This window comes from Silene latifolia, chromosome 8 (assembly GCF_048544455.1).
Source record: "Silene latifolia isolate original U9 population chromosome 8, ASM4854445v1, whole genome shotgun sequence".
NCBI lineage: Eukaryota > Viridiplantae > Streptophyta > Magnoliopsida > Caryophyllales > Caryophyllaceae > Silene > Silene latifolia.
In genome coordinates, this window is record NC_133533.1 from 393010 (window position 1) to 535618 (window position 142609).

General features: G+C 36.1%; 17 protein-coding genes and 1 long non-coding RNA gene across 23 annotated transcripts; 7 read left to right on the forward strand and 11 right to left on the reverse strand.

Annotated features, from left to right (window-relative positions):
- The first annotated feature begins 13525 nt into the window (after positions 1–13525).
- On the forward strand, positions 13526–17333 carry LOC141595903 (scarecrow-like protein 21). Its single transcript, XM_074415857.1, has 2 exons — positions 13526–13732; positions 15199–17333. Exon 2 carries the CDS (start codon positions 15368–15370, stop codon positions 16979–16981), a length of 1614 nt encoding a protein of 537 aa, XP_074271958.1. The 5' UTR covers positions 13526–13732; positions 15199–15367; the 3' UTR covers positions 16982–17333.
- A 2594-nt stretch (positions 17334–19927) lies between these two features.
- LOC141595904 (uncharacterized) lies at positions 19928–21782 on the forward strand. The gene is made up of 3 exons (XR_012522333.1): positions 19928–20058; positions 20970–21369; positions 21466–21782. It is a non-coding gene; the product is annotated as an uncharacterized LOC141595904 (long non-coding RNA).
- An 866-nt stretch (positions 21783–22648) lies between these two features.
- LOC141593966 (uncharacterized) lies at positions 22649–25232 on the forward strand. Of its 2 annotated transcripts, none has more exons than XM_074414184.1 (6): positions 22649–22954; positions 23277–23874; positions 23976–24138; positions 24220–24389; positions 24470–24716; positions 24819–25232. In XM_074414184.1, the coding sequence occupies exons 1-6, from the start codon at positions 22738–22740 to the stop codon at positions 24936–24938; spliced, it is 1515 nt and encodes a 504-aa protein (XP_074270285.1). In that variant the 5' UTR covers positions 22649–22737; the 3' UTR covers positions 24939–25232. The 2 variants fall into 2 exon arrangements, with proteins under 2 accessions (XP_074270285.1, XP_074270287.1); XM_074414186.1 differs by having other exon boundaries at positions 23280–23874.
- A 737-nt stretch (positions 25233–25969) lies between these two features.
- Positions 25970–36213, reverse strand: LOC141595905 (eukaryotic translation initiation factor 4G-like). Of its 2 annotated transcripts, none has more exons than XM_074415859.1 (10): positions 36057–36213; positions 35505–35768; positions 35331–35416; positions 35007–35153; positions 34805–34863; positions 34633–34689; positions 33003–34226; positions 29859–32905; positions 26585–26779; positions 25970–26501 (listed from the first exon to the last, which is right to left on the reverse strand). In XM_074415859.1, the coding sequence occupies exons 2-10, from the start codon at positions 35687–35689 to the stop codon at positions 26171–26173; spliced, it is 5331 nt and encodes a 1776-aa protein (XP_074271960.1). In that variant the 5' UTR covers positions 35690–35768; positions 36057–36213; the 3' UTR covers positions 25970–26170. The 2 variants fall into 2 exon arrangements, with proteins under 2 accessions (XP_074271960.1, XP_074271961.1); XM_074415860.1 differs by lacking the exon at positions 36057–36213 and adding an exon at positions 35951–36054.
- A 1528-nt stretch (positions 36214–37741) lies between these two features.
- On the reverse strand, positions 37742–42559 carry LOC141595906 (thymidine kinase a). Of its 2 annotated transcripts, XM_074415861.1 has the most exons (5): positions 42053–42559; positions 40125–41512; positions 38676–38820; positions 38320–38441; positions 37742–38223 (listed from the first exon to the last, which is right to left on the reverse strand). In XM_074415861.1, the coding sequence occupies exons 1-2, from the start codon at positions 42376–42378 to the stop codon at positions 40216–40218; spliced, it is 1623 nt and encodes a 540-aa protein (XP_074271962.1). In that variant the 5' UTR covers positions 42379–42559; the 3' UTR covers positions 37742–38223; positions 38320–38441; positions 38676–38820; positions 40125–40215. The 2 variants fall into 2 exon arrangements, with proteins under 2 accessions (XP_074271962.1, XP_074271963.1); XM_074415862.1 differs by lacking the exon at positions 40125–41512 and having other exon boundaries at positions 42053–42554.
- Positions 42560–50264: 7705 nt separating this feature from the next.
- LOC141595907 (heterogeneous nuclear ribonucleoprotein 1-like) lies at positions 50265–55457 on the forward strand. The gene is made up of 4 exons (XM_074415863.1): positions 50265–50681; positions 51177–51401; positions 51887–53050; positions 54975–55457. Exons 2-3 carry the CDS (start codon positions 51186–51188, stop codon positions 53021–53023), a joined length of 1353 nt encoding a protein of 450 aa, XP_074271964.1. The 5' UTR covers positions 50265–50681; positions 51177–51185; the 3' UTR covers positions 53024–53050; positions 54975–55457.
- A 717-nt stretch (positions 55458–56174) lies between these two features.
- Positions 56175–59927, forward strand: LOC141595908 (inositol transporter 4-like). Its single transcript, XM_074415864.1, has 7 exons — positions 56175–56312; positions 57468–57672; positions 57809–57879; positions 57969–58304; positions 58396–58503; positions 58604–59218; positions 59310–59927. The coding sequence occupies exons 2-7, from the start codon at positions 57537–57539 to the stop codon at positions 59790–59792; spliced, it is 1749 nt and encodes a 582-aa protein (XP_074271965.1). The 5' UTR covers positions 56175–56312; positions 57468–57536; the 3' UTR covers positions 59793–59927.
- A 616-nt stretch (positions 59928–60543) lies between these two features.
- On the reverse strand, positions 60544–63131 carry LOC141595909 (uncharacterized). Its single transcript, XM_074415865.1, has 2 exons — positions 61332–63131; positions 60544–61223 (listed from the first exon to the last, which is right to left on the reverse strand). The coding sequence occupies exons 1-2, from the start codon at positions 62649–62651 to the stop codon at positions 61155–61157; spliced, it is 1389 nt and encodes a 462-aa protein (XP_074271966.1). The 5' UTR covers positions 62652–63131; the 3' UTR covers positions 60544–61154.
- Positions 63132–70187: 7056 nt separating this feature from the next.
- On the reverse strand, positions 70188–72984 carry LOC141595910 (uncharacterized). Its single transcript, XM_074415867.1, has 5 exons — positions 72598–72984; positions 72299–72428; positions 71972–72193; positions 71574–71790; positions 70188–71485 (listed from the first exon to the last, which is right to left on the reverse strand). Exons 1-5 carry the CDS (start codon positions 72729–72731, stop codon positions 70317–70319), a joined length of 1872 nt encoding a protein of 623 aa, XP_074271968.1. The 5' UTR covers positions 72732–72984; the 3' UTR covers positions 70188–70316.
- A 1527-nt stretch (positions 72985–74511) lies between these two features.
- Positions 74512–78824, reverse strand: LOC141595911 (putative MO25-like protein At5g47540). Its single transcript, XM_074415868.1, has 11 exons — positions 78528–78824; positions 77356–77517; positions 77067–77185; positions 76701–76775; positions 76449–76542; positions 76089–76148; positions 75534–75602; positions 75356–75454; positions 75190–75234; positions 75000–75102; positions 74512–74885 (listed from the first exon to the last, which is right to left on the reverse strand). The coding sequence occupies exons 1-11, from the start codon at positions 78642–78644 to the stop codon at positions 74809–74811; spliced, it is 1020 nt and encodes a 339-aa protein (XP_074271969.1). The 5' UTR covers positions 78645–78824; the 3' UTR covers positions 74512–74808.
- A 9608-nt stretch (positions 78825–88432) lies between these two features.
- On the reverse strand, positions 88433–88819 carry LOC141597468 (cysteine proteinase inhibitor 4-like). Its single transcript, XM_074417934.1, has one exon. It carries the CDS (start codon positions 88817–88819, stop codon positions 88433–88435), a length of 387 nt encoding a protein of 128 aa, XP_074274035.1.
- A 273-nt stretch (positions 88820–89092) lies between these two features.
- On the reverse strand, positions 89093–89845 carry LOC141597469 (uncharacterized). The gene has a single exon (XM_074417935.1). It carries the CDS (start codon positions 89843–89845, stop codon positions 89093–89095), a length of 753 nt encoding a protein of 250 aa, XP_074274036.1.
- An 11246-nt stretch (positions 89846–101091) lies between these two features.
- On the reverse strand, positions 101092–101442 carry LOC141597471 (cysteine proteinase inhibitor 5-like). The gene has a single exon (XM_074417936.1). The coding sequence runs from the start codon at positions 101440–101442 to the stop codon at positions 101092–101094; it is 351 nt and encodes a 116-aa protein (XP_074274037.1).
- An 8489-nt stretch (positions 101443–109931) lies between these two features.
- On the reverse strand, positions 109932–110472 carry LOC141593967 (cysteine proteinase inhibitor 1-like). Its single transcript, XM_074414187.1, has one exon. The coding sequence runs from the start codon at positions 110386–110388 to the stop codon at positions 110032–110034; it is 357 nt and encodes a 118-aa protein (XP_074270288.1). The 5' UTR covers positions 110389–110472; the 3' UTR covers positions 109932–110031.
- Positions 110473–117727: 7255 nt separating this feature from the next.
- On the reverse strand, positions 117728–122502 carry LOC141595912 (tonoplast dicarboxylate transporter). Its single transcript, XM_074415869.1, has 6 exons — positions 121860–122502; positions 120166–120649; positions 119387–119430; positions 118928–119023; positions 118250–118760; positions 117728–118072 (listed from the first exon to the last, which is right to left on the reverse strand). Exons 1-6 carry the CDS (start codon positions 122310–122312, stop codon positions 118014–118016), a joined length of 1647 nt encoding a protein of 548 aa, XP_074271970.1. The 5' UTR covers positions 122313–122502; the 3' UTR covers positions 117728–118013.
- Positions 122503–126331: 3829 nt separating this feature from the next.
- Positions 126332–128978, forward strand: LOC141595913 (F-box protein CPR1-like). Of its 3 annotated transcripts, XM_074415870.1 has the most exons (5): positions 126405–126490; positions 126707–126794; positions 126881–128077; positions 128257–128313; positions 128596–128978. In XM_074415870.1, exons 3-4 carry the CDS (start codon positions 126936–126938, stop codon positions 128270–128272), a joined length of 1158 nt encoding a protein of 385 aa, XP_074271971.1. In that variant the 5' UTR covers positions 126405–126490; positions 126707–126794; positions 126881–126935; the 3' UTR covers positions 128273–128313; positions 128596–128978. The 3 variants fall into 3 exon arrangements, with proteins under 3 accessions (XP_074271973.1, XP_074271972.1, XP_074271971.1); XM_074415872.1 differs by lacking the exon at positions 126707–126794 and having other exon boundaries at positions 126332–126484; XM_074415871.1 differs by lacking the exon at positions 126707–126794 and having other exon boundaries at positions 126365–126490.
- A 1125-nt stretch (positions 128979–130103) lies between these two features.
- On the forward strand, positions 130104–131455 carry LOC141593968 (F-box only protein 8-like). The gene has a single exon (XM_074414188.1). The coding sequence runs from the start codon at positions 130224–130226 to the stop codon at positions 131292–131294; it is 1071 nt and encodes a 356-aa protein (XP_074270289.1). The 5' UTR covers positions 130104–130223; the 3' UTR covers positions 131295–131455.
- A 467-nt stretch (positions 131456–131922) lies between these two features.
- LOC141595914 (uncharacterized) lies at positions 131923–134440 on the reverse strand. The gene is made up of 2 exons (XM_074415873.1): positions 134264–134440; positions 131923–132497 (listed from the first exon to the last, which is right to left on the reverse strand). Exons 1-2 carry the CDS (start codon positions 134273–134275, stop codon positions 132090–132092), a joined length of 420 nt encoding a protein of 139 aa, XP_074271974.1. The 5' UTR covers positions 134276–134440; the 3' UTR covers positions 131923–132089.
- Between the last annotated feature and the right edge of the window lie 8169 nt (positions 134441–142609).

The following is a 142609-nucleotide window of genomic DNA, read 5'->3' on the forward strand; positions in this document are numbered from 1 at the left end:
GTTGGTGCTCAAATTTTTGTGGCCGCTTTATCTCGAATCCGGGAACATCCTATGCGATTTTCGGAGAATTTTGTTCCGGGACCCCGTAATCCCGAAAAACCGTGTATTATACACTTCAATTTCAAACCCGTTCGGGAGGTCGTGACTCGACTTTTTTTTTCTCCTGTTTTTCAATCACGCGTCCTAGCTCATTTCAGGAGTTAACCTGTTCGATTTCAGCCTCAAATAACGAGTTTAACGCATTTTTCACGATAAACCGAGTTTTGGCGATTCTTTGGTTTATGGCACACCTACGGCACCCCCAAATGTCTTCCGTTGGTGCTCAAATATTGCGTGGCCGCTTTATCTGACCCCAGGAACATCCTATGCAATTTCCGGAGAATTTTGTTCGGGACCCCGGAATCCCGAAAAAACGTGTATTATACACTTCAATTTCAAAGTTCGGGAGGTCGTCGGACCCGGTTTTTTTTCTCCCGTTTTTCAATCACGCGTCCTAGCTCATTTCGAGAGTAAACCTGTTCGATTTCAGCCTCAAATAACTGGTTTTTACGCATTTTCCGCCAAATGTCTTCCGTTGGTGCTCAAATTTTGTGTGGCCGCTTTATCTTACCTCAGGAACATCCTATGCGATTTCCGGAAAATTTTGTTCTAAGAGCCTGGAATCCCGAAAAACCGTGTATTATACACTTCAATTTCAGCCGTTCGGGAGGTCGTACCGGACCCGATTTCTTTTTCTCCCTGTTTTTCAATCACGCGTCCTAGCTCATTTCAGGAGTTAACCTGTTCGATTTCAGCCTCAAAAACGAGTTTTAACGCATTTTTCACGATAATCCGAGTTTCGGCGAATGCTGGTTTCTGGCACACCGGCACCCCCAAATGTCTTCCGTTGGTGCTCAAATTTTGCGTGGCCGCTTTATCTAACCCTTGGATCATCCTATGCGATTTCCGGAGCATTTTATTCCGGGGCCCCGGAATGCCGAAAAACCGTGTATTATACACTTCAATTTCGGCCGTTCGGGAGGTCGTACTGGACCCGGTTCCTTTTTCTCCATGTTTTTCAATCACGCATCCTAGCTCATTTCAGCCGTTAACCTGTTCGATTTCAGCCTCAAATAACGTCTTTACGCATTATTCATTTAGACAATCATCTTAGAATCCGTGCAATGCACGGGCAATACATTAGTTGATTAATATATAAATGATGCGATCATGAGTAATAGTACAAATTTGGATCAAGAGAAATAGGGAATGATTTTCATTCTTGAAAAGCCATTATGCCAAGCATCAGTAGGGTTACTAATGCACTTATGCATATACTCCGTAATTTAAAAGCCAACTACGTACGTTCCAAAAAATAAACCCGTGCATTTAATTAACATACTCCTAGAATTTACAATCCTTATTACTTTTCCACCCATAACAAAAATAATACAAAGACTAATTTAATAAAGTTATTAGAGATGAAGAGTAGTATCAACATCTGTAACATGACGTGGATCCTCCAATTTATTATAGAAAGTGGATACACAAGTAGTAGACGCCCTACTGACGGCCACACCGGCTACTGGTTGTTGCATGTTCATCGTCGACAACAGATTATCCGAGTTTTCTCGACGAAAAGGATACGTAGTAGCAGCTGGAGTGCTGTTACTATAAGACCAAAGAGAGAGGGAAACATCACTAGGGTTAATCATGTTACTGTTTCGGGATGATGATGATGATGGTGATGCTTGTATTGAGCTACTAGCAGCTGATGATGATGATGAATAACATGAAGACTTAGGATTATTGAGACTCGAGTAATTTGGTGGAATGAATATTTGTAGTTGATTATTATATTGCATGCTAGAATCACTTATATTATTCTTATTATCATTAGTATTCATATTATTATTATTACTAATAGGAGTACTTCCACTTATAGTAGTTGTTGTGCTAGTAATAGTACTAGTGGTGTAACTAGTATTACTAACAATAATAGGACTAACATTAGTAGTAGTCGTAGTAGTATTATTATTAGTATTAGTATTACACGTACTATTATTATTATTGTAATCGGAAAACATTCTAAGAAGCTCTTTATTCTCCCTCATCTCTTTCATTCTTTGAAGCTGCCTGAATCTTTCTTGCAACAACCCTATTGAAGATTGAATCACACCATTCTCTGCCTTACTATGACTACTAGTACTCATCATCTTTAATTTTTTAGGATTAACTATATATATTATATTTTGGATATATAGATGATAATAATAATAATAATTTTTAGGGTTTTTAAGTATGTTTTGGTCTAAGGAATGGAATGAAAGGGGGTATATATATAGGAGACCCCCAGAATGTGGGTTTATAAATGGTTTTTGGGATTTAAAAAAAAAGGCGGAATTGAGGCTCTCAAAAATCATTCTGAAGTTTGATTGATTTAGGATTGTATGAAAAGGAGGGGAGAATAAAGGGATAAGCAGGAAAAAAACAAGAGCAAAAATGTAAACAAGAGGTGGCCAAATATTGTAGAGTAATACATTGGTTTTCACAAAAGAACAAGTAGATAAAAGAGATATAAACAAGTACTTGTAAAGTAGTAAATGTCCAAAACACAAGACTACAATAGAATGTTAGAAACTAGCTTCTTGGAACCTTGTGTTTGGAGGAATATTTGTTTTGTGATTACAGTCTCACTACTACTTGATTGTCCCCATTACTCCCCACTTCTCTCATTTCTTTATTTTTTGTCGAGTTTACGTATATTACAAACTATACTATAAGATCGTCACATAGTTCGACTACTTATAAAATGATCATTTTATAGTAAAAAGCGACTATTTTTTGTTAGAAAATGACCACTTACTATTATTATAAATTAAACACTTTTTTTTAAAAAAAAAAAAAGTGAACTTACCTCCACCCACGTATGCATATAATATTAAAATACAAAAAAAAAGGTAATGGTGTTGGTTGATTATGGAAAAGGAGGTGAATTATAATGCGCCCCCCCGGGGCCCTTTATGTTAGGGTAACTTTGATCATCATAATGTTGGAAAAAAGCTCCCCTCTTTTAGTGGGGGGAGTTGTATGTATGTATATATGTTCATAGGATGGGACTAGCTTTTTGTGTTTAACGTATGCTATTTATTGATGCATGCTTTCATCATCATTATCATCATCACCCATTGTTTTAGTTTCTATTTGTATGTATATATTTGCATTCGGGTTTGTTAACTAAAATTGATAGTCCGATCATCCTCATTATCATCATGTTGCTTGATTGTTGAATAATAGATGAATGGATCATCTATATTATTGTACTATATATAGTCAATTACCATCATGGTCTAATCATCCTATCATCCTATTCTGAATGCTGCAACTACTTTCCATTTAATTCTTCATTCATTCTTTGCCCAATTTACTTGAATACTTATCACATTTTCATCCCATCACCTTGTTTGTTTATTTCTAGTTAATTATGTCATGCATGCTTCTTCAGTTGGGCTCTTTTAAATTCTTTAACATTTGGGCATGCATCTACATTTCAACATATATGTGCAACCCTTTTTGCTAGCTACTAAGCATAATTAAGTTAAATAATCTCCTTCTAACGAGTAACAACATATATACCATGTGTAGGGCTCTCGCATCTGCACTTTAGAGAGTACGGAGTATTATATAATCTCTGATCTTTTAAGTCATTGTCTAACTGTGTTATTTTGTAGTCTGTGTATTCCTCAAGATTAAAAAGGTTTTTCTCTCTTCTACCCGTAAAGATAGGTATCAGGCACGTCATTGGTGAACCACCTTAAATTTGTATGTTATATTTACACTCTTTATTATCTTCTATCCATTGTTTGATATCATAGGCATTATTCATTCAATAATTCAAGGACTCAACAATCATATATAGTAGATGATTGAGGTTAATAATTGATTCAAAGCTGCTAGTCACACAATAAACTCTGAAAGGTATGTAGTATTATATGTAGTACTAGACATCCTTAGCTTGCTTTATCCTGATTTCCTCTGTTGCCAAGAGCGTGGGTGGGGATAATGTGGTACACACAAAATGACAAGCAATAATAATACAAAGTGAAAAATCAATAAAATCTAAAGACTTGATAATGCTCTCGTTGAATTCCAATTAATAATGCGAATGAATGATGGACAAAAGAATTGAATTCAAGTGAATGCAAAATTAAGTTTATTATTTTGATAATATTGAATAAAAACAAGCAAATAAACTAAAGCAAACATTCTCTCCTTTACTTTATTTTCATTCTTCAATGCGCATCTTGTTTGTCTTTAAGTGTTTGGATCTTAATGGCATGCTTCCTCCAAACCTCTTTATGCTATTCCATCTTTTCTGTCAGTTTCAATAATCCCTTGAGGGTTTCTCATTCTATTGCTCTCAATATATAATATGTTTACAAGATATGTACGAGATACCTTCCTACTAATAAGGAGAGGATCCTAGCTAATTATAGTTACAATATATATTTACTATTATTCACAAATCAAATATATGGTGAAGATATATTTGACTAACACGCCCCCGCAGTTGGAGCGGGAGGAGAGCGAACGCTCAAACTGGCTCGAAACCGGTCAAAGAGATGTCGAGGTAGACCCTTGGTAAATATATCGGCAAACTGATAGTCAGATGGCACATGGAGGACACGAACCTCCCCAATACGGACTTTGTCTCGTACGAAATGGATATCTATCTCAACATGTTTGGTACGTTGATGTTGGACCGGATTACCCGATAAGTAAACAGCGGAAACATTATCACAAAAGACAATTGTAGAACGCTGTAAGGGGACATGAAGTTCAAGGAGTAAATTTCGGAGCCAGCTAGTTTCAGCAACAGCATTCGCAACACCGCGATATTCGGCCTCGGCACTAGATTTGGATACAGTGGCTTGACGTTTAGCAGACCAAGAGATCAAGTTATCACCCAAAAAGACACAGTACCCAGAAGTAGATCGTCGGGAGTCAGGACACCCGGCCCAGTCAGCATCAGAGTAAGCAGTGAGTGCAAGCTTACGAGTCGGGCGAATGGTAAGACCGTGAGAAAGTGTGCCTTGGAGATAGCGAATGATCCGTTTCAAGAAATGAAAATGAGAAGCACGGGGATCATGCATAAAGAGGCATACCTGTTGAACGGCATAAGCAATGTCTGGCCGAGTAATTGTTAAATATTGAAGAGCGCCGGCAAGACTTCGATAAAGGACAGGGTCCTCAAATTTTGGACCGGCCTCAGCACTCAATTTGGAGCCGGGTTCAACAGGTGTAAGACACGGTTTACAGGATGTCATTTTTGCGCGGCTAATAATTTCCTTTGCATATTGTTGCTGGGACATAAATAAACCATTGGAGCTTCGAGAGACCGAAATACCCAAAAAATGATGCAAAGGACCAAGATCAGTCATTTTAAATTCTTGTGACAACCGTGTAATCAGAGACCGAAGGACACTTTGGCTTGAAGCAGTGATCACAATATCGTCCACGTATAATAACAAATAAACCGTAGCAGAAGACGACTTGTAAATGAATAACGACGAGTCACATTTGCTGCTAACAAAGCCCTGTGATAGTATGAATGTAGCAAACCGATGATACCAAGCACGAGGTGCTTGCTTTAGGCCATAGAGAGACTTACGTAGTTTGCATACATGATGGGGAATGGAAGGGTCGACAAAACCCGGTGGTTGATGCATGTAGACAGTTTCTTCCAAGTTACCATGTAAAAAGGCATTTTTTACATCCATTTGATGAATTGGCCAAGCCTTGGAAATTGCAAGAGTAAGCACTGTCCGAATAGTGGTAGGTTTGACAACCGGACTAAAAGTTTCATCACAATCAAGCCCAATTTGTTGAGTCTTACCATTGGCAACGAGACGGGCTTTATAACGTTGAAGCGAGCCATCTGCATTAAATTTGTGACGAAACAACCACATACACCGTATAATAGACGCATCAGTTGGTCGAGGGACCAAGTCCCAAGTATGATTTTCCCGTAATGCGGAAAATTCGTCCTGCATAGCACGATTCCAGTTTGGGTCCTTAAGGGCAAGGTGAGGGGACTTTGGGATGGGGGACAGCGTGGGTGGGGAGATAAGGGCTTTGGGTTTGAAAATTCCATTCATACCACGAGTCGACATAGTGTGAGTAGGAACAGGGGGACGGCGGGGTGGAGGAGGTGGCGGTGGTGGTGGTGGGGGAGAAGGGGAAGGGGCGGAAGCGGAGGGGGATGGTGGGGAATGGGAGGTGGGTGTCGTTGGGGAAACAGGGGTGTCGGGTATTTGTGGGGAAACAGGGGATGTGTGGTTTGCTGGTGAGTTGACGGGTGAGTGGTCAGGAGAGGAGGGAGGGCTACGGTCAGCGGGTTGGTCAGGTGCAATTGGAGTGGAGGTCAGGGAGTCGAGGACAGGTGGGCTAAGTGGAGTTGAGTCCATAATGGGTTTCGGTGAGGATGATTTCTGGAATGGGAAGTCCGTTTCGTCGAAGACAACATGACGCGATATGTATAGTTTACCGGTGCTGATATCAAGACAACGGTACCCACGTTGATTCGGTGGGTAACCGAGGAAAACACATTTGACAGATTTTGGGGCTAGTTTATGTGGACGAGTGGCAGAAAGATTAGGATAGCAAGCACAACCGAAGACTCGTAAGTGATCGTATGATGGATTTTTGACATAAAGAACCGAGGCTGGTGTGTGATATTGGAGTGTGGAGGAGGGTAAGATATTGTGAAGATGGACGGCGGTGTGAAGAGCATCGACCCAATAGTGAGTCGGGACCGAGCCGTGTTGAAGTAAAACATGAGTTATGTCATTTAGACGTTGAATCATTCTTTCAGATTTACCATTCTGGGGTGACGTTTGTGGGCATGAAAACCGAAAGACAAGACCATGTTTATCAGCAAAGGATTTGAAGGAATTATTGTCAAATTCGCGTCCTAAATCACATTGAAAGGATTTAATTTTAACATTGAATTGTGTTTGGACAAACGTATGAAATTGGAGAAACTTATCAAACACTTGTGACTTGAATTTTAATGGGTAAACCCACACAAATTGGGAAAAGTTATCAATAAGAACCATGTAATATTTGTGACCCTGTTTACTAAGAATAGGAGACGTCCATAAGTCACTATGCACAATGTCAAAAGGAGCAAGGGTACGAGAAAAAGAATCATGAAATGGTAAACGTCGATGCTTGCTAATTTGACAAGAAGAACAAATATTATCCGAGTTTGGTTTATTACAACGAATACGACTCGATTTATTTAAGAAATGCAAAATGGAAGTCCCGGGATGGCCGAGACGAGAGTGCCAAATGTCATGGCCATGAACGAAAAGAGCCGTAGGTGGAGAAGTTGAGGTGGGGACGGCTGACACGGGGTAGAGGTCGCCATTACTGTCACTCCGCAAAATCGTTTTCCCAGTCGGAATATCCTTCACAGAAAAACCAAAAGGATCAAACTCAACACTAACATTATTGTCTTTGGTAAATTGGCGCACAGAAATCAAGTTTTTAATGATATGGGGCGTGTGAAGGACTTGATGTAGGTGAAGGGTACGGTCTGTAGCTTGGACAGTGGAAGTGCCCGAACCCAAAACGGAAATACTATTGCCGTTACCGACATAAATAGAACGAATTTTGCTCGTATTAAACGGAGAAGAAATCATACCTGGGTCGGAGGTTAGATGCGAGGATGCTCCCGTGTCCATGTACCAAGGTTCCATATTGCTTTGCACCGACAAGGCTTGAAAGGCCTGGGCCAAATCAGTCGGCTGTGGCGGTTCATTTTCCATTACATAAGCCTGCCCAAACTGGCGAGGCTGTCCACCACGAGAAAAACGGGGCTGTTGCGGCTGGGACGTTGGCCATTGAGGGGCCCAGCCAGGGTAAGTGGGGTATGGGCATGGTGGTGGGGTCCAGGGTATGGGCCAGGCAGTAGGTGGTCCCCACGAATATTGTGGTTGAGAGGACGGAGGGGTAGTAGGTTGAGGACGGGACTGATTGTTGTAGTTTGGGGATTTATTATTGTAGTTATTATTGTTGTTGCGGCGGTAGTTGCGATTGTTATTGTTATTATGGTTGTTGTTATGAGAGGGTTGACGAGGGGGAGCCGAGGTGGTGGTCTTTGGTGGTGGTTCCACCCATGTGTCAGGGGTAGCAGCCGAGGCTGCGGCTAAGGCAGTGGCATCATCACGACCACTTTTACGGTGCAATTCCAATTCAAGCATGCTGCGAGCAGTTTCAAAATTCGGGGATGTCTGATTAATATACGAAGCAACGGTATCATACTCACCTGGTAGACCACGGACCAGTTGGATAACGAGACGGCGCTCGGTGACCGGAGCATCAACATCCTTGAGCATCCCAGCAAGTTCCCGGAGTCTTTGACAGTAAGCTTCCAAAGACGGCATACTTTCGAGTTTAAGGGCGTTAAACTCAGACTCAAGAGCGGCGGCTCGAGCCCCCTTATTATTATTGAAAATGTTCTCAACTCGGAGCCAGGCTTCACGAGCAGTGGATTCATCTTCAAGTATGCGAGGGAGGAGATCGTCACTAACCGTACCATAAATCCATTGGAGTACATGCGCATCGACTTTACACCAATCAGCGTACGACGCTTCAGTCGCGGCAGGAGCAGCCGTGCCATCAATATGAGATAACACGTCATGACCGCGGGCGTGAAGTTTAAATAGGCGAACCCACGACGCATATGTGACTTTGGTGCCATCAAGGACACGGACCTTGTTTTGGATATTTGTGACGGTGAAAACGGGATGTAATTGGGATTTGGGAGGAGGAACGATTGTGTCGTTCGTCATGATGGGGATGATTTTTCGAAAAAAATCGATTGAACCACAGAGGATCGAAGAAAGAAGAAGACGGCGTTCTTCTTAGTATTCTGATACCATGTCAGTTTCAATAATCCCTTGAGGGTTTCTCATTCTATTGCTCTCAATATATAATATGTTTACAAGATATGTACGAGATACCTTCCTACTAATAAGGAGAGGATCCTAGCTAATTATAGTTACAATATATATTTACTATTATTCACAAATCAAATATATGGTGAAGATATATTTGACTAACATTTTCTAACCAATTTAATTTACATTTTCGAATCATTTAAACTCGACATACATGCATAAGAGGCTCCTCTTCAATTATTCTTCACTTTATTTTCTTTCTTTCATTATGTCGTTATCACAAAAGTTTGTTTGAGATGAACATTATACTTGTCTTAAACATGAAATTAATCAAATAGTTAGATGAGACTGCAAGTAAAATGCCTTGGTAATGACAATAAAGTTTGTTCCACCTAATTATATGAGTTAGTTACTAATTAGCTCGATTTATGTAATTAAAACGTATATTGATCATTTTAAGAAAGATAACTATTTATTTTATGGATAATGTTAAATACAGCCATATTTATATAAGATGTTAAAATCTTCTAAATTTGGTATTAATATAGGAAATGATGACTAAATTGCACAAAAATTGGTTCAATTAATAACAATATTAAGTATTAAATTTCAATAATTTTAGCTCCTTAGAGGATTGTATTTACCAGTCCCCTTATTTTATTGGCCTCATTTTCTCCTTACATTTTTCAGAACAAAATAGCCACTTTTCTCACTTAAGCAGGATTATTATAAGTTACTTCTACACTTTCAAGTAAGTAATTGAGCCTATTCTTAAATAATCACAGAATACTTAAAGATATTAGTATTTCACAAGGTAGTCTCATCGATTTGTGATTTAATGTTCTAAATATTAAATAAGGCCTTAAATTATAAGGAAGTCGTATTGTATAAGGCAATACAAAATTAATCTAGTAGATTGAAATGTGGGTCACATTTAAGTAAACTTGATTTTTTTTTTTTTGTACAAGGGATTAATAATGAGATCAAGTAAATTCGAGTATGTTATCTGATCTTCGTTTTAAGGACTTACATCCTCTTATAGGTTAAGATTACATAATATTCCTTGTAATCTAATATAGATATTTGTTCCTTATTTTATTGGCCTCAAAAAATTTGGAGGTCCGGCCGGAGCAAATGAGGAATTGTAAGGAGTGCATGCATATGAGATCGAGTTGCCATGCATGAGAATGAGATGATAGGTTTTGCAATTTGCATGGAACTTATTAAGTATGCATGCATGTCGTCTAAAATAAGCAAGTAAAAACATATAATCATAAAACAAGTCATCATTAAATCTAAATAGTAGTCGTCGTAGCAGTTTTGTTTTATGGTTTTAATTGTGTTTATGGCTGGCCGTATTATATTGTCATGTGGTAAGTAAAAGAGGATAATTTTAGAAACAAACACAAAGAATACATACATAATAGTGGGTACATAATAATTACATATACACGAGATATAGAATTATAATATATATACACAAACAACGCAGCTACGTACTACTTTGTTGGGATCCTCTTTATATCTAACCCATCTTAGATGGAGTACTTCCTTCCTAGTATATTATAAATGTTATTGTTAATAATAATCTACGAGTAATTAATTAACTATGGATGATCGAGTACTTTAGTACTCCTGTACTACTTATTTATAAAAACTAGAGTAGTTTTTTGAGGATTACTATATTAGGCATACATGTTTTTACTCTCCTAATTAACTAACTAGACAATAATATTCTACTTCAACTATCTTGCTTTAATTTGGACTAAACACCCAACGGACTATTTAGCGCGCCAACCATCATATGGATTATGGAGTTCTCTTTTTTTTTTTTTTTTTTACTTAGTTTTTACATTAACTTATTTATGTCTTATGTAAGTTATTCTCCCATTTTTAATTAACTTAATACGAACTCATTCTTCTTTGTTCTTGCATTTTTTTTTCCTATACTAAAAGTCTCCAAGGGAGAAAAAGATAACAAACTACATTCATTTAAAACTACATTATTTCTTTTAAATGGATTCATATGGACCTACCTGACAAAATAATAACAAACCCAGATGATCCGACTCGTACCCAAGCTTATCGTCCTGTAGCCCCAAGTGATCTGACCCAATAATATTATAACTCTTTGCCGATTCATTTATTATTGACCATGTGTATGTGAATAAGCTAGCCGATAGCGCTTTGTAGTTATCAACTGCTATACCTAATCGATGAATTGATTTGGAGTTGTTGTTGACATATACTGTATAAAAATGAAAATGTAATGTAGTGTAGTTAAGTTAGTTGTGAATTGCGAGCATCCAAAATAAAAGGAATCTGCGTGTAGGAGACGACAAGTATATTGCGGAATTTGATGGATGCATGCATGCTGCCTTCACAACTACTTAATTAATTAGTAGCTACTCGGATTATATTCTTCATCACTACCTTCTTACGAGAGCAGTTGAGTTCTTCGTCCATTCTTCTGTACAAATAACATTATACCTCCAGTGGTACAATAGCATCATACAACTAAGTTATATCTTATTGAGCTTATGTGTAATTTTTTTGAGCTTTTTTAAAGTTAAGTTTTTTTATGTTTAAGTGAGTGGGTTCAGAAATTTTATGGTATAACTCGACTTCTTTAAAACAAAACTCGAAAACTTTATTATATAGCTCAGATTCTAAAGCATACAACTGAGTACAACTGGTTGTAGGATCTATTAACTGATTCTTCTACCTTCTTCACTTCTTTCTTCATTTTATTTCTTGCCAAACCCATCATACACGCATACTACTACTACTAAGTTTACCAAAAATTTACTCCCAATCCAATACAATGTTTTCAACTAATATGAATACATAATTCTCTTTTTTATTTACTCACTATATAAAGTAGAATCCCACATTCGCCTTTACTAGAAAATACTTATCTCATATTTAACTACTCATAATATTATTTACTCATAAGATATCGGGTTGTCAAGATAAACTTAAAGTATACATAAAATTACATGTCATTTATGGACTATCTTCTTTTAAACCAGTCTTATGTTATATGACGGTCGTATAGGAGAGTTGCTGTCAGTGGCGCTTGTGGCGGAGCCAGGATTTAAACTTAGGAGGGGCGAAAAATTTTAGGGAGGGCGAACGACTAATTTCATAAGTACACTTGAAAAAATTTCGAAAATTTTAACTAAAAATTTTAAAAATTTTATCTGACAAAAAGGGGACGACCGCCCCTACTAACCCCCTAGCTTCACCAGTAGTTGCTCTATTTTCATACCAACATATTCTCCAACATTTGCTAAACTTGACTAATTGGTCCTCACAATAGTCCTAAAACATTCTTGGGCCTGTTGACAAATAGGCTAATCACTGGAGACAAAGTTGGGAGAGACGTATAGTATGAATCATACGGGAAAGTGTTGGTGTGGATATATTGGGCTGCCTAATTTGTGTTTATGTGTTGAGCCTTAGAGATCATTTTGGATATGTGGGCCTTTCAAATAGGAAGATACATATTGGGCTACTCGTCACCAAGTCTCATATTTGGGTTCACATGTCTAGGCTCGTTTTTATGTCGTACTAAAACAAAGAGAGATTCCGGTATAAAACTGTGTTTATAAATTGTTTAGAAGGACCGTCTTTTACTAGCAATAATTACTAAAACTTATATTTATATATACTAGGTTTAAACTCGTGAATTTCACGGGTCTGCTTTATGCTTTAATATACTCCGTATGTTTTATATACCGAATAATAAAACTATCTTATTTCACAGGTCTGTTTTATAATTATAATTTATAGTCTCTAGTTTAACGCCACGTCAGATTGTGAACAAAAATTGAGATGACATGTCAGCTTATTGACAACTGCATTAGAGAAATATATGATTATTGGGTTATTTCAAATAAAATTTCTTAAATATTTAGATAAAACGGCTTTTACATAAGTTTGTCAGCATAACCAAAAAATAGTGTGCCATCCATCTGATGGTGACCATGGTTAAATTAAATGGAAGAGAGAGAGTATTAGAGCATCTCCAATGATAGGCTAGTTACTACTGATTTAGCTTTATCACATCAATGTTTTAAGCTACATTTTGTTCCAATGGTTTAACCAACTTACTAATAGTTAAATTGGAATCGTGAGGTTAGGGGTTTGATCTCTGCCTATGGGAATGGAGCAAACCCTTTGGGCAACCGTTTACCTCTTCGTGAGAGCACGCGTGGCGAGGGGATTATACACTGGTGTCGACGGTGGACACCCCGGTTTACACAAAAAAAAATAGTTTGATTGGACCCACTTAACACAATTTTCTATTTATTTATTCAATTTTCAAATTTTCAACATAAAAGTAAAACTTAATTAATATGACTACTATTTTCCTATTGGTTACATTTATCTAATGTGTCGATTTAAGCAAGTAACTTCATGGAGTACTAGTTCAAATTTTTTAGAGTAAAACTAGTTTACGTGGACAACTCCAATGATTAAGCTACTAGTTTACAAGTTCTCACATTAAAAATGTTTTTAGATTAGATTAAATAAAAAGAAGTAGCCTAGTTAAATTAAAGTGGGGTATAAAATGTTGGGGAATAATTGGGGTTGGGGTTAGAAAAGTACTCCGTAGTTGGTTGATATCTATAAACAAGTTTGGGTTAGACGAAGTGAATAATAATACGGAAACTCGACATGTTCATTCATTCCATGATTCCATCTCCTGAATCCTGCTACTGCTAAATTCCTTCCTTCCTTATCTCTTTCTCATCTCCATTTCTGATTCATTACTAACTAAGGTATCTATCTATCTATCTTTGTTTTCTTTATTTTTTACTTGAATCTATACTTGTTCATTAGCTTCTTCTTGTTTAATTATCTGCTTGCTATCATCTCATATTCAATTTCATCAATCATTTATCTGTCATTTTCTTTACATTACTTATGCTGTCTAATTTGTATTGCATCTCCTAAGATTTCATCACTTTTCTTTAATAATCTTTGTTGCTGCTTCATTCATCAACTATTCTAATTTGTATTGCAAGATTTCATCAGTTTTCCTTAATCAATTCTTCATTCTTTAATTATGCTCCAATCTGTCTTATGCTTTTTTAGCCCACCTTTTCCGCCTTTTTAATTACATTCATTTCAAAAGATTATGTTTTCTTCTAATTCCTTATTGTGCTACCAACCTAACTTTATTTTTAGGGATTATTCTATCTACATCTTCAACTAACACTCAAGTAAAACACTTTATTCCATAAACAGATTACAGATGTATGTGTAATTCTGTATGTCCATCAATTTCGGATAATATTTGAGCTACTCTTGAACTAAAAGCAGCAAAAGTGAGTCATATTCTTAGTTTGTTTGAATAAAGGGGTCTTGTCAGAGGAGGGGGGGAGGGGGGAGACAAGTTCCTCTCTTGGTTAGCAAGACTAAGTTAGACGCAAGTGGAGAGGAGTGAAATTGGGTCCTTCAATTAGCCTCTTACAACGCAAATCATGGTCTTCCTGCCTTATTTTGAGTCCAAACAAACAACTACTAATTTATAATGTTTTAATATATGAATTTGCATTTTGCTGTTTTATGCCACTGCATTAAGATAAACTTGGGATTACACAGTTTCATCCCCATCTTTTGCTTTAGTTATAATAAACTAAGGCAAGGTTGGGGTTTTGAATATGTTGTTTTATGTGGGTAAGACTTGGAATGGTCACTATATTTCACTCAATGTGTTACATCAAAGATGGTCCAGCAAATGTAAAGGATACATGTTGACGTCTGCATTAACTTACATTTATAGGCTGGTGTCAACTCAAATGCTTGTCATAAGCTCTTACTAGCTTGTCTCATTAAAAATTTTCCATTTGATATTGCGATAATGAAATCTGTGTGAACTCGTGTGAGGTATACTAATTGAAAAAGACCATGTATCTGCTGACTGACAATATTTGCATGCCTTGATGATATCTCTGCATTTGTTCTCAAGCTCTTCAGATGTATCAAGTATGAAACATTTGGTCACTTAACTCCTTAGTCAGTTCATTGTCATTTTTTACCCGTAGCCTTTGTCTGAATTTTTTGTTGGTTACATCAAACTATCAAAATGTAACCAGGTTCAACCTCTATCTGTTAGGAGTTATTTTTTTTGAAAGAATCTCCAAGGAGATGATGTTACAGTGTTGGGATTTCCATCTTGCATTCATTTTAGAAAGATTGAAATGGGTGAGTTCTGACTGCCAGTTTACAACTTCTGATGCAGATACAACAGCTTTATCAATGCGAGCCTCTTGTTTGTGCTAGAAACTGCTGCCGCTTCTGTTCTCTTAAAGTCTCTGACAAAACATCATATCTGCCTGCAGATAGGTCATCACTTGTATAGTTGTATTAGACCCAATCTTTTCTGGATAAATAGATTCTGTTATTGTCGGATGCAAACTTCAAAGAATCACCAGGGTACGGGTGGAGTGCACGGGGTATTTTACCAGCATGAAAAGGAGATGACGCCTTGTGTCTCATACAATAATAATATGCAACCTGATGATACTGGCAATGAAACCCAGATGTCCTTCCAAGCGTACAATGAAGGGTATTTTACATTAGACTCAGCTCCACCGACTAGCATGTGTAATGTATACGACTCTCCATCAGATGTCAGCACCTCATCAATCAGAAGTCAGTTTTCTCCTCAGTCTTACATCTCCGATCCTCATCATTCCTCTGACAACAATTATGGTTCCCCGGTTAGTGGGTGCTCTATGGTTGATGAGAGCAGCGAACTTCAGAGGAGGCTCCGGGAGGTGGAGGTTTCTTTACTGGGACCTGATTCATGTGTGATAGATAACCATTATTGTGCTTTGAGCCACAAGGAAGACCTTGAGGCCTCCTCTACTTTGAAACGAGTCCTGGAATTGATTCCTAGAATGGGCTTGAAACAGGTTCTTTGTTTGTGTGCGCAAGCTGTTGCAGACAATGATTTCTCAGTAGCACCAAGTTTGTTGGATGAGCTGAGTAAGAGGGTATCAGTGTGTGGGGAACCTTTTGAACGACTGGCTGCATACATGCTGGAAGGGTTGAGAGCAAGGCTCGAACTCTCTGGCTATACTATTTACAAGAAGCTAAGGTGCGATCAACCCACGAGCTCTGAGCTGCTTTCTTACATGCACATTTTGTACGAGGTTTGTCCATACTACCAATTTGCATACATATCTGCGAATCTCGTAATCCAGGAAGCTATGGAGAGGGAAAGCAGCATTCACATAATTGATTTTCAAATTGGAATGGGTACTCAGTGGGTGTTGCTGTTTCAGTCATTAGCAAACAAGCCAGGTAGGGCCCCACTTGTTCGTATCACTGGGGTTGACGATTCAAATTCAGCCTATGCTCGCGGTGGAGGGCTCGAAGTGGTGGGACAGAGACTGTCAAAGTCTGCAGAATCCCATGGTGTTCCATTTGAGTTTCATGCGGCCGCAATGTCCGGTTGCCAAGTAGAATGCGAGAATCTCAGAGTACAGCCCGGAGAAGCGTTGGCAGTGAACTTCCCGTACATGCTACACCACATGCCAGATGAAAGTGTTAGCACAACAAACCATAGGGATCGGCTATTAAGGCTGGTAAAGAGCTTGTCACCCAGAGTGGTGACCATAGTAGAACAAGAATCAAACACAAATACACCTCCATTCATGCACAGATTCTTGGAGACCCTGGATTACTACACGGCCATGTTTGAATCGATAGATGTGGCGCTTGGGAGAGATGATAAAAAGAGAATAAATGCGGAACAACATTGTTTAGCAAGGGACATAGTGAACATGATAGCATGCGAGAATGAAGAGAGGGTGGAGAGGCATGAGCCGTATGGGAAATGGAGGGCGAGACTAAGCATGGCGGGATTTAGTCAGGTGGGTTTGAGTATGTCAGTTAATAATGGAATCAGAGGGTTAATGAAGAATTTCAATCAAAACTACAGGCTGGAGGAGTGGGAGGGAGCACTATGCCTAGGTTGGAAAACGCGGCGCTTGGCAACTTCTTCTTCATGGAGATGAGGAAAGTAACCATTGGTGTCGATTGGTGCTGATTCAGTATCTCATTAGATTAAGTGTGTGCTTGGTTTCGCTTGTACAAAGTATGAGTCACATTAACATGGTAACAAACTTGTTGGGTTAGCCCCCTTCATTTTCTGCTTTGGATGAGCTGTAGTCGAGAGAAATAGAGGATGGGCAAGTAGAAGCTGTTAAATATGTAGAGCTATAATCTCAACTTGTTGGTGCATCAATACTAAATTGGTGTTAAATATCTGGAATCGTTTTATACTTATTAGAATGTGTGGGGAAATCCACTAATACTAAGCCATGTAAAAAAAATACATTTTTCACTTGATGGTTTTTTCTTTCTTTCTTTTTGCTGTATTATATGATGTGTTTCGGCCTTTAGCTTTCATAATTAAAAATTGGTGTTAAAATTAGTGAAAGGGAGAGTTTTTCTTCCGAATTGATCTTTTTTGGCAAGATATTGAGTAGCTCTTCCCTTCAAATCACTCGTCCAGTGAATTGTTAATTAAACAAAAGAAATCTCCTCCGGTTCCCTTTCTCTTCCCTTCGATTCTCCTATCCGAGCAAAGGGTTAATAACAAGATGGATAAAGTCCAAAAACAGTATTGGACTATGGTTGGTTAATCCTCGTATACCTTTTTTTGTTATATATGTAAATCTGAAGATTAATGGGATTAGCGAATTAAGGGATGTGTAATCTTATGGGTCTTGATTTTCGCAGTACAAATTTTACTCATTGCAGCACACAAATATTCCTTCTGGGCAATCAGCCAACCATGTTATTTTTTTTGGTCTAAACCATCCGGTAATCCGAACCACATTGAGCCGACTAATTCGGATTTCGGGGCGTGTCCAAGGATTACGATATTTAAACCCCTCCCAATCGCAGTTGTGGGGGATCGATCCGCAAACGATTGGTTAGCCAACCATGTTATAATATTGCCAAATAGTGAGCAGTTTTAGTATTCGTTAACACATTGTTTAAATCTCTAAGAAATTAAGAATTTGTTATACAGACAAGAATTAATTTACGGTATTACTCTTTCACATACGAGTTTTACTCTTTCACATACATTTTTTTCCATAATGTTTCCAAACACTACCCTCCCTCAACTAAAACCCTTGATTTTATTTTTCTCTTTCTCCTAAAACGTAATTAAATTTCACTTAAAATTTTCAAATTATGGATCTTAATTCATGTATCGAACAAGTATTACTTCAATTTGTCGAAAAACATTAATTTGTTGTACACGAAATTGCATTGTGCATAAAAAACGAATTTGCCGAAGCTGTAGTGCAGTGCGGCATCCCACAAAGTTGCGTTTTACATATTCCTTGTCAATTTGTCTTTCAAGACTAAATTGTCTTGTCATTTTTTTTCCAATTAATTAATAAATTATTTCATACATAGAAAAACATGAATTGACTGGGGATCCCGGCTATAGTCGTTGGTTGGGGTAAGTAGCTGGTGTCTGTGGCCGATCTTTGGTGGGTGGGTCGCCGGTGATAGGGATTGTTGGTGGTGGTCGGGGATGGAGATGGTGGCAGACTGACAGTGGTGGGAAAGGGATGATTTTTTTTATAGGGTACAAAGGTAATTTGTGTATGTAAAAGAGTAAAATGCGTATGTGAAAAAGCAACACCCTTAATTTATGTTGGCTTTCGACAAAGTTTGAGGTATTTGTTCAGTTAACCAGTTATTCACTTTCGTGTTCAATTAATCTGATATAAGTTTATGTTCCGTCAAACTAGTCACCGACGACCCTCTATCGCCCTACTCACCGGCATGTGGTGGCATCCCGGTTACCCAATACTCCCGCCATCTCACACCAATTATCCCTTGATTAATCTTAACATAAACCCTAATTAAAAAATACAAAATTATAGCAAAGAATCAATTTAATTAGTAATATTGGATTAAATGAATTAAAGACTTGCTCTATTCGATTACAATTGGTCTCCCTTGTGACGGGTTACCATTTGTGGCGGATATTTTGTGAGATAAAATGGTAACAAAATGGGTTAGTGGAGAAAGGGGACCACATGAATAATGTTGCAGAGAGAGAAAAAGTGGGTACTTTGTGAGGTAAAATGGTATCCGTCACTCAAAAGTGACGGATATATACCGTCACAAACAAGAATTTGTGATTCGATTAATCCTTCATAATTGAATAATTTTTGAGGTAGGTAAAGAGTTAGCAATAGAGAGAGGCATAGAGAAAATTAAGTTTGATATTTTTTAGTTAAGGGTAGACAAATGGAAAGTCCGGTACAAAAAGTACTATAATGAGTAAAAAATGTACTGCGAAAATAAATTACGAATCTTATAATCCATCGGTTTCTAAGTTCAATTATAACGTATTGGTAATTACTCCATATAAGGGGGTGTTTGGTTCGCGCATGGGTATGGGTTTGGAATCAGGAATCATACCCGAGTGGTATGGGTTTGAAACTTGATTCCTCATACCATGCGTTTGTTTCAATTTCAGGTGGAATGAGATCGAACTTCATCAAAGTCAAAAAAATCTAAAATACAACATTGAAAATAATTATTTTTGATACTAAAAAATCATGAAAATGAAGAGTTAATCAAATAAATGTAAAAAAAAATCATTTAAAATGTTTCATTTAAGTTTTTTTCATGTTTTTTGGTTTTATTACTTGATACCCATGGGTATCAATCTCATACCCACCTCCCCCTTGGGTATGAGAAACCCATACCTCATGGGTTTGGGATATGGGTATGAAACCCCTATTTTTGCCAAACAAACACTTGGTATGAGTTTGACTCATTCCAAACCCATGCCTCATACCTTTATGAGTTGAACCAAACGCCCCCTAAGATCACATAATTTCTCGAGTCGAACGGTCTCTCTAATTTTGATCACAAATTCTCTTTTTCTCTTATTTAACATATTTGACCTGTTTTAAACTTGAGACGGTGATATCTCATTTTCATTAAAAACGCAGGAAAACCTAAAGGCATAAGGGCAGTAAATCAAAAGAAGAGTGACATACATTTCCCATGTCCATCAACAGATCATTCGTAAAGAAGGCGATCAAAGCAAAAGGCAAGTCCGTCCGTCCAATTATCCTTCTCCTTTTTTCCAATTTCATTATTTTCGTACGTTACATTACTCTAATTTATTCTTTGTTCAAATCAGTGGTGCATATTATGTGACATTGGGTCTCCGTATACGTTTTTTCTGCATTTTCTCCGATTTCAATATTCTACACAAATTACAATCTATAATTTCCGTTCTATACTCACGACTTGATTTTCAGTGACACATCCGCCACCAATTGAAATGCTATTTTTCCTTTGTTATGAAATTCGAACCAGATTGGTACTGTCGTTTGGTTGTTTACGTTGTTTTTACGGGTAATGTGCATTCCTATGTCCATCTTGTATCAACTCATGATTTTTATGTCAATGCAAATGCAAGTTTCTGTAACTAAATATCTAATGTCGACTTATATAATGTCATTCCCCGTGTTCAAAGGACTCAGATTTACTGTTTTTTCACTTGTTACCATGATGGTTTAACAAAATAAGTTACCAAATAATGCACTTTGACACTATTTTATGCATTTTTATAATGGCCTTGACAAGTTTCTATGGTTAACAACACATTTAGTTATAGACCAACTCCTTTAATTTGCGATATCCTGGTAACATGGTATTTTGATGTACTGGAGTCATGTTGTTCTCCCAACTCTCCTTATATGATGCTTTTCCTATCTACATTTTTAAGATCGTTTTCTATCTTAGTTCAATAGGGTGATATGGATGCATCGTCTTCAAATCTTGTACGAATTGTTGTTCTCCTAACTCCCCTTATAGGGTGATTTGGATGCATTGTCTAAAAATCATGTCCTAATCTTCGTTCAATAAGGTTACGCAGTCATTTACAGTTATCAGGCCAACTAATTTGTGAAACTTGTAGCTGTTCTGATCAAATTATAATGGGTGATTGTTCAGTGTAAGGAATTCAAGGTTGCATCTTTTGTTATAATAATAATGGTGTATTAGACAAGTTGGGAGTGGGAAGAGGAAATGATGAGGTTAAAGCATGAAGGAGAAGGAGAAGGAGGAGAGCAGCAGAGGGAAAAAGAAAGAGAAAGACGACGTGTAAGAGACAGAGAAAGAAGACAGAACATGAGCCGAGAACAAAGGGAGAGACATCTTGCGAGGCGCCGTCTTAATTATCAACTCAGAAGGATAAGGGCTCACAACGCCAAACTTCTTAATCACTCCCCTTGTCTAGAAGCAGCTCCTAAATCACCAAGAATGCCTAGAAGGTTACGCTTATGTCACATCCGACATCTTGCTAGACGTCTGCATTCTGATGCTACCCTCCAAATTGGAATCACCCTAGACTGTAAGTTTTTTTTTGTTTCTTTTGGATGAAAACAGCAACTAGTACTTGGTCGGGTTTACAATTGTGGATTCACTGTTTGTCAGTTGTATTTTTCAGATGGTTGGGCAAAAAGATTGCGGCTAATTCACGTTAAACGCCTGGCAAGAGCATTAAAGGTATAATCGACAAAGTTTTAGTGTTGACAGTACGGTGATGAAGGGTATGACCCAGTTTTGGTTGTTAAAAGCTACAAGTAGAATTATGTTGTATAAGTTGTTATCCCATGGATGTTGAGTAAGGGACGACCAATTACTTAACTGCTTGTACTCCTTAGATAACACTCATTTCACACAAATGATTGATGGATTACTGTGAAGTGGTGTACATTGAGTTGATTATTAATACTTTTAATCCGGAAATCAAGCTGTTGATACTCCATGCTAGCGTTGCCGCTTTGTAGGAATGTACAAGTCTTTAATTTGTGTGCCAGGCTTGAACACATTGGTTTATTTCTAAATCAGAATGAGTGTCGACATACTATGGATTCGCTAGTCTTTTACCTCCCTACATAACCTACAAAGACGGAGTCTGATTTAACGATTCTTGAGGCCTTGAGTGAGCCTGAAGCATTACAGTAGTATACAATTGTTTTATTCATTATGCTCTCTTATGGATTACAGTATATCCTTTGTTGTTTGAAAGAAACACTCCCACTATTGGATCATAATCAAATTCTCAACAATCATTTTCTGTTTGGGAGAGATAATACAGCTATCTTAAACCCCTATGTTTACCTCGAGTTATCTTAAACTTCTATGTTTACCTCTTGAAAATAAACTTTAACACTCGTATCCCACTCTATCTTATATTTATGGGACAAGTGCTCCAAAAAATGCAAATTAATGTTCGCTTTTAATACTATTATTACGAGTATTGAAAAGGAAATAATTATGTTAAAAACCCGGTGTACATCATAGCGATGACGTACCATAAACCAATCACAATTCAGAATCGATGTCCGCAATAGCCAATCATCATCATCGACATAATTTTGGAAACAAATTTTAATCTAATTTTTTTCCGAAACACTTTTATGGAAATAGTTTCCAAGAGTATAGACAAAGAAAAAACATAGTAATACTAATAGTAATACTAATGCTATTGTTTTTATTTTTAAATTACGAGTATATTTTTATTTATTAGTAAAAGAAGAAGATAGAAAAGTGGAAACCAAAATATATAAAAAATATAAAAAAAAAAAAAAAAAAAAGAAGTCGTCTAAGAGCGTAGAGCTGGAAAACGGAAAGTGTGAAGGGTGGGCAGGAAACATATAAAAACCTTATTAAGGTTGTTGATAAAAAAACCTAAGAGAATCTGAATAAGAAAAGCATGTATCCTAACGGTGATCTTGTTAGTCAATCATCGTCTTCAATGTCGAAAGCAGTTGATGATCAACAACAGCAGCAGCAGCAGGAGGAACAGCAACGATTCCAACGTCGACGACAACTACTGCAACACAATCATCAGCATTATCAACCCCAAACCTCCCAGTATGACCCAATCTCCGCTTTCCGTAACTTAACCTTGTCTCATCACTCTCCACCAGGTACAGGTTCCATATCGAAACATTCCTCTTTCTTTAATTCTGCTTTCTTTATACTATAATATAATCAATATATTCACTTTGATTTCTTGTTTTCTTTAATTCCCTCAAAAATACTGCACAGCCCTGCAATGCCTCCAATTTGATTTAGTAGAGATAATTACGTGATCATGATTTACAATGTTGATGTGAAAAGACGTCTTCTTTGATTCTAATTGCGCCGTTGTTTACTTTCTTTCGGATAATAATAATAATAATTTAGAGTTGGCATATTGATGAATGAAGTGATAATATAATTGTGCGTGTTTGTTTATTTGTCAAACAGCAGAAAATGGTATGTCAAATAATGTGAATGGATTAGTGGATGCAGCAGCGTATCTGCCTCAAACCCTGGAGGATTATTGGCCGATTCCTAGGGCAAGAAACGGTGCCACCACCCAACCAATTGGGAACAATAACATGATGACCTACTATCCTCCTCCTCCTAATATGTCACCACCACCCTCACCTTATAATATTGGAGGACAACAAGTATTAGGCATGGCTGATCAATATCCACTACCTCATTTGTACAATGCTCATGCTGCTGCTAACCTTGCCTCGTTTCCTTGCAACATGCAATACCCTGCTCCTTTCTCACCTGCCTTGCCTAATCGTCTTTATCCTAATACTAGTGTCGTCCCTCCCCAAGGCGGCTTGCCTGCTCTTTATCCCGATGCTGCTGATGAGAGGAGGCTGATTACAGTAGACATGTTGGCTAATATTTTGCGCTATCCTTTTGAATACATGACCAACTCTTCATTAAATCGCTCCCTCAATATGTTCCTTTGTAAATTCAGTTCTACCAAATTCATTGATGAGTTTGTAATGGCCATAACAAGTTCCAAGAATGGCCTAGTCGATGCAGCTTGTAACTACTATGGGTATGCATGCATGTTTAATCAATCAATTCAATTTCTCTTCTGAGTTTTATTATTTGTCAGACTTGTGTTTTATGTATGTATGTATGTATGGATGTGGGCAGGAGTAATTTGATACAGACGCTGATCAAGGTGGCGAAAAAGCGGGCAGTAATAGCACACGTGCCTCGTATCCTTGCTGATGCTACTGTGCTTTTGATGACTAACCAATCCGGAATGCATGTTGTTAAGCAGTGTTTTATCGAATTAGAGGAAGACAAATATAAGGTAACTTGAAGATTTTCATCCTTTAATTTCTCAATTTCGGACTAGAACAACTGAAGTGGTGTTGTGTACTGATGGATGCAGCCTCTGTACGATAACATGATGGAGAATTACAATTGGTTTAAAATAGCTACAGACAAGCATGGATGCCGCGGTTTAAATGAGTGCTTAGACTACATGGTGCATGACTTCAAGGCCGGTCTCCTAGCTCGCATTGCTGCTAATGCCCAGACCTTGGCCTTGGATGTTTATGGGTGGGTATTAACCTTTTTTATTATTTGTATACTAACTACACTATGATGATGTTCCTAATAACAATTTGTAACGCATGCAGAACATATATAGTGCAACATGTACTGGATCTGCGAACGGAACACACAGATCAAATAGTGGATACCCTGCTGCCTTTCCTTGAAGTGTTGTGCACAACAAAGAATGGGAGTCATCTTGTAGAGAAATGTCTTGACACTTATCACAGTTCTCTTGTGATACGAGAACTTGTTGAGAAACATAAATTAGTGAGATTAGCCCTTCATGAATGTGCTAATTATGTGATCCAGAAAGCAATAAAACGCTCAAGGGTAAGATATATAAATCTGATTTACAACGAAGCCATTATTGAGTGCCAGAAGGCCATTGTTGACAAGTGGTTGTTTGTATGTTTGTTTTGTTTTGTTTTGTAGGGAAGAGATAGTGAACTACATGAAAAATTAATTAAGATATTGTCGAAAGAAAGAACCGCACTCCAAGTGAATAAGCATGGAAAGTATGTTGCAAAATTGCTGCCGGAACATCAAGTGTAGAAGCCAGCAGTGTAGACAGACAGTCAGAAATGTTGTTAGTACAATGGTAGTTGTGAAGTCGCGCTTTGTTATCAATCATGTTAGTTATGATCAAATTATGTGGTTGAATTGTTTGTAGAAACTCTTTCAAGTAATATGTTTGTGTGTAGGCAGAATAGTATGTTTGTGTCATTGTGTGTGTGTGTGTGCGCGCGCTTAATATGTATTCGTGTTCAACATTCTTAAACTCAGTAGCGTCTGTCAGATGTATGATTTTGTTTTTATCATATAATAATCTCTGCAATAATTCTTGCCTGGTTGGCTTTTGGGATAATAATAATAATAATGATGATGATGGTGGTACAACAAGAACGGCTGATGTTGAACAATTAAAGCCGTTGATCAACAACTTGAACATCATCAAAATTAGCAACTCAAACACGACGAAGCACACAAGCATCGATCTTATGATATGATTGATGATAATGATAATGGTTATGTGTCTCTCTCGCTCGTCGTCTTTAATTTGCTGTTATTCAGATAGTTTCCTCAAATAATGCTACAATGCTTAGATTTCTTAATGTTTTAATCCTTACATTGCTTCTTAACAGAGGAAATTAGACATCCTACAATTCACAACATTAACATTTTGGATGATGCATCTTTTGTTGAACTTGAACAAGAAACAACACCACGCATGTCCTCCTATTTATCCACGCTTTGTGGGATGGCTCGGCCCAGAATAAAATGCCTCCAAATACAAGGCAAGTCTAAGGACAATTCATTGTCTCACAAATACGAGTGACATTAGTGATTTTGCTAGTGGCATTATGCCTTCCCTAAAATTACGCCAACATATTATTTGATTTTTGGCCTGTGGCATTGCTGAGCCACCTATATATATGTACCATCAATGCAGAGTTAAGCGTAAAAGTCAGAGCTGTATAGAGCATACATGTCAAGAATGCGATCACAGATCACAGTAATTATCGCGCACTCAGCAGGCTCAATAGAACTCAGCCATTTAAATTAGCATCAAGAACACAGAAGCATAAAGGAAAACTGGATTCTCACCCACCAAAAACATCAACTATTTTCAAATACAGTTACTTCATACTAGAAACAAAACATCAGCTGTTAATGAGCCTATTTGTTTTCAATCTTGCCTATAAATATTTTCAAGAGCAAAAAAAAAAAATAGTAGCCCATACATAAATATTTCTAAATTTCGGGTAGAGAGTAATCACAAAACCCTACATAAACATCTCTAATTTTGGGCATCTGATGGGTGGGGGAGGGAGGAAATGATGTAACTGCAACTTAGAGCTAACTCGGATCTCATTCAGAGTCGATTCTCCTTTTTCAGATTTGATCATCTCAAGCAGACTTGCAACAACTTGGGCTGCCAGCCCGACCTCAACTAGTCTACCTGGTTCCTCACCACCGTGCTGTATCAGATGGCCCACATCTTTCAAGAGCAAAACATTTTCCAGTACCACCTTCGCAAAAATACGCCCGAGAAACTCAGGTGCTTTAGGTGCATCCGTCACAGTATCCTCTAAGTTGGTCAATACTGATTCAAACCTACAAGGTCAAACCAAATATCAACAATGTGAAAGCTTTGTAATAGATCAAACCAAAATTGCCCAAATGCGACACTGACTTACCCTTGAATTAATTGACTTGGGCTAAAAGTGCCATCTTGAGGCTTCGTAAGGCTGACCAGCAGTTTTGCCAATGAATCACGTTCGATATCCTTCCTTTCAAAGGAGTCGCTAACCCATGTAGACACAACATTAGGGTAGAAGCTGGGAGCATTCAAATCTTTGATGCATAATGCAACTTCCTTCTCATCTTTCACACTGCAAGCAAATTACTCTTAATTATATTACAATCCTAAAGCTGAATATATAACTTCTCCATACTAACCAAAGTGAATTCACGGGATGTAACTCCAATGCGCGTTCTAAGATGATATGGGACACCAGATCACATGTATTATTGTATAGTTAATAGTACTAGCACCAGAAAACCCATAAAGGGATTGTTAAGCTGCTTCAATTCCTAACTGATTTTGTTTTTCCTTTGAGGTAACTTATATATAGAGTAAGAAAATAAGAGGGAATGTAATCAAAATATCAGCAGTAGAGCAAACCACGCAACATGAAAATATAGGGAGCGCCAATTCCCTTGAACTTTGGACACTACAATCTCAAAGCACCCAATCTAATGTCAATTCCCTTGCCAATATAACCAGCCTAAAGAAGCAACATGTCCTCCAGGAGTCAACAAAAAACATGATCATGAATATCTTTTATATCCAAAATACAAAAAAATATAACAGGAACCCAGCTTAAACGTCAACTATAACCTAGAAACAAAGTAACAAAATAACCTACATGCATGTCGGGAACATTGCAGATAAGGAACTAAACAAAAGTACAGAAAAGGTAAACCAGCACTTTTGCGTAAGTATAATAGCATCCTACTGCACACCAACTACATTCCACCTTGTCCTTGTGCAAACCACATGCAGATGATAGGAATCAACATGAAACAAAATCATCAACTAGAAGTCAATGCAACTCCATCATAGATAAAGGAATCGCTAGCCTTTTTAGAGTTCCAGGGTATAATTTCACACTACCTACATACGACTTTGGGTAAGGTTACATGCTCAAAGTGCCCAAGCCTAATGTAAGAGGCATATTTTGGTAAGCCATCCTTCAAAGCCATCTCCACATACAAGTACAACAAAAGCACATATAAAATTTATCTAACAGAACATGGGTCCAAATAAATAGCGGGAATAGCGACCACACTTGTACCTCACAAATAGACTATGTCTCCTGAGAATCATATGATAGTCTGATACAACATTTTCAAATATCGTTGAAACAAAAACAGTGATAAAATTAGCAAAATAATGCAAATGAGCAACTAAAATGAAGAATACAAAGAAAAAGACCCGTACTCGAGATAACAGTAAATCCTATACTGAGAAAAAGCATGGGGGTTCTTAGAGCATCCCCAGCTTTTCTCTCCATGGGTGGGCCCAAAACATCCACCTCATTTTCTCCAATCTCCATCTAAAAAACACCCACATCCATGGATAATATTTTTATCCATCGGTTGAATATTAAAGGGGACAACAATCCACATGGCATAAGACTATTGGACCACTTGACAGAGGGGACCCACCAAAAGACAATTCAGTGGGATTGTTATACAAAAGTGACGGTTTATGCGCTAAAAACAAAAAAAATCAAAATGAAAGGTTGTTGTCAACTGCGGGCCCCACTATTTTCTCTCCATCAAAAAGGAGGAGCTCTCCGTTCCACCGGATAATCCTTCCATTCTCCATCCCCATGGAGATTTTCTTCATGGATAAAGGAGCCTATGGAGAATAATTTCTCTCCATCCTACCCATGGAGATTTTTTTCTCCATGGTTGGGGATGCTCTGATGTTGTTGTTGGTTGGGGATGCTCTTAGTATATAGTTCAAGATGATCCTAGCATATCGCAAGTTCATGATTTGTGTTTTGCCAGCAGTAGGCAGAATTCCTTAGACACACAAGTCACACATCTAAGAAAATGATATCGGAGAAATTATAAGCATGTGAATCCAAAGCCACGAGAGCTAAAACAGCTCTATAGGAAAGTACTACAAACGTAGTGAAGGAGCTGTAAGATAGAAACATTAATTAAGCGTTTAGCCCTATGTATTTATCTATTCAATCATTCCATGAGCTTAGAACTCCTCTGATGCTAGTCTGCCATAATAGATGACCGGACAAAAAATTGCCATCAAGGCCCTTTGTAAAACCAGGAGAGGAGAGCTGGACAAAGCACACCTATGCAGGTATGATGGCTACACTCTGATGATTGAAAAACTTAACAAATTTGCTTTGGCTTAAGTTTCACAGCAAATTCCTTGATGTGATAAGGGAAAACTACGACACAAAAATGTAGCAGGATATGAGACCTGAAAGTGTTAATCACACTATACAGCGAGCATACGAAATTCCTAACCAACAAATAAAAGGAATAACATATACCACATCATAAGCCCACTTTCTCTTATTTTCATCTCACATTGACTTATCGTTGCAAGCATACTAAATTCCTAACCGACCAATCAAAGGAAAAGCATCTGACACGTCATAAGCCCACTTTCTCTTATTTTTATCACACATTGACATCATATGCCAAACAGATTCCCGCCCAAATACCTCAGTCGGACAATGTTGCGTATTCGACACATATGTTCAAGTGTCCCACATCAAAAGATTAGAAGAAATGGGAGGGGTTATAACTGTTGTTGTTTCCTCGCCCATTGGCTTAAGCTTTTGTCTTGATATGGGTGGCAACTGGCAACTCACTTATAAATCGGGCTACTCGCTTAAATTCTGGCTTAACGGTGGTATTAGAGCAAATGGTTCAGCTGGCGACGTGTGAGGCAGGCCAAATATGATTGAAGATCTACGTTTTGTCTCCCGTGTCGAATGTCCATCAGATGTAGTGGTGATCGGGCAGCATGTCTAACAACATTATAAGATGAGTTTGCAAATCTTCAACGGGAGTTTGAAGAAGAAATGTGTGAAGGGAGGGAAGTTGATTATTCACACAAATGTTCAAGTATCCCATATCAAAAGATAAGAAGTGAGTGTAGTACATAGATGTGGTTGTACGCTCACATTGGCTTATGTTTTTGGGTTGCTATGGGTGCAACTCCCTTATAAAACAAGCCACCCTCTCTAATTCTTGCCCCACAGACAAACAGCTTAAGCAACTACTATAACTCAACATGATTCTGATTACCAAACGAAGACATAGAAAAGAGGGAAGTAGAGACAACATTACAATAGCATGCAGACAGCATGCAATTCAAAAAAGAAACAAATAAAGGGTATAAACTGAGACAACTAAACGAGTTCATACCTGTAAAATTCTTTTATTGCTGCAATAGACATATTGCGTAACCGCTCTTCAGGCAAGACGTTATTTGAAGAGTGATTTTGAGGTACAGATATTCCTGCTCTTGGCACGGAGGAGGTCGTTGGCCTAGACCTGTCCAAATTTCGATCCAGGTATCTTGAGTCCCTATTAGCAGAACTTGAATTAAGCTCTTGGCTACTGGATTGATCAAAAGCAACTGAAGCACCAAATCTGTCTGAGGCATTCCTTGGGAAGTGACCTTCCCTGGTGCTGTAAATTCCAGGCTCTTGTGCAGCTCCGTAGCCATTTAGACCCCCACCCATTCTTCTAGAATCCCCAAAGGAGGGAGAATTGCCGTATAAAGATGAACTTGACACTGATGGTTGTCTATGCGCCATGTCTCTGGCAAGACAACCTTGAGGTCCAAGCATAATTGGTTCATCAGATGAAGACCTTTGGGGTAGAGGCACTGAAACAGTACTGCTTTCATAAATGTTCCTACCATCCATCCGCATATCCTGCCCACCAAACCCGCGAATTTGGGGAGACATACCTCTGTAACCCATTCCTGTGCCAATTGGGGAAGATAACATTGATCCCCGTGGACCAAATTCTAACGGTTGACCCCTTCTTGCTCCAGCGTTCATGCTGACATTACGACTTAATCGGTTAACTTGACCCTGCCTTTCCTGAGCAGCATCACGATGCACTTCTTCAATCTTCTTCGGCCCTTCAATCTTCCTTCTCTGTTGCCATTTGTTTTTCCTTAAATCAATAGCATCCCTCAACATGAACCGTACCCTTGAAGATAGCTTCATATCATTGGAGAGCTGTCCCATGATGTCAAAATAAGCATCCATATGCTCCTTGGCTTTGGGATGATCGATCATCTCCCCGATAGTGCTCATCAACTTGCACAAAGCTTCAATGTTCTCTTCATCAGGTTTTTGATATTGGCCCAACAGCTTCTTTATACACTCGTGCATAATTCTTTCTGTCAACATCCTCTTCTTGTACAGCTCTCCTATCAATCTAATGTTACCCAGCATACGCCTCCGCACTTTCACTCTCATCTCTTCTCTCACTGCTTCAGACTGTTCTGAGCCCCCTTCACCATCAGCATTATTGGCTTCTTGTTCCTCTCTTTCTCCCCTCTCGAATTCCTCCTGACATTTGTTAAGAAGCAACCGCCTGAACGTGATCTTCTCATCATCTACACTAAGGTCTGGCAACCCAGATGCCAGGTGTTGGCAAAAGTTTGCATACATTTCACAGAAAGTTGGTTCGGTTAAAGCTTTGTCAAAGATCTGAGAGATAACTCCAGTTAAAGTTGTAACATTGTCTATGTTTACTTCTTTAACTTGCTCAAATAATCTGTCAAAGTTCTGAGGAGTCAGCTTGTTTAAAATACCCTTCAACTTCCTTTGTTTTGCCTGTTCTTCATCAGTTACTTTACCAATTTCATACTTTCTCTCAGCTTTGTGTATCACGGGTACAGTAGTATGGGGAGAAGGCATCAAACCTTTATTGAAGTTAGTACCTCTTAGCCAACGGTCAGTATCAGGGTTATTTCTTTGAACACCCTGGAAGCCCAAGGAATGCATTGGCCCGGATAAAATACCCCCAACATTCTGAACGGGGCCTTGTGGTCTTGGGTTCCGAAGCACACCATAATTAGGCCCGGGACCCCGACCACCTTGAAATCCTGACATGTCGTTTCCATGAACAAAGTCTGCCCTTGGATCTGGAGAAAAAGGGCCTGGTTGTTTGTTCCACCTATCAGCATTCATCGTCACATTGGCTCGCCGGTCACGAGTACCTACACCCGCTCTGTCAACAACTCTTCCAGCAGTAGGATATTCACGATCACTACGAGGAGTACTAACACGCATTAAGGCATCAGCTACGTCAGACATAATTTCAAAACCCTCAGGAAGGTTTGGGCATAGCTCAGAAAATTTAAGAAGGAAATCTCTGGAATACTTTTTTGTGGTAACAACCTCTTCATCATGAACACCTTCACCAGAAGATTCCAACTTTGGTGTGGAGATGTCAGCAGCATCTTCCCAGTCCTCTAACTCAGGTTTACTCTGCTCATACTTGTTCTTCGGTGTGCTCTCCTCTGTGTTAGCATCATCAGTGTGCACCTCCTTCATATTGCCCTCATCAGCATGTTCATGTTCTGAAGCATCAATGCTTTCTTTCTTATCCTCTGGCCCCTTGTAAGCATTGTAAAGATCAGCAGTTGTACCAAGAGCATCTGCCTTCTGAAGCAATTCCTTCAACTTTTTCTTCCCTCTATTTTTTGGCTTTGTTGACTCCAAGGACGACTTACTTGATCCTGATATACTACTAGACGATGAACTTGGCCTAGAAATGTCAACGGTCTCTGTTTCGAGCCCTGCATTTGCGTCCAAAATGTTTGCAGAAACAGGTATTACCTCATGGTCTGTCACACTAGATTTTGATAAATCAAAGTCCTTCGGACTTGGGCCATCCAATAAGCCTGATGAAGTTTCTGAGACCGAGATATCATGAACATCAGAGAGTTTGCTCTGCATTATTTCACCTTCAGTGATAGGTGTGTCAGAATCTGCATTTGTTTGAGTAGCTTCTATTGCATCCCCAACAAATTCAGTTTTCCCTGTAAGTTTAACCGAGTTATCTTGTCCAGCTCCTGCGAGATATTCTGGGCCCTTCGAATCATCTAACGACAGCACTTCTGGAAGTTCTGCCTCTGCACCATTGCTAATAGATGATTTACTTGCAATGTCTTCACACAAAGGAGGACCATCTTGTTTAAAAGCTTCATTCATCACATTCTGGGATTCACCGCTTTCAGATGGATGAGACAAGTTCGCAGAGACTTTAACGGCAAGTTCATTTGGTGTTGTATCAGTCACAATAGGTGATAACCTGGCGGGATCCGATAGACCATCCTTGGGTTCCGATGAAGAACAAGTTATTTTAGCCTCTGAACTTTCTGCCGTGGTAATCTTGGAAGAATCATCTAAGTGCTTCAGCACTTGGGTGTTGGACTCTCCATCAACCTACAGAGGGTACAAAATGAAATTAATAAAAAAAAAAGAAAAAAAAAAAAAGAATCACCAAAAATGAAGGAACCTGCAGAGATGGTTGGAGATTTACATTTTCGCTCAGCTGTTTCTGGATGTCCCCAGTGGATATAGGCATAACATCTTTGAACTTACTGACAGAATCCAAACTAGGAATAGGTGCAAGGTCCCTTGGATTTGTGTTAAGAGACGCAGGCAATGTTGCTGGGATAAGGGCCTCAACTGTAACAGAAGTTGGTGCAGGAGCAAATTGATTTGAACTCGCAACATCAGATTTTGACGGCATAGTTACCTTTAAACCTTTTGTGGAACTTGCAGCCTTTTCGCCGGCAGCTTTAATAGTAACCGGTTTTGAACTTGGTTGCGTTAGAGGAATCAAATTCTGAATACCCCTGCTATGGTCAGCAAATGAAAGGTCAACGCCAAGCTTTGAGACCCCGCTTTTACCTGGAAAGGTATTAGAAGGTTGGAACACAAATGACTGTGCTTGGCTAACGGGATAGGTAAACCTAGACCCCTGAGTGGTAGCACTTGACTGTGTACCCACCAAGGGAAGTGAACTTGGTGCTGGAAAAATTGGGGGACCAGAAGAATAAGTGTTAGAATAATAGTTCATAGGATGGTTAGCAGTATAGGGAGGAAGAGGTTGGTTTTGTGTGGCAGCAGTATGATGTGACATTGATGGAGATGGCCCATCATTCCCAAGTCTCAACTCTTCATGCGTATCTGGATGAGTTATCTTCACTATTGTACGGGTGCTGCCAAAATTTCCAGCAGGCTGTTGGTTAAACTGAGTAGGCTGTTGGTTAAACTGAGTAGACATGTTAATTCCAACGTTCCCTGGCTGATGAGGAAGCTGGGTTGGCGGCTGAGTGGTGTATCCCAAGTTCTGGCCTGGATGTACAAGAGAATGAACATAGAGTTGATGTGGGCCTTGAGAGGGAGTTCCCATCGGTAAAGGCATCGGCATTGGCATTGGCATTTGAAGTGAACTAGATGGCACGCCATGAGACTGAATTCGTTGATTGGACCCACCATAGTGCATTGAAGGTGCTTGTTGATGATATGGCGAAGGCATAGACAACCCTGCCATCGGAAGAGCAGGAGGTTGGGGTTTTTGTGCCGGCGTTGGTGGAGATGCAGAAGTCACAGAGACATCTCTTTTGACATGTGGCTTTGTATTAGTTTCCTGACTGACAGGTTTCTCAACTAAAGCAGCCTCCTTCGTTGCAAAGTCCGGCTTATGACCACGAGGTAAGGGAACTGAGGGTATAGCTCTTGAAGCATCACGTTTAGCCTGAATAAAGGAAAAAAGCAGTAAGCAGGACAATTACAATATAAGAACAAGAAAGAAACAATAGAACAAGAACAGCGCGTGTTCAATGCTTCTATATAACCATGTCTACAAAAGAGAACTTGAAATTTATCGGAACAGAAAAAAATGATTCCTTCTGTAACATTTCAAGTATCAAACCATATCCACTGCCTCAAAGCTTTATCCTTTTTTAATATAGGCATCTTTATATGTTCAGCAGCTCAACGCAAGAAATAAACGAAAAGGCAATATCACTCCATAGATTCAATCAGAAGAGCTGTCTAGTGCCTAACTAGATAAAGTACATAAGAATATGTTATATATTAATATTAATATAATATCTAGTGGTTAAAAGGGCAACAAAATGGATGAAAAGGGTAAAGCAAACCTGATCACGCTGTTGCTCATCTAACTTTGGTGGAGCAGAGCTCGTTCGAGCTGGCACCTGTAAATAAATTAACAACATAGCATAGGGTTAGTGAGTAAACGCTATTGGATAACTTAACATCTTAGACTAGCATGACAGTTTTAAACAAGTTTTGATATCAAAGACAACGAACCTGCATATACCCTGCACTAATGGAACCAAACTGGAGCGAAAATCCCTTGACTCCATCCCCTAAATCAAAAGAAGATAGGAAACATAAAAGAAGAAAAAAGATCATTATTTTTTAATCAATACGAAGTAAGAAACAATACATTAGGACGAAAAAAACCCTAAGATAGAAGATGGCAGAATGTGAAGCAACAAAAAGGTTATACCCTTAGATGGGGTAGATGGCAGCGTGGAGACCGTATTAGTGGATGACGGCTGATTAGAAGGAGCTTTGGGTAAGGGTCGTTCAGTCTTCTGGGGCGGCACATCAGCTAGCTTAGCAACGACAGGCGGAACTGGTATATTGGACACTCCTGAAATGTCAAAACTAGTCGCTTAAACCATTTGAATGATTTTAAGAATAATAAACAGCAAAAGAAAAACGGGCGAGTACAATTAACACAAAATACTTGGCATGTCCTCTACAGGTACATGCAATAGTCGTAATAAAAGACGAGACTAAAGTTGCCCAGTTGTGAAAGTGAAGTAACCTGGTAATGGAGACGGCAAAGGGGCGCCATTTTGCAGTGACTGAGCAGGTTGGGCGCCTTGAGGGGTATTGCTAACCTTAGCATAACTGAAAATCAAAAAAGAAAAAGAAAAATGAGCAGCACATAAGGGAGCAGTAATGAGCTTCCTTTAGCATAAAGTCGTATCATTGATACCTGCGGTTAGAAGGAGGAATGGGGTTGGCGGTAGAGGTAGAGGGGGCGGCAGGGGCACGGGAGCCGCGGCCGCCGTTAAAAGGGCGATGGTTGGATCTATTGGAGTGACCAGATCGAGCACCACTAAATGTTGGTTTTCGAAACTGGGTATCGTTCTTGTCCGACCTTGATTGATTGAGGGACATCTACACCCTCAAAACCCCGACTACCTACTTTTATTTTTATTATTATAATCAACTCTTTCTTCTTCTTCTTCTTTTATACCTAATCAATCAATTAATTAATCATCAACATATCAAATTCCATTCATCAATCAAACATACAAACAATCAACAGTAAATAAATCAAATTAGGGTTAGTGAAAGTAAATTAGAATGGCAAATAAAATAATTAGGGTTTAAGAAAAAGAAGGAATATATTAGTAATAAGGAGAGAGTAGTACTGACTGGGTTGGGTATTAGTATAGAGAGCAGAAAAATAGGAGAAAAGGAGAAAGAGAAGAGACGAAAAGAGGGAAGACGAAGAAGCAGCACAGGAAGGAAGAAGGAATACCTGTTGTTGAGAAATTGAGAATGAATCAATTGTGAACAAACGCTGCTTTTTTTTTTTCTTTTTACATACTTTCCTTTTTTCCTTTTTTCCTTTTTTTTTTTTTTTTTCTTTCAATCAGTTTACTCGTAGGAGTACGACTACTGAGCTAAACGGCTTTCCCAAACTTAACTTACCTCTATGGGAAGTTTTTTTGATTTGATATTTATTCAATATTATTGATGGGCGTATTCTCGCACCCGACCGACCGAAATCAACACGTTGAAGCGTCGAGGATATCCACAACAAGTCAACGACCTAGACAAAATTTAACCGACGCAACTGTCTAGGTCCCTACCGAGACAACTAGCCAAATGGGGGCACATATCCGCGTACTCATATCCAAGACCCCTCGGCGGTGAGTCAACAGGGCCCGCCGGCCTGCCATAGGTCCCTCGGCCGAGGGGTAGATCAGTCTTTCCACCTGCTAGCCACTTGGCCACTACGTGACAAAAGGTGAAAGTCTATAAATACTCCTCTACTCTCATTGAGTAGAGGATCCACAATTTAGCCAAGAATCACTATTCATCCTGCAGAATATCTTCTTTATCTCTCTACAACACATACTTAGCCAAGTAACATACAACTTAGTCCATTCGAGTTCTTCGACTTGAGCGTCGGAGTGAGAAAGACGCACACAAAGCCAAGCCCCGCCGTTCATTGTTGCAGGAGAGGCCGAGGAGAACAATCAAGGCAAGGAAGATTTAACCAAAGACGTCATCTTACAAGCGCGGGTGGTAAACAAACTTGCTCTGGAATTACACCCGGAACAATTATGTTAATATAATATATTAATAATATTTTGTTTCATTCTTGATTTACAAAATTAAATTAATTAAATTAAATGACTTATACTAAATACGGTAGAAATATATGAGATATAGTAGAAATTGAAAAAGATTAGTCACTTGGTACGGGTATATATATAGTGGAGGAGTACATCGTATTGAGCTAGAGAATATTTTCTAAATATATGGATATCCATCTCATTAAAAGTTAAAACTTCACTAGATAAAATTCTACTCCATCGAACAAAAAATCTAATAAAAGAAAACATCTTAACTTCTTCCATGTTTTGCGCCTTGGTGAATCACTATAGGGAAGAGGACTCGAATTGAACCCATGACCTATTGTCAGGTTACCTTAGTCTTAACCACTAGAGCAAATTTGTTGACACTAACAAGTAACAACACCATCCTTTTGAAGATCGTGAGTGAAAAGAGTGGGCAAAATATGTTTTATTATATGATGAACCCCGCTTTAAGTTGAGCGATGCACGTGTATTATCTTCACGTATAACACAGAGTAGTTGGCTACTTATTTCCTTGAGATAAACCACAAGATCCTCAATATGAGAAATAACATATCTTAAACACCCATTCTCGACTAGTTTCATGAATCGCCAATAGTAGTGTATTAGTACACATTGATAAATGACAAGTTCACATTGGCCCCTCATTTTTACCAACAAGGTCTTTTTGTATGATATAAATGTCAAGTTCGCATTCTCCCATTTATATATTGATGATGATGATTTTGTCATGGTTAATAATAGCAGACCGGGGTTGTAGAGCAAACCAAGGAAGGAGAAACAAAGGTCATAAACTCTCTCCCCCTTCCTGCGGAGATGATGATATACTTGTAGCAGCTTGTTCCAAAACAGATGGCTGAATGCAATACAGAAGACACTGAAACATTACAAATTACACCATGTTTTCCTTTGAAAATACCTTTCAGTTTTCCAAATATTTCTGACTACTAACAACTAACTACGGAGTACTAACTAACATATCCTCAATGCCTACATCAACGGAGTTACTAACAACTTTACGCAAATAATGGACCATGTAACATCGACATCTTTAAACTGGCTTGTCAAAGGCAGAGCTAGCCACACTGAACCTTTTGTTGCAGTACATGTCTAGCCGCTTCAATAACTACCTGGCCACTCATATAGTGCTGTCGGCACACTGGCATGTATACTTCAGCTCCACCTATCACCTCTGTATCTGTTTCTTCTGTTTTCCTCAGCGTAAAATTTGCAAGTTTCCCACATACATCGCATCGAGCCGTGAGTTTCGTTACTGAGTCTGCCAGAGGTATAATATCAAGCACAGACCCAAAGCTCCTCCTTTAAGACACACGGTATCAACAAAGATTTCATATTAGCTGTAATGAAAGTGTCAACTGTCAAATCAGTGTGAAAATAAAGGTTTTGTAAAATTACCGTAAGTAGTCACCATCAAGACCGGCAACTATGATGGTTTTGCCATCATGGTCAGCAGCTGTTTCGCAGAAATCATATAGATCTTCGAAAAACTGGGCCTCGTCAATACCAATCACATCTAGCTGCAAATTTCACCCGTTATGAGATGATACTTTAAATCCCAAAGTTAATCCTTCACAATAACCGAACTTCACTTATCATATACAACACAATCAATTGAAAGATTTGAGACTCAAGAAAAAACAGCTATCCATTGGATGTAAGCATCTCTGCTTCAGTGTTTCAAGTATATGTGGTACATGCTTCCATTGTGTAACATAATCTAGAATGTACATGACACTTCTGTAAAATTATACCTCATTATACGCACTAGGGCCAATCTTCTGTCTGAATGATGAGAGATTATGTAATGCCCAACATGGATATTTATTCCCATCATGAGTGACAACCGAGTTGAGTTCGTATCTTGTATCTTTATCTGATTTTATCAGAGCAATATTCCTGTTTAATACAACAAAAGAAAATAATTGTTCAATGCAAGACTGTGGCCTGTACCAACAACCAGACTGTTAAGCCTAATCCAAAGCAAATAGCAGTATGAAAAAGACAAAATGAAAAATAAAAATAAGCGAAGAACTTGATCACAAGGATTAAAAAAATGATTTTTAGAGGCTCCTAGTTGAAACCCAAACTGCAAATCTGCATATGAGATGACGTACTTAAATTCCACCCGCTATGTGGTTCCTACCTAATCAAGACAGAATAATCGAAGAGTTCATGTGCGCTTAATTTATTAATTGTAACCTTTTGTGGATTCATTTGTGTCTTAGTGTCTTACTTTCTTTCTCGAAGAAACAGCAGACAGTACACAGTGAAGGAAACAAATTCAAACAATTGTAACTGCAAGCTTCAAGCATTAGTGCAGGACTCCAGGCTTAAAGTGCTAATTAGATTTAAACCCATTAACTCTGCAACCACTATCCTCAGATGCACAAATTAGATTCCTGATATACCTCAAAGGCTTGTAATAAATGATACTGGAAGCTCTGTTGGTGATGGCTACATCATGGAAAATCAAAAGGATTAAAGGAGATCCCCTCAACATTTATTCCAAGATTATTTCCTCCTTTCTAAATTTCGCAAGGAAAAAAAATTGAGCACCCAATACTGCCTATAGGTAATAATTAGCACCATCTCCACCACAATAATATTGTTTCAACCATCTTTAATTCAAGGGGTAGAGTGCATAATTATCACTTTTCTTTACATCCTCTTAAAATTGAAAAGGGGACAATAAAAACGGGATGGAGGGAGTAACCTCTTAAACCATCTTCTCCCACATTAAACATATCACATTCCCTGGAAAACTACTCCAAAAAATATACTTAGCATGTAGCAGGCGTATAAGAGCTGACTATCACCTTACTGTGGATCAAAGTGAAATCACAAATCCTATTCATAAATCTGACGAAGTGCACTTGCAGATGATAACACCGCAACAAATATTTATTAACCATAGTAGATATATCTCACTGTATGAAAATATTAAGGGAATGGTTAAGAAGTCCGGAAAAAACACTTCAAATAAGCAGAGCCACCATTCCTAAAAACTCGCATAGTCTTTATAATGACCCAGGCTCCTTTAGTACTTGAATTACCCACTCTGGTATCATGACGATTCAAAAATTACGCGCGGCCACTTCAGGTAATTCATTACACTGTCCCAAGTGCCATAAAACGTCCTGATATTGAACAAGGTAGTACACATGTAATGCTGGAGTACAGCGACATAAAATTGGTTTTACCTGTTCACCTACAAATTGCAATGCAACCTTTAAGAGCATCAACAAACATGCAAAACAAAAGTGTTCTGCAAATTGTACTCAGTGGCCAAGCCTACTCTGTGATTAACTCGGGATTATATCCTCTGTCCTTGATCACACATGTCAACTCATTTAGCATTTGATATGTATTTTCAGCTTCTACATGTGTGTTATCTCCCTTGAAGAAGACATGAACCTCATTTTGAACCTCAATCTTACTATAACCAGGGTCCTTTTTCACCCCAAAGTCTCTCATCAATCCCCATACCTCAGCTACGTTTTCCCATAGCCCATAAGAAGCATAACTATTGGACAAAACAACATACTTTCCAGCATTTTCTGTCTCCAGATCAAAGAATTTCTTAGCTGATAGCTTCAATAACTCAACATTGCCATGAGTTCTACAAGCCCCGAGCAAGGAACCCCAGACAACAGGATTTTCCTTACACGGTGAACTATTAATAAAATTGTAAGCATCCCCTAACCTTCCTGCACGTCCCAAAAGATCAACCATAGCTGCATAATGTTTTTCATGTGGTTGGATGCCATAATCCTTCCTCATCGATGAGAAATACTTCCAACCTTCATCTACAAGACCTCCGTGGCTACAAGCAGAAAGTACTGCAAGAAAGGTGACATAATTGGGTCTCAAACCTTCTTTGATCATTTCATGAAAGAGCTCAAAGACCTTGGCAATCTTTCCATTGTGTCCGTACCCGGATATAAGGCTGGTCCAGGTGATAACATTCTTCACTTCAGATTTATCAAAAACCTTGTGCCCATCAAACGGACAGCTACATTTAAAGTACATATCCATTAGAGCACTATTAACCACTACATTTTGCCCTATTCTACACTTAAACATGACTGCATGGACTCGTTTCCCTTGTTCCAGCTGTGCTAATGAAGCACATGCTCTAAAGACAGATGCAAAGGTGAACTGATCTGGAGTTAGACCACACTGTCTCATGGAATAATAGAGTGTCAATCCCACATCTTCCATACCTTTCTGCACATACCCTGCAATGATGGCGTTCCATGAAATTAAACTCTTCTCCGCCAACCTATCAAAGAGGATGTGTGCAGTTCTTAACTCCCCCAGCTTTGCATATAAAATCAATAGTTTGATGTTTAGATATTCATTGGTAGCAAATCCAACCACCACCGTATGAGCATGAATACTTTTGCCCCACTGATACGCTCCTCTATGAATGCATTCTTGCAGGAGAAGTGCATAAGTACTCCAGTCCACAGCCACTCCTGTATGCCACAGTAACTGAATTGCCTCTCTCAACCTTCCCGAATAACAAAGATCTTTCAAGGTTTTATCCAACAGTAGGGGGCATTTACTGAATTGCGCAGCCTGAAAACTGGGAGATACTAAGGGTGACAACCATATCCGCCAGTGCAAAATTACAAAATCTCAGTGGCCTCTACTGAGCTACGGTGATCTCAAAACAAGTACTCCTAACCATGCTCTCAAGTAGTCGAGTGACAGCTTTTTGTGGACCCTTTTACCACAAGATTTTTACAAATAAATAGTCGAGTCATTTAAATTAGTGTATTAATGCAAGTTAAGCATATAGTAACTAGATATGAGTTGGCATAAAGATGATACATTTACGGAGTATAATACTGAAGCTTCATAGTAAAGGTGATAACCATTAATCGAACATACCCCTTCGTCAATCGTCTCAATCAGGTGTTTACCTTGTACTATATTTTTTACTATATGGGGTATTTTAATACTAAAGAGTTGCAAAAGCAGAAAGTTAATAACTTTGGTAGAAGCAGAGTGTGTAATGCCATAAAAAAAGGACAAGAATACAAAGATAGCGGATTTGGCATATTAAAGGTAGCAAATAACAGCAGCATAATAAGAGCATAAAATAGAAGTTTGGAAATAGAACCTGCCAAGGTGGCGCTCGGATTGGATGCGGCGGAGGAGGGTGGTGGTCTTGCCGGCGAACATGGGACCAACAATGACATGGACTTGACCACAAGGCGGCGGCGAACACGAAAGCTGCTGATGGTGATGCTGATGCTGATGTTGATGTTGATGCTGCTGCTGCTGCTGAGTGGGAGAAGAAGAGGAGGAAGAGGAGCGAAGGGGAGTGAACATTGTGGGACGAAGGCGAGACAGAAGAGAAGGAGAAGGATAGGAGAAACGAGGAATAAATTTGGGGAAATTGAGGAGAGAGAAAGTACAAGTTAAGGATTTAGTAAACATAGACATAGTAGGAATATTACTAGTATTACTACTACTTCTTCTTCTTCTTCCAGAAAGTTAAAGATCTGAGTTTGAATTCGTTTCTGCAGATTCAATTCAATAATCTGCAGAGGGTTTATGTTTGTTTATCAGCCTCCCTCTCTCTCCCAGGGTTTTACAACAGCTCCTCTAGCTTCTTATTCAAGTCTTTTTTTTTATTTCATTTTCAATTTTCATATAATTAAGTTACGTTCAATTTTATTAGAGTAAATTATCAATTACACCCACGTCAAATGCACGTTTTTATATTTACTCCCACGTCAAATTTTTTTTTTAATTTACACTCAAATTAATAGCTCAGGTTAGAAATTGCACCCCAACCCATTTTCAGGCGAAAAACTATGTGAAATGACAAAATTGCCCCCGCGTGTTTCTAACTCTGAATAACCTGTGACTCTTCATTTCACTTCCCCCATTTCAGTTTTTACACTAATTTCATCCCAATTTTTCCCCAAAATCTTCCCCTTTCAAATTTTCGTATAAATCCCAATTAAATTATGCAAATTGAATTGATTTCGAGTAATTTGCATGAGTTGACTCGTGATTTATGCACTTTGCTTGAAATATTATCATTGAAGGAGCTTGAATTGAGCGAAGATGTCGATGAATTGCGCGAATTCTTGATCGCACAGTGCCGAAACGATACGACGTTGGTTGACCTTAACGATGATCAATTGAGAATTAGGGTTATGTCGATGCTTGATTCGATTAAGAGAGAGGTGGTCCCCGATCACGGTGAATTCCGGGAGGTATTTGCTCGACTCGGACTGAGTGACTCAGCGAGTTGCCGTAAGGAGATTGAGTTGTTACGGGAGGAGTTTCGATGTGTCGGGGTGATGATAAGTCGAGGTCCGAGGTTGCCGCACTTGTTGGCCTCGTAAGGTACGCCAAATGCGTGCTTTATGGCGCGTCTGTTCCGTATCTTGACGAGTCTACAAGTCGGAACTCGTCCTTGGAGATGAATGCACCGTCGGATTTTCGAGCCAATCATTCCTGACTAAGGCTATCAACCCTCGAACCAACTTCATTCCGTAACCGCTCCATCGCAACCTTATACTTTTCAAGCTCATTGAATACAAATTAATAAAATTGAACACATTGAACAAAAACAAAACAATGGGGAATGAATTACCTTGAGGATTAGTAACACAATGATGGAAATCAAATTAGGGGAAATATAAGAGAGAATGATGAAGAAGGAAGGGAAGGGAATGAATGAGATGTTAAACATCAAACAAGCACAAAGTCAATAAAGAAAGCAGGAGGGTAAAATCGTCCTAAAAATATGTTTTATCCCTGAAATTTTGAAAATTGACGGAAATTTGGCCGGATTCCGATATTGGGTGCAATTTGTAAACTGAGCTATTAACTTGGGTGTAATTTAATAAAAAAATTTGACGTGGGAGTAAATGTAAAAATGTGTATTTGACGTGGGTGTAATTGATAATTTACTCATTTTATTATGGTTTAAAATCTTTGTAAATTTTTGATAATAACTTACTTTATGGCTCTGGACAGGACATTTCAGGTACCTGTTTTGATTGAAGTAGTTTCTTTGAGAAAAATTTCAGGTAACTTATTTTTCTGTAAGTGTTTGCAAGTAGCTTACCTGAAATGAAATGAATTGATACCCTAATTCTTGGTAGTATTAACTTTGGGTGTTGCTCATTCATGTACATGATTTACTCAATCATGTACATAATTTACACAATTGCCCTTCTCATTTCTTCACCTAATCTCCCTCTCTTCGTTTCCTTTTTCGATTTTAAAAAAAAAAACAAACTTAGAAACACCTTACCCACCCTCACTGTCGTCCCAGACACCCAATTGCCACCACCGTCCACCGCATGGCCAACCCTCGTCGGACCCTAAAGTCGCGCCTCCCTACAACTACCCATCGCGGCACCGCCCCTCTACCAGACCACCACCCCTTACCGTCATTTTGTTATTGATGCCGCCCTAGCAACGTCACCTCCCATGTCACATCACCCTCACGCCACCACCGTCTAGGTTAATTATCGAGCTATGCATCTAATAGCCTATTTTGAGGAGAATCAACATGTCGACAAACACAATCAAAGATGCTCATTGATGATGAAACGTATATCAAGCATCAAACAATATTCAACTTTAATCCAAACCTTAATATAAAGAAAATGAAACCCTAATTAAAAAGATTAATCATCTAATCAACTTATTCCAAATAAAACTAAAGGAGTGAATAGATAAACAAAGTAATTTGCTGTTTAGTTTTAGAATTGTGATTCTTAATTAAAAAATTATGAGCAATTTGATTATGTTTTAGGGGAGGAAAAGAAAGAAAAAATGTTTTTTTTTGGTTGCAAGAAGGGTAGAGTATGGAAACATTATGAAAAAAAGTCTATGATTGAGCAAAATGTGTACTTGAATGAGCAACTACGTTAACTTTTTATCCTTTCAATTTATAATATATAAATAATTATTATATCTTTTTACGTCATTTTACCAAAATAAGCTACCTTTTCGGTTAGTTTGCCAAACAATTTTTTATATAATCAGTCACTTTATCAGGTCCTAATTTTCAGTTACCTTATCAGCTACATTTTCAGGTTTCAGGTAACTTTTCAGTTTCCAAATACCTTTTCAGGTTTCAGTTATCTTTTCAGTTCGTTTTACCAAACAGAGCCTATATTCACTTCTTTTATTCCGCCAAATGTAGTACACACACTTGGGCAACTTTATTTTAACATTGTTAAGCCTTTTTACTAATATTTACAGATTACAAGGAATCTTAAAATAGGATTTTAACTAATAAGGTGTATATATCTAGAGACATAGTTTTGGTCAATTATTCATATAAACATGCAATTTACATTAAAATGAATATTGATATTATGAAAATAAAACCTAATAAACACATGTGAGCAACTTTATCTTGTGAAGACGGTCTCATGATGAATTTTTGTGAGACTATTTAAGGTAACTAAAAGTTATAAATTAAAAAAGATATGAAAAGATATTTCAAAAATGAATATACAAGTTAAAAAAAAAAGTGTTTTCAATAATATTATCAAAAAAGGTGCGGAATGTCGCCTATTTCCATGAACATGACTACGTAAATGATTTTCGATCAGTTATTATAGGATAATTTCACACAAGAAATTGTGATAAGATAAATATAAATACGATTTTTGAGGATTGGTCTCCAATGTAGTTTATTGGAAGACTTTGGGCAATACAAACGTCAACATTTACATTTGCTTGAATCATGCACGCCAACTTGTAAGTCAACTACTGCACATATAGTATAAGTAATAAGTAGTATAACCCAATGTTTTGGTTAACTGCATTCATTCTATCGTAATTCGTAACCTCATCATGTTATCTTGATTGATTACATCATGTGTGAACATTAGTAGTACACATGATTTCCTGGATCTTGATCCATTCTCATATGGGGCTCTCATTTTCGAGATGCATAATACTTCGCGTATTCTTATTAACTCTGGAGTATATAGAAGTATTATTATTTATCCTAAAAAATTATATTTACTCGTAACTTAGTTACTATGTATTCGGTACTCCGTATTGCGTTTGGCATGACTCATGTGCATTTATTATCGACCATATATTGAGATAGCCTTCTTGGAAACATTGAAGATTAATTATTTGACAACTAAGACACCTCTCAAATTCGGTTGTTTTATTAGTAAGAATCGACAATCGAATTCTTGCTTCTTTTTCTTTTTAATATGCTCTTTTTTTCTTATCTCAATCAAAATACAGTTTATAAAGAAAGGGATAAAAAGGGAATAATTGACCGAAATGAAGGAAGTCTTATTTTAATATGCTCTTTTATTTCTTATCTCAATCAATTTACGCTAGTTAGTTCTGTTCAATATGGCCTATGGTTTTCGACACCAACGACGAGTCTGACCCGCCTCCAGTAGCCGAGGGTACTGACTCTTCTGCCCAGTCCTTTACGCAAACACCGACAAAGTACTTCTTTTCCAACAAAAAGTAAGCTAAAAAGCAACTGCATATTTCGTCAAAGGATTACGAGAATTTGGTAGGTGGAATTTTGGAAAGGATCTCTCCTTTTTTTCCACGCAGGTTCATTGTCTTTCACGATGGTTCGACCTCTCAACCCTGAAAATTCTATCCAAACGAGAACACCCCATGAAAATCTCCTCCCCTTCTTCTCCTTTACCTAAAGAGCAAATGGTGCATTCAACACTTATTCTCGAGAATACTAAGGTGGTCTAGGAGGAAACTGTTTTCCAAATTGATAAAAAGAAGCGGATATCATCGGACTCTGTTCAGGTTAGCAGGATATCTTCGGTTTAGTTTTAGTTATTGCGGCTAAGGAAAGCTGGACCAATAGTTGTTGACGCAAGATGGATTATTCCAAACGCAGAGGTCGTGTGACACAAGCTAGTGTTCATCTGAAGAAATGATCTTCCATTTCTTTCGAATTTCCTCATTTTCTTTGCAGGTACATCACGAAATCTGCAGTGGCTACACGGACTAAAAGAAAGGAGGCAAACCTATTCCACTTCGAGAACTTTTATCATCCTCCATACAAAAAATGTCGTCTTACTGTTTCTACTTCATTCTCAATTACTTTTAGTTTGGTTACTTGATTTTCTAGTAGTCTAAGTGTCTCCTGTACTCCGAAGTTTGTAGTATAAGCTATATGTGACTTTCTTCATTTTAATCCCAATTTTATCATTGTAAAAAAAAAATAAAAAAAAAAATCATATACTCCGTATATAGATTGGACCCAACCAAACGATTCATAAGTGAATGAGACGAGCTATTAGCCATGAGTCGGGACATTAGTTTGTTTAGTTGCCATATAAGAAACACTCGAAATTTGATATTAGCTGCCTAGCTACAGTAAGGATCCTCTGTCCCACTTTTGTGTCACATTGTGTCTGTCACTCCACTCACTTTTTGACACATCACTTGTTGCAAAATAAAATATTGCAATAATTATATTAATTTGTTGATGTGTTAGAAGATGATTAGAGTGACACATACATTGAGACACCAAATGGGACAGAGGATCTCCACTCGCCTAGCTAATTCATTTACCACACGACCAACTTTTTGCATTGTCGACCATTAATTTCGGACGCTATTTACAATCACTCTTGTAGTGCTTCCTTACGAAAATGAAGAAGCTAAATAAAATTATTAGATGATCAAAATTGGATGTATCTAAAGCAAATAAGAATAAGGTAATCTTGGGGAAGAGTCAATCCAAGAAATGATTAAAAAATGGAGGAACTTTAATATGAAAAGATATCTAATAATTAGGTTTAATTAGTTAAGGTGATTAGGAAGGAGGCACAATAACAAAAGAAGCATGTGCAACAATACGCCACCACACACACCATCCATCCATCCAGGCAGCAGCATATACACTTATTAGTATGTGTTGTTGATTGGATTAGCTGTTCCATTATCTTCGATACCGAAGTGGAGCTACAAAGTTATCCCTTCTTTGCTATTCACACATCTTCCCTCTACTTCTTTAATTAATTGAACCTTTTGTTTTTCTTAATTGTTTATCATAAAGTTGAACTAAAGTTAAATTTTTTACCCAATAATTAGCCACTTAAGTTGTAAGAACATTTCTTAGTCACCACAAAAGATTAAAAAATCATTTAGAGAGTATGAAAATATCGTGATTTCATTTTCAGTGTGATTTAAAATATCACATTTATTAAATTCAGAAAAAGAGGTTTTGTGTGGGTAAAGGAAGCTAGTACGTGAGCTATAAGGGTAAATATGATGCTGACCTAATTAGAACTCAAATCTTGAGTACCATCCTAATAACTTTACTTGTTAAGCTAATTGATAGAGTAAATTGAGAAAAGAAATTTAAAATACAAAGTATTTTTTCCCATATAATATAAGACCGAGATGATCTTAATTAAACATAAAAGTTTTGAATGAGCATCAGAAATACCAAACTACTCAATCTTAATACCTACGGAGTAATTAATAAGAAACCATTGGTAAAAATAATTCATAATGCATGAGAATAATTCAAAGTGATGTACAAGTGGTACAACAAACAAAATTTGATTCTTTGTTTCTTTGGAGTAAGAAAACAGATTTTGAATTGGTTTTAAGACTTCCCTCTAATGACCTATCTCAAAAACAACAATGGTTTGTTTTGTTTGTTCATTCCTTAAAACCAAATGAGGTAATAATAATGATAGAATACACGTTTCTAGAGTTTAAAAGGATGCACAACGTCAATCAAATATATGGCTAAAAATTAAGAGTGCCAACCTTACCTCTTACAAATAAAATCTTCATCTCAACAACTAAGATCGACTTTTATTCACGTTATTGATAAATTATAATGTCTCTTATATATAAATTCACTCTTATAGAGTAAAAGATCAATTTACTAGAGTTATGAAAGCTAACCGAATATAAACTTATAAAATCGAATATATGAAACAAATTTGATATGAAAATATGATTGAGAGAGGTGTGACAAATAAATCAAGTATGCCTTGCTCCCACATGAAGGTAAGGAAGCAAATCATGTTATCCAAAGTTGTCGACATTAATTAAAAACAAGTGCAATGTAATACTTAATACGCCAGATGATTGTCAGGTTGGCATTTCTGCTACTAATTGCCAACCTTGTGCAACATTACAACATGCATGCAGCTTGAAAACCCTAGATATACTCATATACATGATAGCCTGTAAATCACGTATATCAAGTTAACCATCATTTTCAGGGAGCGACAAGCTTAAAGTTTAGAGACATAGCTCCTTGTTATAATATTTGCTCTCGATGAGACTTGAACCTGAGAAGTTTTAACCACTAGACCCTATCTTTACGGACACTAATGATAGGTTTTTAATTATAGTGGTTTTGTTATTTGTTAAAGAACTATTGACCACTCATCCTACTAGTGTAGGAGAGTAATTCTTTAATGCATGAATTACTTTTGTTAACTAAAGACAAGAGAAATTGTAATTTTGTAAGTACCTCTTTACTTGTGTATGATGATATGGTAGAATTTGTGTTTGTAAATACCTCTGATTATTGTGGGAGCCTTGTGATTACAAAATTAACCTTGATTTGATGCCTAGCTTAATCAAATTCAAAAAGTGGGACCTTTAGCTCATCTTGTGACGGGTCTTCTTTTCCATTTAATTAATCAGCTAGTCTTACTATGGACGGATATATACGTTTATAGCTAAAGACGGATCAAATAGCTTGAAAGTGGTGATATTTTGTGCCCCCATCACCCCACTTATTGTCTGTCTTATTATGAATGTGGTATTGTATTTGACCCGTCTTTAGTTATAGACGGATATGTGCCGTCTATAATGAGATTTTGTGTTAATTTTAAACACACTCAAAAATCAATCTTTTTTAAAAAAAGCTAATTTATTTAAAAACAGAATTAAGAATCCGAACTCGAGATTTAATATTAGGCCACGTCTCACGTATAATCTCAAGTCGGTTCATGTCGAGATAAATAAATTTCTTACTAGCCATTGATTTAGCCTCAGAACAATCGGTTTCAGCTCATCCTCAGCCAACTCTAATTATGAATGGGGATTTGGGATAAGAATTCCAACTTAATATTAATATCGGGCTACACCCCACGGGTCATCTCAAGCCGATTTACATTGGATAAATAATCTTCTTACCTCCATTTACGATTTAACTTTTAAAAGATTAGTTTATTCATAATTCAGGTCGTATTTAGAAGTGGATCAACCTTGATTAACTCTAATCATGAATTGGGTTATTGAGATGGCCCTTGTGGCTCAAAATCCCCCGTGAGAAAGAAGGATAAAAATGGAAAAAGAAAGAAAAGAAGGTAAGTGTGAAATTTGAAAATGGGAAAAATAAAAGAGTGAAGGGGGCAAAAGTCACCATCTTTCATCGTCTCCTCTTCTCCACGAGAGGATAGCCAAAGCTACCTCTCCCTCTCCCTCTCCCTCTTCTCCCTTCCCCTTTTATTTATTATTATTGTATTTTTATCCATTTCTCCTTCTTCAACTTCTTCTTCTTCTTCTTTACATATATACAAATACTTCCTTCAATTTCTTCCTTCATTTTTATTCCTCCCTCCACAATCCTCTCTCCTCTCTCTTAGATTCTTCTTCATCATCCTCCTTCTCTTGGAGTCACGAACAACAAAAGAGGGGGCTTTCCTTCTTCTTATGCCTCCTCTTTAGATCTTCTTTTCTCTCTTTCAATCTTTTCCTCACTTGAATTTTCCATATTTATCACATCATCGGTATTGTTTTTCCTTTCTAAATTCTAAAGTTTTCAACTTTGATGATATTTAATACTATATGATTATGATTATTATACAACTGTATCGATTTTTATTTGGTACCCCAGATGAGTGATTGATTGATCGTTGATCTGTGACTTACCCATTAAAGATCTGATGATTTTATGTTGATTTAACCAATACCCATTTGTCATCTGATTGCTATGTTTTTTTGAATTTTCAATTTTTTGAATTTTGCTGTTTTTTGTTGATAATCTTAATTTGATCGAATCATACAATTCTCATTTGCTTGTAATTCTGTAATCAATTTGTTATTTTTACTGTATTCTGTTTGATTGGTTTTATGATTGTTGTGTTCATAATCGATTGTGTCGAGTTTCGATTTAATTTGTACTGAATTGTCTGAAATTTAATGGATGATTTATGTAATAGTAAAATGTAGAGTACCCTGTTAATGAAATAATGACATTTATTCCATCATGTATGTGAGTACAGATTGAAGAGATGGAGCCAGGAAAGCTATTTGTAGGTGGGATTTCATGGGACACGAATGAGGATCGTCTGAGAGAGTACTTTCAAACATTTGGGGAGGTTGTGGAAGCTGTGATCATGAAGGATCGGGCCACTGGTCGTGCTCGTGGCTTTGGCTTTGTTATTTATGCTGACCCTGCTGTTGCTGAGCGAGTTGTCAGGCAGAAACATATGATTGATGGTCGTACTGTATGTGATTCTTTCATATCAAACGAGCTTTGCTTCTTTGATTTCGTTGCGGTTTTGTTATAATGATATACTGTGACTTTTGTTTTAGGGAATGATATAGGCATGTGGCCCCGTTTTAGTTTAGCTATACTTTGATAAAGATTATAATTTATGTTTGCGTTTGACTTCAGTGTTGATAGTGTAAAGATTAAATATTGCAGCTGCCCTAATAATGAAGTAGTATTATATAAAGAAATTTCTCGAGTATGGGTACAATAACTGCTAAACTAGTAATTGTAATGCTGTTAATGTTATTTGATAAGGTGATTTATGGAGCAGGCTTACCATACACTAATTCTGTGTATTGTGCCTGTAACTCTGTAAGTAACAGCCTAAAAGCAGCGTGCTTCTTTTTTTAAATGATGAATTATTGCATTACTTGTCAATTGTCATATTATATGGTTCTATGTGATGAATGCTTTCTTAACTAGTCATGTATAATGCAGGTTGAGGCAAAGAAGGCTGTACCTAGAGATGATCAGCACATGGTAAGCAGAAACCATGGCAGCCCTATTGCATCACCAGTGCTTCCTGTGCGCACAAAGAAGATATTTGTAGGAGGTTTAGCGTCTACTGTGACAGAGGGAGACTTCAAAAGATATTTTGATCAGTTTGGGATCATCACTGATGTAGTTGTTATGTATGACCACAACACCCAAAGGCCAAGAGGCTTTGGGTTTATCACCTTTGACTCTGAAGAAGCTGTGGACAGAGCATTGATTAACAATTTTCATGAGCTTCATGGTAAAATGGTCGAGGTGAAGCGAGCTGTTCCTAAAGAGCTGTCTCCAGGGCCTATCCGGAGTCCTTTAGGTGGTGGTACCGGTGGGCTTAGCAGGGTTAATAGCTTTCTCAATGGCTATGTACAAGGATATAGTCCAAGCCCTATTGGTGGACATGGAGTGAAAATTGATGAACGCCACAGTCCCATGTCATTTGCTCGAAGTGGATTTCCTCCCTTCAGCCCTTCTGGTTATGGAAATGCATTGAACTATGAGCCAAGAATGAGTCCGAATTTTGGCGAAGCTGCAAATCTCTTTCAAAAACTGAACTTTGAGCAAGGATTAAGTGTGTTACACGGCAGCAACGGAAACCGACAGCATAATAGCTCTACAGAATTTGATGGAATCAGTAGAGGTAGCGGCTCTAATCTAGGTTCATCTTGGAGTTTGTGGGGAAATGGGAGCATTAATGATTCCACTAGCTCTCTGGGCTTTAGAGCTGGAGATATTGAGGCGGATGCTTTCAAACATAGTGAGGCACTTTGGAATTCTTCTCCTCTTTCAATTCAACCTAATAGGCGTTCCTCTGTTGGTCTGAACCTAAACTATGGCCGTGAAGAAGCTAATCTTGGATCAGCAGTGGGATTATATGACAGAGACCTTGGAACTAGGGTACCGACTCCATCTTTTGCCTCATTAGATGGTATATATGATGCTAAGTTTGATGGTTTCAGTGCTGGTGGAAGTGAACCATGGCCACTGTCATCTTTGGGACTGAACGGATCTGGATCGTTTGAAGCTGGGTTGGGTAATGCAGTATCAGATGTTCCACTTAATAATCCTGCTGGTTTGTGCTGGTAGTTAGAATTTGTCAATAGCAACGTAGAGGTGAGGAACTTTCTTCATTTTGTTTTTTGTTTTTCATATATATGCACTTCTGCACATGTTTTATACACATTCGATTTCTTTTCTAGACGTCTCATTTTCTATTTTTGGTGCTGGTCTTCCCTCTCCTTGTTGATATCTACATTTGTCATTGCTGTAGGGTTAGGGCCTGTAGCACCAATGTTTGAAAGCCTTCGAAAGAAATAATGTATATGAGCGCACATTTATGGACATGCATCACATAGAAGTTACCCTCTGGTGCTAGGTCTAGGAGAATTTTTAAAAAATAATTCTTAGTTGTATGCTAGTATTACTCATGCTCTCTCATGGTAAGAAAGTTTAATATATATGTCATACTTCAAATAAGAATGTTTTTGCTTCAAAACTTCATGTCGTTGTACGGTCATTATAGTAGTAATGCTTAAAAACTTCATTTGCTATTTCATTTGAGCACCCATGAAGGCTGTTTTTTGCTTCTAAAACTTCCGTAATTTGTTTGCTATTAACAGTAATGCTTAACTAAAGTAGCTGTTATTTTAATGTGAATGTTCATTACTCAGAGATCAATTTTGTTGTGCTATTTTTCGCCCCCCTACCCCCTCCTTTGCATGTTTATTTTCTTTAAGAAAGTATATGAATTTGGACTCTAAAACTCATGTTGGTCTGAGTGATGTATTTCCTCCCACAAATTCCTCATTCCACCACCCACTACCACCGCTAACTACCAGTCTCTTCGTATTTCTTCTTGTTTAGAGCTCTATTACTCCGGCTGCGAGCGAAAGGGCCCAAGCCTCTATATATGTTGTATATCCATTCCTTTATTAATTTATTTGTCGCATACATTTTACTTGCATGATGAGTTAAGAGCGTTGTTAGTTGTTACACTGAGAGTGTTGAGCTAGGTTACTTGGACTTGTGTACAGGTGGTGAGATATTACATATCTTAGTGTCAGATTTACCCTAGCCAAGTTTAAGAGACATGGACTGTGTCCTAAAATGAGGGCACGAGTACAAGGCCTCGTTTTCAGTACAAAAATTATAATTTCAAGTATGAAGTTAAGAGTATTTTAAGGTGAAATAGAAAGATGTTTGAAACATAAGATACAAGTCTTAAATTTATCAAAAAAAAAATGTTTACGGTTCAAGTTAAGCTGTCCATACGAGCGTCAGATGGCGTGCCTTCCTCCTTTCCCTTGTAAGAACCTGATATACATTAAAATTTTAGCTTTTGAGTTGCGTTTTTTTCTTCTTTTGCTGTAAAAAGGCTTCCCCCATGCTGTTTTCTTCAAGATGCATTTAAGTTGGTTATATGAACTTAGATCTATCATTGAGGTACTACTATAAGACCTTTTTCCCTTTATAGTTGCCTAAACATTGGCCATGAATTCTGTGACTTAAAAAGTTTTTTGAGCTGTAAAGATTGATGATTGATTATTCCTTCTTTAATTTGGTCCACCTTAATGGTCTCTGAAACATTCTTTGTTTTTGGTGTTTTTACTAAAGTTTTGTACTCCGTATTATTTATGTTTTTACCTTGTATTCCAACTGCCAAATGATCAAACATAAGGGCAACACCTTGCATAAATGTATTTTACCTACAGGCTACAGCAAGAAGGATAAAACTCGGTTATGTAGCTTGTTTGGATTAGGGGATTTGTAGGTTAGGAAACGAGGTTGGAGGGAAATGAAGGGATTCATTTTCGCTTCTCCAACGCAAATCAAAATCTCTCCGACATAGGAATGATATGGATGGAAATTGTACCGAAACACACCTACACCATCCTTTTATTTTGATCCAAACAAAGTCTTAAACTTGGTTTACTGAATAATAGGATTCTTAAACATTGTCTTGCAGTGTCTCTATGTCTAACATCTCTTCTATTTCACTGTGTAATAATGGGTATATTATCATTGCTGTTTGTTTCAGGGAATTGGTGCCTAGGGGAGAGAATATTCATTTCAACGTTCAAGTTTCCGCAGGTGAACTCAAAAAGTCTGCAACTCTGTTTAATTTCCCGCAATTCAGTTAGTAGGGACATGGGGTCGTACTGTTCGAAGCTGCTGCTTGGTTTCACAATATACAAGTAACAAGACCGGTACACAATTGGTGGTCATTTTACTATAGGCTTTTTTTTTTTCTTTTCTTTTGTCGTCGTATCTTATATTGAGGGTTGTAAATCAAAACCAAGGGGATACACATAGTATCATGTTTCTTTTTTCATGGCGACACGACGGGTACATAAGAAGTACGGAGTGAACATTATCTCATCTTCTTTAGTTCATATAGTTTTTAGCTAAGTTGTTCATATCCTTATTTCGAGTTTTGAGGTATTTAATTGCTGTAGCAAACATTGGTTGGGTTTGTAATGTTGAGAATGCTTTAATGTTGAAAAAAGTAAGTTTTTTGACACTCGAATACTCAGTACAACAGCAACATGTGGCTCAATCTAGATCATGGCTTGGTAACTCTTGTTTTCAGGGTAGAACCCCGGCCTAACCTTGTTTATAGGATTCGAAGTGCAGTGTTTTAATTTGCAAAATGGCGTGGGAACCAAATTTCCCCATGTCTTTTGTCTTGTGAGAGAGACCCTTGTAAGCATATAATATAGCCTGAAGTGACCTGAGGTAAGACATTTCTAACCATGCAATAAATTAGATTGTACATTGTATTATTATCTGAGGGATACATAAAAATTAAATGAGACGTTACTACCTCCCAAAAATAAAACGAAACGAGGTACTTGTAATTACGTCATTATTACACGGGTTGGTTTCTTGATAATTATGCTATGAAACCATCTTACATGAAAGGATGATTCATGTCAGCCGACCCCAAATCATTTTGGGATTAAGGCTCTGATGTTGTACTGGATCTGTTAGAATTAACCTCCCAAACATATAATTAGGCAAAATTGAAAAGTTGAACGTTACACTAATCTCCTTATAGTAAATTATCATGCATATCCCCCATATTATAATGCTGAGCTGTTAGATACAATCAACCAGCCTTTAATACTTGACAAACATATAATAATCCAGGGAAAATGAATGCATGTATGATAACAAATCGAGTTTATCCAAAAAAAGACACTATTAGACTATTAGACTTGTACTCCATATATTAATTACTCTATATAAAAACATGGTATCATCTTCATACTGCCAATCTCACCTAACACTTGTGTCTTCTTTTTCTCTCATTTTCACATTTAACTTTTTTGTGTTTTGAGTTTTGACTACCAACCACATTCAAATTAATACACAGGTTTGCTTACTACTCTTCATCATCTTTTTCTTTTTTCTTTTTTCTTTTTTGGCATCAAATGAGGTGTAAGGCCAGTACAATATATGGGCAGGAAGATTAGAACACGTGACCTATTCTCACGATACCTCTTTCATCTTATTCTTAATGAAGTATTAACATAAACAATATAAATAAGATAATAGAAAATGCACGCGGTGCCCTTAAACTTTGATGTTTTGCCCGAAATACCCAACTTTTTGATCCAGAAAACTTTAAAAGGCTATAACTCGTGTTTACGAGCTCAGAAAGTGACGATTTTTTTTTTCAAATTGATTATCTTTTCGAGAACTACGACTTGAAAGAAAAATTTGTCGAGTTTGGAATTCGTGACCAAGAGATATGGTCACTCAAAGTTTGTTCGGTAAAAAAACTTTGACGTACAAAAACTACTAGCCACGGGATTCAAATACGTCATTTTTTTTTTTAAATCGATGTTCTCGAAAAGATAATCGATTTTAAAAAAAAAATTATCACTTTCTGAACTTGTAGACACGAGTTATAGCCTCTTAAAATTTTCCGAAACAAAAAATTGGGTATTTTGGACAAAATTCGAAACTTCAAAAACACCACATGCATTTTCCCAGAAGATAAATGTTAAGTTTCAGATATGTTTCATCCTTATGTGTAATTGTTCTTGTTCTTTAGACTTCTTTGGGTTGAGATTATTTGCTTGTTTCACCTTAATGATGTGTGTGACAAGTGTAATTCCTATATGGTTGCCTGGTTTTAGGGCCTTGAACAAATAAACAGAAGACAATTAAGTCTCACCACCTAACTCCCAACACTACATATGTTACGCTAATTATAAAATAAGACCGTCTCATAGCAATATAGCATAAAGCGGCTTTCTAGTTGGTTAAATAACCATTTATTATTACAATCAAAATATATTCGTATTTAACATATAAAGATCATCGTAAAGTTTAAAACGGTCTAACACAATAATTACTACTCGTACATTTTTTATTGCTGATATAAAAAGAAGAAACAAAAGTCTGAATTTTGTTTTGGATATGTACAACTTTAAAAGGGTGGTTATGATATTGCATGGGGTTCTGCAATTTGCAATGCCACATAGACGTTTCTAGTAACTTTCTTAATAAAATAAATTTGCAGGCATATACATTTGGACTGAGATAATACTAGAGCTGATTCCTTTTTAAAAAAAAAGAGGTAGAAAGAAAAATGGTGGAAGGAGGAATAGTGAAGGCAGACAAGACAGAGTTTACAGAATGTTTCAGAACAATTGGAAAAACACCTTATATTATGAGGCTTGCCTTCTCTGCTGGCATTGGAGGTCTTCTCTTCGGTTACGACACAGGTTTTTCTCATTCTCATTACATTTACTTGGATTCTAGTTTCGGTTTTTCTAACATGTGCCGTGCCCTTAAGCTAGCTTTAAAACAAAGTTTGACCATTAGATATATAACTGGTTGATTGCATTGCATTGGCAATAGGTGTCATTTCTGGAGCACTTCTCTACATTAAAGAGGATTTCAAAGACGTCGAAAGGAAAACATGGTTGCAGGTAATTTGCTCACTTGTTAAGGATGTTTAAAAGTAAATGCTTTGAACTTTTTGATGGATTTGTGAAATTGTAAAAATGTGTGTTGGCAGGAAACAATAGTAGCGACCGCAGTTGCAGGAGCTATAATTGGAGCAGGAATAGGAGGGTGGCTTAATGATAAGTTTGGGAGGAAACCTGCAATACTTATAGCAGATATTTTATTTTTCATTGGTGCTTTTATCATGGCCCTTGCTCCTGCTCCTTGGGTTATCATTCTTGGACGAGTATTTGTCGGTTTAGGTGTCGGAATGGCGTCAATGACTTCACCATTGTACATATCAGAGACTTCTCCTTCTAGGATCCGAGGCGCTCTTGTTAGCACAAATGGGTTGCTCATTACAGGAGGCCAGTTCCTCTCTTATCTCATCAACCTTGGTTTCACTAGGGTATGCCTCCAATTCAACTCTACACGTACCCGAATATGAGAAACATCGTCTATTAGACAAATGAATGACAATGCAATTCTTTATTGTACAGGTTGATGGAACATGGAGATGGATGCTAGGGGTGGCTGCAGTTCCAGCATTTTTACAGTTTATACTAATGCTATCCCTGCCAGAGTCTCCGAGGTGGCTTTACAGAAATGTGTGAACTGCGATTTCTCTAACACCGCTGTTTCTAATTAAATCTTCAAACAAATTACACCAATCCTCACCTCACTTTAATTTTGTGTTTAATTGAACAGAATAAAGTTTCAGAGGCGGAGTCAATCTTGGCAAAAATATACGGGCCAGAAGAAGTGGAAGAAGAGATGAAAGCGCTGAAGGCGTCAGTTGAGCATGAGATAGCAGCAGAAGGGGAAATCGGAGGAGGAAGTATGTTAACCAAAGTCCGGAAAGCTTGGGGAAACACGGTGGTGAGAAGAGGCCTATATGCAGGCATAACAGTTCAAGTGGCTCAACAGTTTGTGGGTATCAACACTGTCATGTATTACAGTCCAACCATCGTTCAGTTAGCCGGATTTGCCTCCAAAAGCACAGCCTTGGCATTATCCCTCATCACCTCCGGTCTGAATGCTGTGGGTTCCATTGTTAGCATGATGTTTGTTGACAGGCATGGGAGACGCCGGCTTATGATCATCTCTATGTTTGGCATCATAACTTGCCTTGTTGTATTGTCTATCGTCTTCTATCAAGCTGCTGAACATGCTCCAGGAATCAGCTACACTGAATCCACCCATTTCGGAGTCAACTCTACTTGTGGTGCTTTTACCTCGGCACCAAATCCAGCTGCTTGGAATTGTATGACTTGTCTAAAGGCTGCCTCAGAATGTGCTTTCTGTACCAATAAAGCCAATCAGGTAATTCTCATCTGTATGTAACATCATATTGTATATGATCAAAGTATATTTCATCATCTGAAAATGAGCCGTCTTTCATTTGGAACACCAGTTACATCCCGGAGCATGTTTGGCAAAAACAGATGGAATGAAAGCAGCATGCCATGGAGAACACAGAGTGTACTTCACAGAGGGATGTCCAAGCAAATTCGGGTTTTTAGCAGTGGTACTATTAGGTGCATACATTATATCATACTCTCCAGGGATGGGGACAGTGCCATGGATCGTCAACTCCGAAATATATCCTCTAAGATACAGAGGCGTTGGAGGTGGAATTGCAGCCGTGGCTAATTGGACGTCTAATCTCATAGTGAGCGAGACTTTCTTGACATTAACACAGGCCTTAGGGTCAGCCGGCACATTCCTGTTGTTTGCAGGGTTCTCGGCCATTGGACTCATATTCATCTACTTGTTGGTGCCCGAAACAAAAGGGCTACCCATTGAAGAAGTGGAGATTATGTTAGAGAAGGGTTTTAAGCCTAGCTTGTTAGGCGGAAAAAGAACCAACAAGGAGATCAATGGGAGTGAATCTTAAATTAGTAGTGATCATCAACTTGAATTGCAAATCCTAATTGTATTCCCTTTGGATTTGTTATTCATTTCAATGAAGATGAACTTTTTTTTTCTCAATATGTAAATTCTAAACTTTTCAAAAATAATTCAAGGCTTCAATGATGACTAAAAACTACCTACAGGGCACAATGATGACTGAAAACTACTCCGTAACTACTTAATGGATATCGGAAGTACTTTAAGTTCATAATAATTAGATTATCTTCATATTCCGAATAAATTTCCCCAGATGTCATCCTAGACTCCCAGTTGACACCAAAAAAGTAGTCATTGGACTATTAGAGCTAAATCATCGGAGGTTCAAATGACGAATCATAATTTTTTGTATGTAGCTACACGTAATTTTCGCTGCCAGTCTTGCCCACCCTCAATTTAGCCGAGCTAGCACGCTCATCGTGTTGTATCATGCCACACACCAAGCTTAAGGACAACATAGCCCACCTGCCAGCCCAGTTCCGCCATGCACCAGTGCCCAAGTCGTGTTTCCCACTGGCCGCTAATTTTGTGCCTGATTTATGATCGGAAACATTGCACATTTATGAAAAAAAAAGTGTGGGCCATGATGGTTGGGTCATGGTAGATCGATGGACTGCCGCCCAAGGTCCACGGATAACTCAACAATAAGCATTGTACAATCTGGATGGATGTAAAACAGATGCAAAAGGTGATGAGGTTAAATATCCTGGCAGAATATGGGGCAAAGAATAAGCTAATAACATCCAACCACCTTATCACATATATTGGATCTAATCAGTTTACAACCAGACATAATACATGTGTGTGTGCTTCAACCATTCTCGTCCAAAAAAAAAAGCAAAAATATGAGTGATTACAAACACCCTTGTTTGTGTCTTCTCCATAAGAAGCTCCCTCTCTAGTCTCTAGCACACTGGCCATATCTACTACACTAGCATCCTTCAATTACACAGAATTCGGACCTGCCAAGGTCCTCAAAGACACGAACCCCATCGCGCCTCAAATCCACAGGGAGAAGAGTAAGCAGAAAAATACTTGTGCTGTCTTCAAAGACTCCGCTACACTCTTACAACCTACTTTACTACTAAGCCAACTAATACAATTTAGGACGAACAAAACAAGGCAAGAGCTGAACAAAAGAACCTAAAACTGGAAACTAGTGACATAATAATAGTAATAATGTCAAATTTAAGATCTGAATCGCGGAAGTTGTCTTCCCCGATTTCACTGTACAAGCCAAGTCTACACACCGTGTCATTCATCACAGAAGATCTCCGACATCTATATATACAATATATATATCATCACACCCTATGACGTAACATTGGAAGTAACCATTGGCCCCCAATTAAGGAGTCGAACATGAGGCTTCCTGTTGTTTCCTTGGCTCCCTCAAGTACCTAAGAAGCGTCTCCGCCTGCCATTAATCAATCAATTATCAGCAAATTAGCAATGTGGCTGAATTTTTTAACAGAATGCAATGGCAATGACAAACAACAGTTAAAATCCTGCGTAATTATTATACCTTGTGCTTAGCACGAGCAGTACCGGTCTGAGAAAGCGAGACAAGAGGAGGAATACCAGCTTCAGCAACCAACAAACCTCTATTCCTAACACTTTCAACACACAGCTGCAACAACGTCCCTACCGCAAACTCCTTCCCTTTAGGAGAACTATCCTCAACCGCCTCCACCAAAGCCGGTATCCCTCCATGCTCAACAATCGCCATCCTCCCCGCCTCCACACCCGCCAAACTACTCAATACAACCAACGCCTTCTCCGCCACACCTTTCCCCTGCTCCCCAATCAACTCAACCAACGGTCTCACCGCACCCGCACTGACCGCCCTCTCCTTATTCGCTCCCGCACTACACAGCTTATACAACGTCGTTAGCGCGTCCTTCTTCCCTCTGCTGCTTCCCTTCATCAACAACGCCACAACAGGTGGAATCGCTCCGCTTCCTCCGATCGTCAACCTCGTCTCCTCCACCATCGCTAAACTCATCAACGCTGCCGCCGCATTCTGTTTAGCGGCTTCGGTCCCTGTCTTCAACACATATATCAACGACTTAATCGCGCCGGAATGCTCGGCAATCGGGAGCTTATTATCCGGATGTAAAGACAGGTTTAATATCGCCGTCACCGCGTGCTCCTGCGTCCACGGGTCCTCACACTTCAACAACGGCACCAAACCCTGGACCCCACCGGAATCCGCAATCAAAACCCGATTATCAGCCCGATTCTTCGCGAGTAACCGCAGCTTAGCAGCAGCTGATCGTCTAATTGCGACAGACGGAGAGCTAAGGCTATCGACACAGAGCTTAACTGTCGGCTGGAGGTCTTCAGGAGAGATACTCTCAATAATCTCGGTAGAGAAGCTGTCGCGCTGGAGAAACCCGGCGCATGGTTCCGGTTCAGGAGAGTATGAACCGGAAGACGGAGCATAAGCCGGGGATAAACCGGCGAGACGCTGGAGCTCCCCGGAGATATCGGAGCTGCAGGCGGAGTAGTCAGAGCCGGCGGAGGAGAGGTCGTCAAGGAAGAAGTCTTGTTCAGCGAAGGAAGATGATTTGTTTGATTTAGGGGTTTTGGAGGCGAGTTCACCGAGGCGGATATCGATTGCGGAGTCTGACAGGTTTTCTGAGACGAAAGGAGAAGGATTGTGGTGCGGGTGGGTGTGGGAGTGGGTTGGGGAGGGTGAGAAGAGACTGGACCGGACGGTTCTCATAGACCGGCCGCGGTCACGCCAGATCTTAGAAGAGGAGAGGGAGGAGGGTGAGTGGAAGTGGGTGTAGATTGAATGGAGACGAGTTGGGTTGGACTGTGATTCTTCCACCGACACCATGCTTTTTTTGATCCTTTACTTGAACAACCAAATTACAGACGGAATGGAAACTAAAGTACGAAAGGAAAGTAAGAAGCTATATATGAAGGAAGTAAAAGGGAGGAGAATGATGATGATGATGATGAGGAGGAGGAGGAGGAGGAGGTTGGAGTTGGGAGTAAATGGAAGAATGGAGAGAAAGTGTGATGGAAAAAGGTAAGGAGGATAGAGATTAGAGAAAGACAGATAGGTTTGGTTTCATAATTAATGTAAACCCGATATTACCCCTTTGCTTGTTTCTTCTTTAGAGGTTGGACACAAGTGGGTTGTCTTTTTATGGGCAGGGATTTTGATTTTGATTTGATTTTGATTTTGATTTGAAGTGTCACTCTTCTTTCTACTACTCATTTACCCAGTTTTGAAGCTTTTGACCCCCCACTCATTCTCTTCACACTCTTTCACTCCGTTTTTGCTTTTCCTACTACACTGTTTTTTGGGGTCGGCCCAATCCAATCTATCTACAATTATATACTGTAACTCGTATCTGAGATTTTTATTTAAAACGACAACATTCGTCCTAAATATATGCCCTCTTTTTTATAATTTGATTCCAGATTAGCTTTTTAGACCATCTCCAAGCAGTGATCGCGCTAACTAGGTCGCTAATAAAAGATTTACCCTATTTATACACTGACAAGCGGGATTATTTTACTAGTTTTCATCTTAATATAGATACTGCTGTCCTAAAAGAGACTTATTGTATTCATTAAGTTTATCAATAGGTCTTGGTATAGACGGGTAGGGCAAACAAACGGGTAAAGATCTCTAATAAAATGGGTAGGGGGGACAAGGTGGGGCACCCTCATGTGCTTCCTATTTTATGGCAAATGGTTATTTTGTGAGGGAAAATGGTATCCGTCTATACGTATAGACGGATAGTCTCCGTCTATAATGAGAATTTGTGTAAGTTTATTTACTTTTAATAATTTGTTGACTTGTTTTATTCATAAGTGTACTATTATTTACCATATTTCTTTGTATGAGATTCTTTCTCCCGCTAGGTTTAAGATAAGTTTATGTTAAATGTGAATATAACGCATTTAAAGCAATAGTATTATGTGGAATTGTAATGTTGGATAATTATACGTGATAATATTTTGATGAAACGTTGCAATTTCACAATATAGGAGGGAACCCGTAATTTAATTCTAACCCCATTTGTGAGTTGTGGCCCATATAACCATACTTGTATTATAACTCGGCCCATATAACATGAGCACGAACCCAACTCGTCCGACACGTTTAATAAGTCTAGTTATTAATTCCTATTTATTATATTGCACTATGTGTCATAACTATTTTGTCACATTCATACTGGCAAACCTGGTAGATATATATGTATGTTGATTTACTATATATTCTCGCAAATCAGTTAGTCTTGCTGAAGACGGGTAATGTCACTCACAAAACGGATAGGGGGAACAAGGTGGGGGCACCCCCATGTGCTTCCCTCTCTCCTCTATTTGAGTCATTTATGAGAGAAAATGGTATCCGTCACTCCAAAGTGACGGATACGTGCCGTCTTCAATGAGATTTTGTGCTCACAAATAGATGTGATTAAGGGGCGTATTTGGCTGAATGATTATTAAAAAAAGGGTTATAAAGATTAAATGTTAAATAGTTGTATGTATGTCAAATACAGTAATATAGATTAGGCAGAATGTGAAAGAGTGAAAGGACAGTAGGCAAGTGGGAGATAGGTGATAGTGATGAAGATGAAGTGACCACCTTAAACAAACGGAAGAGGAGGAAAGTGCCGTACGTACTGTATTAGTCTAATCTCAAGATTAAAAATGTGATCGACAGGCATAACTATTAACAATTTAATAATAATAATAATTAGTGAGATGAATGTTTTGGTTGACTAAAAATTGAGTTGGGGGTAGGTAGGTAAGTGTGGTAGTCGCCGTCTTTTCCTGTTATTCTTCAACTCACTCACTCTCTCTTCATTTTCATTCGGTTTTATCTTTCTACATTTGCTCACCAATTCCCCCCCACCCCAACTGCCTACCTTCATTCCTAAACTACTCTACATTCCCAATACTACTACAACTCTACTAATCCCTTAGCTTGTAGGACTGTATGAGTAGTTTAATTAAGAGACTATGTATTGGAGTATTTATCTTAGCTCTATATTTAAAACTAACAAAATGTGACATGCATTAGTATAACAACTTTGTAATACTCTCATTATTAGTTTTTCGTATTAAAGAATATAATTAAGACGTAGTATAATAGTAAAAGTGTTCTAAAACCATCTAACTCGTGTTTTCTAGATAGGGCGGTTTGCATTTTGTCTTACGTAAAGTTATTGGTCTTTAGTCGGATTATTAAATCTAAACATTTGAGTGAGTGGCAAGATGGTGAGAAACATCATTTGAAGCTCCAAAATTTCAACTATTACTTACTTTAATTTTAAAATTGTTTACAAGGGATAATATATAATCCTTCCTCTTAATCCCTCCATGGCTCCACTGCTCATTTAAAGTTACTGATATACTCCCTCAAGAATTGTACATGGGTAAAGCTATATTGATTTTTTCTTTTTTATTACTCCCTCCGTCCCGGTCAATTATTGTCCTTTCGTTTTGGCACAAAGACCAAAGAATAAGGAAAAGGCCAATAACTAAATGACAAGTGGAACAAATTGAATGAGAATGATCAAATTACTCATCAAATTCATTCTTAAAATAGAAAGGATAACAAATGACTAAGACACCCCAAAATGGAAAAGGACAACAAATAACCGGGACAGAGGGAGTATTTCTTTGAAAGTCTTATAAAGATAATTATACTCCATTTAGCTACGCAGTGGTACGGAGTACGGCGTAATATTTATTTATTTGTTTTTATATCACCAAATCACTGAATGAGATTAGTAACATGATGATCAGATGAGATCAGACTCAGCTCCATAATACTAATACTCTAATACTCAGTATTTCATTTGTCTTTGATCGATATGAATATTATTATATTGTTTATACTGAGTATATATTATTATTACTATTATTATTATTATTATTATTTGTGAGACAATAGTATGTATGTCTCTTAAGAGTGTTGGAACGTCAAAGACACACACGGTAAGAACATTGCAGGGTGGCATGCACGGGCGCATGCAGATGTAGGCAGCAAACCTGAGCCAGGTGTCTTGGCCAATGCACATTAAATGCATCCTATCTCATGCACCCACCCCTCCCTACATTTCACTATTTCACTCACATTCACATATTAACCTTTACAGTATAATATGTTTGGATTAATGGTAACTATTACATGAAACAGTTTTACATTATAAGTGATCAATTATATTGTGTAAAAATTATTTATTAACAATGAATGAATTGTTCTTTTATAAAAAATGGGAGATATGTAAAACCGTCTTATTATATAATTTGTGTAATTAAGTGAAAGCAACATTAATCAGACAGCTAACTTGAAATAGAGAGTAATACCTTAAACACCTTGATTACATATATACCGAAAACTACAGGAGGAATGAACAGTAATGAAACAGCAAACAGAAAATGATGATAATCACATCAAAAATAGTCCAATACATACATGCACAAATTAAAACAGCAATACAATTTAATAATATTGCTGTCATGATAATCACAACACTTTTTGTCCTTTCCATAATCTCTCCACATAATCATATACTCCTATCTAATACGTTACTAACGTATACGTGAAGTAGTCACAACCCACACAAACTTATTTAATTATATAATTCCTTCATTATTAATTATTATAGAGGCGCTAATTATGCTTCAACTTCGATGCTATTAATATATTGTGGAGCGAAAGAAGTTTCTCTTAAGGCACATTCTTTTGATGCCTAAATAAGACGAGAATACGTCATCATTTTACAATAAAATGTTGTTATTTTTTGATAACATGTTATGTGATCACTACTCAGTAACTTTTTTACTACTCAGTAACTTTTTTTTATGTGATCACCCCATTCGAGTATTCGGCAATTTTGCGTTAAAAAGTTACCCCTTTTACTACTCAGTAACTTTTTTTTATGTGATCACCCCATTCGAGTATTCGGCAATTTTGCGTTAAAAAGTTACCCCTTTTACTACTCAGTAACTTTTTTTTATGTGATCACCCCATTCGAGTATTCGGCAATTATAATATAACTTGTGTTAGGAAGATATGGTTGTCCTAATGAGCTACCCTCCATGTTAAGCTTCATTTGTTAGATGTACCTGAACCATTTGGACCAACCGGACATTTAGCTTCCTTGTTTCATATTAAACCTATAATATTACCATTATTAGTATTTATTAATTGTGGTCTATTGTGGATTTGTAAACAATGGTCTCATACGTAAGAACAAAGAATAAATATCTTATTTAGGTAGGATGATTTTAATGACAACATCATACTAGGCTAGTCGCATTGTCCATCATATTCAAAACTGTTATTTTTTATTTCTTTGACAAAATAATTTATATAATATTTGTTATAAACTTATAATAATAGAGTACTCCCTTATCTAGTTATGTAAGCACTAGATGGGAAATTTCGAGCATGGTGCATAGCAAATCATTAATTAAAATTATTAAATTTATAAAATAGATCTACGGTGCAACTTTGAACAATTTACTAATTTTAGTAACAGAGTTAGCTAGGATTTAAAGGTCGAGTGATTGGAAAATAGTAAAGAAATATCGATTTTTGAATTCGGGAGAGACTTAATTATGTCATTGAGAGGTTTAGAACGCAAAAATCGACATTATTAACTGAAATTCTAGATTGGTAGCGTTCCTCTGTTCATATCCATCTGCAATAGATGGGTAACTATTCAAAACCTTGAGTATTGCAATATGACTTTCTTAACCTCCTAAGGAGTTAAGATCATCTGTCTCATTTTTATGTCTCATCTTGTGTCCCATTATCTTAAGATTTTGACACATCACATTTTAAAAGATACAAATTGCAATAATAAATAACAAAGTGTTTATGTGACACAAAATGAGACAGATGATCTCAATTACTCCCTTAGTCCTTCATTATAGAAGACAGTTTACAAAATGATAAATTGATGAAGAGTTGTATGAATATGACACTTACATTGAACCGTGGTGGGGATGAGATAAGCCACAAAAACCGGATTAGCTTTATTATTAGGCTAAACATCGCATAATTGAATAGTTTATTAGATAGGAGTAATAATTTAAAAGATTTAAGGAGAAAAAAGAGGGAAATAAAGGAAGGACAAAACCTAGGTTCATTTGCTAAGAGAAAAAGTTAAAGCTAAAAGTTGACTGATAATCAAAGAGATAATTAGTGGATAATAGCACACGTCTTTGATTAACAAAAAGCTTTACTGAAAGTGACGGTGCTTAATTACCTACTCTACTAAATTGATAGTCTTGAGTCTTTGACATAGACATCACATCGTATAATTGCCACTAATTAATTGTCAAAAGATGTAATCAAAGGATAAATGAATTAACCTCGTCATTTGCGTAAGTCAATATTTGTTCACCACGTATGTGTTCAACCACGGTGACTTTGTGAAGTAATTATGATATCGCAATTGCAACGGCATGTGTCACAATTCTTGCCGTAAAAATATTACTACAGGAAATTGTATTATGTATTTCTTTATATTATACAATCATTTTTTTTGTTTTTTGGTAATGAGGGAACCCGCAGCCTGCAAACCACGTATACTAGGTAAACCACCCGAGAGTGACAGACTCGAATTCTATTAGGCATGGACTCAGGCCAAGAATATTCCACAAGATTTTGCTCTTGGGGAGGCTTGAACCTGGGTCTCATGGGAATTTCACCGAAGCTTTAACCACTACCCTTGACAGACTTAAATATAGCGTAAATTATACCGAGTATAAATGAAGACATGATCGTTTTATCAAGAATTTGTTGTAATATACGAATATACTTTTGCCGAGTAATATAGCTGTTTGTGTAAAATTAAATTACGGGTCATTTATCGAAAAGTCTTAACTAATACATTCTCTACAATTTATTGAATTCCTTAACTTTGTATGTTACTATGTGTCATTATTTGTTCAAAACCAGTTTACACAAATACAGTATAAACTTCTTTTGAAAATTACTTTAATCCCTATGAAACATCAAACTACCAAATACCAATGTATCACACAACACAACAGTATTACTCTACTTGACCAGTTTCGACACGTGGGAGTTTGGAGTAGTTTTGTTATCCAAACGTGTGATTGAAATTTGATTAATTTAGAGGTGGCCTTGATTAGACAGCATTAGTACGCACAGTTAAATCACTTCCAAGTATCAAAAATCAAAATCCATGTCGGCATGGTAGCTTTTGGTCAGCACTTAATATGAGTAGCTAGCTAGCTTTGCTCACTTTTTAGTAACACACACTAATTCCACACGGGATGTAGGGATCTCAGTAGGCCAGATACAGATGACTAGAAGAGTATTACCACCTTAACCGCCCCGCCCAATTAAAGCCGGTATACATGAAGCTTTAACCCTTTCAAAATGAGATTGTATAACCTTCAAAACCTCCTTAACTTGGTTGGCCCTGTCTGATAACGGTAACACATTGTAGAACGAAGTACTAGTAATAATGTAAAATGATGGTGGAGCAGGCTGCTATCTGTTTTTGCAGCATCGACTGTAGTATTATTGGGATCCAGTTTTTGGCGCATCTTGTTACTCTGCGCCTCACTCTTGTCTTTCCCCATCTCTTCTTTAACAATTTAATGCACTTGGCCATGCAATTCAGCCACTACAACCACCATATATTTCTTTTTAATTTATTATTGTACTGTACAAAACAACAGCGAAATTACGAAATGCCATATACAATTATGATGCCCTAGAAAAGGCGAAATAAACAAGCCCTTGAAATTAAAAGGATCAAACAATCAAATCTGTTATTCACGGTATCATGCATGTCACAGGAAACTGGTCGACTACCCAAATCTACCTTTGATTGTGTTTTATAATACAGAAACTGTTCTTAATGCCTCTAAATTACAAGATACTGAGAATAAAAAGGCTACTGAGTACCTGGAGGAAATGGGGGCAATATATCAAAGAATGCATGAGCAATTAGACAAGAAGTTAAGGCAATACATTCCACCAAAACATAAACCACTACCTTAAAAGTAGCAGCAGCATCGGCAGCAATGTCAAAATTTGGCAGATGAATAATTTCTTCAGATGCTAGTACAAGAAGTTTAATTGTACTCCATGCTTGTAAGGAATTGTTGACAAACATCTTTTCAAATCAATGTCAAACATTTCATAAAGTAGTGATCCTCACAATACAATAAGGTACAGTACAATACAATCAAATTTCAATAACAAACTTCAAACACTACTCTTACACATCCAACAAATTGCAAAAAAAAAATCCAAGAAACTATCAAGGCAATCAAAGCTACTTTCTCGCCTTTACTATGTTTCCTGGCTTCGTTTATTAATTCCATCACAAGCTTTTTCAACTTCTCTTTCTTCCTCTTCAATTTCTCTACCAAACTCTTATTCTCTAAGTCCTCAATGTGACAACTGACAACCCATGGCGTCTGAAGCACTTCCCGACAAGACATCATCCTCCAATTCTAGTGGTTGAGCCCTTCTTGTTCCAGATTACATGCTGGTATTGTGACTTAACCAATTAACTCGACCCTGCCTTTCCTGAGCAGCATCACGATGCACTTCTTCAATCTTCTTCGGCCCTTCAATCTTCCTTCTCTGTTGCCATTTGTTTTTCCTTAAATCAATAGCATCCTTCAACATGAACCGTACTCTTAAAGATAGCTTCATATCATTGGAGAGCTGCCCCATGATGTCAAAATAAGCATCCATATGCTCCTTGGCTTTGGGATGATCGATCATCTTCCCGATAGTGCTCATCAACTTGCACAAAGCTTCAATGTTCTCTTCATCAGGTTTTTGAAATTGGCCCAACACCTTCTTTATACACTCGTGCATAATTCTTTCTGTCAACATCCTCTTCTTGTACAACTCTCCTATCAATCTATAGTTACCCAGCATACGCCTCCGCACTTTCACTCTCATCTCTTCTCTCACTGCTTCAGACTGTTCAGAGCCACCTTCTCCATCAGCACTATTGGCTTTTTGTTCCTCTCTTTCTTTCCTCTCAAATTCCTCCTGACATTTGGTAACGAGCAACCGCCTGAACGTGATCTTCTCATCATCTACACTAAGGTCTGGCAACTCAGATGCGAGGTGTTGGCAAAAGTTTGCATACATTTCACAGAAAATTGGCTCTGTTAAAGCTCTGTCAAAGATCTGAGAGGCCACTCCAATTAAAGTTGTAATATCGTATATGTTTAATTCTTTAACTTGCTCAAATAGTCTATCAAAGTTTTGTGGAGTCAGCTTGTTTAAAATGCCCTTAAACTTCCTCTGTTTTGCTTGTTCTTCATCACTTACTTTACCAATTTCATACTTCCTTTCAGCTTTGTGTAGTACTGGTACCGGAGTATCAGGAGAAGACATCAAACCTTTATTGAAGTAAGTACCGCTTACCCAATCATCCAACTCAGGTTTACTCTGCGCATACTTCTTCACATCCTGGAATTCACCGCTTTCAGATGGATGAGACAAGTTTGCAGAGGCTTTAACAGCAAGGGTTTCAAGAGACACAAATTTGTCATGGACGCGTTCTGCAACCAGTTTTGTGGTTTCAACTGGAACGGATCCCGGGTTGAAACAAGCAACATCACAGATAATTGCAACAACTTGCTTCCGCATATTTTCATCATAGTCCAGGAGCCGATCACAGAGGGCAGCTGCAGAATTTGAAATGACAAATCAGTTACTCATACAACCATTCTTTAGAAATTAAAATCAAATGAACCCATACTATTCAGCTGTTACCAAAAATTTGAGCAGCCTTGGGTTTTGATGGATTTGAACGAAGACTTTTTTTTACAAAGTCTAGTACAGTCATCCGCACTTCAACATCCTTATCTGTTAACCTCTTTAAGAACTCCACAAATATAGGTTGAAAGGCTTCATGGATTACAGAATCTGGAATGGCAAAAAGCTCACCAACCAAATTAACTGTTCTAATGCGAGCTTCTGACTGGTCGTTCTGTGTATAAGCAAAGCACAAATACAACGATCTTCAACAATTAGTATTTAAGAACAAAAGCAACACACCCATCTTAAACCATAAAACTTGTAGTATAGAGCAAAAAAGTAAAGCGTATTGAATTGCATGAAATAAGTTCCAAGAGTTATACAAAGTAAAGAAATTTGAAATCGGCAGTTACCAGTAGTTCCCGAGTTATGTAGGGAATAAGAGTGGATAAAATCTGAGGTGAATAACGGTACAAATCATATATAAGACGGTGGTAGTGAATACGATAATTTGAATGACCGTCTTCTGAGATTGATGATACAAGGAATTGTTTGACAAGAGGTTCAAGTTTAGCAGCACGGCTGTCAATAACATTCATGGCAAGCTTCCTAGCAGCCTCACTAACACTAACACCCTTGCATCAAGAAAAAAACAAATATAAAATTTATACATATAGCAAGATAATAATAAAATGAAAATTGATCAAAGTAATGATGTTAGTTAGAGAAGATGCACTGACTTGTATACTACGTCGTCCCAGCGTTGAAAGCAAAATAAGTAGCAATTCTTCACTGATATCATCAGTTTCATCCAAAAGAACACACATGATATTTTCCATTGATGTGAAAACATTTTCGGGATGATCATCCCTGCATTGACCACATATGAAGCTTCAAAATACAGATCAATTTTAAAAATAAAAACTGCCGATTCTCTCTTTTCTCAATTTTGGGACCTTATAAATTATAATTGAAGCGGTGTTGAGACTGTTGTTATAAGAACAGTGGCAAGAGGCAATAGTTGTTAAAGCAAACATACCTTACAACAGCAAAAAGGATCCTGAAGAGCTCGTCCCGTTGCTGCTGCTGCTGCTGCTGCTGCTGATGCTCCATTTCAAATTCAATTAGGGTTTCCAATTCAATCGAATTCCCCAAACGCAATTCCCAGCTCATGCAATTGGATTTCAAACACTGTTTTTCTCTCTTTACTCCTTTTTTTATTAATTTAGCAGCCCATGCGATAGTAGATTACTTAATGAGATAGATGAAGGAAGAATGATAAGAATGATACAGTACAAAGTATAATGAGAGCATCGTGGTCTACAAACTCCTCTGTGTTTGTCTTTTGACTTGCAACTTTTCTTGCAAAAAGTGATAACAGTACGAGAAATACAACGTAGGAGGTTAGAATACAAAAGGATTTCATAAATACAAAATGACTACATAAAATGTATACTCTTAACAAAAAAAAAAAAGTTGGCTCAATGAATACATGATATGATCCAAAAAAAAAAATTAGTGGAAAATTATACCATTAGATAGATATCCGTAATTTCATTTCATTTAGAGTCTCGATCTTGTGAATAGTTGTGATGTTTTAAAATATATAAGATTTTCAATTTTTAAATATCTTATATAAACAATTTTGTAACTAGTGCATGACACTTATAATGCATGTACGTTTCGGTGATTTAATTATAGGGTCTTTGATTTTAGAAAATTTTCAAATATCTAATTTTGCAATTTTATTAGAAGAATGGGGGTATTATTTATGATGAACAAAAAAATTTTGCTAATTGAGCATGGCAATTAAACGCATGCACGTTCATTTATGCGATTCTAAAATATCCGTTTGTTTTAGGGTGTGTTTAGATTGAGAAATTTATAGGGAAAATAAAGGGGGGAGAGTAAGGGAAATGGAGGAGGGATTTGGAGCATCAATTTTCCCTCATCCAAACCTAATCAAAATCTCTCCGTAATAAGCAAGATTTGGAGGGAAAACTGTATCTAAACACTCATATGTCATTCCTCCCTCCCCTTCTCTCTACTTTTACTATCTAAATACACCTTTAAAGTCTCGATCTTAGGTAAATTTATGTATGTCTCCTTGCTTTAGGATCTCGAATTCGTTTATAAGTTTCGTTGCTTTTGGTAAAGTTGTTTTCATTTCATTTTAAAGTCCCACTTTCGTTTTTTAATTGTCTCTCTTTTCTTTATGTATGCCTTCTTGCTTTTCTTACAAGTAGAGTTCGTACAACTTACCAAGACGCTCCTTTTCTCCCCTCACTCCGCCGCTAGAGAAGATAATAGCCATTGAGAAATTCAGCGCATAAGAATTGAAATTTTAATTAAATTTTTGACAACTAGCCACCTCAGTCCGTCACTAGAGAAGATACTTAACTAAATGATAACTGATATATTAATTTCTTATGTTATATGATTAGGATACTAAAAGGGTGATAATGAGACGAGACAACTCGCGAGCAGTTTGAGCTCTGCTTGGTCAGAACTCAGAAGCTCAGAAGTCAGGACTCGACTAAAGCTTGGATCATGCAAGCTGGGCTCGACAACTTAACGGGAATGCCCGTCTTAAAAAAGAAACGGGTCAAATAATTAAATGGGACAAAAGCAGACTTCCAAAGAACTGACAAAAAAACTTGGCTTATCTAACAATATAAGTTACTATTTGACTCGTTTTAGACTTAAGACATTTGTGACTATCAAAAGACCAATTGATGGTGTTCTAGTGTTCTGGGCGCATCTTCTTACTCTGCGGGTAACTCTTGTCTTTCCCCATGTGTTCTTTAACAATTTAATGCATTGGCCATGCAATTTAGCCAGTACAACTACCATATATATTAACTCCAAATATTTCATTTTTATTAGCACGGGACAAAACAACAGCAAAATTACGAAATACCATACAATTATGATGTGCTAGTGCGCTAGAAAAGGCGAAAAAAACAAGCCCTGAAATTAAAAGGATCAAACAATTAAATCTGTTATTCGCGGTATCATACATGTCACAGGAAACTGGTGGACTACCCAAATCTACCTTTGATTGTGTTTTATAATACAGAAAGTGTTCTTAGTGCCTCCCAAGATACTGAGAATAAAAAGGCTACTGAGTACCTGAAGGAAGTGGGGTAGATGGATATCAGACAGCAAAAATTAAATCCTTTATGTTTATGCAAAAGGGCCGCGATACACAAGGAGATATTGTAATATTTATACAACAAAATACTGCCGTTCAAGGGATCTCTTTCAGCTCCAGAGAAGCTATCTCCTGGATGACTTGGGCCTTGTCAGAGTCAAATTGTTCATCCTCTGCAAATTCAGCAATGTTGGGGTCAAATGTCAAAAAACGCGTTTCAGGAACGACTTATTTAATGGCACAATAAAGTAAAATGAAAAACTAAGGGATGTCTATGGATGGGGTACCTTTATCAGTCTTGAGATCCCCTAGCAAACGAAGGAGCTTGCTCTTATTTGCAACTAGAATATTTGCAATGTCAGCTGGCTTGTTCTGATTCGCGACAAATAACTGTTTTCAGAATTCACACACATCAATATCCATACAAGATAATAGGAGCAATGCAAAATTTTCACCACACTAATGCAAAATTTTCACCTTAAAAACATGGAAGGCTTCTATCTGAATGGTCTTGCTTGTATCCTACATCAAAGAAACAAATATGCAAATGTCAGAGACGAGTATAAAGATTGAGTTCATTGACGGTTTTGAGTTTCCATACTCCTTAAAGAAATTTCTGGTAGCAAATATTTAGTTAGCTTACCCTTAAAAGATTCATGAGTATCCTTAAGTTTTCCCGGGAGCTTACGTATTTAGTCATGGTAGCAGAGTTGCTACGGTCAAGCAACATATCTCCCAAGAGCTGAAAATCACAAGAACAGGTTAACACTAACACAACAAGACGACTTCGTTCAGTAGTTATGAGCATAGATATCTTATACCTTAACAGCTTGTCTCCTGGTGATGTAGTTGCTCGATTCTAGTAGTTTTGAGTTATAATCTTCAAAAAACTGAAAAAGGCATGGACTTAGAAAGCAAGAAAATCAGAATCCTAAGGTGCTTAGAAACAAAGATAATGCAATATGTGTAATTGACCAATAAAGTGTCAACGTCAGGCAACCTTTCTTTCTTTCTGTGGAAGAAAGTCACACTCATTTCACTTAGGAAGCTATTTCAAGAACTAGATTATGCTAGTAAGCAAGGTCGAAAAGCAAGCAAATTCGAAAAGCATCGAACCTATTAACCTAGCGAGCACAATATACAACTATAAATACATAACACACTCAACCCAATGGCCTAATGGCTTCCAATGCACATATAGTAATCCTACTACTTTTCCTTCTTCAGCCTATATTACAAGATTCTTTAAGCCCATCGTACTTTCTCATGTCTAAACATAATTAACTTAGAAAAAAGACGCCATGCTGTTATTAAGTCGGTGCTAAAAAGCAAAAGAAACAAGACAATGTATGCTTCAAAGAGGCAAAAGATTATACCCAATCATAATTGTTGGAAAGAAATTCTGCTACAGTAGATTTATGCCTTGTCATGAGTTCCTGCGTTATGACCAAAAGTCAGATTAGTTTCTTACTAACTATGGAGTATAAATAATATAAAATTGATGATGTTATATGTCGAGCTATTTGATAAACATTTTTCGAAAGGTACAACAGTCCAAGTATACGATACGATTATATAGAACACGTGGTAAATGTATAGGAAAGGTCTACACTCTACTAATCAACTCTAACCCGAGCACTTTTAGCTAAGTATAAATATATCAAAGAAAAGCACATGCACGAGCAATTAGACAACATATTAAGGTGATACATTCCACCAAAAGGCAAATCACTAACCTTAAAAGTAGCAGCAGCATCGGCAGCAATGTCAAAATTTGGGAGTTGGATGAAATCAAAGAATTTCTTTAGATGCTCTGATTCCAATACATATCTGTAAAGGATACAAGGTATTCCATATTAATCCCAGCGAGATGGCTAACCAAGCAAGACCACAGCTAAAGTAATCAACATGACTCGCATCGAAATCCAGCCATAGCTAAAAAAATTTGTTTTATTTAGGATTGATTAATCATTAGTCAAAACACTCACTTTGCCACCACTTGATGACGTATGCACTCCCTTAGCATAGGACCATAATGCAAGGCCATCTCTGCATTCTCATATCTGCACACACAAGTATAAATCTAAAAGAAGAATTTTGTGAACTGAAAAGTTCGAGTAAATGGAATTCCGCAACAACGAAAATATAACAAGATGAACACGCCATAGAACGATAAATCAAACTAGATCCTCCTACATATATCCTAAATTCTCTTTAATATTTCAGAAGTAGTCACTCCAAGATGCAAGTTAATCATGTTAGCATGGGTTAGATAAATCAACATCAGACTACAAAATTACTCAAGATGAGATTGTTGGAATGATAACTCTGATTATCTAATCCCATTGACATACCCGGTCATAAGAATATCAATGAGATCTGTATTTCTTTCCAGGTAGTCGGATGCAATTAAACGAGAATTGACTTGTTGCCTTTGCAAATTAGCAACAATTTGAGTGGCATCTTTACGAGCCTGCAAAAGATTAACTAAAATCAGTAAAATCAGCGTGAACCTCCTAACCAACTATTTCATCCCCTCAAAGGCGATGGTTCTTAATTACCAGTGACGCTCAATATACAACCGTACGTAGATTAATAAACTTGTGAATCTAGAATCGAATAGTAAAAACATGTTAGACAAACCTCCAAGTTTAATTTGGGAAGACAAATAACAACCAAACGGAAAGTGTTCTCTCTAAAGAACTCTTGTGTTAACTGCATACAAGCCTCTGGCATTGGTTCGGCTTCGCTATTCCCGTATAAAATACATTTCAGCTCCCGGATAACCTTGCTAAGCTCCGCCATCTGTGTGTTAAATGTACAAGGATTAATCGGTAAACAAGAGATGAAATGGACATTTGACATCTATTAATAACATGGCTGTAGAACTATATTAACTGGATGGACTCAAAATAATAGTGGTAGAGGCTGCCGAAAGATGTTTCTTCCACCTCAAAACCACATTCCCAACTCACATTTGAGGTCTTTTATATGTTCTACATGAAATGTGAGTTCAAGTAGCATAAACCTCAATTTCAAGAATCTTAAACATAGTTGCAGCAGGTCGCATAACAAAGTGACAACATTGGACGCATGGACTTCACACTCTGAAATCAGAATTCTAAATATAAAACAGAATGTACTTCAATTACTGACATTCATCTTGTTCGGACCTGATAATCAAACAACAAACAGAAGATGTGGAAATGTGGAATCCCATACAAACAAGATGCAATACATCAGTCAGTTGTTTACCTAGCACTACAGCAATCAATAAGGGGAACGAACTCTCGTAAATGAACTCCTAAAATGGATAAACCGATAACAGATTACACTGACTGAAATCATCAGCAATATTCAATAAACCAGATGTAACCACAATAAAGGAAGAGTCTATACTCTACAGCAATATTCAATCACATCCTTCTGAACTTCCTTAGCATGCTCCGAGCCCAAACTAGACTTAATACAGGTTGCACAAAAAAATCGCTGCGGCGACAACTAATAGATACAACTAATCGAACACTTTTCTCTGATTCTCGTATATGTTATATGTCAGTTCCATAGACTTGCATTAACTATCATAAGTAAAATCCCAAAAAAATCAAACTTTCACACTTGCAGATAAATTGATGTACCTAATGTTGCAGAAAACTATAGAACCTTGAATATAACAGTTGCTTTTCATGATAAACTCAAACAAATCACCAACAAATTATCAAAATCATTATAAATTTCAGAAAAATTCGCAAATTCAGCAAAGATCATGTATGAACTTCAAATCAATGGATAAACATAATTACAAAGAACGAAACCTTATCATCGCGCTTGTTTTCGCGTATTGAGTCTTGATCGAAGAGGATAAGAAGATCGCGAGATAATCGAACAAGTTCCGCGGGAGTTCGTGGCTTCGATTTGAATAATCCCTTCATTTTCTTCGATAATTAAATCTCTAATCTCTCAATTAATACGCCAATGTTTATGTAAGTATCGGATCAATGTAATTAATTATGATGATTAATTTTTCTTATTAGGAAGTTTTGGTCTTTTATCTTTCCTTTCCTGATTTTTTAATGTGTTGGTGTTATCCTATTCCTAGCCTAGGTTATGTCAATATTGATTTTCATATTTTTAATTCTAAATTTTACGGGCATCATACACATAATCACACATATTTTCAACTCTAAATATAAAATTCGACAAATAATTTTCTTTTCAGTTTTGACAATAAATCGCATTAGACTAATAATAACAAAATTAAGGGTGACGTGTATGAAAAACCGTATTATTAAATGTGAATTTTTATTTGGAATCATATTTCTTGAACATAGATTTATAGAGTCATTAAACTAATACCGTTCATAGACTGACTATACATTAAGATTCCAGATGTACAATGCTATTATACATCCAAGATTATTTTAGTCTTTCTTATTTATTTTTTGTTAAAACTTAAAACAATACTACGTAATTCAATTCAACTCCCTTCTCTCCCTAGCTGCTTCCATATCTTTCTTCTCTCTCCATCTTTCTTTATTATGCAGTTAATTAATCATTTTCTCCCACTAAATTAATTTTTTTTTTTTGTGAAATGTGAGAATATATTAAGATCAAAAGAAACTAATTACAAGAGCAATTTTGAGTAATAGACAAATCCTATTACTCAGAGCCAACAACAAAAAGCAAATATAACAAGGCCTCTATGCATACACATTACATGACTACTCAGACTCATAGCATGCTCACAACACTCCCCATTTTACCAGCCACACTTTATCACTGCTCGATACTGGATCCTTGATTTTCCTTCTGATTCTGCTCTTTACTTCATCAATTATATGCTCAATAATTACCCTATCAACTACTATATTATTTCTCTCTTTCCTCAATCATAATCAATAAGTATTTAATCAATTTTTACCAATAGTGGAGGAAGTTTCGAAGGCCGATGAAGCGCCATATGCATCATCATCATCTTTATTATCATCAATAGAACATGACCATCAAAGAAGCATGAAATTTCAATGGAAATTAAAACATTTAACCCATAATTAATGGTTTTGGAAAAACAATTAGAAATTAATCTGCTTGTATTTTTGAAAGTTTAAACTCATATTCTTTCTATATTAGCTTGTATTTTTGAAGGTACATTACAATTAAGTTTAAGCTCGTATTCTTTTCATAATATCTCGAAATCTTTTCATAGTAGCTCGGATTTTTGAAAGTACATTACAATTAAGTTTAAGCTCGTATTCTTTTCATAATAGCTCGTATTTTCGAAAATACATTACAAATTAAGTTTAAACTAGTATTCATTTTATAATAACTCATATTTTTTTCATAATAGCTCGTATTATTCATCTGAATTTAATTTACGAGTTCATAGACATTGAAGCTGAAAAATCGGAATTGGTTGGACTTAAACGAGTATGAAAGTCTTCCACATCAGAGAACAAAGGAGTTTTGTCGTTTAAGAGAGGTTTAGAGGGGGTTTTGCAATAATAGTTTGGTTACACTAAGATTTGGAGAGGGAGAGTGTTTTGTTTAACAAATATTAGATTGAGTTTCTGTTAAATATACTATAAATGGGCCAGTTTGCATAGAAGGTGATTGCAAGGAGCTTATTGAGGCACTCCAATACGGACGCATAGGGCGGAGTGATTTCCACGCAGTTGTTGAAGAAATTCTTTTATTTTGTCATAATTTCGATTCTGTTCTTTGGTCTTTTAGTAGTAGAAAACTTAATACTATAGCTCATGAACTAGCTCATCTTTGTAAGGTAGTAGATAGTTTATTCTTCAACGATTCGGATATTCCTAGTCATATTGTTGAACTTGCAGCGGCTGAGTTTAATGAAAGTTTATAATCCTATTTATGGGGTTTTTTCAAAAAAAAAAAAAAAGTCCTTCGTAATCATAGGATTGATGAAGATAATAATACAACAAAAATACTAGAGTAAAAGGCAATTTTAAAGAAACTTATTTTAAAACGGTATTTTTATAAGGAAAAAAGATTACCTATCTGATTTATTACCTCAAGGCTCAAACCCTTTTAGATATTGAGCATATATGCATTTTTTTCTTAACACGCTTGAATTTATAAGTATAGTTTTTGATCAATGTTATATTTTTTTAGTTTAATGTTTTAGTAAACGTGTTCAAAAACTTTATACTAAAACTCACAATATTTAAAACAAAACTAAAAAATTCTATTATAAAACTCAGAAACTCAGAAAGTATACACAATCAGATGTACAACATCCGATATATAGTCTATGAACTGTTTTTATACAGAAATGCCTTTTGTCGCTCAAGTTTTACTAGTATCGCCTGGATTTTGTAATATTTTTTTCCAATTTTAACCTTTCTTATCTCTATAATTCTCTTTTTATCCTTCCTTATCTTTATAACCCTCATATTAAATGTTACTTATATACTTTTGCAATTTATAATGCCATCCCTTAAATAATTTGACTTTTAAATTTTGGGTGGAAGTAAATCAATAATATTTCTGGCAAGATATTTTTTAAGATAAATATTCAAATAATTTGATTTTCAAATTTTGGTTTCCAAATATAAACCAATGTTAGAAAAGATTCTATTTTATGCTCTATAATTGTCAAGTGTCATCATGTTATTCGTATGTGTAAAAGATTATCTACACTAAATATAACCGTAACTTTTTCAACTGCTTTCGTGGTGATGACTTCACGAGTACAAAACTTAGTAATATGTGACTTGAGATATAACATTTTTTTTATAGCAATTCCTTAAAACCGATCAATGCTCTACAGGGTAAGGACCTTGTACGCACCCCTTGAGGTGTAATCATTGATGACATTGTTGATGGATTAAGCTTCTTTCCGAAATTTTTTTTATTAGAGAATATTATATTAAAGATATTGTTATTAAAAAAATATATTATCATAATAGAGAATTATATTATAGGTAGGATATTATTATTAGAGAATATCTTAGGAATATTTTTGGAGTATCTCCTCAAGATAGTCTCCTATAATGTAATCAGTTTATAAATAATAAGCAACTCATTATAATATATTCTCTCTTATGATAATATATTTTCCTAATAACAATATCTTCAATATAATATTCTCTAATATTTTTGTTGCCATGCCAAGCGGGGTGGCAAGTGGCAACTCACACCATATCGTTGTTAATCCATAGTTATATAGTACTCCCTCCGTCCCGGTCAATTGTTGTCATTTCATTTTGGCACAAAAACCAAGGAAAGAGGAGAGGACCAATAACTAAATGACAAGTGGAACAAATTAAATGAGAATGATCAAATTACTCTTTAAGTTCATTCTTAAAATAGAAAAGACAACAAATGATTGAGACACCCCAATATGGAATAGGACAACAAATGACCGGGACAGAGAGAGTATGTACTACTAACTGTAATACGGAGTATCTCTTCAAATTAAAGCTCAGTACGTACGCCTTATAAGATCTACGAGTACATTTCTTTCATATTAAACAATAAGTATTGGAATCATCATTCATATTCAATACTATAACTTGTTATACACGTACTGTAAAGAGAATAAGAGAAATCTTATCTGGAGAAACGGATGGTTGTGACGTGACGAGAAGCCACTGTCCTAAAGTCAAAAATGCCCCGTACTACACACGGCCTCAGTAGCACTTGACCCCCAGGATTAACACAACCGCTGCAACTTTGGTGTAGACAAAGAAGCAGATGAGAGCAGCCAAGAACGTTGCCAATAATAACCTCAGACAAATATTTTATAAGATAAAGATTGAACAGTATAAGAAAGAGAGAAGAGATAATTTTTCTGATGCTCAAACTGAGAATGAGAGGCTGTTTATATAGGGGAGAAAAGTGCATAAGATTTTCCGAAATTTGTACAGAAACTATAAAACTTAAGAATTACCGAAAATCAGTCTTGGGAATTGAGCCTTTGAAAACAGAAAAAATAATGTTCCAAAAAAATTAAAAGGAGCTGATAGCTCGCACCGCAGGTGCTCTACCCAGAGCCCAGAGCCCCGGGCCCGGGCCCGGGCCCGGCCCGGCCCGGCGAGGCGAGGCGCGCGCGCGCGTGTGTGGCCCAGCCCGAACTTGTCAACCTCCACAAAAGGTCTAATCACAAGTTCAAACAAGAAGGTAGAGAAGAACATTATAAACCCAACAAACTTGTTTCATTTTTCCAATGTGGGATAAGAGAAAAAATCTTAGCTAGTTTTTTCAAGGTAAGGCAAAGGACTTTTTGAGCCATTATTCCAACAATCCCCCACAATGGCGATAAAAAGAAAGAAGAAGAAAAAAAAATTGAGGTAATACAGGCAACGGGGATTTAACGTTTAGATGTTGGTGTCTTGTGGACTTTAACCAACATCCAGTGTCATACAAATTTTCTCAAACCGCCACTTTGGTGGACTAAGCCTTTAACCAGTACATGGAGTTGGTAAGAGAATTTTTGCGCACTTGCTAATCCCAAATCAGGGCTAGAACTCGCATAATCCATGAACTCATCATGAACTTTAAGATTTAAGAACAAATGTTACTTGAGCTTGTCAAGTGCCCCTCACATAGTTCCTGGTTATTTTGATGAATGCCTCAAAAGAGTTCAAAACCTGAAGAACCTTTTTAGGGTTAGGGCGAGAACCCCCACATTCACATAGGTGAGTTCATCGGGTTTGTCGCAAAACCATCCATAAGGACTATGAACTCATTAAGAGCTAATGCTCAACCTTCCACAATGATAATATATCCGTGAGTACAATAAATGTACATATAAAATAATACCACATCACTTTATTAAATAGGAATGGTAGTAGTATTACATCTCGAGTTCCTTGTGACTTAGTTTGACCCGTTGAACTTAGATGAACTAAGACGGGTATCCATCACAATTCACCCCTTTACGGGTTTTAAACCCATTCCTAGTGCCGATTCCAAAGACTAATTTTTTACAAAGGCCTTTGGTGAGAGGATCCGCAATATTCCTCTCTCGAACGTACGTATTCCAATGAAATCACATTGTCTCGATCGGGTTTCTCACAATTCCATGTCTTAGACGAATATGCCTTTTCTTTCCATTGTAGGCTTGATTGTTGGCTACTCCTATAGCAGCTTGTGAATCGCGAAAGCATGGATATCTTGACGGTCGGTTTCCCCACAACGGAATATCCGCCAAAAGACTTCTCGGCCATTCAGCTTCCTCTCCCCGCCAAAGCTAAAGCAATAAATTCAGATTCCATGGTAGATTTGGCAAGACATGTTTGTTTACATGACTTCCATGATATGGCTCCAGATGCTAGAGTAAAAATATAACCGCTAGTAGAGTGAATCTCATCATTTCCCGACACCCAATTAGCATCACAATACCCTTCTAGGACACTAGGTGTCCTAGAATAGTGTAGTCCCCAATCCATGGTACCTTTCAAATATCTCAATAAACGAATCAAGGCATTCCAGTGGTCCTTACCAGGATTATGAGTATATCGACTCAATCTACTAACGGTATATGCGATGTCAGGTCTAGTGCAATTCATCAAAAACATAACACTACCAATGATTTTAGCATATTCCTCTTGAGATACACTATTACCTGGATTTTTACACAAATGGACACCTGAATCGTAAGGAGTATGAAGAGGCGTGCTATCAAATTGATTGAACCTTCTTAGAATCTTCTCAACGTAATGAGACTGACTCAAACACATACCTGTAGGAGTCCTTGTGACCTTGATCCCAAGAATTATATCAGCCTCTCCCAAATCTTTCATGTCAAACCGAGAATGTAAGAAATTTTTGGTAATGTTGACAACATCCATATTTGTACCAAAAATAAGCATGTCGTCCACATACAAACATATAATTACGCAATCATTCCCGTTATGCTTAGAATATACACAAGCATCAGAATCGTTAACCATAAATCCATCAGATGTTATTGTTTTATGAAATTTGTCATACCATTGTTTTGGTGCTTGTTTTAAACCATACAAAGATCGAATTAGTTTACACACTTTGTCTTCCTGTCCGGGAACCACACATCCCTCAGGTTGACTCATGTAAATTTCTTCATGTAAGTCACCATTTAAAAATGCAGTTTTAACATCCATTTGATGGACAAAAAGATTATGGATAGATGCAAGTGCAATCAAAGCCCTAATGGTAGCCACTTTTGTAACAGGTGAGTAAGTATCAAAAAAATCAATACCTTTTGTTTGACGGTTTCCACAAACTACCAACCTGGCTTTATATTTATCGATTGAACCGTCAGATTTCATTTTCTTTTTAAACACCCATTTGTTGCTCAAAGGTTTGCAACCTCTCGGCAAATCGGTCAGAATCCAGGTATTGTTACTCATGATGGAATCAATCTCGCTATTAATGGCCTCTAACCAGAAGGTAGAATCGATAGATTTCATAGCTTCCTTATAATTTCTGGGGTCTTCTTCGAGTACAAAAGCACATACCTCGTGTTCACTCAAAGGTCCATGTTGTACGAGCCATGTAGTAGCGAAATTCGGTCCAAAACTCGTCGGAGTTCTCACGCGTTTACCTCTTCTAGGCTCGGATTTTTATCTCGATATCGAATTATTATCCAAAGATACAAGAGAGGGAGATGCGATAGACACATGTGATAAATTCACTTTCATAGGAAAAATATGCTCAAAAAATTCAACATCCCTAGACTCTTTAATTGGACCAAAACCAGATGAGTCTTTTAAGACAAACCGATAAGCGCCATTGCTTTTGCGACGACCAATAAAAATTCCATCCGTGGTCTTAGGTCCGATTTTAGTCCTTTGAATATTTGGGATCCCAATTTTCCCTAAACACCCCCACACTTTGAGATAATTCAGATTAGGTACATAGCCTTTCCATAATTCATAAGGGGTCTTACCAGTTTTCTTGTGAGGCACGCGATTTAGGACATGACACGCATATAAAATAGCTTCACCCCAAAAATTATTAGGCATACCTGAACTGATCAGCATGGCGTTCATCATATTTTTAAGTGATCGGTTTTTCCTTTCGGCGACGCCATTTTGTTGGGGTGAAAAAGGAGCGGTATACTCATGGATAATGCCGTTAAGCTCACAATATTTTTTCGTAGGATTACCTTCATATTCTCCGCCTCTATCGATCTCGACTCTTTTAATTTTCCGGTCTAACTGATTTTCAACTTCAGTTTTAAATATCACAAATTTATCCTCGGCTTCATCTTTGGAGCTTAGCAAATAAACTCTAGTATATCTAGAAAAATCATCGACAAAGGTAATATAGTAATGCTTACCTCCTCTACTCATGATGGACTTGAAGTCACCCAAGTCAGAGTGAATTAGCTCGAGAAGAGAGCTAGAGCGGTCAACACATTTGTTGAAGGTTGTTTTTGCATGTTTTGCCTCAACACATACCTCACACTTGTCAAAACGGTGCTACTTTTGAACGAGGAATTATATTTTGTCAAGTTTCGGTCTTTTAATTGATGCGACATTCAAATGTCCAAGTCTAGCATGCCACAAAGAAACAGACTCAGCAATATAAACAGAAGCAGAATTATTATTAATAGTTTCAAGATCTAATACAAACAAACCGCTATTACAAAAGCCTTTTCCAATAAAATTTCCATTTTTTGTAAGCACAAGTTTATCAGATTCGAAAGTCAGCTTGATTCCAGCTTTGTTGAGTAAGGCACCCGAGATCAGATTCCTCCGAATATCAGGAACATGTAAAACATTGTTTAATTCAATGGTTTTGCCTGAAGTTAATTTAAGAAAGATCTTACCCTTTCCTAGGACTTTCACGGTGCTAGAATTTCCCATAAAAACACATTCACCTGTGGATACGGCAAGGTAGTCTTTGAACATCTCTTTACTTGGAGCATATGTGTCGGGTTGCTCCAAAGATCAACAACCCATTCGGATATGTTGCTTACCGTTAATCTCGGATACGACAATGCGCAATGATGTCGTCAGATTCAACCAGATGTGCTTGAGATTTAACAAATTTGCGCTTACCATTTGGTGAAAAACCTTGTGGACAATATTTTGATGAGTGACCTGGCTTCCCACAAGTATAACAATCGCCTTTAAATTCCCTTTTGGATTCTCTTTTAAAATTTGCGTTATTTCTTGTTCCGTGAACTTGATTAGAACCCTTTGAGAAATGCTTTGAATTTTTAGAAAAATTCTTTTTGGTTTCAACCAAGTTTGCGTTTGAAGAGGAGGGTTCGAAAACATATTTTCCTTTTGTTTGAATACGGTTTTGCTCCTCAACTTTGATATGAGAAATAAGTTCCAAAAGAGTAAAATCTTTTTGCTTATGTTTCATGCTAGAGACATAGTTTTGCCAAGAAGGAGGTAACTTGTCAAGTAAACAGTTTGCTTGAAAAATCTCACGAGATATTCATACCTTCAAAGAGTGATTTCCGCGCACAAGTTTTCGTACTCATGAACTTGATCCGAGCAGGTGAATTGTCAGCCATTTTGAAACTCAACCAACGGCTACAAACATATTTTTTAGTTCCAAAATCATCCGATCCATACTTAGTTTGTAAAGCTTCCCAGATTTCTTTTGCTGTTTTATACTTACCATAAATCGTATATAAAGCAGGACTCATGTAATGCAGAAGCATTCCTCTACAAGTTTTGTTATCTTCTACATAATCCCTCCCGGAATTTTCAAAGTGGGACATTACCGATAAGTGTATAGTCTACTTTAATTTGACCAAGGAAGAATTCGATTCTATCAGACCACATTCTATAGTTTTTCCCGTTGAAAAGCTCGAATTTAGACATGTCAGGAATGATAGGTGAAGGTGCAGAAAAGGACGCAACAGAGATTGGAATTCCTCCCGTCATATTGTAGTGCGAGAAATTTTTTTTTTTTTTTTTTTTTTTTAATTTTTTGACTTTAGATTGTTATACACGTACTGTAAAGAGAATAAGAGAAATCTTATCTGGAGAAACGGATGGTTGTGACGTGACGAGAAGCCACTGTCCTAAAGTCAAAAATGCCCCGTACTACACACGGCCTCAGTAGCACTTGACCCCCAGGATTAACACAACCGCTGCAACTTTGGTGTAGACAAAGAAGCAGATGAGAGCAGCCAAGAACGTTGCCAATAATAACCTCAGGGAAATATTTTATAAGATAAAGATTGAACAGTATAAGAAAGAGAGAAGAGATAACAGTCTTGGGAATTGAGCCTTTGAAAACAGAAAAAATAATGTTCCAAAAAAATTAAAAGGAGCTGATAGCTCGCACCGCAGGTGCTCTACCCTCTACCCCGAGCCCCGAGCCCGAGCCCGAGCCCGGCGTGGCGAGGCGAGGCGCGCGCGCGCGCGTGTGGCCCAGCCCGAACTTGTCAACCTCCACAAAAGGTCTAATCACAAGTTCAAACAAGAAGGTAGAGAAGAACATTATAAACCCAACAAACTTGTTTCATTTTTCCAATGTGGGATAAGAGAAAAAATCTTAGCTAGTTTTTTCAAGGTAAGGCAAAGGACTTTTTGAGCCATTATTCCAACATAACTCATGCATGAAAGATCCTCAATATGATCCGCATACAAAAGTAGAATAAACTAGAAATGAAAAATGCGATATACTCATTCCAAATTAACAGATTCATTACATACACTTTTATTCATTTGTGAGAAATATTTTAAATAAAACGTAAAGACTCTGTTAAATCGGAAGGTGTAGTAAAATATAGTATTCCATATTAACTTAAGAGGCCTACTCTTCCAGGGAAAAATTTCAAGAGCTGTTTAGTTGACTTATTTTCTAGCACTTCAGTGTAGTAAGTTTCAGCATTACCACCATTTGCCTTCACATAAATGATTAGCCTATACTTTTTACCACCTTCATTATTTTGAATGTCACCTTCAAAGATATTCACCAACTCAAACCTCGCCGTTTGTTGCTTGTTATATTCCGACACCGCGAATTCAGCGATTTCCTTCACATGAGGATCGTTGATGTTCGTTATAGCATTCCATGCACCACCATTGTCGCTGCTCTTCAATGATCGAGCATTGATTATTGAGATAGTTGCAAAAAGAAATACAAGAACTAGAGAAACAATGTTTTTTGACATATTATTTTGCATTTTTGTACGTGTGATTTCACTAATTATGCAAATTAATTGAAACTTGATGATCTTGTAGTGATTATGAGACGGTCTATTATATAGGTGAAACAGATACAACGTATTAGTCAAAATAGGAAATGATTAAGGGAATCGAATAAAAAATATAACCTTCTATTTTTACTTGGGAAAATGATTTGTGAATATATTTATGTTTCATATTTAAAATTTAATACTCCGTACTATGTATCTTGTTACACCACTACTTTTTTTTGCAAGGGAAACGTGATTTCTTTATATTAAATCCAACTCCGCCATTGTAAGGACGGAGGACGGAAAATCAGTTTCAGTACAAAGCTCCTCATTCGCGTTAGCACATAACCGCGCAACAAGGTGAGCCACTGTATTCCCTCCACGTTTCACATGAAGTGTTTCACGCAAATCAAACAACAAAGAAAAACTACAAATGTCTCTAATGCACAAACCAAAGCTATTTCTATCAAACGAACTATTTCGAACCGCTTGTACCACATTGAGGGCGTCGGACTCCAACGAAATACACGTCACATTCAGACGTCTCGCCACCTCCAATCCAAAAAGCATCGCCTTGGCCTCCGCTACCTCAACCGTCCAACGAGCATAGCATCTCCTACTCGCGATAAAGACCACCATTCCTTCCGAATCCCTCCCCACCACACCAAGCCCGATCTCATCATCATTTAACACGGCTGCATCAGAGTTGATTTTAATCACCCCCGACACCGGTCGTTTCCAGCCACTGTCTCCAAGAGCATCACCATGCCTCCTACTCTCACACATCTCGCTCACATCCAGGCAACTTTGATAATCCGAGACCATGCGCACAAGCCCCAGAGTAATAACATCGGGATTGGGTCGCTCCTCCTCAAAAATTCTCGCGTTTCTGATTGACCAGATTGCCCATAAAATTGCAAGGAACCGCCCTCTTTCCACCTTCTCAATGCTCCTCAACGCCTCCAAAAACCATCTCACAAAACAGGTGGTCGATAGACTATCCAACACTTCCATCATTCCACTCGCTGTCCAAATATCCCTGGCCCACGAGCATTGAAACAGGGCATGTAGCACCGTTTCATTCGCATTGTCACAGAAGTCACAGGTATTATTGTCGCAAAGAATGTCTACTGAATAGATTCTCCTTGACCGCGAGAATGCCCGTACAAGCACGCCACATAAAGTGAATAAGTTTGGGGGGTACCTTTAAATTCCAAATGATCTTCCAAATCTCGTCACCCACTCCATCAACCGTGATGTTATGGTTAGATGTCGAAGAGCCCATTCCAAGCCAATACCCCGTCTTTACCGAATAGTCACCCTTGCGAGATGGCCACCAATATAATTGATCTTCTGGCATGTTTCGACTAATAGGAATACTCATAACTTTCTGCACATCATCTTCTATCAGCCATGCTCGCAACTCGTCGACCCTCCATTCCCCTACCTCGGCATCAATGAATTTATCAACAGTCATAGCAGGATCCGCTTCCAAGTTCGGGACTGGTACAGTCACGGCTCGCCCATTAGGAACCCAATTGTCATTCCATACATTCACGTTATGACCATTCCCAATCCTCCATCCTAGCCCTTCAAGCAGCATAGCCTTCGAGCCCCATAAGCTTCGCCAGGAGAAGCTAGGATTATACCCTCGGTACGCATCAAGGACAGACGTGTGCTTGTGGTATCTCGCCTTCAAAACCCGACTAACCAGTGACTCCGGATATGAGTATAGCCTCCAAATTTGCTTTGCTAGAAGCGCTTGGTTAAAAACTCGGAGGTCGCGAAAACCCATTCCACCTAAAGCTTTCGGCTGACACAACCTTTCCCATCGCCACCAATGTATCCGACGCTTCTCCTCAGTTGAGCCCCACCAAAATTTAGCCATCATAGCATGTAAATCACTGATCAGCGTCTCCGGTAAGGCAAAGATGCTCATCATATAGGTAGGAATAGCTTGGGCGACGGCCTTGATAAGAACTTCCTTTCCCGGTTGAGATAAAAGCTTCTCCTTCCACCCTTGCAATTTCTTCCATATCCTCTCTTTGATCACAGCAAAGATAGCCCGCTTAGACTTCCCAATTATCGTAGGAAGGCCCAAGTATTTCTCATGCTTCTCGACCTCTCGAACCCCGAGCTTCTCACTCAACATGTTCCTGACAGTACTAGAAACTTTTTTGCTAAAGACAACATCCGACTTGGAATAATTAATCTTCTGTCCCGATGCTCCTTCATATTTACTGATCACATCAGCTATTGTTGAGCATTCCGATAAATTTGCTCTAGCAAAAAGAATACTATCGTCAGCGAAAAATAAATGTGAGATACGCGGTGCTCCGCGACAAACAGTAGCACCATGGAGTCTTCCCTTATTCACCGCATCAATAATAAGATGAGAAAACGCATCCGCGCATATGAGAAAAAGATAGGGGGATATAGGGTCCCCTTGACGGAGTCCCCTACTTGGCTTCACAAAACCCGAGGCTTTCCCATTTATAAGGAAAGAGTGCGCCACCGTCGTCACACAACTCATGACCCTATTAATCCAGATTGTCGAAAAACCCATTCGCTTCATAACGGCCTCAAGGAAATTCCACTCCACTCTATCGTATGCCTTGCTCATGTCAAGCTTGAGAGCAATATTCCCATGTCTCCCCTCTCCACTTCGCTTCATAGTATGGAAAATTTCAAACGCAACAAGAGCGTTATCGCTTATTAGTCGTCCGGCGTGAAAGCACTCTGATTCTCCGTAATGAAGTTATTCAAATGTGGCTTCAATCGATTTGCGAGAACTTTAGACACGAGCTTGTAAATCACATTACAAAGGCTGATGGGACGGTACTCCGTGATTTTTCTTGGTGAAATACACTTTGGAATTAATACTACATTAGTATTATTCACAGTTTCAATATCTCCTTCACCGCTCCACCATTTTCGCACAAAATCGCATAAATCACGGCCAACAACATTCCAGTACCTTTGGTAAAATAGGGCGTGCATTCCATCCGGTCCCGGGGCTTTATTTGGATGCATACAAAACAATGCCGCTTTAATTTCATCATCCATTAATGGTCCATCCAAGCTTTCGTTCATCTCAGCCGTAATCACCATGGGAATAGTCTCGATAACATCCGCAAAATTAGCTGGATTGCAAGTCGAAAAGAGCTCCGAAAAATAATTCTCAATAACTCGGGCAATATCAGACTCCTCGGTACACCAAACACCATTAGGATTTTCAATTCCCTGAATAGTGTTCCTCTTCTTCCGCTGTCTCGCTTTGTGATGAAAATAACTTGTATTTTTGTCACCGTCTCTCAATTCACATTTACGTGCTCTAGTATACTAAGTAGTAATTACTAATCATTTAATCGATCGTAATAAAAATATCTTCATTAGAAGAATTTTAATAATCATCTCGTAACAATAATCGGTTAAAAGCTTCACATTCCATGAAACAATAATCATTAGCGAATGATGCATTATATTTTACGTGGTGATGACTTGCTAATAGGGATGTCATCGGGGCGGGTACAAGTGGGTACCGCCCCGCACCCGCCCCAGTTGGGGCGGGGATGGTTAGAGCTTTGGCGGGTGGTAGGAAGGGTGCGGGTATGAAAACTGTACCCGCCATGGGTAATGGGGCGGGGATGGAGTTTGCATCTTACCCACCTCATACCCGCCTACCCGCCAATCATTAAAAAAATTAATATGATTATGACAATTTTTTAAATCTTATTTAGTTATAATTAAGATATAATGTTAATAATAGCTATTTTTATAAAGTTTTTTACTAACTTGTTTGGTGAAAAACTAAAATTATAAAGATAAATTCAAAAAAAATGGAAATTAATAGTGAGTAAATCAACTTTTGTGAAAAAATTTATCGAATAAAGTTATGGTGTAGCGGGTTAATGGGTAAGCGGGTCGGGTACGGTTTTATATTTACACCCGTTGGGGCGGGGATGGTTTAGGAAAATCGTACCCGCCACGGGTGGTGGGGCGGGGATGGGTACAAGTTTTTCTTGGTGGGTACGGGTACGGGGGAACCTATATCCACCACCGTCCCGCCCCAATGACATCCCTACTTGCTAAGACCATAGCTAGCGCATCACCTAATAATAGTCTCTCATATATATAATGTTGTCATTATGTAATTTAAATTTGTCTAAATACGAGTAAAACAAATCATTTTATAATAGGAATTTCAATATTGTATATTATTCAGGTGGAATAATGTAGATAGCTCGTGCGACATACATGATTCATTCTCAATACGATGCATGACACTGAATCGAGGTAATGTGATAGAATAACTAGAAATGAAAAATGTGTGTGTATTGTGAAGTTTTTAAAACCATGCTTAAGAGGCCTCAAGGAAGAGGGAAAAACTCCAAGAGCTGCTTAGTCGACCCGTTTTCGAGCACTTCGGTTAAGTAAGTTGCAGCATTACCACCATTTGCCGTTACAGAAATGATTAGCCTATAATGTGTACCACCTACATTTTGAGTATCACCCTGGATGATTTTCACCAACGCATACCTTGTCGTTTGTTTCTTGTTATATTCCGACACTGCGAATTGAGCTATTTCCTTCACATGAGGATTGTTGATGTTTGTTATAGCAGTCCATTGATCGCCATTGTCGTTGCTATTCAATGATCGAGCATTGATTGTCAAAACACCTGCAAAAACAAGTACAAGAACTAGAGAAACAATGTTTTTTGACATAATGTTATTTTGGATTTTGTGTGTGTGTGATTTCACTACTTTTTATGCACTTACGTAAATTAATTGAAACTTGATGATGTTTTAATGTTATATGAGGCGGTCTATTATATACGTGAAATAGATAGGATAATACAGAAACAAATTATCAACAAATCTCGCTCATTTATTTGTTTCTCTTTTATCTCCCCCAAGACAATTATATTCTTTGTACGAGTAATTTGATATTTCTTATATAGAATTGTATCGTAAAACAAAGGACCGATATATATATATTTAGGAACAATTATTCTAGGATGGAATGAAAATGATGTAACGGAATCGAATCAGAAAAATTAATCTTCTATTACTACATTGGTATATGCATTTTACATGGTTTTACATTGTATCTTGTATTCTTGGACGTATTCGTCGTATCTTTAATGGAGCTCCAGTTGTCCATTGGGGAAATAGTTTGAAACGAGCCCTAAACCACTAGTAAACATTTTCTATCAAATATTTTTATGTAAAAACTTTTATCATTGTTTGTCAAAATATTTGCGTTTATTCGCCAAAAACACGATGAAAAATAATTATTACTCCCTCCCAGTCACTATATTGTTCTCATTTGATATGAGCACAATACTTAAGGAAAAGTATTAAAATATGAGTAAAAGAGTTGTGTGGGGTTGATGATAGGAGAGAGGGATGAATTATTAGTAGTTAAATAAAGAATTGTGGGCCAAAACATAAAGAAAAGTAATAAAATAGGAGTAAAAGAGTTGTATGGGGTTTGGTGATATGAGAGAGGAATGAAAAAAATAAGAGTAAAAGTTACCAAAAAAGGAAATGGGAACATTAGTTAAATAATCCGTTTCGAGAAAGTGGAAATATTATAGTGACTGAGAGGGAGTATTTTTTTTCTTTTTTCTTTATGTTGAAAAACATGAAATTTTTAACCCTTGAAAAACTACAATATAATTATGGTGAAATGAAGTTTTTTTTTTTTTTTTTAGTTGGAAGACAAGATAATTGCATAAATGGGGTTGAACTGAAAATGTTTACTATGAGTATAATGGACATATGTTCGTTGTTTCTTTTCCAAACTTGGTACAAAATCACTAAATGTTAGATTGAATTTTTATTACTCTATAGTTGTTAAATCGCAGGTTACTTACTATTACAAAGATATACTCCATAAAACGTAATAAACCCGTGATTCAACCATTTTACCCGATTTTGTTAAATAAAGATTAGACGATTTTATGACATTACATAACAAGTTTTAAAGTTTTGTGTCAAGTTTAAACTAAAAGGTATTTGGAGGAGAACCCGACATTTACACCTGCAAATTAAAATTTTTTCTATTCCTCCTTGCCATCCGCCATGTCTTTCCTCTTTGTCTAGCCAAACAAAATATTAGACTTTGGAAAGGCGAACATAACCCGAAAGTTAACTCTAAATTTGATCTGATTCAAAAGAGATTTTTTTTTTCAAAAAAGAAATGTCAAAATGAGGTCATAAATCAACCTAAGTATTTAGCGAAATGGAATTTACGGAGGAATTAGAATAAGAAATATTAGATGGACCCACTTGAAAGTTTTGTAAGACGGTTTATATGGTAGGAACAATCCGATAATAAGTTAGTCTAAATAATGTTTTATTTTTCGTCAAATTGTCCTCCGAAATGTTTATTTTACCAAGTTTCAGTCAAATTGTCCTCAAAAATGTTTTTTTACCAATTTGTCGCATGCCATCAATTTTTTTACCAATATGTTACTTTGCTAAGTTTTTTTACCAATTTATCAGTTAACCCCTACTTTTTTTACCAATTTGGTCATTTGGCCACTTGATGAGTCCATAGCTAGCCCAGCACCTAGTAATAGTCCCTCATATATACTCCCTCCAATTCGTTATAATGTTCCCCTTTGTCTTTGGCACAATATTTAAGGAATACTACTAAAAATGAATAAAGGACATTGGTGGAGTTGGTGTTAGAAGAGATGGATGAATTATTAGGAGTTGTGGGGCCAAAACATTAAGAAAAGTAATAAAATAGGAGTAAAAAAGTTGTGTGGGTTTGGTGATAGGAGTGATAGATGAATAAAATAAGAGTAAAAGTTACCAAAAAAGGAAAGATGAACATTACTTGAATAATTCGTTTCGGGAAAGAGGGAACATTATAGCGAATAAGAGAGAGTATAATGTTGTCATTATGTAATTTAAATTTGTCTAATACGAGTAACACAAATCATTTTATAATATGAATTTCAATATTGTATATAATTCATATTCATATTGAATAATGTAGATAGCTCGTACGACGTACATGATACATTCTCAATATGACACATAACACTGAATCAAAGTGATGTGATAGAATAACTAGAAATGAAAAATGTGTAGTATATTGTGAAGTTTTTAAACCATGCTTAAGTGGCTTCAAGGAAGAGGGAAAAACTTCAAGAGCTGCTTAGTCGACCCGTTTTCGAGCACCTCGGTTAAGTAAGTTGCAGCATTACCACCATTTGCCGTTACAGAAATGATTAGCCTATAACGTGTACCACCTACATTTTGAGTATCACCCTGGAAGATTTTCACCAACTCATACCTCGTCGTTTGTTTCTTGTTATATTCCGACACTGCGAATTGAGCTATTTCCTTCACATGAGGATCATTGATGTTTGTTATAGCATTCCATTGATCGCCATTGTCGTTGCTCTTCAATGATCGAGCATTGATTGCCAAGACACCTGCAAAAACAAGTACTAGAACTAGAGAAACAATGTTTTTTGACATGTTATTATTTTGGATTTTCTAATTATTATGCACTTACGTAAATTAATTGAAACTTGATGATATTTTAATGTTATGAGACAGTCTATTTATATACGTGAAATAGATAGGATAATACAGAAACATATTATCAACAAATCTGATTTATTTGTTTCTCTTTTATCTCCCTTAAGACAAATATATTATTCGATGTACGTAATTTGATATTTCTTGTATAGAATTGTATCGTAAAACATAGGATCGATATATATATTTAGGAACAAATTATTCTAGGATGGAAAATGATGTGCCGAATCAAATCAGAAAAGTTAATCTTCTATTTCTACATTGGTATATCCAAAGGACCAAGAAGATCTCCACATACATTTTACATTATATTTTGTATTCTTGGACGTATTCGTTGTATTGACGAACTTTAACGGAGCTCCCAGTTATCCATTGGGGGGAAATAGTAAAAAACGAGCCCTAGCTAAATCGCTAATTAGCTTCATTTAGAGCATTACTTCAAAAAAGAGTTCCCTTTGTGGAGTACTCGTTAATGGCGTACTACATCAACCAAACGATACAAGTATTATTGATTTTTCTAATGACCCCGATTAATTGAAATTGGTTTCATTATATAAGTTGGTGAAATAAATTAGAGCATTGCATAATTTATTTTAAAATATGATCATGTACGACGTATAACAGTCTCATAATTCTTACATATACAACTTTATTTTTCAGTGATTAAATGAGTTCGGTGAGTAAATATCAAAATGACCTTGCATAATACGGAGTACAATTTTTTAGGAATGTAATTGAAATCTTCGAAAGACATTTACCTCCATATGCTCAATGAGAAATGTTTGTATTAAAATAGAGTATCTATTTAACTTGAACGGTATGAGTCTAGATAATTAATACTCCGTAATTTTTTCTTTTCAATCCTAAAACTCGAACCCCTTGTAAAGTTAGAACAATCCCCCTAATAGTTGAGTTAAACACTTTAAAAAAAGGTCACTAGTGACGGAACATTTAGGACGGTGTAAAAGTCGTTCCCAACCAAAATTTGCGATGGATGAAAACGCTTTTGTGATGGATAACAAAACATTGATTCACATGATAGAAAATCCATTTTAATAATAATCAAGTTTAATATTTTATTATCGAAATGTCGTATATCCTTTTATTTTTATTATTTCGAGTACAAAATTCGTATATCCTTTTATTAATCGGATAATCTTTCACTAAGAAAATAGAGTTACATGATTAGTTAGCACTACCAGGGAAAAAGCTAATGAGAGTCCTAGAAGAGTCATCATCTTGGACGAACACTACATAATCGTAATTATTACCCTCAGCTTGGACGACGATATAAAGATGATACTTGACGCCATCTTGATATTGAATTTCACCCTTTACGACCTTCACCAGTTTAAACGACTTGCTCATCGTATGGTCGTATTCGGACACTGCAAATTGAGCAACCTCGACGATTTTGGGTTCAGTGACGTCCTTTATTGGTGCCCATCCACCAGATAGATCATTAGTTGCGACCTTAGACACACGAGCGTCTGTGTTTGAGACACAGGCAAGGATGAACACAAGAAGTAGAGAAACTAAGACGATAGTTGAGGAACCCTGCATTTTCATATCTTTGTACCGTGCAAGTGTACAATAGTTGATAATCGATCGATATTTTGGAGTTGAGAAGTGGTGTCTTTAATTTATAGCGTAGGATAAGCAAGTCACCCCAAAAAAAAAGGTGCATGATTATAATATTGACGGAATTTAAATTCGGGTTATGATTTATGAATGAGTATTACCTCTCATAAGATCACCCACTAAACTAGTTGATATACTAGTAAATAGTAATATAAGTGGGTCACAAGTGCACAACATTAAAAACTCCATATTACTTTAGGAATGTAATTGAAATCTTCAAAAGAAATTTATTGTGTTCCATATATGCCTTATTAATAAATTTGGGCGATTTTCTTACCCAAATATTATTTCCATATATGCCCTATTAATATAAATTTGGGTGATTTTCTTACACAAATAATTCAGGTTCTTTTAAAAATAATTGTCACGTATACACTCGTATAGTTGTAATATTGAAAAATCAATACTTAATAATTCAGTATTCATTTATTGAAAAATTCTTGTGTCCTTTAGAAGGAAGGTACTCTTTACACCTAAGAATTTACAATATTTGATTTGGTGAATTGCTTTTAGGTGTGAGGAGAACAGTCATCCCGAATAACACAAAAAAAATCATTTATTTAAGAGTCTAGATGATGGCTACAGACGACCAACACGCAAAGAATAATAAATAATACTCCGTAGTGTAGTCTTGTTATACTAACGATTGTTGTTTTGTTTTATTGTAACAATTGTCAACAAACTTTGATTTCTAACGTCGTATATCCTTTTATTAATGAAATGATGATTGGCTACAATCATTGAATAACATGACTAGTTACCACCACCAGGAAAAAAGCTAATAAGCATCTTAGATGACTTAATTACTTGGACAAACGTTCCATAATCGTAAGTATTACCCTCAGCTTCGACGACAATAAAAAGATGATACTTAACGTCATTTTGAACTTGCTGTATTTCACCCTTGACCACCTTCACCAGCTTAAATGACCTGCCAAACTTACGGTCGTATTCAGACACCGCAAATCGAGCAATCTCAACAATTTTGGGGTCGGTGACGTTCTTTACGGGTTCCCATCCACCAGATTGACCGTCAATGACGGCGTAACGAGCGTCTATGTTTGGGACACCGGCAAGGATGAACACAAGAACTAGAGAAACCAAGACAACGGCTGAGGAACCGTGCATTTTTTTTGTCTTTGTTTTTTTTTTAAATTGTATAATAGGTTTTGAAGTTATGATCGATCTTTTGGAGTTGAGAATTGGTGTATTTATGGCTTAGAATCAGTTTATGAGATAAAATAGCCTAAGATATGCTACAATATTATTGTATTCTATTTCTATAAATCAACACAATGATATCGTATAACTTAATATCATATGATATTTTTTATTGGTGGAAAATATCATATTATATTTTGACCCGTATGAACTACTATAACATATTAGTGAGAAAATATAACAAATATTAATCGGTTTTTCTAATGTGTACGCGTAAGGATACGAATCAATCAATCAATCAATCAATCAATACTATATATTAATATAGTATTAAATAATAACGGGAGTAGTGAAATAATCAATAGTAATGCGGCAATAGTGAAAGTAACAATAATTATGACGGGAGTAGTGAAATTATCAATATTAATGCGGCAGTAGTGACAGTAACAATAATTACGGCGGGAGTAGTGAAAGTAACAATGATTACGGCCAAGTAGTGAAATGTTATTACTATTGTTTCATTAATAAGAATAAAATATTAATAGCGGGAGTAGTGAATTTGTTTCAAAATTTATTTCATCGTAATTTAAGGATATGTCATAAAAAAATATATTAATGATAAATTTATGGTTTAATTACATGGAAGTCCTTTGGTTTCTGGATTTAATATATAGTATTGATTGCAATAATTCTTTCGATTTGATTTAATGTATATATGTAATATATTTATATAAATATATAATCCTCTTAAAATTGCATGCCTAAGTAGTAAAAGTAATTTCGTCAGTAAAGAAAAGAATTGTAATAACATCGGATATAGTTATATGAATAGTAATCACTCATTTGAACAGTAAAAGTAACAATATTATCAACGAGATTAGTGAGATTAGTAGAAACACCAACGGAAGTAGTGAAATAATCAATATTAATGCAGCAATAGTGAAAGTAACAATAATTACGGCGGGAGTAGTGAAATTATCAATATTAATGCGGCAGTAGTGACAGTAACAATAATTACGGCGGGAGTAGTGAAAGTAACAATGATTACGGGCAAATAGTGAAATGTTATTACTATTGTTTCATTAATAAGAGTAAAATATTAATAGCGGGAGTAGTGAATCTGTCTCAAAATTTATTTCATCGTAATTTTGTGATATGTTATAAAAAATATATTAATGGTAAATTTATGAATTATGCAACTTTAAGTAATTTTATTTAATGAAAAAAAAAAATTAATGGTAAGTAGAGGTAGCCCGGGCAAAGCCGGGCACCAATACTAGTTAATACATTATTTCAAGAAAGATTTGCAATATTATTTCGTGAGAAGATGACTAATAAACTCATTTTACCTTAATTGATAAAATACTTTGTATTATTGTATATCTTCCTCTAATTAACTTGAGAGTCGGGTTTCATTACTTTCAAATGATAAACAAAGAGCTAAAAATTCTGTCTAGTCTCCATTGTTTGATATGGGCCAAAATAAGCCACTCGAAAGAATCGAATTATATGGCCCAACTTCCAAAAATAACCCCAAGTCAAATGGCGAACTAAGCCCAACTTTATCATGCTTATGTCTCTAATTAAACAAAACAAAATTTGGCATTGTTGAAGATGTTCAAAAAGTCATTGTTTTAAAAAAAAAATTACTTTATTTGATTTCTATCAAGTTGTATTACGGTTGGTTTTATCGTCTTTTATAGAATTACGACTTATCATTGTTAATGAAATAATCTTTTACTAAAATCAAATCAATCTACTGTAAAAACATTAAACACGAAAGTGAATAATTTTGGAATAAGATTATTATTTGAGCAAACCCAAAACTTTCTGCATCAAAACACAGATAAGATAACAATATGGCATACTATGAAACTCATCCTCAAAATTAAACTAATTACGTAGCAGAGCAATAAAGCTTATCAACTCCAACTTTTTCCCTGATTCAACTACAGTTGCTTGATAAGATTTTGTTTTACCCTTGGCTTTCGCGTCAACGATAAGACGATATTGAAATCCATTAATCACTTGATATTCACCCTTGTTGATCTTCACCAATTCCAATGACTTGCCGGTCTTCTTATTGTTTTCTAGCACCGCAAATCGAGCAACGTCGACTAGGTGAGGATCGGTGACGCTCTTAACGGGTTTCCATCCACCAACAATTGCGTCAATGCTTGAGACACATGAAAGGAAGATTACAAGGACAAAGGAAAGTAAGATGATTGAAGAAGGAGCCTTCATTTTTGTAATTGTGTGTTAATTGTTTGAATTAATTTGTGTATTATTGTTTTGGTTGATGATCTTTTGGACTTAAGAAATGGTGTATTTATAATCTACAACTTACGTAGAGCATTTATTTTATTATCATGAATTGATACATTTCCAAATAAGTAATTTTCTTAATAGGCAATTAAATCACATTAATCACCATTTTGTGATTTTGTACACATTTAGTGCATTCTTATGAGTATATTTTCTTTATCGATCTTGTAGTTGTATGAACATGATAAATTGTTTAGACCATGTTCTCTGTTTCGAATTTTTCATTTTGTAATTAATTATCCAAGTGGGAAAAAGAAGATGCTAGAATAATTTATAATCGTGTACATAAGTACATTTAATAAAATATATGGGAATTATTCGAAATATAGTAAATAAATATTTAGTTCTCTCAATTATTGTTTACACTTGCTATATTTTATGAAGGAGAATAAAGTAAGTGTAAACTATTAACCGGGATTGATGAGAGTAAAAATACTATAAATATAAGTAATTATGTAACGTAAACTATGGATTATAAGTTGTTAAATTTTTCATAATACAATAATTATTACTTTAGAGAATAACTTGACATTTACTTATCTAGGTTAGTGCCAAAAAAACATTCATCAAAAATATTGGAGAAAATTTGTAAAATGAAATCCGTAGTTTTATGGTAAAAAAAATGTATTTTCATAAAAATACGCATTTCATAACTTTATTCAAATCTCTGTGATTAGTTTTCCATTTCAATTTTTTTGTTTCATATTTAAATACAATGGAGTGATTAATGAGGATTGAGGTGCCGATTTAAATAACACCCTAAAATATAAAAAGTTCATATATACCGCGCATGCATTGCGCGGGATCTATATTAGTTGAAGAGTAATTAGATTAAATAAAGGGGATAAATGTTACTACCCACAATAAGTTTTCTCACTAAAATTTGGGAGAGACGGTCTTTTAATAAGTTATTGAGAGACCAGTCATCTGTATCCTTTTATTTGTGTTTCGTGACCCTTTTTATTCTTGATCGTGACATAGTAATTTCCTACCTATTTACATAATAAATGTAACCATTTTATTTGTAATCATGATTTGTACCTATTTTATTACCTTTAGTACCATTTTTTCTTAAAATTGTAAAATAGTCTCTCAATAAGCTTATTGAGAGACCGTCTCTCAGGAGACCTACTCAAGTTTTCTTAATGTTGGACTTGAATATTGACCTTCCATTTCCAAATTTCGGTTTATAAATAAATTGCATTAAATAATTTTGCATCTTTTGAAAAAATACTTAGAAAAGATTTAGAAGTGCGTCACACTGCATTAACCTCGACACGTGGCATTACGTTATATTTCACGTGGCATTAAGCTCGACACGTGGCATTGACTAGTCATTTTAGTTACTGTTGTACATACTCCGTATTTGGTAGACGGTAGCTTTACAATATGTAAATATTGTAGATTTTAGAGTATATATGTATTCATAGAACGTAATTGACATACACAATTTACGGTTTTCTTATAGAATGTAGTTAATTATTGTAGGTTATGGAATGTAATTTTTGTCCGTTAATAATAACATTCAAAATATATACTACCGCCTTTGTCCATAGTCTTCTTTCACAATTGATGGTTTCTTGAAATGATTATTCTTGATAACTTTCCCAATGTTGATGATTTTTCTTGTATTTATTTGTAGTTGACGAGTACAGCCACCTCTTGTGGAAGGATGAAATAATTCGCATATATGACGTTACTGACGTGTTGCTCGCCCCAGATATGTCACCCTCTTATCTTAGGCTCTTTGAAGTCCCTACTAATAATGATGGTGGTTGGTATTGGTTAGCAAGTGAAATGGTAAATATCTATCTGGTAATATGCATGAAGGAAGTCGCCAGATCAGCAGGGCGTTGCTTACACTTTATAATGGCTGGTCAGGCAAGTCCGTCAGATAATGGGACAACAACAATATGCCCCTTACCTGGTCAACCCATGGGTGGACAGTTCTTCATACTTCTTTAGGCGAGATCCACCTCCTTGAAAAAATAGAGCATTGATGATTCTTAAATAGAAAGAAACTAGGCAGGTTCTGCAATTAGGTATTAATATAAACTTAGCATACATAAGCATGACTCGATATATTGATGTGACGGATTAGGAGGGATCTAAAGAAAAGTGAGGGAGAGTAGGGGCAAGCCCGTCTAGAGCATGGTGCTCTATGTGCATTGATACTGGGCCTCAAAATTTTGGGGCCCAAATCTTAAAATTACCCATGAAATTAGGAAAAAAAAGAAAAAGTTAAATTAGGAAAATAGAATTGAGTAATTGACGCTAGGGATGGCAATGGGTAGGGTCTGGGTAGGGTCCGGCTAAACCCAGACCCGGACCCGAGATTTTCCCTTTGGACCTGTACCCGACCCAGACCCGCAAGGGTCTGAAATTTGAGGACCCATACCCGGACCCTATGGGTAAGGGTAGGGTCTGGGTCTACCCGCGGGTCCGAGTTTTATCCACTTTAGTAACAAGGATTAGCATACTACTTTAACATTATGAGTTTATTAATCTCTATTGTACACTACCAAATCCAATATACATACCAAAGAGATTAAGAAAGACAAAGAAGACCTAAATTAATTTTACATCCAAATACATGTGAAAGAATCAAACTCGGAACCCAAAAATCAATATCGCACTTGATAGCCGTCTCCATCTGACCGCCGCTGGCTGCCGTTAATGGTGGTTGTCGGTCGACGCCTATTAGAGAGGTGGTTGTCAGTCGCGTATCAGTGCTGTGGTGGTGGTTTTCTTGTGTCAGTGGTGGAGTGGAGTGGTGGTATTGTCAGAAGAGTTTGGTTGGGTTTTATCACTTTATGGGATGAGGGAAGAGAAAGAGACTTTTAGTTGGGTTTCTACGGAATGCCAGTATAAATTCAGAAAAGTTGTGATTTTGATTTTTCTTTTTTTTTTTAATAAAGGGTCTAAGGGTCGGGTATGGGTTTCATAACTTAGACCCAGACCTGGACCCGAAATATTTTTTTAAGACCCATACACGACCCATACCCATTGGGTCTGAAAAAATGAGACCCAAACCCGACCCATTAAGGTCCAAACCTCAGGGTCTGGGTCGGGTCCCCGACCCACTGCCATCCGTAATTGACGCACACTGCATTTTCATTCCTCAATCATGGCTATTCCAATCCACAACCATATCCTTCCCCAAATAATTAATTTCTTTCCCAAAAAAAGATTAATTTTGCTCTTTAATTTTCCTAGAAATTTATCCAATGTTTCTTTTCTTTTGTAATTTATTTTTAAGCATATTTATCTCAAATCAATTCCTCACAAATTATTCTACATTTACAATTAGAGAGATATATTAGAACTTTGCATTATTGTCGGTAAAAATCTCAGATTTACACTTGAGTTTCAAATAGATTAAAACTAGTTTTCTTACCCGTGTGTTGCACGGATATTAAAATAATGTGTGATAAATTTTATAATAAAATGGAATATAGACATATAGTACATCGTTCATGTCTACGATTTTATGTATGCCGCATGAACAACAAATAATTCCCGTTAACATGATACTGACATAAGAATAAAAGAGGGTTTGATATAAAATACCTTTTTTTAGGAAAATAAAGATAGTTTTTAGAATTTGTTCATTAATACCTGTTTGTTTATCAATTGGTCAAGGAAAACAATAATATCTACTCTGCAAATCAACTCAATGATGCAACAAATCTCCTTCTTTCGAATAACAACCATAATTTAATCATTACTGGATCGAATAACAAATCTCTATTTTTATTCCCTATTCACACACATGATCTAAAACAATCTCATCCCTTGAAAGATCGATCCTTGTCTCCGAAACTTAATTATCTCAAATTTATCCAACCAAGTGAAAAACTAAACTCCTACTTCTAGAAAAATCCATAATCCAATGGAAACTAACCCTTGCTCTCGACAATGTTGTTAGAATTAAGATTTTACTTTAATTTGGATTGATGGGGTCAAGATTAAGTTTATCAGTATGATCTTTTGAGTTTTCTTGTTATTATTCATGTTACCTATATGTTTTAATGCAAGCAATATTTTTGCTGATAAATAACCTTATTTATTATCACTATCCTTGTTAAACTCATCACCCTCCACAAATGCACCCTCCCTTCACCCCATTAATTTACCCGCAAAATAAAACATCAGCCACTGTGATTAGTTCTTACTACTTGAAACAACCTCCAATCCACTACCACTATCACTACCTTTCCGCCACGTTTTACATCTAAGAAGTCATAAATCACATTCAGCTTCATGAAACGCCAATCTTTACTCTAGATGATATGGATCGATCCTCGTCTCCCTTATCGAAGACAATTTATTTCTCCTTCAACAAAAAAATATTTAAGAAGCAATTTTTCCTCTTATCTCTCTCCCTTTCTCTTCCTAGTGTTTTTCTCGTCCCCTCCCCTACCTCCATTCCAGATACTCAAACAAAATGTTTGATGTTTGGGTACTATGTTTGTAAACTGAATAAGTTTGAATATTATATATATATATATATAAACACGAACTTTGCTATTTATTTCATTTTGCATAAATAAATCTTACTACCTCCATCTCATTTTTATTGTTCTTTTTTCTTCAAATTTTATTATCTCATAATTATTATCCCCTTTCTAGATCTAGAAAGGAAAAACTTTAGTCAACCAACTCGTCGCAATCAACCTCATTCCCACTCGAAACAACCTTTAGCCCACTACTTAATCCCTTCGGTTCACACATAAAACGGTCTAAAATGCAAAGCTTTCATCTCTCTCTTGAAAAGTTGATCTAACTAACAGAAAACTAACCGCTACTTTCTGAACTTCATCATTTTTACATCCCGTAAAGATCATGTTGAACATGACAAAAAAAAAGGCAGAAACTTTGGTTTTGTTTGATAACAACAGATTGAACATTTTTCTTAGCATTTTGAGAGTTTTTACACAATTTAAATAACAAATGTGATATTTTGAGTGTTGATCATCGACATATTGAAATAGTAGGTTGTGGTGTAATTTCCTGTTTTACATTATGACCTTTAATTAGTATATTATAAGAAAATAAAAATTGAGTTTTTTTTTCTCTGAGGAAATTAAAGATCAAACTTTATCTTTATCATATTTATAATTAATATTCTTCACTTAAAATATATAAATTTAAGCAAGTTCAAATAAGTTAGCTAAAAGTTATAAATCACAAATTGTACGAAGCAGTATAATCATTTTTTTTATTAATATGAAATAAATGTCATAAACTTCGAGAAAATATTAATGCGGTAGAGAACTATAGAAAAATTGGCAAGTACCTGACCCCCTTTTAGGTTTAATTTTTTTCATTTATTATTAAATTTTTGCCTAAAGATGGTTAAAGCATCGTATTATGCATGCCGAATATGTCTCACCCTTTCCCAGTTCGTATCTCTCCCTAAATTATAGTGATGATGTGCTCAATTTACACACACAAAAAAAAAATTATAGCATCAACAATAATTAGTTTGCTCCATATAATTGAATAGTACCGTTTTTTATGCATGTAAATTTGTCAGAAGAAAAGCTTGAGAGAGACGGTATTCACTATATTAGGGAAAGACTACTCTTACACTTTTATGTGTTTATCATGACTTTTTTTTAATGTTGATCGTTGCTTGAATTGAATCTTAACCTTATACATATTTCTATTATAAGTGTATCTAATTTACCTTCAAGCCTCATTCAAATCTATTTTATTACTCGTGGTACCATTTTTACTTTAAATTGTAAAACAATCGCACAATAAAGTTTTTCAAAACATTTACTCGTTTGTCATAATATGATATTTCGATTCGCATATTAGCAGCAACTTTCTTTATCTTTTAATACTCCTTGAAAAATAGATATCAAACTTTGTACTTATCAATAATTTGTGAATATCTTATTTAAATTTTGATTAATATACTTTTATATAAGGGAAAATGCACATGGTGCCCTTGAGGTTTGCCATTTTGCACGATATACCCAAAATTTTGATTCGAAAAACTTTAAAAGGTCATAACTCGTGTTTAAGAGATCGGAATGTGACGGTTTTTTTTCAAATCGATCGTCTTTTCGAGAACTACGATTTGGAAAAAACAATTGTCGCATTTGGATCCTGTGGCTAGGAGTTTTTGCATGTCAAAGTTTTTTTGACCGAACAAACTTTGAGTAACCATATCTCTTGGTAATGAATTCCAAACTCAAATTTATTTATTTTCAAATCGTAGCTCTCGAAAAGACGATTGATTTGAAAAAAAACTCGTATAAAGTATGAAAAAAGCCCCGTATAAACTTTGAGTAACCATATCTCTTGGTAATATTTCATTCCTAATTATAATAGAAAAATTGCAAATAATTAATTATCTCCTAATTGTAATGCTAATAGTATAATTAGAAAAAAAAGCCTCCTTTAGTTATATATATATTGATTGATTGATTGATTGGTAATATTTCTTTTTAATTGTAATTGTTTATTTGCTATATTTTTTGTGAATGGGTAAACTTAATTTCTTGTCAATCTTGTGGGAAAAACTAGATTATGAATGTTTGATAGAAGAATTCGCCTAAAAAAACTACGCAAAAGAATCGGATTTCAAATAATTTGTGGTTTGCATTAATATTTTATATGAACATTCTCTGATTTTGTAAGTTTAAGGCCTCAAATTGTTTTTACACGGGGCCTCCACTTTTCTTGAGACGGCCTTGAGTAGGGGAATTAAAATCTCTTGTTTGAATATCGAAAGAAAAGTGAGGGAGAGTAGGAGAGGAGAATTAAAATCTCTTGTTTGAATATCGAAAGAAAAGTGAGGGAGAGTAGGAGAATTAAAATCTCTTGTTTGAATAACAAATAAGAGTAGAGGGAAATGAGGGGGGATATTTAAAGGATCCATTTTCCTTCTTTCATGATAAATCAAAATATCTCGACAATAGGAAAGATTTGGAGGAAAATTGTATATAAACATCTACACCCCATTCCCTCCCTTTACCTTCCCTCCTTCCTCGTCCCCTCCCTTAGGGGGAAGGAGGGAAGAGAAAGCGATGTAAGGGAAGGGGAGGGCAAATAATGAGATATGGGTATTTGGATAATTACTTCTAAATTTTATCTATTGTGAAGAGATTTTGATTTGCGTAGAGAAGGAAAATAGATTCCTCTAAGCTACATTACTGTCAATACAACTTTGTCTCTAGGGTTAATTAGATAGAGAGGAGCGGATAGATTAAGTCTCACCTACCACGACCACATCATCCTACGTCACAAAAAAGCCCTATGCTAAAAGCATAACAGGGATATGTCAATTGATTGGGTAAGTTGATTTGAGTTCGTGTTATAAAACAACAATATCTATGTAGGACGATTGTAGACAATTTTATTGTAAAATGGCTTGATTGCCACATATTATTAAACTTGAGAAGTCTAATATTTCTTTGATTACTCCCAAAGAATTGGACAAAACAATAGCAAAATATGGCATTACAATACCATTACGGCATACTATAGAGAGTGGTTAACAAAATTATCGAGCTATGATACAAAATTATTGAGTTTAACAGAATAATTATTAAGCTCAGTAACTTCGCAAATAGCTCAATAACTTATAAAGTAGCTCAACAATTTTGTGTAAACAACTTTGAGGCAGTTGTATTTGTTCTATAGAGAGTATAAACGCACGAGTTCAATTCTAACTCATTGCATGGGCAAGTCTTAACCTAGGTATTACGGACACTCCTCCTAACTAGCCGTCCCGTGTCGGACACCCGACACTTGTTGGACACACGCCTAAAAATATTATAGTTTAGACGAGGAATAAATTATCAAAAGAGATTGATTAGAAGATTTGTTTGGGTAAGAAATGAGAATCTGTTATAGTTAAAGTCATACGGAGTATTTTACTTTCAGTTACTTAAATTTAGTATCAAATAGATTACATTTAGAATTAAATACATTACAAAAATAAAATCATACGTTATTTATAACCATAAAATATGTTTTTTATTAAATTTAAATAGCGTGTCCCATTGCCTAAATTTCATGGGATGCCGTATCACGTGTCCGTGTCGTATCCATGTCCGTTTTAGTGCTACCTAGGTCTTAACTCGTCAAGGACTCATGACATTACACCTAATTTAATCAGCTTAGGAGTCAGATTCATGGCTACCTAATTATCGAAACAACAATTCTTTCTTGTAACGAAAAGCAAATTGTGACATTCATGCTACCTTTGTTTTTCAAAGATTATTTTAATTAGTTGTGAGACGTTGTAAGCTTATGACGCGTCACATATGAGAGCTTGTGGTACGGAAAACAAAAACAAAAATCCAATTACGCGAATTCGATTTTATTTAAAACGCCTAGTGATTAGCATAAAACATATCACATGAAACCTCCATTCTCCAAAAACACAATTTTAATAAAACACGAGTATACTCATCATTAGAGAGGCCATTTCATTAGCGTTATTGAGACAAGAACACGACTAACAGTTACATAAAACAGGTAACCGTTCTAAACGGCATGAAACGAAGTAAGGCTACGGTAACTCTCCCAAACCTTCTCATAAACGACAGCCTGATAATTCCCGACAGCGGCTCCATTTTTGGCAATGATCTCAAGGCGGTAATTCGTTCCTGCAACAACCTGCGACTCTCCTTTAACCGTCTTCTGGTATGTAAGCTTGTCCCCTGATTTCTTGTTATGTTCCGACACCGCGTACTTGGCAATCTCCTGCACGTGCGCGTCGTGGATGTTCTTGATGGGGCTGTACCCGCCTACGAGCGCGCCACGCTTGCCGAGACCGGCTGCTGATGCAGCAGCGATCACGGCAAAGAGAGACAGGGTGAGAATTAAAGCGCGGCTATTCATTTTATTTTTTTTAGGACGGAATATGATTTGGATGAAAGAAATGAAAAGAAATGAAAGGGTAAGGAAGTAATTTGTGTTTGGGTGGAAGTTGGAAGGAGGGGGGTAGTTATATAGGGGGGGATTGGGAGGGGGACGCGGAAAAGGGATGGGAAATTTGTGGGATGTGGATGGGTTTGTATGTATGGTGGACAGTGTCGAGTCAGGATTTTGATTTCGGTGTAGCAAAATATATACTCAAGGTAAAATGTATAGATAATTAGTGTGAAAGTAGTAAATTCTGGTGTAGCAAATCACAAAATTCTAACCGAATTTTTCGCCTTTGGTGTAGGGGCTGCGACACCGAAGACCTTAGTGGTCTCGCCCGATGGAGGATATTTTGGTATGAAATCAATTAAGAGTGGTATGCATTGTAATTGGGGGATAATGAGTTTCTCATTTTACCGTCACTTTTATTTTAAAAGTTTTTATTGTTACGAGTTGTGTATGAAGTAGAGGCGGCGTTTAGATTACTCTGAAGTCTGAACGGTATTAATTACCTCGAGCCTCTATATATTACATGTATGTAAGAGTATTTAGCTAAAGAAGACTTTTTTGACTAGTTATTCCCGCAAAATAAGCCTAGATATTATGTGGGAGTATTTTAGCTAAAGAAATTTGTAATATTTCTTCCCCTTTGTTAACCGACATGGTAATCAAGTTATTCATGCAACTAGTTTTAAACCCGTGCAAAAAATGCACGGGTTGTAACAGGAGGTTTTATCATTGAATATATGAGTAAATTGTACCAAATAGTTCCATATATTTACATCTAATTATTTTACTTTCAATACAAATGTCATATTAGTATATTTATTTTGTTAAATTTGTGATGTTGGAGTATAATAGTCATGCTGATTTTTTTTGTTTGATTTACACAATGAATTTGACTACTAATTCCGGATGATTAATCAATATGCATTGTTCACATTTTATTTGTCCGACTTAGAGGTAGGGGGACGATTATTTGAAAGTTTTATTACGTTTTTAAATTTTAATTTATTAATGTGTAATTGTATAATATATGGTTTTATATTGTTGTGTAAATGTGTAATCTTAATTAAATATGATTAAGAGAGTAATAGGAGTAGTGTAATTAATTATATAGAGATAATGAGGGGTCCCACTAAAAAAAAAGAAAAAAAAATGAAGAAAAATTCAGCCAATAGAAATCCTTTAAAAAACCCATCTTTTATACTATATAGATGGCTCATATTATATCTCTAAATTAGTCCACTAACTAAGGTGTGGGTCGATAATATTCCGAATGAGATCATAAACATTGTTGCATCCGACTTCATGTCGGCCTTCATTTTTTTTCAAATTAAAACAATTGTGGGTTGCGCTTCAAGAATGGTCCACCAAGGCTATAATGGATCAATGTGTGTAGGACTAGCTATTAGCAAGTGGTTAGGACACGAGATTATAAAAGAAAATGCAAACAAAGACGAGTAGATGGCACAAGGAACAATGGGAGGAGATTGATCATTGACTATTTGACTATTAAGCCAGACAATAATGTATGACTGTTTGGTATGGGCCTCCATTTTTGGTGATACGGACAAAGCTTCGGAGTTCGTCCCATTCGCGGATAATATAATCCAACTTGCACCGCTTGGAACCTTTGACTTTCTATGTCCATTAGTCCATTACCATCAAAGTTCATTCATTAATTTTACGGATCAAAATACTTCTTACAAAGTTACAAATGAGACTATGAGAGGTAGGCCCTGTTCTTTTGGATTGAAACGAATCTGATCTGAACTGAACTTAACTGAACTGAATTTATAGGATTTGAACTGAACTTATAGGATCTGAACTGATCTGAACTTATAGGATCTGAACTGAACTGAACTTATAGAATATGAACTGAACTGAACTTATAAGATCCGAACTGAACTAAACTTATAGGAGTCGAACCTAACTTAACTTTATTTTATGTTATTTTATTTAACTTCTTCTTCTTCTTCTTCTTCTTCTTCTTCTTCTTCTTATGTTGTTGTTGTTATTATTACTTGCCAAGAGAGAACATTGATAAAAAAAAAATTATAGTCTAAAACATAAGGTAAAATAATAACATTTTTCCGCTTTATATGTATTAGTTTGTTCAACATTATACTACGATTACATTACGATAACAAATAAATCACATATTATATCTTTTTTTCTAACCATTTATTTCCATATTATCATAATCCTCATCACTTTCATCTTCACTATCACTCTCAACAACGGATCCACTGCCCCGCCAAATGTTTTTGACTATGTTGTTTCGTACCTAATACATGGCCTTATTCCGCTTTTTATCAAACATGCCCAAATCTATTGTGACGCTGAAATTATTAATGAGATGAGTGATTTTTTTTTTAAAAATAATAATGTATGTATCGAATAATTAATGTCAAATGTTATTGTATCGGTCTTTAAAAATAATACTCTGTATATAGCTTTTCTGATCTAAATTTTTCTGAACTGAACTTATAGGATCTGAACTGAATTTATAGGATTTGAACTGAACTTATAGGATCTGAACTGAACTTATTGGATCTGAACTGAACTGAACTTATAGGATCTGAATTGAACTGAACTGAACTTAAAGGATCTGAATTGAACTGAAATTAAGTGACTTTAAGTCCAAAAGAACAGGGCCGTATACGATAAACAAATATGGAGTTCTCTTTTATATTCCTTTGGTTCTTTATATTTTTAATTATATTATTTTGGGAAAATTATTTTAGCTAAATATAAATAAGCAATTGATCCATACGGACAGAGGAATTTAATGCATAAAACAGATAACAACACATTTTTGAAAGATTGAGGTCTAGTAGAATTTAAAGAAAAAATAACTTTACCGAGTGAAGTATTAAAAAGTAAACAAATGATCATACAATAATTGATCGTAACTTGACTGTTTAGTACTTCTTCTATTCCGAATATTTATTTATTTTTAATTAAAATACACTTGATAAATAATAAATTAATATAAAAGATGTAAAAATGACTGAGATAGAAAAAGTGAAAATAAAATAAAGTTTGATTTGGGCCAAATCAAATACACAAATTCTTGTTTGTGACGGCACATATCCGTCACTCTTGAATGACGGATACCATTTTATCTCACAAAGTACCCACTTTTTCTCTCTCTGTAACACTATTCATGTGGTCCCCTTTCTCCACTAACCCATTTTGTTACCATTTTAACTCACAAAATATCCGTCACAAATGATAACCCGTCACAAGGGAGACCAATTGAATCAAATAATCCGGATCATTAAGTGAACTAGATGATGAAGAAGACAACGTGTCAACACGTGTTATTAGAGACATTAAGTCATATTTCACGTGATTAACACGTAATGTCACACGCCATGGCTTTTTTGTTTTCTTTTGGTACAAATGCCTTTTTTTGTTAGAAATGGTAGAAATAACATGGGTGAACTTCCGATGTGCGCAAGTAATTTCGACCGTATGCGAAACCAGCCTAATTTCTTTCTATTTTCTAAAAAAGAAATGCAGAGGTGGGTTCTTATTAATGGTCCGAATCGCATCTTGACAATATCTAACAGATTTCAATTTACGCATAAAAAGTAAAGGAAAAATGAAAGTGAAAGAGGTAATTATTATTAAAACAGATTATGAGAGAAAATGGAGAGAAATAAAATACAGAGGATCCAAATCCATACGAAACATAGATAAGAATTGCACGACGTTAAAGTATAATTGATATATGAACGCTAAATCATAGGCGATCAATTTCTTCATATACTTGTGCACTGCATGCACTGCATACGAGCAACATTATTTATCCGTAAGTCTCATTTAAATGGAATATCTGTCTAATATCTTAAAACGGTTCAAATACTATTATATGCATGGTGATAATAAAAACAAAAATTGTGACATTTTCTAGACATCTTTTTAAGTAATTTGATATATATTTAACTCGTTTTAAACTTAAAACTGATAATACTCACTTTAAATGAGAATTTGTTACATAATAAATAAAATCAGTATACCACAAATCTAGAAGAGATGCCGTAGTTGGCAAGGTATACTAGTAGGCTACATTACTTAACTATGAAGATATACTCCATTCAACCATTTATTCTTAATCGGAATACTACGTCCATCATAAGTTAATATTCTTCCCATTTGACTTTTTACGATTCGAATGATAATACAATAATGACATTATAAACTTTAGAAACTTTGACCTAGTTAAATGAAAAGAACATGTAATACAGACGACCCAATGTATGAAAAGAAAAACAATGCAAGAGATCCTAGACAAGTTTGAAGGAAGTAAGGTTAAGGAAATGATCCCAAGGGCGCTCATAAACCACGGCCAAGTAGCGGTTGCGACGGTGGGTGTGAATCGGCTTTGCGGTTAAGTAAAGCTTCCAATTAGTTCCAGCCACCACTTGAGAATATCCCTTGATTATGCTCAACAACCTCAGCTTATGTGTAGGATCTTGCTTATTGTGTTGTTTCACTGCGAACTTAGCCACCCCTATCACATGAGGATCACTGGTGTTCTGAATAGGTTTGTAGCCTCCGACAAGCGGCTTTGGGGGGAGTTCTCCGGTGGCAGCTGCCGTGGCGGAGATGGTGATGAGGAGGAGGGAGAAGAGGAGGCATAGGTAGTGTGTTTGCATTGTGAATTTGTTTTGGTTTATGGTTAATGGAGTTGGGTTTGTTAAGGTTGTGTATTTATAGAAACGGGATTACATGGGGTTTAGGTCATTTCCGTCTATATTAATAGTAGTTATTGTATGCGACCGTTGTATAGTGTGACGCATAAAAGTGACCACTTTATAATAACAGTGATCATTTTATCTTAATTAAACGGTAATCATTTTAAAATGGACACTTTATAAAATAAAAAAGGAAAATGAGATGGCGACACCGGGTGTTACCGAATTTCGGTAACACCAAGGGCATAATTGTAAATTCGTTGCCATTTTTACACTCATCCTCAAACTTTCAAATTTCAAATTGATAAACTTAAAAAGGGTATTATGGGAACTTAATATTACTTAAATTCAAGTAAAAACACATTAATTTTGTTTCTTTACGAATCACTTTGACACAATAGTTGTTTAACTTGCTATGGAGTCTAACCCTAACATGTGTTGGATAGTTTCTGGAGAAAAGAGAGGTAGATATTTGTTATGTCTCTCAAATCAATGTGTTATGTAATCAATCATTCACCAAAGTTTATGTAGAATGCAAATTATACACTTTTCACCATGAATTTTGGTGTTCAACTGGGGTTGGCAATTTATGAAAGTTAAAATTGGGTAAAATGTTCATGGGTGAGAAACGATACATTCAGTGTGATATTTGGTAGGGAAGATGAAAAATTGAAATTACAGTTTTACCCCTTATAATTGGCGCAAAATCAAAAGTTTTATTTATTTTAATTAGATTTTTTATTTTTTTAATTAGGGTGTTACCGAAATTCGGTAACACCCGGTGTCGCCCTAGCATTGTCCAATAAAAAATGGTCACCATTTAACCTAAAATGATCGTTTTTATGTGGTTGTATTATACAACCGTCTTTTAATATAATTTGATTATCTTCAATATTGTTAATTAGTTAGGGGAGTGATTAATGTTGTTATTTAATTTGTTGATTAAAGGTGCACGGAAATTGTCCCCTTTACTTGGAGAGATCATATTATTTGTTGTCTTAATCAATTATCAAAAGACACGTAAAAATGAAAGATGATTCTAAAATCTAAATTCTTTCCTAAAATGCACATGCTATTATTTCATAATTTCTCCATTTTGTAGAATAATTCAACCCATATTATTACTATTATATACTTTCTTTGTTCCAATCGAGTAATTAACAATCGTGTAGCTTTAACGCAATGAATGCGCAGTATTTATAGAGTTACTAATATAGATCTCGTGCAATATATGCACGTTATATATAGAGTTTTACTTTTTAGTGTATTATTTATAGAATTTAAATTGACAATTCACTTACTTTTCATGTTTCTTCTTAATGTATTTTGATTAGAGAGATAAATAAAAGTTTAAATCGTAAGAAATAATAAAATGAGTATTTTTTTTTTGTTTTTTTACCGAGAAATTAATGATGTTTACAAATATTTACTAATATAACATATTTTTTAGCTACAAATTTTTATCATAAAAAGTCAATGAATTTTAACAAATATTTACTAATACCATATTTTTTAGCCGCAACTTCTTATCATAAAATTTCAATAAATTTTTATCAATAAGTTCTTTAAAAAAAGAATTTCCTTATCCTAAAAAGATCGAAGATAAATTTGTGCAAAATGTGAAATATTAAATGTTATAAATATTTAAATACAAAAGATTATATGCATTTATAACTTATCATGTCTCACATATATTATACGCTAAAAATATCAAGCACTATTCTAGGAAATATTTTTAGGCGGGAAAAATTGGAGTTTCGCCTATTCATTTAGTAATAGGGGATTGTAGGAACCCTATTTGACATTTTTTTTGTGTCGTATGAGTTACGACTATACAAATATAGGTAAAATGGGGAAAAAATTGAAGCAAGTACAAATTCTACCACGCAAGCTCCAACATGTCTTCTCTAGATAGTAGAGAGGTAATTAAAAGCATTTGATTTAGTCCGTAAGATAATTGGGATTACGTGTTGTGCATTATCAGTAGCAAGAGACTTCCGACAAGTCATTAATTAGCCTTTAATTTTCATGTGCATTCTCAGAATCAAGATGACACCTTATTTACAATCTGTAGTTTAGTACTCTGTAGCATCTTAGTTTATAACAGAAGGTCTTATCTGTGACTGTCATAAGTATGTGATTTTTCATAAATCTCTCTTTTACTCGCCCTTTTACTTGTTCTTCACCTTGTATCTTATGAAGAAAAGTGTCCATCATAAATGAGAATTTGAGATTTTTTAATAGCTGAAATGATGAATTGAAATGATTTACAGGCCAATTGAAATGATTTACAGGCCAAATGGGAATAACATCTTACGGAGTATTTTGAAACAAGCTTACTTGTCACGATTAGAAGCGTTTAATGTCTCACAACCCTTTTTTCCTTTTCAACATTATTTAAATTGGGTGTGGATAGTCAGTGCGTCACGATTCAATCGGGCCGGGCTATCGGGTCATTTCGGGTGTGTGTCATCTTCGGGTCAAATATTATCAAGTTATTTGTGGATAATAACCAGCTTGCAACAGTAAATATTCGGGTCAAATTATACTGGATCGGATCAATCCAAATTTAGGTCTTAAGTTCGAGTGTCGGGTTATTATTCAAATCGGGTTAATTTTGTCAGGTCTACGTGTGACCGTCACAAGAGTGTGTGATTTTAAGGAAGGCACAAAAATGTTGGCGTTATACACATGATATTACAAAAGTGGCCCAAGTAATTTATCTCTTGCTATATTGCTTACAAGGTCACAAAGGCGGGCCCAATCACTACTTTGTACGGCCCATCTTCATGCTCCTAAATTTTCTATACAAGTCTACAACTTAAACAAATGAACAATCTTTTCTTCTCAATTAGGAGAAACCGCGCCACAACCTGTTCAATATGCATGATGCTAACTGCGCCAACTTAGAGGGTACAACACTGGTCGGTCCGTCCCGAAAACATAAGCTCCTGCTCAAAAAAAGACATATTGTACTAAGTTTAGTTCAATTTCCCCTAAACCACAACCGGTTAACTTAGTAAAGTCACTCAACGATGTTTTACTCTTAGCCTAAGTTGTTTAAAATCGGGTTAGCATCAAAATTGTAAGGAAAACGTCATAAAATTCTCAATAACTAAGTCGCTTACCTAGGGTAGGCATTAAAATGGAGAGGACGATAATGCCAACAATCTTCAAAGGGAGGCCAGTCTTGAACATATCCTTGATCTCAATATGACCAGTTGTGAATCCAACAATGTTAGAAGGCGTTCCCGTGGGAAGTAAGAAGGCAAATTGCGCGCCAATGGCGCCAGGCACCATAAGTAAAAGTGGGTGCAACTTCATGGTTTTAGCAATTTGAATCAACAACGGAACCAAAAGCGTAGTTGTAGCGTTGTTGGAGGTGAACTCGGTGATGACACCACTTATTAAACCGACAGCTGGTGCAATCGCCCAAAAGGGTGCAGACTCTAAGAAGTCTAAGGCCTTTGATAGCACATCCGCTAGCCCGCTTGTTCGTACACCATCGGCTATGGCAAACCCTGCCCCAAGTAGTAGGACCACATTCCATGGGAGCTTCTTGCACTTGTTCCAGTCCATTAATTTTTCTCCCTTTTGCCTTTTGTTAGGTATTATGAATAATAATGTTGCCATCAAGACCTATATTTTGTACATAGCTTCATATTAATCTCATGTATATTAACACTATATGAAATTGATAGAAGATGTCGGTTAGTTTAGCTGGTAAAGTCATGAGACCCGGGTTCACGGGTTCAAATCTCTTCATCGACAATATGAAACTGATAAAGGTTTGTAGTATAACTCACACTAGCAGTGCCATCACCAGCCTTGCCTTTAAATAAGGCTCCCCATCCAGGAAGGTCATCTGTGAGGTTTCTCGTCATCCATAGCACAATCAGTCCCTATTTCAATTTGGGAAATTATTAGACAACTTCGTCAAACCAAGATTATTTACAACTTAAATTACTTCTCCGTACATTTCTTATTGTTCTTCACATTTTCAAAAATTTCCTCAAAAAGTGATTAGATACAAGAAACTTTAAGTTAAAATAAATTAAAATTGCGCAATTTTATTAATTAATTTGGATTTTTACCTAGCTCTTATAGATTGTCGAGCATTTATAACTTAGTCATAATAATATATGAAGATGTTTAATTTCTCATTGTATTTATATATTTTCTATAGGTTTTATTAGTATTGTTTTATCGTAAAATAGTAAAATATGACTGTTATACGAGTATAACATAAAGAAGTGTATACTTACCGAGAAGACCAGCAACACCATCTTTTCAGCAAAGGACATTGGACCTATATGTGTCCAAAAATAAGAATCAAAAGTCAAATAAATTTAATCAAATGTCAATTTAATGAAATAGATAAGCCCCAATCAATTATGCTAACATTATGTTATCTTGTTAGCCTTGTCATCCTAAACTAAACTATAAATTGAGTAAATCATAGAGTACCACGTATTTTTGATAAGATTCCAAACACTAAACCAAAGGTCCTACCCCTTCACTCAATACTACATACTTGTCATTAGGTTATTCCATAGGTCACCTCCGACCAAACAAATTATTTCGAGATTATTTAATCATGATTAATATTAATAACTGAACACGATTATGATTGGATTATGGTTTTTGGACGGCATAATATTGTTTTTAATTTCATAAAAATCTTGTAAAAGACCGTTTATCAAATAAAAACAATATTATTAAACTGAACTTATTCACAAATTAAACGCATATTGCTAAGACATTTTTTTGAAATACCCGTTTTACAATTCGTATAGGGGTGATTGGTGGGGTCAGAGGGCTAGCATGAACGCTTACCCTAGTAGGATCACAAAATTTTGAAAATTGTAGTTAAATCTGTACTCTGTTCATTTCATTCCAACCATTTGTTTACCTTTTATATTCTTTATTAGTTCAAGTCCTGATCATATGAGGAGTAATTTAAAAACCGTACACAAATGATTGAGACGGGAAATACCAGGACAAATAAATAAAACAAGAAAGAAGAGATTTATGGTAAATTCACCTAGCAATTCAAGTTCCCTCTTGAGATGAGCTTTATCCAAGTAATTTCCAAGCACCCTTCCTGAACCTCTCTTACAATACAAAACACAAAGAATACCCCACAAACTAAAGAACATAAGTAATGCCAAAGGAAACCCAAAGAAGAACCATGTATTAAAACTTATAGGATCAGCTTCAGGAAAATAACTCTTCCACATTCCAACCAATATCAGGTTGACACCTGTCCCTGTTAACGTACTCATTCCACCTATTGCAGCTGAGTATATCACTCCCAAAACCACTGCCCTACAGAAGTTGTAGACTGCATCGTTTTGGACCGATGTCGGTGTCGTGGGAAGTCGCTGTAAGATGCCTGTGGCTACTGGCATCATCATCACTGCTGCTGCTACGTTGTGCATCCACATGCTTACGAATGCTGTCGTTCCGCATATTCCTAGTAATAATAGTGGCGGGTTCACCGGGTCGCCACAGAACACCAGTGTTATCTGTATTTATTTAGCCACGGATTTGTTCAATAATTTTGCACATTTATTTCACATTTTAAAATAGTTGACAATAAAATCATGTCGTGTTATGTTGGTGTCGTGAAAATAAAGGAACTACCATAACAGCAACAACAATACAAAATACTTTGTATCACTTTACCGTCTTACTTCAACAAATAGAGGCTAAGAAAAGTTGGATGCGCAAGTGGGCAACCTTACATTTATGTTATAACCCATGATAAAAATTACGGTCGATAATTTTATCAATGGACTTTAATTTTACACAAATATTACTATACAACCAGTTGTATAATAAGCATTGTATAACCCTATACATTAATCCGAGCTTATGTGCAATTTTATCGAGTTTGTAAGAGTTTATTTTTTTTATGTTTAAGTGTGTGAGTTCAAAAACTTTAAAACATGCATTTCATTTTTTTTAACAAAACTCGAAAACTTTAAATAAGACAAATTTCGGATTCTACATTATACAACCATATACAACTGGTTGTATAATGTACTAATTGTTAATTTTACTAGTAAGATATTTGGATTCTGCTAAAACAGAATTCGTCATCATGTCTACCTAGTATATATTTGGCGGAAATGGGCATTGTTGTACTGTTTTCTTAGTAAATCATCAAACAGAATATGTATCCATATAAATATATACGGAGTAGTAGACTAATTCGATCAATTTGCCAGGCTAACCATCATATATAAATATATACGGAGTAGTAGATTAATTCAACACAATACACATATTAGACTAATTCAATTTGCCAGGCTGACCATCATATATAGACGAGAATGCCACGATGGAAATTATATGTACTTCGTTTGATCATTGGTTAAACAACTTTAAAAAAAATGAGAATAATAATTTTTGAAGAGTTATATATAGTAACAAATTTGATTGTTATACGTGTATTTTTGCTACTTTATAAATTTAACGACTATTTTTTTTTTTTTTTTTTTTTTTTTTTTTTTTTTTTTGTAAATTTAACGACTAAGTTTGTTAACATAATTTGTTATGATCGTACCGAATCCTAGTTTGATGTTATGTTTTGCCTAAATGACGGGCTGAAAGTCGTGCACGTCACTTGGTAGTGTACGAGTATTTATCTATGTACGTGAGTTTGTAATGAAAATTTTACACGTAAATTGTAATAATACCAAGAATGAAAAATAAAAAATGAAGTGGACTTACATTCAAGGCCAACCTCTTGTGGATATTGTAATGTTCAACGGCAAGAGCAAGAATAAAACTGCCTAACACAAGGGAAATAACATCATCCATATAAGACTTAGCAACTGAGTCAGCTGACGCGATTCCAAAAACCGGGAAGAGGAACAACGGCGACATTGAGGTGATTGGCATAGGAACTGCCTCGGTCATCCACCACGCGAACATCCACGCTAGGATTGCCAACATGTTTCGGCTTGACGACAACCCATTTTCAAACTTCACACATAAACATATTACTAAGCATAAAAGTGGTCCTAGTAGAATGAAGGCGGTGTTGGGTGTGGCAAGGGACATGATAAGGGATGTTGATGTGGCCGCGGTTTGATCGTCATGGATACCATGGATTGGTAGTAATGGTGCTTTTGGATCATCGTTTGATATTGGTTCATGATCACTATTTGTGTTATTGTTCATTTTTTAAGGAAATAATGGACAGGGTGGAGCTCTACTGATGTCGATGGTAGATACTCGATTTACAAAGAAAGAAAATAACAAGGTTTGGATAATTGGATGAAATTATATGTTCTTTTTGGTAGTTGGAAAATCAAAGTGACAAAATAAGGTGGGTTGTATTTATGTTGTTTTGACGTTGGATTATGCTTTCAATTGTGTCAAGGAACATGGGTTGTGTTTTTAAAGGACGTTTTCCAATAATTCAATTCTCCTATTTTCTTTGAATTTGTAAAGTTTGACATTATGTAAACTCAAGGGTAAACGTAAAAAATCACGTTTTTTACACTTCCAATTGTAGACTTTCGTCTTATATTAAATCAACTCGTGTAAATATTAACTAACTTAATTCATATAGTTATAAGAGGTTGTTTTTCATGATCTGGGTTCAAAGCTTGTCAACATCAAAATTACTTTTATAGTTTCTTTTACACACAAAAAAATATCAATTAAATTCGCTCGGTTGTTTATAACAAGGATTTAAGAACACTTCGTATGTATATGTCATGATAAAAACTTGATATGATTGATGTCAGATTTGTTTAATTGTATCTAGATCTAATCTCAGTATAATAAATGAAAAACTAAATTTCTATAAGGTAAATTTGATGCTAACGGGATTTGAATCCAAGTCAAAAGTATCACCTTCCATAACTTTGCTAGCTGAACTAAGTACTAACTGATTCCTACATTTATACTTTTATCTTGTAAATGATGTAATCTCTAGGAAATTTTATCCAATACTAATATTCTTAAAAAACAATTGTATGGATGAGATTTACAACTTAATTTGCAAATGGATCATTTAAAAAAAGTGCAAATGGATTATCTTAATAAATAAAAAAATGAAGATGGCAATTAACTTGGGCATTGAGTGTAGCTATCGAAACCTATGTGTCCCGATAAGCTGAGGAAGCAAAATTGGATGAGACCAATACGAGTCATTGCAAAGCTAAGCGCCAACGTGATTACCTACCTCAAAGCTTGTATGTCATGTACTCATGACTATTCGACCTAGTATTTCAATTTACAACAATATTTATATAAAATAGTTTTACATTTGTAAAATCAAGTGATTATTTACCTAAAAACCTTCACTAAAATAATTTTCACCAATCATCACTTTCCATAGTAAGGACATTAAAGTCTTTCATAAGATAGTTTTACAATGTGATATTGTAAAACTGTTTTACAAGAGAGTTACTCTTGGAATTATTTGTCCTCCATAATGAAATGTTGTTTAGAGTCGTACTTCTTCCATGCCACGAAAATAAAAAAGAAATACTCCGTATTATTTTCATTTAACCATTTAAATTTATTTATTTTTACATTGAGCATATAATTTAATTTTACTAAATCATTTATTTCAAATTATTTGTGCTCTTAATTAAAATTTTGTTTAGTGTCGTACTCCTTCTTCCAAGGCACCGAAATGGAACATAATAAGTTTTACTAAATGTTATACCTAATTAAAATTAATTTTGCACGACTTTAAAACTCTTGATTTTTGTACAATTGTATGAAACGGCTTTAGTTTGAACATTTCCTCTAAATTTATACTTCGTATATTAGTTTTCAAAAAAGAATATAAAACATTTTAATAACACTATCAATCGTGGATGACTTTGTCTCTGCCCAAAATTGACTTTAATTAGATGAACGGAAGACCAATTATATTTACTATTAATTGAAAATTTTCTTAGAGAGAAAGTCAAATTTTGATTTTTCTTTGAATGTTTAGCTAGAATGTAAAAAAAAATTAGAAAAAAAAAATACTACATACTCTATTTCTCTCTGTCATTTATTTACCTTTTATATTATTTGTGAGAAGTAAAGGTAAATAAATGATTAGGAAAGGATGTTTAAAAGTTAAAAATTTTAAAAATTGGGGTTTAGCAAGTAGACTGAGTATGAATTAATTCATTTCATAGCTTGACTTTCTTATGGTTTCATATAAAAGATGATTTTTTTTGTCGGATGAGTCACTACACACAAAGGCATAAAAATATACGGTAAATGTGGCATTTGACCTTAAAACATAACGTTCACTGTACATTCATCTTTAACCATTTGACTATAACTTTGTTCTACTCTAAGACATCCTAAATTAAAATGGAACGTTGCAGTCAACAAACAATTACAATTATCCCTTCATGCATAATCGAAATGATATCTACGAGATTTATGATTTTTTTCAATAATGTTGTACTCTTTTGTGTCTACGAAATCAACGAGTTATACATAAACTAGCTCATGCTAGCCCGTGGCTATTTGTAGAGGTGGTAATAGAGTCACTTAGGTTGGGTTTGGGTCTGGTCAAGTCAAGTCGAGTTGAGTTATATCTAGGCCGGGTCATATCGAGTAAACATACCCTTTCGGGTCAAATCGAGTTCAGGTCGAGTCGTTATCAGGTCGGGTCATTTTTAGGTCAAATGATGTATTGGGTCGGGTCGGGTTAATATCGTGTCTAGCGATTTTATCGCATTACATCAATTTTTTACCATTAAAAATAGTTTTTCGACCATTATTTGGTTTAACTACTACATTATTAAGTCAAAGATATCAAACTAGATACTAAATCACTTTTAATTTTATCATTATTAAGCTTTATAATTGTCGGGTTATCAATTTAATCGGGTTAATATCGGGGCGGGTCATAATTGAGTCGGGTTAGGGTCAATGATTGTCGGGTCATGTCGGATTACGGGTCGTCATCAGGTCGGGTCATGTCAGTTTCGGGTCGCAAAATTCTCGGGTTCTAACAGGTAGGATTTGCTCGGGTTCGGGTCAGACTTGCGAGCGCTAGCTATTTGGTAGAAGAGTGTGATCGTTGTCTCTCCAAAGTTTAATTTTGAATATGGCCCAAATTTGGGCCTTTCGTCAAAAACGCTAGTGGTATATGCTAGGTCGTTGGGCCATAAAGTGGAATAATTTCTATACTAAGCCCAACCATTTGAAATACATGGCCCACCATGGTCCATCGGCTGCTTTATAAAGCTAGTGAATAGTTCCTCCCTCTATTTGTTCGCCTTTGATTAACTTACTTTTCATAAAAACTAAAAAAGATAAACATATGTTTTAGACAAATGGAGTACTATGTATACCTCTGCTATGGTTATATGAGTAGGTCTTTTTTAAAGCAGATGTATTCGTTTTGTGATTATAACGGACCAAATAATATCGAACTTGCATAAATAAGACAAGTTTTTTTATTAATCTTGTGGTATTTTATTTATGTCTTATCTATCTTATTTAATCGATTTTAAATTTAAAATGAGTATGTATGTAATATCTGTATGTCTTAAACAAGAATGTGCGATGGTAGATAGTCATGTATTTCATGTTTCAATTTGGATGATTATAATATTTGTGCCAAGTGTCAACAAGAACCCGATTCCTTCAATTTCTTACTCACAAATAAGGTGTTGGGTCTCACCATATAGGCATATATACCCTACGAACATGATAGTTCACTTGTAAATATGCGGTCAAAGCCTCATCACCATTCACCAACTATACCAATGAAAGTACCTCATCAACTATAACATTATTAATCAACTTTCATACACATTTATCTTACATTCTTAACCCCATGAAAGAATATCCATGCTTGTAAGTATAATGATCCTTCTTTTGATAGAGGGATCCGCTAACTCGCTAAGGTCACATCGAGAATCATATAGTATACAATATTCTTACATGAAGTATTAAACATCAATTATATTATACAAAACATATTTTCCGCACATTTGTATTTTATTCAATTAAAACTCAATCAACCTTGATTATTTAGTATTTAATATCAGCTGCCCATTTAATTGTCTCTGCTATCACATATCAGGGTTCAACCCTGGTAAAGAGTACTCGGACTCATTCCATATGATGTAACTTACGGATAATGTTAACTGGGTTCGAACCCAACTCATGAGTACTTTTTAGTCGAAAAGTGCACCATAAGTCAATAAGGCATAAATTGACACTCATTTCTTAATTTCGTATGACATCAAAAAACAGTTATTCTCCGCTTTTTAGTTGCGAAGCTCCTTCTCTTGTCTTCTCTTATCTTATACTCCGTACCCAATTCATTTTGTAGATTATCATCTCTCTCTCTCTCTTAATCAATCACCCTCTTTCTGGTTCTGGTAATCCGTCTTTTTCCTAATTCCTTTTCTAATTACATTTTGGTAGATTAATTCAATATTAGAATTTATGATCATTTAATTCTGAATTCCCATTTTTAATTGCAACCCTTTTCTTAATTTTACTCAATTTGTATGTTTAATTGTTTAATTCATCCATGATTGTTGTTTAATAGATTCTAATTGCTGCAATTTTCAATCTTGTTTTATGTTTTGCAGGAAAGTTTACATTTTTCTGAATTTATGATCACTGTTCCTGAATTCCCATCTTTTTAATTGCAACCCTTTTCTGAATTTTACTCAATCTGTATGTTCAGTTTTTAAATTCATCTATGATTATTGTTTTCTTGATTATAGTTTCTGCTAGTTTCAATCATTTTCAATTTTTTGCAGGAAAGTTTACATTTTTGTGATTGAAGGTTATGTGAATTATAATTGGTTTATAACAATGGCTGAATTGATGGACTTACCTATGGATTTGATAATTAATATCTTACTGAGATTCCCTGCAAAACCCTTGTTGCAATTAAAGTGTGTTTGCAAATCATGGTGTCAATTAATTGGTTCATCTCATTTTACCCAAACCCATCTTGATCAAACCCTAGCTCAACCAAACCCGATTCGCCGCTTTGTTTTTTCTGCTCCTCATCTCTCCTGTGCTGAATTCGACACCTTTGACCGTGTTTCAAATCTCGAAAACCCGTTTGGAACAGGTTTTGCCCATGTGGTGGGTTGTTGTGATGGATTGTTGTGCCTATGCAATTATGATTTGCACCTCACTATCTTGTTGTATAACCCGACAACCCGAACTCAGAAAAGGTTGCCCTTTTTGGCCAAGCCCTCGACCCTACCTCACCGATATTGTTTTGGGTTTGGGTATGATGGGGTGTCGAAGGATTATAAGTTTGTGAGGATTCTCCAGTCGGATGAAGGAACAAGTCCTTTTCGTAGCCAAGTTATGGTTTATAGCTTGAGAGCTGATTGTTGGGTGCAGGGTCCAAATGTTCCCCAACCCTTTTTCTCTGACCGTGATAATGGTGTTCTTGTTGATGGGACTTTACATTGGGCTCATGGAGTTTATGATGGGATTGAGAAGCATTATTCTATAGTTAGCTTTAACCTAAGTGATCACAGTTTCGGTGAGGTGCCACAACCTGAGTATGAAGAAGAGTTCATTAACTTGCGGGTTGGGGTGCTAGATGGGTGTTTCTGCCTTTTGGTTAATGATTTGGATTACTCGGATATATGGGTTATGAAGCAATATGGTGTAGCTAGTTCTTGGACTAAGCTGTTCAGAGTTGGTCATTTGCAAAAGCATATGTTTTTTGAGTGGCCAATTGGCTACTCGTTAAATAGACGGGAGTTGTTATTGCAGCAGAATATATGGAGGGTTGTGTCATTTGATCTGGAGACAAAGACTTTTAAGGATATTAAGGTCTGTGACTTTTCTAGATGCATAGACACTCAAGTCTGTGTCGAGAATCTGCTCATGTTGAAGGATAGTGAGTCTGAAGTTGAGGACGCTGACCTTCAGCTGGCAAAGAAGAGGAGAAGATGGAAGAGATTCACCCATAAAACAAGGACAAATAGGTAAATTTCTATTTGAATGTCATGCTTAATAATTTCTTTAAATTATTCCAATTTGATAATTTACTTGAAATGACGGTATTTTCTATTTCCCATTGTTAAGGTTTAGTACGTTTGCGAGCCTATTCCTTGCTTATTTGTGCCTTGTAAACACAAAACTAAGGTCTGTGTTTCTTCTGTAGAATCACCGACAATTGAGAAAAAGATGCATAGCATGGGAGGATTCGGAATAAGGAAAGGTAAATCGTGTTAACTTCCATTTATTATCATCTTTACTATTACTTGTCCATGAGCAGTCATTAATATGATGCATTATTTGGTTACGGCTCGCTTGTGTTGCTTTGCAAATATGTGTAAGTAGAGTAAAATTTTCCACGTAAGGCCGTTGCTTATATTGTGAAGTAAGAAGAAAGCAGTACAAGAAGCATTATTCCGTTCTTGCAGTTTGTTAGGATAATAGGTTATCGTTTGTTATTACTGTCAATCCATAACCATCAATCCATCATCTTGCACAATGTCAGGGTCTCTATCTAATATAAGGCGCTGAAGATGTGCTCTTATAAATATGATCCTGTCTGCTGGAATCTGCCATTGTTGATCAATAAGTTAACCGATGTTTCTGTCTGTCTATTGTGCTCTGTATCGCCTCGAGGCACCCGTACTCGTAATAATGATTTGCGTGTAATTTATCATTTGTCATCCACTATTCAATTTAACTGTACATGAATATTTGTGATCGATAATAATCCCAGAAATTCTTGGGCATGATCGTGTAATTGCAATGCCAATACTTAATTCTTATTATGGATGCTGCGGAAAGCAGTCAGTCCGAGCTTTGTATAGTAATTAAAACCTGAGGAAATTGTTTTCAATAAGCTCAATGTTTGGTGCATTCATTCTTTCATGTTTACCTTCTTTTAACTGGATCTCATTTGTCACTAATGTTCCTCTTCCTCTCTCCTTATTTCTGCTGTTTTTACACTTCTAGTTTAATCCGGGTTTTAGTCTGCTAAAGCTAACAAAGCTCCTCCTCATGAAACTAACCACCGTTTCATCGTTATATGAGATAGTACTTGACCCGTTACATTCTTTACACGGATATGATTGTCTTAAGTAAGATCCAGTGTTATTATTATTATTATTATTATCCGTCACAAGCTAAAGACGGATAGTGTCTCCCTTACAATAAGGCAAGTAAGGAAGGGGGGGAGGAGAGATGAGGGGCACTATCCCTTTTCAGCTTGTGACGGATAGTGCCCGTCTTCAATGAGATTTGTGTATAGGAGTACCAATCTTTACAAACTGGGTCATGTCCAAGTTTGTTGGGACCTACAAGATTTTATGAAATTGATTGAGTGCTATTAATAGTAACATCAGTATCTAATTCCTACCTGGCCAGTGCTACCTCCCCTTCCAAATACCTACTCCTTTCGCTATCTCACTTTTCACTTTTTTATCACTAATAAATTCATTTAAGAAGCATGTAAAATCGAGTCACTCTTTTACTTCAGACGTCTTGTCGTCTTCAACATACAATTTACAATATAAAAATCATACTTGCTAGCAGTGAAATGAACTACGGAGTTAAATATTTCATCCGTTTTTATATGGGTATCCATTTGTTGAATATATGAGTGGAGTATTTTAATAAAATGGGTACATCATATAAAAATGAAAGAAGTATTAAAATAGGCCCGTTTAAGTTTAAAACAGTCTTAAACGAGAGCATATACTAGAGGGAGTAGGAGTTCATGATTATGAATCCTAGTCAAATACAAATACAGTTATATAAATAGGATCAAGGGAGTCGGAATTCGTAACTACTTACGAATTCTAGTAGGTGTAGAAGGAACAAGATATATTATTGTTTCTTTAAAGCAATTTATTATTTTTGGGTGAAAATCTAGTTGTAATTTTTTATGAAAAATAATTGTTAAACGTAAACGAGGGACCTTGTATTCTTTATTGATACCTACTTTATATAGGTGTAGAAGAACATCATATCGACAATTTATTAGCTATATATATCCAACAAGTTTCATATTCTGTCTCCTACACTCTCAAAACATCCTCTAAACTATACATCCTCTAATCGCAAATCCTAGCTCCGCTTCTGCATCTTCTCATAAAATAGTGTACGTAACAAAATATGTGCACTTCCAAGATAATAAACAGAGGAGATTACTATCTTCCAAAAGAGCTAATCACTGAAATCCTTTCAAGATTACCGGTTAAGTCTCTTCTTCGTTTCAAATCCGTCTCCAAATCATGGCGCGACCTAATCCAAACCCGAGAATTTACCAACTTACATCTTAAACAATCCAAAGAATCAAACTCTGGCGGAATGATCAATCTTTTTACCAACACTAACATTTGTACGTTAAACTACCACCACCCTAACACCCCATCTGCCGTAAAGCTGAACTCTCCGACTTTTCTCGATTATTTCAGTTCGCGGTGGAATGAACTTGGGCCGCCGGTTTTGGTGGGGTCCTGCAACGGCTTGATATGTTTCGCACTACCATTTGACCGTTATTTTATGTATAACCCATCAACCAGAGTATTTAAAGAGTTACCTAAAGTTACGAGAAAAAATGCGTATGGTTTTCGAGTTTTTAGTTTTCTAGCGTATGATCACGTCAATGACGATTACAAGGTTTTCGAGCTTTTCCACTACAATGAGGATTATCGTCAAGACAACATAGTCGGAGCTGAAAGTTTAATTTTTAGTATGAAAGCGAATAAATGGAAGACAATTGACAAAAATGTTCCATATTATAAAAGCAATTTTCTAGTGAAGAACAATTCTTTGCGTTGGGTTGATCGCAAAGCAATGTTAATTAGAAGTTTCGATTTCTTTAGCGAAAGGTATGACGAACATATAAGCAGGGTCCCGAATTTAATCTCTTTACTAAAAGGTACTCGGTTTGGAAATTTAGTAGAAGATTTTGATGTTTTAATGGCCGAAGCTGATAATTTAGAGGTAGAGTTCGTATTATGGATAAGTTACGGTTATACGACCCTTCCTATTGTTCGCTCAAAAGACGGTGGTGGCCCGGTTGTATTAATAGGGTTGGATGGACCTAACCGCCGAGTAATTGGTTGGTCCGGTATAAAAGATGGTATAGTGGCGGAGGATCGGTTCCCGGGTTTGGCTTGTAAATGGGAGAGTTTGATTTCTGCAAAACCATGGGTGGAATCCCTGGTTTCCTTGGAATGATTTGTTGTTTAGTCGGCATAGAATCTTGTACAACTACCCAGGCACGTGCTCGGTGCACGTGCTCTAGTTTTTTGAGTTATAGATGTTGCTTAGATAGGTGAGTCATAGGTCTGATTAGAGAATTTGTCAAAATTAACCCGACTCGAAATATTATTCTTCAATTAAGTAATACTATGATTTGATTTGATTTGCTTGTGTTAATTACTCTTCAGTTCGGTATTTCTTAGCATGATTCGAGTATTTGACTACAAACATTATATGTATATGAATTAATAAATCCGAATTGATTCAACATTAGTGACGCTGAACTTTATTTACCTAACCGGCGTTTAAACCTTAATAACACATCAAATATGTCCAAACTCGAAATTATTAAAGTTGTCCTAACACAAAAGCAAACATATATTTCGTAGGAAATAACTAGGGCCGGTACTCAACCCACACATATCTATCCCACGTACACATATCTATCCCACGTATGACGTATACCATTTTCCGAGTCTAATTATGCTGTCGATACTAAGCTCGTTACAGCAACAATACTCAAATTGATATACCGTCTTTGATGAATTTTATCGCTACAAGGCAACATGTATTGACATGGTGGCATCAATCAATGACCAAGAAATCGAAACACAAATAATTTAGCTTAATAAGTATAATAAAAATACCGATAATATAAAGATGAAATATTACAAATGAAGGGACAATCAAATCTCATAATGCAAAACTAAGATAGAATATATCTTCACAATAACACCGACGACATAATCTCAAATATGGCCTTTCTTTGTTTTACTCTGTCTCCTCTGCAGTTTCAGCAGCAGCTGCTTCTTCAGCTGGCTTCTCTTCTGGAGCCGCAGTCTCTTCAGCGGCTTCTTCAGCGGTTTCAGTAGGGGTCACTTCAACTGCCTCCTCGACTGCTGGCTTTTCTTCGGCTTCAGGGGCAGCATCCTCCACTTCCTTCTGCTCCTCCACAACTGGCTCCTCAACTACAGGTGCGGCTTCAGTTACTGGCTCAGCTTCAGCTTCAGCAGCTGGTTCATCTTCAACTGCTGCCGCTACTGTTTCAGCAGGTACTTCTTCTGCTGTTGGCTCCACAGCTGGAGCCGCAACATCAGCCTCTACGGCTTCCACCGTTGGCTCTACAACCTTGATCACTTCAGGAGTTTGCGTCTCTAGCAATGTTGTGTTTGCTGCAACCTGCAGATTATTTATGTGGCCGTTACTAATAAAATTCAATATTTACGAACTTAGAATCTATGATCATATCCATTAGAGTTTACTCCCTTTTAGATACCACTTTTTTAAAATTACTCCCTTTTGAAAACTTTTTAATAATTTACTCCCATAAAATGTTCTCAGGTCAAAAATTGCACCCAAATTGACACTTCGGTAACAAATTCCGTCAATTTTTAAATTTTCTAATTTTAAGTCTATTTTTATGCCGAAAATACCCTTCTCTATATTCATCTTTTTCATTTATCATTCACACCCTTCACTCCCTTACTTCCTCCAATCCTCCATAACCAACCACCACCAATATGCTACCACTACCACACCAACAACAAACACTTAATGACCTGGCGAAAACATCAAAAAATCAAACAAGGTGATTGAGGAAATTGAGAAATTAGGGATTTAATTGAAAGTTTGAAAAACGTTTTTCTGGGTAGTGTTTAATTGAAACTTTGAAAATTGGGAAATTAGGGAACACTACACAGATGACAAGAACGTTTTTCTGGGTAGTAACTAATTGAAGCTTTGAAAAACGCTTCTTCCTCCTAACCCAGGTGACAGAGGAAAATGGAGAAATTAGTGATTTGATTTGTTTTGATTTTAATTGTTTAAAAGTTTTTGTGTCGGGAATTTGAAGTGTGGGCGATATATTTGTGGTTTGTGTTGGGTATTGGTGGTTGATGGTGGTCGGGGAGAATTTCGTCAGAAATTGGCGATAATGGCTGTGGTTTGTGTTGGGTATTGGTGGTGGTACGTTGTTGGGTTTAATTGGGGTTGACGAATGGTGTTGTTGCTGCAATAGTGCGTGAATGGAGTGGTGTCGATTTCGATTCCGCGCTTGAAGGCAGATGACCGGCGTGGGAAATGGTGTTGATCCTTCATGATGGTGCGGAGGTGATGATGATTGAAGGAGCAGGTGTGGGTACCACGTTGGCAGCGTGGTTGAGGCAAGACAAATGTCTGATTCCGAGCTCACAATTAAAGATGAAGATGGTTGGTTGACGAATGGTGCAGTCCAGAACACGTTTTACAAATGAGGGAGGGAAGAAGATAGGGGCAAAACGGTCATAAATAAAGATTTTTCACCTGAAAGTGCATTTGGGTGCAATTTTTGACCTGAGAACATTTTATGGGAGTAAATTATTAAAAAGTTTTCAAAAGGGAGTAATTTTAGAAAATTGGTATCTAAAAGGGAGTAATTATTAAATTACTCTATCCATTATTGTCTATTGATCATATAATTTATAATTATGTTCATGTCATGGTATTTGGTTTAGATGATCTAAACAAGGCGGACAACAAATCGTCAGTAAGCATGCCTAACTGTACCATCTTCGGATGTCTTTAGTTATATACAATTATATGGATTATGTTTTAATGAAGTAAATCAGAAGAAATTAAAGTTTTAAAGAAAACTAAATAAAGTTTTTCATGTGATCAAGCTTGTCTTTTTTATTCTACTACAATTTACATCCATATGGTATGGTCACGTCACAAAACATGTTCGTTACATATGATCAATTTAGCTAAATCACGTCCCAAAACATGTTTACATGTAATGATAATTCGACAAAAGCTAGCTAACATCGCTTAAGAGTTAAGAATCATCGTCTAACATGATAAAGTCGGATTCAGAACATTCATTCCATTGTAGTCGTTTAAAAGAGACATGATACAAGACATATATAACAAGCGAACGAAGAAAGACATAATTAACGTAAACAATATACCTCAGTGGCCATTGCGACGTTAAAAGAAGATAGGAAATAAAGATGGAAAACTAATAAGAGAGCAAAGGAAAAAAGAAGCTTAGAAGAAGTTTGCTGAATGATGAAATGAAGAAATGCAAGAGAGGCTATATATATACAAGAGGAAACACTAAAAAGCAATAATAATAATAATGTAACTGTATTGATTAATAGAAATATACAGATCAGCAAGATATAAAGGAGATGCAAGAGGGTAGGGTCATTTGCAAAAGAATGTTAGCCAATTTACGTAACCAAGTCATTAACATCGAGGGAGACTTGCGGGTTTACATAACGTTAGTCTCAGATAGAGGCGATTCTAAAATTATTACAATTGGTGCAAAAGTTAACTAACAATGAAAATTCAGGTCAGGTTAGCTAGAGTTAAACTTTAAATATAAAATTTTCTTGAAACTCAAATTACCATCCATTGTTTAATTATGTTAGACGAGGTAAAAATAAACGTAACCCAAATTAATACTTGCATATTCTTGTACACTTTACAGTCATTCTGGTACTATTCTTTTTAAACTTTAGACTATCAGTTGAAAAGGTTCCCTTGATTTCAGCAGGGTTTAAGGTACGAATACCAGGTTGCTCTATAATTGTACCCGCTTAAATATGCTTTAGATGCCTAATAATGTGATTAGTCACAAGCTTATACCCTACAATTGCATCACACACATTATGTATCATGCATGTGTAAATGTCTAGTTATTAGTATGTGTAATGAATTATTGAAATAACCTTAAGCCCAACTTTTCATTGTCGAATCGTTACTTGCTTTTACAAAACTCTATTTTCCTATACGATAACTTTGTCTGTACGCGTTTTTTTTTTTTTTTTTTTTTTGACAGCCGTAAAGAAAAGTTGCTACAGTCTCATGGTCTGTACGCGTTTTTTAATCGGATATAAACATGATATTAACTAAGTGTTTTTTTTTTCCTTTTCCGTCAAAAATCCGCTAATTTTCTGTGAATTATTGACGTCAAAATCATCTTTATAAAGTTAGTAAACAATTGTTATAATTGAATATTCTTAGAGATCCATAGGTAGGGTAGTGAGAATGGATGAATATATAGCTTTAGCAAGCAAGCAGACAAGAGAACCGCCCTTGCCAAAGAAAGAATATTTTTTTTTTTTTTTTAAGAATATTTTTTTTTTTTTTTTTTTTTTTTTTTTTTTTGTGTTGATCGGAGTATCCCTACCGACAATTGGCAATCTCCTTCTGATCTTGAAGCGCATTTAATGGGTTGACCCCTCCCAAGTTTGGCTTTTTCATTCGCAAGAGTCAAGAATCGAACCCCTGACCACTTGTTTAAAAGATGAGAGTCCTTACCACTCACACCAGCCAACTTTGGTGCCAAAGAAAGAATATTATGGGGTCCTTTTACTCCTTTAGAGCACCTCCAACCATGAGTAAGGCATTACTCGAAAAATTGAGGAAGAGGAAAGTTGAGGAACAAAAGCTCTCCAACCATGAATATGGTACCGCGGAAAAGTGAGGAAGAATGAGGAAGAAAGCGCAGTGCGGAATATCAAGGAACAAAACGCGGTGCGTGAAACCAAAACTCTACAGCAAAATTATTGAGTATTTTTTTACACAATCCAAGTAGTGGGGCCCACCTTTGGTGGAGATTTTGTTAATTCATGTTTGTATTTTGTTACTATTTTGTCATCAAATTTTATTTTTCCCAATAATTAATATATAACTAATTTATTTAAAAATAATAATTACACCATAATTTGTATCTTTTTTTTCTCTTCAAATAGGTAGTAATATTGATATATATCCACACACTTTTCCTTCTCTTCCTTCTTTGATGTTTTTTTACTCTCCTACATATCGTTTTTTAATAGACGTTTAAGAATCGTAATTTATGGGGTAATTGAATAACATTGATAAAAACGATTACATTGATAACTGACAACTGACAACACATAAATAAAACTGACAAAAAATAAAGCTAACACGTAAATAAAGCTGACGGAAATAAAGCTAACACATAAATAAAGGTGACAACTCATGACAACGCTAACACGCAAGGGCACATCAAGTCCTAAGAGCAGATCTAATTGAAAATATCTGGCAAAAATTTGGTGACCACAACTAATATTGTATTATTTTCTTTTTCAACGGTATTTTAATTTATTGTATTTTCTTTATCGTTTTAATTTATCTATGTAATATTGGTGTTTTTTTTTAAATATTGTATTAATGTATCCTTGTAAAATAATGTTTTAAATTTTAAATTTTTATGTTTTAGAAATTGTCTTAGAAAATATTTTTTTTTAAGAGAAAAAACGTTTTAACCTTTTTTTCTATAATAAAACTGAAGTCGATTAATTATCGAGTTGAAAACCCGAACAAATTACGAAAATAGATTTTAATGTAAAAAAATGTGTGGGGTATGTTAAAGTAAGAGAGATAAATGATGAAAGAGGGTGATGAGGAATAAGTGTAAATTATTGTTGGAGAAGTGTTTAGGTTGTAAATTGAAAAATTGAGGAATAATGAGGTGGATGAGTGAGAAGTGATAAGAGAGAGTGGGATGAGGAGGTGAGAAAATCATGGTTGGAGATGCTCTTACAACCACATGCACTCCAGATCAGCAAATCAATGATCTGACGTGTAATCTCCATCCATCCTATTCATCCTTCTCAGCTTTTGTCCTCCCTAACATTCGTTAATTATCCACCATCATTACCTTCTTTGAACTAATTCAATGGCCACAATATTTCCCTACTTTCGGTACGATCGATTTAGTATAATACTCCCTCCAATTCAGACAGATGTTAACACTTCCCTAAAACAGACGAACCAGACCAATGTAAACATACCATATTTGGCATGGAAAATGACAAACTTACATTACATCCACTACCTATTTACAACTTTATCATCCACTCACCCACCTCGCCAACTACTTATTTAATCCACCTAAACCCATGTGGCTCTAATCAATATTTCCTACTTTACCCCTCACATTTTCACATTTTCTTAAATAACCACTTTTTGCTTATGTTTACATCGTCTGGATCGGAGGGAGTATATTAATGTCTCTTTTCCTGTGTCGACAGTTTGGGTAATCTGATTTCACAGCCTTAGAGGGTTTCATGGTACTGAAAGTAACTTAACGAGTGGATTTATCCCAAATTCGGTATTGTCTAAGATATGAGTATAATTTGAACGAGTTGGGCGTCAAATAACTTTAACAAAAAAAATTAAAATCAAGTGTCGCATTCAATAACACAAGCATATTATTGTAAGCATCGAACCCTTTCTGAATGTCATGTAGTCGATTTCAACGGGACCATAAAATGCAAAATGAGCACGTAAGTCATAGGATTAGATGTAACATAATTAATGAAGGTCCATCTAATTAGGGACATGTATCATGTATGTACTATGTAGCTATGAATAATAACGTACGTACACTTGCCTATTTACATGTCACAAACAAACTTTAGTGTTAAAGGCATATACAGTTTAAAATGATCACTATTATTAAATTTGCCACGCATGCTTGACGCATATAGAATTGATCTGTAAAAAGGATTTTGCATCAAATTGTTTAGGACGGTGAGGGCTGACCCCACTTTCCAGCACATTACGACACTATACACATGGACGAAGCTCGGACTAAATTTTAGCGAAGGCTGGACAACTTTTAGGTTCACCAAGCATTTAAAACATCCTATTAACTTTACATTGAGGCTTTAGATAAGCAAATATTATTTTAGGATAATAAGCATAAAATTTGTATCAAATATTCATCAATAACAAAAAAAAAAATTACAAAAATATGCAAATAAAAGAAAAAAACATAAAACTGATAATTTGGATGACATTACATTTGTCAGCCAATATATATGTCTTCCCATATATATGTATACTAGTATCGGTGCCCGGCTTCGCCCGGGCTACCTCTACTTACCATTAAATTTTTTTTTCATTAAATAAAATTACTTAAAGTTGCATAACCCATAAATTTATCATTAATATATTTTTCTATGACATATCCTAAAATTACGACGAAATAAATTTTGAGACAAATTCACTACTCCCGCTATTAATATTTTACTCTTATTAATGAAACAATAGTAATAACATTTCACTACTTGCTCGTAATCATTGTTACTTTCACTACTCTCGCCGTAATTATTGTTCTCATCACTCTTTTCGCCGCATTAATATTGATAATTTCACTACTCCCGCCGTAATTATTGTTACTTTCACTATTGACGCATTAATATTGATTATTTCATTACTCCCGTTGTTGTTTCTACCACTTTCACTAATCTCGCTGATAATATTGTTACTTTTACTATTCAAATGAGTGATTACTATCATATAACTATATCAAATGTTATTACGATTCTTTTCTTTACTACGAAATTACTTTTACTACTTAGGCATGCAATTTTAAGGGGATTATATATTTATATAAATATATTACATATATGCATTAAATCAAATCGAAAGAATTATGCAATATTATATATTATGGAATCTAACTTGAATTATTTATAATCTACTTATATTATATTTTTGTATGTTAAATAATTAACATCTCTATACATCTAATAACATATAAAGTTTAATAAAATTGCATAGATTTTAAATTTAATTTATAATTGATGATAATAATTAATACCATAAGTGTGCATGTTTATACTAATTAATTATTTTATTTTAAGGAAATTGACCATCTTCTAGTCTTCAATAAATATTTAGGAAAATTACCAAGCATCTTCTTTCTTTTAGTCTCCTTGAAATTGACCATCTTAATTAATTATTTTATTTTAAGGAAATTGACCATTTTAATTAATTATTTTATTTTAAGGAAATTGACCATGTTCTAGTCTCTTACAAATGTTTAGAAAAATTACCAAGTTTCTATATAATTTAATTTTAACCCAAACTATATAATATTTGCATTGAGATCCCTTAATTGGGTCCATCACATGGTGCTAGTGATTTAAAACTATATAGTATAATTAATTTGTATAACTTTCTTTAATTACATTGAAGTCCCTTGGTTTCTGGAATTAATATATAGTATTGATTGATTGATTGATTATATAAAGTCCTAATAATTTGGATGTGAAAAGCAATTTCAAATAATGTCAATATGTCTTCTATTACCCTAATATAAACAGTTTTATTACTCTGTATATAGGATCAATTTCAATAGTGAACAATCCAACATTTATGTGAAATTCCACACTAATATCCAAAAAAATCAGTAATTACTTCTAGGACAGAGCAAAAAATCCGATTATCCAAACTGATCCGATATCCAATCCGAATCTGATCCGAATGTTTGGATATCTGATCCGAAAGTTAAGTTTGGTTTGGATATCTTATCCGAAATCTTTGGTTTTGGTTTGGATATGGATATTAGAATTAAAACATTTGGATATCCAATCCGATCCGAAACTATAGTTTTCTAGTATAATTTCGAGAAAATAAAATTTTATTTGATACAACAACTTAATTAATGTTTAAAATATTAGAGAAATATCTAGGTGGTACTTAAATTTTATGTCGAGAACATTGGAATAAGAATACTAAAGAAAATCATCATGTAAGACTATGAATATAATCGTGTTTCAAACTTAATCTTAAAGTAAATTCTAAAGTATGGATATCCGCATCCGATCCGATTATTTTGGATACCCGGACATTGGATATCCGAAACATTTGGTTTGGATATTGGATATCTAACTTCAGGATTTTTAATATGGATACCCGATCCGAACTAGCTTTTTGGATCAAATACCCAATCCATACTCTGCCCTAATTACTTCCATGTCTTAAAACCTAATATCCAAAAAAATTTATCACTATATACCCCCCTCACCATTTATCTTTGAGTTTAAGGATAGCGAGAGAATCCAAGTTATAGATAAACATACCTTGCAATTTAATGCAGCAATGACAAAATGTCATTTAGTTATTGAAGAGTTAAGAACGATTAACACCTAAGTGAGAGAGGGGAAGGGTGATGAATTAGGTGTATTTTTAAAAAAATTGTCTTTGACTTGGTTATTTGATAACACATTTAAGAACTATTAAGCACGAGACTTAAGAAATTTAATCGAATTTAAGTTCACAAGAAATACAACAGGTCTATGTCAAAGTGTGATTTACTGTGACATAAAGCATAGAGTAGGCAATGGGCCGTGCTGGGCCAGCCCGCGTGCTGGGCCGTCGTGTCTTCCCCCAAAATTGGCCCAGCCCATGCACGAATATTGGACTTCCCGGGTCGTGTCGTGCCAGGCCCACTAATCCAAACCTACGTCGCGGCCCGCTCAAGGCACGACCATTTTCGTGCTTGGGTCGTGCCTGGCCCATGGGCTTTTGGTGCCTTGTCCGTGGGCCGGCCCAAGTGCTTTAATATTTTTTTTATTTTAAAAAAACATTATATAATTGATATATTTTTAGTACTTTTTGTTTAATAAATGATCATTAATGGTTTAAATATATATTTTTTAAAATATTAATGTACTTTTTCTTTAATAAATTATGATTAATGGTTAAATATATATTTTATTAAATATTAATGTACTTTTTGTTTAATAAATAATGATGAACGGGCCATTCTTCGGGCCTGGACGGGCCAAGCTCGTTGTGCCTGATGCGTGTGCACGCACCGTGTCTGGGCCGTGCCGTGCCTGGGCACGGATTTCTGAAGAAGATCGCGACGGAGCCCGTCTCAAGCCCAGTCGTGTCATGCTCGTACTTCCTCGATTTTCTCGTCGGGTCGGGTCGTACCGCCCACCGGCATGCGGCCCTTTATATATGCCAACTCTAATAGAGCATATAGCAAGATTAAAATGAAATAAACAAAGGTAAATGAAACGTAAAGTAAATAGACAAACAAGACGATATTTAAAAATTGGTTCAGTCTCTACTCCGAAGCCTACGTCCAACCATTATTTTATTGCTTGTTTATAAATTTACTCAAACTGCTAAACTCCTTACAATGAAAATAACTCGCCAACCAACCCCAGTTGCAACAAAGTTACTCCGCTTCAAGAGTTTATAAGTTCTATCTCAGAGGTTTACAAAGTCAGAATCTCAATGGTTCACTTAAGAACATGAACATTACAATTAAGACTTAAACACGAGATCATGGAACAAACTCATATGTCACAGTGCAGCGAACTGTTACATGGAGACATTTCAGCACTTTTGAAAACAATTGAAGACTTTAAGACTTAAAACGTTTTGATACCGTCGTTTCAGTACCAAAAATAAATACCTAGTTACACTAACAGAAGCTAGCAGTAAGTAGGGTCGATCTCCACAGGGAGGCGGTCACTATCTACTTGTCAAATTGCTCTGTCTACGTCACAAGATGGGGGTTTTGATTGTTTTGACTAAACTAACGATTAAGGCAAGAGAAATAAAGATAAGAGAAATTAAGCAGAGGGAAAGGAAACTAGGATGTCGGTTCATCAATGAACGTCAATTAATTGCAGTTAAGGTCTCATATTAGTCGATATGTCAGTCTAAGGGACAATGAATATCTCCTTCCGGTCTCAATTCGCCCTAAAATACTATTAGCTTAGCTTCCGCCCTCACTAAAGCATTCTATTGTTCACTGCAGGTCTCACCCCTTCCAACCTTTCGGTCTAAGTCAAGGCTTACCAAGGTTAAAAGGCTAATTGCATCGATCCAATCAGCAAGATACAATTAAAGCAGCGATTAACAACATAGACATAACAACAACGACAAATCTATAAACTAATTAGCAATTAACATCGGCTCATTGACTCCCCTAATCCTAGCAGGGAGAAATTAGCTAGACATGATGAAGGAAAGAACATGAATAAAGGGAAGAGAAATAAACATTAAATAAAGAAGAAGAAGGAAAAAGAGAGAATTACAGTAGATCCGGAAAAAGAGAGAAGCAAAAGATCCAGCAGTAAACAGAAGAAAAAGTAACGTGTAATGTAGTATGAGATGATACCAAAAACGTCTGACCCTTTCCTATTTATAGGAAATAGGATTTTTTTTTACCTAAACATAAGTTAAAGCTAAAAAGGCCCGAGCCCATAGAAAGCCACTCGATCGAGTGATTTAGAACCACTCGATCGAGCATAATTAAGCTCAAACAACTCGATCGCCCAGAATAACTACTCGATCGAGCAAACCCTAAATAAAGCTGATGGGTCACGGTCTGACAATAATGGGTCACGGTCTGACAAGTCTGCCAGAAAACAGAACTCGGCGGATGCCGGGGGGAGCTCGGGACCGTACTACCGAAAACGGTTCGATGATCACACCCCCTTAGTCGTAACGGCCGCCGAGGTCTT

What these genes read in the sequence shown, in the direction of transcription:
- LOC141595903 (XM_074415857.1), top strand. Translation starts at nt 15,368, where the DNA reads ATGCAAACTTCAAAGAATCACCAGGGTACGGGTGGAGTGCACGGGGTA.
- LOC141593966 (XM_074414184.1), top strand. Translation starts at nt 22,738, where the DNA reads ATGTATCCTAACGGTGATCTTGTTAGTCAATCATCGTCTTCAATGTCG. An exon ending in GCAGCTTGTAACTACTATGG is followed by an intron (nt 23,875 to 23,975) that starts GTATGCATGCAT and finishes GGATGTGGGCAG; the next exon opens with GAGTAATTTGATACAGACGC. An exon ending in TAGAGGAAGACAAATATAAG is followed by an intron (nt 24,139 to 24,219) that starts GTAACTTGAAGA and finishes TGATGGATGCAG; the next exon opens with CCTCTGTACGATAACATGAT.
- LOC141595905 (XM_074415859.1), bottom strand. Translation starts at nt 35,689, where the DNA reads ATGTCCCTCAATCAATCAAGGTCGGACAAGAACGATACCCAGTTTCGA. An exon ending in TTAGTGCAGGGTATATGCAG is followed by an intron (nt 34,690 to 34,804) that starts GTTCGTTGTCTT and finishes ATTTATTTACAG; the next exon opens with GTGCCAGCTCGAACGAGCTC. An exon ending in GCAATAAAAGAATTTTACAG is followed by an intron (nt 26,780 to 29,858) that starts GTATGAACTCGT and finishes ATTTGCTTGCAG; the next exon opens with TGTGAAAGATGAGAAGGAAG.
- LOC141595906 (XM_074415861.1), bottom strand. Translation starts at nt 42,378, where the DNA reads ATGTCTATGTTTACTAAATCCTTAACTTGTACTTTCTCTCTCCTCAAT. An exon ending in TCCGAGCGCCACCTTGGCAG is followed by an intron (nt 41,513 to 42,052) that starts GTTCTATTTCCA and finishes AGTATCTCCCAG; the next exon opens with TTTTCAGGCTGCGCAATTCA.
- LOC141595907 (XM_074415863.1), top strand. Translation starts at nt 51,186, where the DNA reads ATGGAGCCAGGAAAGCTATTTGTAGGTGGGATTTCATGGGACACGAAT. An exon ending in ATATGATTGATGGTCGTACT is followed by an intron (nt 51,402 to 51,886) that starts GTATGTGATTCT and finishes TGTATAATGCAG; the next exon opens with GTTGAGGCAAAGAAGGCTGT.
- LOC141595908 (XM_074415864.1), top strand. Translation starts at nt 57,537, where the DNA reads ATGGTGGAAGGAGGAATAGTGAAGGCAGACAAGACAGAGTTTACAGAA. An exon ending in TCAACCTTGGTTTCACTAGG is followed by an intron (nt 58,305 to 58,395) that starts GTATGCCTCCAA and finishes TTTATTGTACAG; the next exon opens with GTTGATGGAACATGGAGATG. An exon ending in CGAGGTGGCTTTACAGAAAT is followed by an intron (nt 58,504 to 58,603) that starts GTGTGAACTGCG and finishes TTAATTGAACAG; the next exon opens with AATAAAGTTTCAGAGGCGGA.
- LOC141595909 (XM_074415865.1), bottom strand. Translation starts at nt 62,651, where the DNA reads ATGGTGTCGGTGGAAGAATCACAGTCCAACCCAACTCGTCTCCATTCA. An exon ending in CTGCTCGTGCTAAGCACAAG is followed by an intron (nt 61,224 to 61,331) that starts GTATAATAATTA and finishes GATTAATGGCAG; the next exon opens with GCGGAGACGCTTCTTAGGTA.
- LOC141595910 (XM_074415867.1), bottom strand. Translation starts at nt 72,731, where the DNA reads ATGAGCTGGGAATTGCGTTTGGGGAATTCGATTGAATTGGAAACCCTA. An exon ending in TGGGACGACGTAGTATACAA is followed by an intron (nt 72,194 to 72,298) that starts GTCAGTGCATCT and finishes TCTTGATGCAAG; the next exon opens with GGTGTTAGTGTTAGTGAGGC. An exon ending in ACATAACTCGGGAACTACTG is followed by an intron (nt 71,791 to 71,971) that starts GTAACTGCCGAT and finishes GCTTATACACAG; the next exon opens with AACGACCAGTCAGAAGCTCG.
- LOC141595911 (XM_074415868.1), bottom strand. Translation starts at nt 78,644, where the DNA reads ATGAAGGGATTATTCAAATCGAAGCCACGAACTCCCGCGGAACTTGTT. An exon ending in ATTGATATTCTTATGACCGG is followed by an intron (nt 76,776 to 77,066) that starts GTATGTCAATGG and finishes TTGTGTGTGCAG; the next exon opens with ATATGAGAATGCAGAGATGG. An exon ending in CCAGGAGACAAGCTGTTAAG is followed by an intron (nt 75,455 to 75,533) that starts GTATAAGATATC and finishes TGTGATTTTCAG; the next exon opens with CTCTTGGGAGATATGTTGCT.
- LOC141597468 (XM_074417934.1), bottom strand. Translation starts at nt 88,819, where the DNA reads ATGCAAAATAATATGTCAAAAAACATTGTTTCTCTAGTTCTTGTATTT.
- LOC141597469 (XM_074417935.1), bottom strand. Translation starts at nt 89,845, where the DNA reads ATGGAAGTGTTGGATAGTCTATCGACCACCTGTTTTGTGAGATGGTTT.
- LOC141597471 (XM_074417936.1), bottom strand. Translation starts at nt 101,442, where the DNA reads ATGAAGGCTCCTTCTTCAATCATCTTACTTTCCTTTGTCCTTGTAATC.
- LOC141593967 (XM_074414187.1), bottom strand. Translation starts at nt 110,388, where the DNA reads ATGAATAGCCGCGCTTTAATTCTCACCCTGTCTCTCTTTGCCGTGATC.
- LOC141595912 (XM_074415869.1), bottom strand. Translation starts at nt 122,312, where the DNA reads ATGAACAATAACACAAATAGTGATCATGAACCAATATCAAACGATGAT. An exon ending in GAGGGAACTTGAATTGCTAG is followed by an intron (nt 119,431 to 120,165) that starts GTGAATTTACCA and finishes GGACACATATAG; the next exon opens with GTCCAATGTCCTTTGCTGAA. An exon ending in TGGTGTTGCTGGTCTTCTCG is followed by an intron (nt 119,024 to 119,386) that starts GTAAGTATACAC and finishes AAATTGAAATAG; the next exon opens with GGACTGATTGTGCTATGGAT.
- LOC141595913 (XM_074415872.1), top strand. Translation starts at nt 126,936, where the DNA reads ATGGCTGAATTGATGGACTTACCTATGGATTTGATAATTAATATCTTA.
- LOC141593968 (XM_074414188.1), top strand. Translation starts at nt 130,224, where the DNA reads ATGTGCACTTCCAAGATAATAAACAGAGGAGATTACTATCTTCCAAAA.